At 36.5% G+C, this 144,179-nt stretch overlaps 2 protein-coding genes across 5 annotated transcripts; one reads left to right on the forward strand and one right to left on the reverse strand.

Moving 5' to 3' along the window:
• Window positions 1–20,749: 20,749 nt before the first annotated feature.
• ANGPTL5 (angiopoietin like 5) lies at window positions 20,750–40,862 on the reverse strand. The gene is made up of 8 exons (XM_037139791.2): window positions 40,767–40,862; window positions 38,693–38,837; window positions 35,370–35,473; window positions 34,072–34,165; window positions 31,825–31,925; window positions 30,162–30,282; window positions 27,959–28,144; window positions 20,750–21,069 (listed from the first exon to the last, which is right to left on the reverse strand). The coding sequence occupies exons 1-8, from the start codon at window positions 40,860–40,862 to the stop codon at window positions 20,750–20,752; spliced, it is 1,167 nt and encodes a 388-aa protein (XP_036995686.2).
• Window positions 40,863–46,925: 6,063 nt separating this feature from the next.
• CEP126 (centrosomal protein 126) lies at window positions 46,926–119,757 on the forward strand. 4 transcript variants are annotated; one of them, XM_037139793.2, is made up of 11 exons: window positions 46,926–47,276; window positions 53,046–53,165; window positions 64,497–64,642; window positions 75,253–75,364; window positions 92,182–92,380; window positions 96,600–98,754; window positions 105,485–105,594; window positions 107,990–108,065; window positions 109,884–110,093; window positions 114,867–114,931; window positions 119,595–119,757. In XM_037139793.2, the coding sequence occupies exons 1-11, from the start codon at window positions 47,149–47,151 to the stop codon at window positions 119,655–119,657; spliced, it is 3,384 nt and encodes a 1,127-aa protein (XP_036995688.2). In that variant the 5' UTR covers window positions 46,926–47,148; the 3' UTR covers window positions 119,658–119,757. The 4 variants fall into 4 exon arrangements, with proteins under 4 accessions (XP_036995688.2, XP_053526349.1, XP_053526350.1 ...); XM_053670374.1 differs by having other exon boundaries at window positions 109,890–110,093; XM_053670375.1 differs by lacking the exons at window positions 105,485–105,594; window positions 107,990–108,065.
• Window positions 119,758–144,179: the final 24,422 nt, after the last annotated feature.

Genomic DNA, 144,179 nt, shown 5'->3' on the forward strand with positions numbered 1-144,179 from the left:
TGGAAAGGGTACTCTACCTTTGAGCATCGTGAAGCTTTTCTTCCTTGTTAGTTTCTATGGTTATATAAAGCTTCAGGCACTAGACAGGCTGAAGGAGTTTGACGGGCATAGTACAATAGACATAAAAAAAAACTAGGACACCATTTGTAGCCCAGTTGTATAGCAGCTTAAAAAAAAAAGCCCACACAATTGAAGTAGTATTTTTTAAATTAGAGCCAGACTATAATTCTCAGAAAATTCAATCTATTTCCATTGTTATCTGGAATTATATCATGGCTTCCCCTGCTTTAATAAGACTAAATTGATTTGGACTACGCAAGTAGAAAGCATTCAGAGCTTTGCCAATTTTACGCTGTGTGAACAAATTCCCTATTATCGATCGATCTTTCAAATTGTAGATCTAATTTCACAATTTGAAAATATACTGGTAGGTACAAGTATTGACTAGGTTTTTCTTAAAACACTGCATTTAATAGGTTCTGAAATGATGGAGGTGTCGATAAGAGATGACTTCTGCACCTGCCTCCCGCCCCAAACAGCAACAGAAGCTCTTTTTTCCAGCTACTCACCTTTATTTCATATGTTCAAGCTAACAGAAAATTGCACAAAGAAAATAGTAAAAGAATAAGAGAGCCTGAGCTAGAATCGTATAGAATCACTAGCTTCTCGTTGTTTCTCCTGGGTCATTCCTTCTAGCAGTTTGTAACCAAGATCTCGAGCAACCAAATCATATCATGTCAGCCTTCACCCCATAATGGCATTTGTTATCACAGCTGACACCAAGGCACAAACAATTATTTCTTCCAGTTTCATCCTGTTTTCAGAAGCTTAAATCAGTAATCCCAGGGAGCCAATTCTCCCCAGAATAAGTGTCCTCAGAACCGGCCCTCTTTGGCCCATCCGTGTCATTAATATTACTGCAATGTAAAATTTTGGAGCTAGTCTTGGGTTCAAGTTCTAATTCTCATGTGTGACTTTCGACAAGTTACTTTACCATTTTGAGCCTAGATTTCATCATCTCTAACATGACAATATCTACTATATGGCATATTTATAAAGATAAAAGATTAAGTATAGTAAATACTTAGCATTACAAGTAGTACAAAGTAGTTTCTCAATAAAATGGTGATCAAGTGTATGTCATATTTAAAGTCTAATCTAAGCTCTATTATATGACATCCTATGAATGGGACTCTCTGCCTTCTGTTACTTCCCTCTTTAGTCCATCCTCCCTGTTTTTGCCAAAGCTCCTGTATTTAAAAACAGTTAATCACATGATTTCCCTATTAAAACATTATATCACAATGCTTACAAGATCAACTCTAAAATTTTTGTCTCACCGTAAAATGCTTATATGACTTGACTCTCATTTCTTTCCATTCCTCTCATTCATGGAGCCAAAGGCAACATTTGAATATCCACTATGTGCCAGGTATAGTAGATGTGGCAGTAAGCACGGCTAACATCACTCATATTCATGCAGTATATGTAACAAGCTACAGTCACTATCAAGCATCAAGTCTTTCCTGTACAGAATGTTTATTTACTTCATCTCTTTACCACACTTATGGGAGTATAATCAGTCATCCCTTCAAGTAGGGGCTACAATAGAGACAAAGATGAAGAGAGGGATCAGATCATATTCAGGGAGATTTCAGAGGAAAGGGGGACAATGTGAAATTGGTAAACTCAGTCTCTGGTGGTAGTTTTAATACTAGCAGAAGAGGGAAAGCACTCCAGGAACCACCGGAGACGTGTACTGCAGAGGAGCCCAAATACTTGGAGGCGATCATCACAGAGCCACGTCCAAGACAAGTTGTCATTAGTGCAGGGCCTTAAGGGTGGATAGAACTTCTACAACTAGAGGAGCAGAAGGACATTCCTACCAAAGGAAGGAGTGTCAAACCAGGCCAATCACCTCGCCAGCCAAGTTTAAAGTTACTGTCAGAGAACCAAATTGTTCAAATGGTAATCTCTAGAATTGCTCAGCTATAGGAATTCTGGTTGTCTTAAAATAACCATTCTCAAATGTTGGTGCGAGTCAGCATTACCTGGAGAATTAATAATGAATACTATGTCCTAGGCACATTGAAGTGCACAAAGATCTGGAAGCATTTTACCAAATTTTCTAGGTAATTCTGATACACACAAAAGATCCAGAACCACTGCCTTTAAAGAGCTAAGCCAATTGTTTTCAAAGTGTGGTCCATAACCACTCGCATCATTGCCTTGGAACTGGATCTAAATGAAGGAAATCAGAACCCAGACCAGGTCTACTGAATGAAAATCTGTACGTTAATAACATCCCCATGTGGTTCATATATAGACATTTCATTTTAAGAAAAACTAATCTGAACTAGTAATATTAACCCTATTAACACAGTGGAATCACACCAGGAGCTTTAAATATTACTGATACCTGGATCCCAACCTCAGATTCCTATTAAATCTTTGGTGTGTCCTGGATGTGGGAATTTTAAAGTCTTCCTAGTCAGGGGGCATCAAACTCATTTTCACCAGGGGGCTGCATCAGCCTCACTGTTGCCTTCAAAGGACCGAATGTAATTTCAGGACTGTATACATGTAACTACTCCATAACTAGGGGCAAGGAGCTTGGTGCTTGCCGCCAGATAGAAACAAGGTGCTGAGCCAGATAAAACAAGAGGGAGGGCCAAAGCCCACAGGCCTTGTGTTTGCCACCTGTGTCCTAGGTGATTGTAATAGGCAGTAAAGTTTGTAAATCACTGTTCTAAGCAAATTCCAGGTGTTCCTGATACATCAAAGTAATATTGACTCCTTCATAATTTTTAATCATAACCAAATTTTTTAATTCAATGGAAGAAATTTGAGTTAAATTAAAGAGTATTACGGCCCTGACTGGTGTGGTTCAGTGGATTAAGTGCCAGCCTGCAAACCAAGGGTCGCTGGTTAGATTCACAGTCTAGGGCACATGCCTGGGTTGTGGGCCAGATTCTCCCCAGAAAGGGGCACATGAGAGGCAACCACACATTGATGTTTCTCCCTTTTTCTTCCTTCTCCCCCTCTCTAAAAATAAATAAATAAAATCTTTTATAAAAAAGAATATTACAGTAAAGTAATCTTTTCACTAACTTCATTTTATATAGGTGTGCACATGGTTGGTTTATAATATAGATTATAGAAGAAGCAATAGGATTTAACAGTGTATCATATATGCAAGCTCTTCAAGTTATAGAAGTGCCCAGATACAAAATTTAGCAGCTAGTTACAGAAGTTTCTGTTGAGTAATTATTTGGGGAAAGCACTTGATTTTAGAAGGATTTCCCCTAATCAATAAGGTCTTAACCCTTAAAACAGGGCATGTGAACCTTGTAAATCAATACTTGCATACAGACCATATCTGTATTGCCATAAATTCAGAGAAAGCATATATAATTTAGTTTGATTTCATATTCTAGTGATCAATGACACTATATATTTTATTTTTCACTTATTCCACAAAGATTTATTGCGTAACTACTGTGTGTGAGACAATGACCTGGATGATGGGCACACAGCGGTGAACAAGGCCTCACGAGCCCTTGAAGGAGTTTACGGTCTAGGAGAAGTAAGAGCTGTGCTCTCCAATAGGGTAGCCATTTGCTACATGTGGTCAATGCCACTGAGCAACTGAATTTTTCATTTTATTTAATTTTAATGAATTTAAATATAAGCTTACCAACTGAGATCAGTTTAGTTATTAGAAAACGAATGTTCCCCATTAAGAGTTGTGTCTGGAATAGCTTTTATATGTGAGTCTACATTCTCAACTGTACATTTTATGAACTCCAAATATGATCAAGTATTTCATTTTTTAAAAAAGTCTTAAAATTAATAACTTTTATAGCTTTTAAATAAGCATTAAAAGGAAAGACATAAAATGCCTTGGTGCAGAAAAATTATAAGGGTGAAATTGAGTTGAATCAATTGATTTAAAATACTATTTCCATCTTGTGTAAATTGGTCTTCTATTACCAGTAATATTTAATATTATATTGCCACCTGCTGGTGGATATTTTAAGATAATGATATAACTACGTGATGCTTATTTTGTTTTAAATTAAACTACTTTTCATTATTGTTTTCAATGAATGTATGTTTCATACATTATAATTTTATTCATATTAAAATTTTAAAACTAATAAAAGAAAAACGTATAAATCTGGAATGGAGTTAAGCCATATTACAAAATATCCTTTGGGAAAATACACCAGCTAAGGATTTGTGTGACCTATTCATTTAAATGTAGCTTTTGACCCCTTGTTCTCCTCCGTTCTAAGACTGCGGGATACTTAGCCACATCATGAAAGCAAAGGCTGTCAGCAGCCACATGTAGATGTGTTCTTTGGCAAAGGGCTTGAAGGATAGAAAGCAGACAAGTCAGGGTTTCTTGGCAATCATGCAAGTATAATGCTCACATAAAAACAACTCGCAACAGAACAGAAGGACAGAGAAACAGAAGATGTGTGCGTGTGTGTTTTTATAGACACACACACACATACCTATATATGACCTTATACATACATATAATTTCTGTTTCTCTCTTTCTGTTCATATAAAAACGTCAATGTGTGTGTGTGTATATATACATGAAAGTTAGGACTTGTGCAGAAAAAGGTAGATCATTATACCCCTCTGCATGTGCTTGGACTCCTGTTCTCAAGGAAATATAATTATATGGAACCCATAGAAGGGGCTGACGTGTGTGCCAGCTTTCAAAAAGCGAGACCACTGTCTTAGAATTCTGACAAGGCACTTACAGCATTGATCCCGACACAGACACCTTCGCAGACTGTCCCACGTATTAACGGCCTCTGGTATAACTTTATGAATCATTTATCATCCCTAGAAATAAAGCATGGACAGTTGCTAGGGTTTTATGGCCAGTTTTTAGGTGTATGTCCAATGACAAAGTTCACAAATATTGATTGCTACAAATAAGAGTACTTAATATGTATAAGTATTAAGGTCAGGTAGATAAAGACAAAGTCTAAATAAACTTTGAGCTGCGGATACTGTTATTTTATAAATTCTGGATTAGGTTTTATTTTTATGCTCATAATAACCATTTTTATCCCATGAAGGGAACCTACTAATACATGGATGGGGTCAGACTACAAGGGCCAACCAAGCCTTTACACCCTCTCCTATTCAGTTAGTGGGTGTGAATTTCTCCAACAAGGGGGTGACCTTGGGTGAAGACTGACCCAACGAGTGACTGGGGGGACCACTGAGGCCAACCCTGAAGGCACTGGCAGCTAGAAGCTTTCTGTGAGTGGTGCTGCCCACGGGTCCTTGCATGGGGAGTGGGGAGCACACCCACGTTTGTCACCTGGTGGCAGTAGAGGAAGAGCTGGACTCAGTAGATCGAGCATGTGAAACAAAGCTGTGAAACAAAGGGTCACTGCTTCAATTCCCAGTCAGGGCACATGCCTGGGTTATAGGCCAGGTCCCCTGTTGGGGGCGTGTGAGAGGCAACCACACATTGATATTTCTCTCCCTCTCTTTCTCCTTCCCTTTCCCTCTCTCTAAAAAGAAATAAAATCTTAAAGAGAAAAAAAAAAGATGACCATTATGTAAAGATAAAGCCCACTGAGGGTTCATATCAGTATAACCTTCAGTATGGAGCACAGCATATGTCTATAAGACTGGAATTATAATAAGACTTTGCTCTTCATTTATTCTCCAGTCCATGACAATATTTAGTCTATGGGCACCAGCCAATTTTATCAGAAAAATACTAGTGTAATTATAGTGAATTAACTCTGTAATGATTTTATTCTAACTTATAATGTAACCATTATTTGCTTCTAACTAACAAAATCAATTTGATTTTTAGCAAAGCTTATGATACTTCTAATACCAACAATAAATATGCTGAGAGACTTAATTAAATACATCTACAATGTATTCTTCCATTTGAATCTACTTTTTCCAAATCAGATTCCTCTCTATAATCCTCCAAAATCTATGAAAGCAATGAGAACACTGGTTAAAAACATTGTCAGAATCAACTGTTGCAGAACTCTAGAAATTAATCAAAGGCTTATAATAATCTGGAAATAATTCACTCAGAAAAAAACTACTGAATCTTTATAAGAACAAGGAACTTGTGTTTTTATATAATTTGACCCATTCCTGCCTCTCCTCCCCAGGTCAGCAATAGCTTTGAAAACCAATTACCTGCCATCACAGTGAAAATCAGCATCCTGGCACACTCAGAACAGGGTAGAACAGGCCCAGTTATCCCCTATGATCTTGGTGAGGTCCTGAGCTTTGAGGGCACCTAACTCCACAGTCAACTGGGGTTGGCAATCTGGTTTTGTAGACCATTTACTTCCTCTTCATTGTTATTTATGAACAGCAGCTACTTGACAGAGCTCCATCTCTGTGCAGCTGCACCTGAGTGATACTGGTGTCATCAATGACTTTTCAGGACCAACTGATGCCGCTGTACACAGACTAAAGCATACACAGCTACATCTCATACTTAATTCTGAAGTAATCGGCAGCAAGATGGACATTGTCAATGTGCAGAACAATGCAGGCATTGTCCACAGAATCTGCAAAGATATGAGGACCCTCAGGTCCTCAATGGTCTTGAGATAATGCCCCTAGTCTCTGACCTGGGGTCCTTTCTTCTTCAGGTGTTCCTGAAATTTGCTCTCCAGTCTCTGATTATCAGTCTCCAGGCTTCTCGCCCTCTCCAGGTAGGAAGACACGCAGTCACTCAGGCATTGCATAGTTCCTTTCTTCCCCTAAATGCCCCCCTATGCCTGCCAAACACCCACCCATGCCCCCAGCCAGGCCTCCTGACCTCCAGCTGCCCCACCCACTGGTGGAGTGGGATGCAGAGATCAGGAGCCAGAGCCTCCGGTTTCTCCATAGATGCTGGCCACACTGCTGTATGACCCAGCCCAGTGGGTGGTGAACTGCACAGAGCCCAGGGTCCAGTAGTTGATGGAGAAGTTGGAGTGGGTGCCAAAGTTCATGCTGTTCAGGGAGGAAGGCAAGAGGCCAAGACTCAGATTCAAGCCACCAAAAATTTTAATTAAAAAGTCCAACAGCAGATTAGAGAAGGCAGAAGAAAGAAATCAGCAAACTTGAGTATAGGTCACTTGAAATTAACCAGTTGAAGAATAGAAAGAAAAGAAAAGAAAGAAAAATGAATAGAGCCTCAGAATCCTATGGTACACCATCACCTGTATGATAGGAATCCAAGAAGGAAAGGACAGAAAAGAGCATTAAAAATCTGAAGAAATAAAGATCAAAACTTCCCAAATTTGATGAAAATTATTGATCTACACATCCAAGAAATTCAAAAAACTTCAATTAGAACACACTCAAAAACGGAATTAAAACATTCTAAAATCTATTTTGTTAATGGTTGTAAAACTCTGAATATACTAAATACCATTGAACTATACCTTTCAAATGTGAATTTTATAGTAAGTGAATTGTAAAGCTGTTTTTTAAAAAGAAGGGAAGGAGATACTGATACATGCACCAACACGGAAGAAACTTGAAGACATTATGCTAAGTGCAAAAAGTCAGTCAAAAAAGGAACACATAAACTGTCATTGTTTGCAGATGACGTGATAGTGTACATAGAAAATCCTACAGATTACAACCAAAAACTGCTTGACCTAATAAATGAATTTGGCCAAACAGTGGGATACAAAGTCAATATCTAGAAATCAAAGGCATTTTTGCATACCAACAAATGAAACAACAGAAGCAGAAATCAAGAAAAAATCCCATTTGATATAGCAAAAAGAAAAATGAAATACCTTGGTTAGGAATAAACCTAACCAAGGAGGTAAAAGACCTGTACTCAGAAAACTATACAACTCTGAAGAAAGAAATCAAGGAAGACACAAACAAATGGAAACATATACCATGTTCATGGATTGGAAGAATTAACATAATCAAAATGTCTATACTATGCAAAGCAATTTACAGATTCCATGCAATACCTATTAAAGTACCAATGGCATATTTCAGACATAGAATAAACACTTCAAAAATATATATGGAACCATAATTGATCCCTTTCTCAAAATTTCTTCAATTTTGAGAAAGAAGAGAAAAGTAGGAGGGATCACAATACCTGATACCAAACTGAATGACAAGGCCACTGTAATCAAAACAGCCTGGTACTGGCATAAGAACAGACACATGGACCAGTGGAACAGAATAGACAGCCCAGAAATAAACTCAAGTATCTATGGTCAATTAATATTCAACGAAGGGGGCGGAAGCATAAAATGGAGTAAAAATAGCCTCTTCAACAAATGGTGTTGAGAGATCTGGACAGCCACGTGCAAAAAAAAACCCCACGAAACTAGACCACCAACTTACACCATACACAAAAATAAACTCAAGATGGATAAAAGATTTAAATGTAAATCACTACACCATTAAAGTCCTAGAGAACATAGGCAGGAAAATCTCAGATATTTCACACAGCAATATTTTCACTGATATGTCCCCTACGGTAAGGGACATAAAGGAAAGAATAAACAAATGGGATTTCATCAAAATAAAAAGCCTCTGCATGGCCAAAGAAAATATCAGCAAAATGAAAAGGGAACCAACCATATGGGAAATCATATTTGCCAATGACACCTTGGGCAAGGGTTTAATCTCCAAAATATATAAAGAACTTACAGGACTCCACTCTAAGTAAGACAAGCAACCCATTAAAAAATGGGCAAAGGACTTGAACAGACACTTCTCCAAGGAGGACATAAAGAAGATCCAGAGACACATGAAAAGATACTCAGCAACACTAGCCATCAGAGAGATGCAATTTAACACTACAATGACATACCACTTCACACCAGTCAGAATGGCCATCATAAACAAAGCAACAAACAAGTGTTGGATAGGTTGTGGACAAAAGGGAACCCTAGTACACTGTTGGTGGGATTGCAGACTGGTACAACCACTATGCAAAACAGTATGGAATTTCCTCAGAAAACTAAAAATGGATCTGCCTTTTTGACCCAGCAATTCCACTTCTAGGATTATACCCTAAGAACCCTGAAACACCAATCCAAAAGAACCTATGCACCCCAATGTTCACAGCAGCACAGTTTACAACAGCCAAGTGCTGGAGGCAACCTAGGTGCCCATCAGTAAATTAATGAATCAAAAACTATGGTATATGTACACAATGGAATTCTATGCAGCAGAAAGAAAGAAGGAGCTCCTACCCTTTGCAACAGCATGGATGGAACTAGAAAGCATTATGCTAAGCGAAATAAGCCAGGTGGTAAAAGACAAATACCACATGATCTCACATTTAACAGAAACCTAAACAACAAAACAATCAAACAAGCAAAATATAACCAAAGACACTGAAATAGAGAACAAGGGGACAGGAAACAGAGGGGAGAAGGGAGAGAATTTCAGGGGGGAAAGGGAAGGGTTTACAAGAACAAGTTATAAAAGACACACGAACAAAAACTAGGGGGAGTGAAAATGGGAGGGTGGGGCTGAGTGGATAGGCTGGGATAGGAGTAAAAGACAGAAAACTGTACTTGAACAACAATTAAATTTTTTTAAAAAGGAACACATTGTATGAGTCTATTCATATGAAGTGTTCATAATAAGCAGTTCTGTAGAGCAGAAAGATTTGTGGTTGCAGGAGCTGGAGGGGAAGGCAAGTAGGAAATAAGTGCTAATGGGTATGGGATTTCTTCGAAGAATAATGGAAAATTTCTGCAATTACATAGTGGTTATACAATTTGTGAATAACTAAAAATAACTAAAACTGTGTGTTTTTAAGCATGACTTTCATAGTTTGTAAGTTATATCTCAATTCTTTTTTTAAAAAGTAATTTTGTTAAAAAACCACACCCCCAAAGCCATTTTTTAAAAAATTACACCTCCCAAATTTTTGTGGTGGAAAAAATTAACTATTTTTAAGCTTATGCATGATAAAGAGCATTCTCATGCTGGAAATTTAGTAAATTGAAATGTTTAAAACAATACCTATTTAAAACAATATTCACTAGAATATAGTATTACTCCGAAGAAATGTTCTTTTTCTGTCTGTTTTATAAATAGCCAAAATTTGGGGGGAATGCATAATATGCGATATATAATTAAAAAGACATGACCAAAGGTCAAAGGAAGATGGTAGAGGATAGTTATCTTGCAGCTGGACCAGGACAACTTTATGCTTATCTCTAGGAATGCCTGGGATTCTGGCACTGGCTCTTAGCCAAGATAAGGGCAATGATCTAATGATTTATGACATCGTGTTTAAAGTTCAAGCTCCCCTGGTGTCAGCCAGGACTAGATTGTTTATTGATGGCTTATACCCAGTGTAACCAGTTGGACAGCCTAGCTGGGCTACGTGACCAAGACAGACATAAAAGACCCTGATGGAAACTTTTAAGAACCTCTCCCAAGATAAAGATCTATCATCAAACAATTCCTGGCAATCCAATCTGGAGACAAAGTACATCCTTATATAAATAAGAAAAACACTGGGGAGCTATATTGGAAAGTTTCTTGGACTCCAGATGCTTGCTTGCACTCTCTTTTTCCTGCTGTGCTATACTCTTTGCCTTCATTGATTGTGCTCTGTGATGCCTCATAAGTTTTTTTCCAACCTCACACGCTCTTTGTCCTAGTAATACATTCCATGCTGCAAACCATATTTTTTTTTAAGTAAAAGGTAAAGGAGAAGCAATCTCTGAAATTCTATTCCACTGAGCCTCTTAAAACCGAGTGATCAGATATAAGCAGGCAGTAGTCCCATCCCTGGGACTAAGTGCCAACATACCCAGCAGTTGTTCATGAAAAGAGATGCCAAAGAGAACACTGCCCACTCCAGACCTGGAAACTCAAAGTCGCCCAATTCAAACCACCAAACTGGTGCAAGAATATAACTCTGGATAAGAAACTTAAACTGACCAAGAACTTTCTCAGTGAGTTCAGAAAGTAAGGAGCAGGCAACCAACCCCTGAATTTAAAAATCTACTTTTATGTACCAGCTCACCCCATATCATCTAGCATCTAGACCACAGAGATTTGCATAAGCTTCCAAGGCACTTCAGCAAATTTATCACAAACATCATCTGATTATGTTTGGATACAGAAAGGTTTTGGGCAAAATTTACCATAGCAATCCTGGAGCTGAACTTTCGAATCAGAAGGACAAGATCCCCCCAAATCCCTTGTTCCCACAACTCATAATCAGGTCCTCTAGAGCCACCAGAGCTGGCCTCATATATAATCCTACCTCTCCAGCACAAGTGTTCAAATTTCTCCAAATTCCTCCTCTGGTAAGTACCAGGGGCACATGGATCCATATCCTCACAGCATTGGAGCAGGTCTTCAATGCTTTTGTCCATTTTTCCTGAGCTCACATTATCAAGAAGACACCCAGAAGGCACAGCTTCCTGAATTTAATTACTAAATCCACCCCTTCTGCTTGCTATTTAATCACTGTCATTGATCACTTGAATGTCATCTTTTCTACCCATATAGTGTATCCAGTAGACAGCCCGATTGGCCATCACCCTAGTGGATTTTAACAATATTCTGGTTCTCGGTATACTAGTCTGTATTTGTCACTCATTCTATGGCCATACCCTAGACCTCACCACCTGGTACCCTATGGCTCTAAGATCCTGACATCCATGCATTTAGATAGCAGCCTGGCCGCAGCTGCCAGTTCTTCCCACTTGCTTAGGTGATAGAAGGGTCTACCATGGCCTGCTGGGGCCCTAGAGCAGGGATTCTTCCCAGGGAATAAATACTCAGGGCCAGTGCAAATCCCACCTGAGCCAAGGATTTGCTTTCCAGTGGAGGGGAATGAAGGGGGGAATAGAACAACTGTAATGGCATAATCAATAAAAATAAATAATTAAAAAATAAAATAAATAAAATACCTTTGGATGTTTCTCTGAAAGCTGACAACACAAGGGAAGAAGTATATTTTCTAAACTTTTGGCTTTGTTAGTTTTGGGGTGAGATAGAATGCAGGTGATTTTCCTTCAGGACCTCCTGTTACCTAGGGAAGAGAGTGAAAGCTGAGGAACAATTATCTGAAGACTCTCCCCCTGCAAAAAAAAAAAAGGCTCTGGTCTTAGTCCTAGTCCCCAGGAAGATGACTACCTACCTAGGCAAATTGAAGTGAGGCAGGTTAAACACCCATACACACACACAGTAAATACAGGTGACTTCATTATTCCTCACACCTTTGTTTAGGGCAGACATAAATCCTTTTTCTACCTAAACTTCTTCCATTTTAAGATCAATGTTGGCTCTGTTGGACCAGTGCATCTCCACCTGAGCAACTGAGAGAACAATGCAGCCTAAACCATGAGGTGTCACCTGGCCACTCTTGTAGATGTCTGTCCCCAGTGCCCAAAACATTCGTTAACACCCAGGGGATATACATAGCAAAGAAATGACTGAATTAAGAACATTTAAACTAAGACAAGACAATGATTTGCATATATCACAGTTGCATTATAAAGTAATAGATATCTGTTTATATGCATATTCACTTAGAATTAAAAGTTTAATTCAAGTACTATTGTCCAGTTGGTAGAAGACTTAATAAAGTATTTAATTTTCAGATTATCATCTGCTTTGATATTTTTGATATATGATACTAAGTCTGTGTACTTCCTGTACATCTAGCAGGTTTTAGGCATCTTATTTTGAGATACTTATGGAGTTTTACCCAAAGCTTACAACCAAGTGTGAACTTACACAATTGTTAAAGATGTAAATTAAATGTTTTCAAATGCATTTTTAAAATTGTATAGCTTACAGAAAGTCAACGTTTTCATTATATCTTTTGTTTCAGTTTCAGAAGACTAGCCTTGCTGAAATATAAAATGCCTCAGGCACTAGTGGAAAATGAAATACCTCAAGTCTTAGTCCCAGCCGCTTAATGCATTAAATTCTTAAGTGCCACATAACAAGTATTTGACTTTTTAAACTCTGCTTTTATAGAAAACAAAGAGCATGAATATATTAAATGTCTAAACTAGGAACCATGAAATGAGACTAGCCTTTTACATGCTTCAATATTACTAATTTTTCTCATTTCTATTTCTCGAAGATTTTCAGGTTATGCTTGTTTATTTGAATTGAAATCACAGGTCCTGTGATACTCTTACATCATTCCTTGGCTAGTAAGCAACCACTAAGAGCGTGAAGGCAATCTTAGTTTGAGGCAATTTCTACAGACTATTAAGTTTTGTTTTTGTTTTCTCCTACTTACCTTTATCTCCTATCACATCAACATATGGCTTTCCAGATTCTTTATAACATCAGTGAAAACCGATGTCAAACTAGCAGAAGGATTGACTTGTCTTTATGAGAACATTAACTATATGATAGTGCAATGGAAATAAGTAGACTGGAAGCAGGGCCATAAGTACGCCTCTACATTACACACCCCACCCGGCCGTTTCAGCCTGGTGGAAGGGGTTCTGAAGATCTGTGTTCAAAGTCAGTTCCCCTACATGTAAGTGGTAGAACTGTGGGTATATACCGTATTCTATTGTCTCCACAGTAAAGTAAGAATGATACCTAGCTCATAGGATTTTCTAAGGATTAAATCAGATTCATGAGTAAATACTAAATGTTAGCTATACTTGAATATTCATAATTGTGTGTATGTAGATATTTATGTAAAATTGGGATAAGCAATATTCGTACAAATACTCCTCAGCTCTAGACAAGGATTGTCAAATGGACCTTTTAACAAGCTTATACAAATTTACGTTACAACAAAAGCATAAATAAGCTCATTTCCCAACTTCTATACAAACACTGACTTGACATGTTCAATAGTAAGTCATAATTTTCACGATTCACGACATAATTTTGTGTTTATTGACTATTTATATGCTGTCTATGTTATTTGCCTATTCCGTAAGGATGTTCTCTTCTTATATTAAGATGCATTATATGTATGGAATAGAAGTTCTCATTTGTTAAAATACTTTTTCTAGTTTTTTACTTGTCTCTAATTTTGCTTTTGGTGTGTCAGATATACAGAAGTTTTAAATATTCAAGTCAGTGAAATTTTCTTACCTTTGAAATAAAAAGATTTACTGTCTAATGCTAATTGATTTCGGGGTTTTTTCATGTATTTAGTCAATCTGAAATTAATTTTTGTACAATAAGATGTTCCTTTTTATTTTCAAATTGTTGCCCATTTTCCTCCATCACCACTTATCAATCTCCCTTTTCCCAATATAAAATTCTACTTTTTTATATATACTACAGTATATATTTTTTATCACTGTAGAATCCCTATTGTACTGGCACTTCTGTTTTTCTCATTATAACTGTATTAGTTTTGTCACTTTATTGTGGTAGGCAGAATTCTAAGATAGCCCCAAGATTCCCAGCCCCTTTATACATACATCTTCCCCCTTTAACTCAATTAAACACCACTACTCTACCTATTGTTTTGGAAAGATTTTGCAGATGTGGTTATGGTCCCAAATTAGTTCACATTAAACTAGGGAGATTATTCCAATAGGCCTGACCTAATCACGTAGGCTATTTAAAAACAGCACGATTTTTCAGGCTTGTCTGGCTTGCCACTGAGGAGGAAGCTAGAGAAATGTGTTTAGGTTAGCTTGGAAGGTAGCAGTGTTCATCTTATAAACTGTCTGTGGGAGCCACAGATCAAGCAGCAGCAGGCGGCCTTGAAGAGCGAAGAGCAGTGCCAGTTCACAGCTGGATGAACAATAGGGACCCCAATCCTATAACCACAAAAAAAATGAGTTCTCCTAACAACCAATGAGCTTGAATGAAGTCCCTGAAGTCCGATGACAGCTCAGCCTGGATGGTGTCCCTTTTTTATTATTTAAATATAGTTGGTATGCAATATTATATTAGTAATATTAGTTTCAGGTGTACAATAGTGATTCAACATTTTTATGCCCTGATTTTAAGCATCATAATACCCTGACCAGAAAACTCACCACACCTTGCCAAACACCACTTACAGAACTATGAGCTAGTAAATGTCTTTTAAAACACCTGAGTTTATGGTAATTTGTCACACAGTAATAGTTTTTTTAACTTATAAATTTTTAAGTATATTTTATTGATTATACAATTACAGTTGTTCCAATTTTTGCCCCTTTGGCACCCTCTACCCAGTGTACCCCTTCCCTCCAACAATCCCCCATTTACTTCATGTCCATGGGTTGTTTGTATAAGTTCCTTGGTTTTACCATTTCCTATACTATTCTTAACATACTCCTATCTATTTTGTACCTACTAGTCACACTTCTTAATCACTGTACCTTTCCCCCCATTTTTCTTCTTCCCCCACCTGCTGATAACCCTCCATATGATCTCCATTTTTATGATTCTGTTCCAGTTCTAGTTGTTTGCTTAGTTTGTTTTGTTTTTTAGACTCAGTTGTTGATAGTTGTGATTTTGTCATCATTTCACTGTTCATAGTTTTGATCTTCTTCTTTTTCTTAAATAAACCCCTTTAGCATTTCATATCATTAGGGCTTGGTGATGATGAACCCCTTTAGCTTTACCTTGTCTGGAAAGGACTTTATCTGCCCTTCCATTCTAAGTGATGGTTTTGCTGGATAGGGTAATCTTTGTTGTAGGCCCTTGCTTTTCATCACTTTGAACACTTTTTGCAAGTCCCTTCTTCCTGCAAAGTTTCTTTTGAGAAATCAGTTGACAGTCTTACAGAAACTCTTTTGTGGGTAATTATCTGCTTTTCTCTTGCTGCCTTTAAGATTCTCTCTTTATCTTTAACCTTTGGCATTTTAATTATAATGTGTCTTAGTGTGTTCCTTTTTGGGTCCAACTTGATTGGGACTCTTTGTGCTTCTTGGACTTGTATGTCTATTTCCTTCACCCAATTAGGGAAGTTTTCTTTCATCATTTTTTCAAATAAGTTTTTAATTTCTTGCTCTTCCTCTTCTCCTTCTGGCACCCTTATGATTTGGATGTTGGCACTTTCAGAGATCTCCCAGAGTCTTCCTAATTTCTCCTTGTTTTTTAAAATTATTTTTTCATCATCCTGTACTGGTTGACTATTTATTTCTTATGTTCCAAATCATTGATCTGAACCCTGCCTTCCTTCCCTTCCCTTTGGTTCTCTATGAATTTTTCTCTATTTCACTTAGTGTAGCCTTAATTTCTTCACTTTGCATTTGCCATACTCAGTGAGATCTCTAAGCAACTTTATCAGCAGTGTTTTGAAGTCTGCATCTGATAGGTTGGCTGCCTCCATTTTGCTTAGTTCTTTTTCTGGAGTTTTGATCTGTTCTTCCTTCATTTGGGACATATTTCTTTGTCTCCTCAATTTGGCAGCCTCTCTTGTGTTTCTGTGTATCGGGTGGAGCTGATTTGACTCCCTGTCTCAACACACCTGTAATGTCATAATGGGCAGAGCCTTAGATATTCATCACAGCAGGGCAATCAGCTTCACCACTTTGTGGCACCGTATGTGGTGGAGGGATCAGAAAGGAAGCAATACTACTTGCTTGTCACTCACCCCATTTCCAGTCATTTCACCCACTCCCCATATGTGACTAGAGCCCCCCTCTAGCTGCTGCCCTGGTGATGGTTCCCAGAGTGGGTGGGTTTATAGACATTCTAGGACAGTGCAGGCCCTTTAAATGGACTCTCCATATGGTTTGATTTTCTGGCAGTTCTGATTGTGTTTTGTTTTGAGATTAGTTGTGATCCTTCTTATGGCTGTGCAAGGACGCAAACCATGTCTGCCTAAAACTTCATCTTGGCTGACGCCCCCTAAAAACTTCTAAATTTGTGATGCACTTTCATGTCAGTGCATCAAGACCCCATCAACTTTTTTCAAATATATTACCTATTCTCATTCATCGCACTTTTAGGAGCACTCAAATTTCTTCAAAATTCAGAAAAAGAAAATTTTATTGATTTTTATAGTATCCTTATTTTATTTTCTCTTTTATTATTTTTATTATTTATTATTATTTTATTAATAGTTAATGTCTATCTTTAATATTTATTCTTATGTTTAATATTTACTATTCATTACACATTAATATTTATTATTTATTATTATTGTCATTACATTTACTATTTCTTATTATTGCCATTACATTTACTATTTATTCTGTAAAGAGAATGACCCCAAAGAAAATGACAGAGGTCATTTTATTCAATGCAAAGGCAAAATTTATGGTATTAGTTTGTATCACCCTGTAAGCATGGTGATATATTGTTTGAAACTAAAAGAACAAATGATCCGGCAACTCACATGCACTTATGTGGCAATGAAATGAAAGCTTTGACATACAAATAGTACCAGGTGATTCAGGATGGGAAAAATCACTATATCCAAAAGTCCTGTGTTTTTGCTCTTTTAATAGTTTCAGTCCTTAGATAAAAGCATATCAGGTCTATACAAGTGAAATAAAGGACTACTTTTGGGAGCTGGATTTTGAATGTATGGACAAGTAAAGACAAGGTTTTTTCCTTCCTCCATTGGATGCATAAATATAGAAAACTGCACTAATACAGTGTACTCAGTTATTCTCTTAAAGAACACCTTATTTTCACTTCCCACAACTTATTGTAAGAACCGTATCAGGAAAAATTAACCTTCCTAGTACCTTGTGAGAGGAATAAGCAGGCAAAGGGGAGAGGTGAGGGCTGGGGAATAGATTTGCTATCATATGAAAACCGGAGCTGGAGAATTGTTGTTGATAGAACTGGACCCCTTGTTGACAAAGAAAATGGATCAAAAGGGGTATGGTGTCTAACATCTTCAGTAATTGTATCTGCAGCAAACTTGACAATTGCTTTCAAGTCTGTTAATCTTAGAATCTTATCTGCTTATTATAACTTTGTCATATTCTAAATGTGTGTTTACAATATATAAGGACCAGGACCTTTTGAAACCCTGTCATCAAAGTAGCACCAGAGAGAGAGAGACAGAGAGAGAGAGAAAGCCACAACAGGGCTGGGCTGTGACAGAGTAGCCTCCTTATATACTTTAAAGGGAATTACCAGAATAGACAAATGTAAATATAGCAATACATTCCAAAGCCAATATAATTTTTTTAAAAAAATAGCCTTCATTATATTTTTTCTATTTTTTGTGTGTATTTTTCCATTACCATTTATCCCCCCTATACACTCTTCCTCCTCCAACCACCTCACAATTATGGTGTCCTTATGTTAAATTGAAGGATTACTTTTGAGACAGATCTGAATAGCCTAGGGACTCATTGTCTCCCTCGTTGGGTAGCTTTCAAAGAACAGGCTCAGTATAACCTGTAGTGACTTAATAGAAAAAGCAGGCAGCAACCACTGAGCTTCAGTGGACTCCCCTTTCAACCAAGGCTGCTTTCTCAACCCCAAAGCTTATCCTTTTAAAGAACTGACCTCCCAGAACACTGTTCATTAAGATAAGTAGGCTCTCCTATCTACCAGCCTATGTATTTTTTCTCAATAAAACCTATGCATATCATTGAGGCAGAATGTGTCAGTGACCCTTTGGCACAACCTAAGTCCTCCTCATACATTGTTCCTGCAACTCCCAGCTCTTCCTGGTTCTCACACCCACTCCTCAACTTCATGCATCTGGGGCCCTTTGCCTTAAGCCTTCTAATCAAAGACCATGATTGTGGTGCTATTTATAGAACTGTTTATGTTTCTCATAATGCTTTCTAGTTATATTACATTAATTTCTTTCTATTTATAACTAACCTATGATAAAATAGAAGCTTTCAGATCTGTATATTTTTCTTTTGATTTTTAACTGAATATTTTCATTTTTACTGGTAATTAAGGTGTACCTTGATGAAAGAATAAAGTATTTGTATTCTTAAATGGAACCATTTATCCAGGAAAGTCCTCAGATCCTGGAATTTATAATGATGTCATTCAAACCATAGGTCTTTAATGTGACCTTTAATGCCTCCTTCTAAGACATGCATACATGCTGAGGAGGTAGCAGATAGCAAAAAAAAAGGACCAGTTTTCCTGATCTCTTAACTGCTAAGGGTCAGGTTATTTCATTTTGGGGAGTCTGAAGCTCAGGATTATTACCCAAGATATACTTTCTCCTTTGCAATAAGGTTTGAGGCCTTTTAATACTTTTACAGCTTCTCACAAGGCATCCTGGAAGTTATTGCCCCTTAACCACTCCAAATCGTATCTTCCCACTACCAAGACTAAAAAAATTAAAATTTCATGCTGCTCTCTAGCTCTTTCTCTGACTTAACACCCCAGCACTTATTTCCATTCTTCTTTTACCTTCAAAGTTTCTATTATCTCCATATTCTTTACGGTGGAATTAAAAATGTGAAGCCCCTGGACCTTGCCGTTCAATAAAGGAGATTGCCCCTGTGTAAGCTCAGCAAGAAATTCAAGGTCCAGGATCCACTTTAATGTGGCTCACTAAGCAGCAAAATGATTTCCTTAATTTGTGGATAGATTCTTCTGGTGTTCAAATCACTGTAGGTATGAAAGGCTGAAAATCCATGGTGCTGTGCTCCTCCAACCTGAACCTCAGCTGTGCCTCTATGAATTGACAGGAGGCCATAGGGAAGCGCATTCATGCTCCTGCAACCTTATCTCATGTAAATTCTGTATGTGATTTATTCACTGCTTGGAGAGAAGATCAAAGTAAAGGCAATTTTGAACAGTGACCATGTCATTTTGCCCATGCCTAAACTCAGATCAGATTCCGTATCTGATCTAGGTGAGTCCTATGCCGGCTCAGACCTCACTCTGATATCTATATCCTCATGTATATTTTTCATTCAGTCCTCTTCCCACCTCATTTTTCAGCTACTTCTACGCTCCTTGGTACATTGTATAATCCTAACTCTGGATGAAGTACTTTTCTGGTAAACACTAATTCTACCCTTTTCCCCTCATTTTTATTAATAACTGACACTTGGCCCAGCATGTGCCCGGCTGTTGTTTCCCATGGATTTCTTACAGCTCCGACTCCTTCCAACTTCATGCAAAAAGTTGAGGAGACCAGCTTCCCAAAGCCACTGTTCATTACTCTTTTTCCACTGTCCTTCACTTAAAGTTCATATCATTTCTACTGGCTTAAAAAGAGAAAGACATAAAAGTGTTTTTGAATGCAACTGATTGGAATATAAATGAACAGTAAATTTGTTACAAATAATAATAAAATCATTAATTACCATAAAATGTGAAAATAAGGACTTTATTTTTGCAGCAAAATTTTATTACCTGCAAAATATTGTGGAATCACCTGGGAGTATACTGTAAGGCTTTTAAACCATGTGAAGTTTATATATTAATTAGCACAGTTATTCTTTATAATCATCTTCACTCAAAATTATCTAAAGATTATATACCATTTAGAATAAATATACAAATAAGTATAATGTTCTCTTCAATTTTCCTAACAATCTACAATGGTTTAATGCTTTAAAGAAAAGGGAAAAATCTTCTTTAGAAAATTTACTCCAGAAGACAAATCATAATTCACTTAAAACAAATTTTAGCACATATTTATTATTGTTAGTAATAAAAGCATACATTGAGCCATATTTTTTAAATTAAAACTCTACCAAAATTGAAGATTTCTAATTATACTCTCAGTCCCTAGTTGATCTCCATAGCTAAATTTTGGCTAAAATGTTTGAAACACTCAGTAAAAAGAGGACTGTGTAAAATCATTTGTATATTATCAAAAATAACTGTGGAATATGCATTACAATTTAAAATAAAATTACTTAATATATGGATTATAAATTCTTCTAATTTTCATTGAAACAGATTTAATCTTGACAGGTAAACTGTTTTTGGTCCATGTGCCCCACTGAATTCCAGCTGCAAGCAATTTTCCAGGGAAGTGATGGATGCCATTTAGATTTGCTAGACCACATTGGCTGAACCACCAGCCAGTGTTGTTATTGAGGTGACTGCAGCTCTTCACAGCCTGACCGTTATCCACACATGAGGGATGACATCCGTCATTATCAACATCTGCTGTGCTGAAAGGCATTGCATTTTGATTATCTTCTTTTCTGTAGCCCCGGAATGCATCACCTGGGTGAATTAGATTTTGTAAATGACTAAATTTAAAGAATTTTTTTGTAATTTTACCAGCCTATTATGCAAAAGCACTGCATCTAGAAATAAGATTTAAATTATTTTCTACGAGCTGTCATATCATAAACTCTCCTCCAGGTTGTTGCCCAAATATACCAAATATATTTTGGTATATTTGCCCAATATACCAAAATCTGGTGCCCAATTTCTCAACATATTAGGGATATTTAAGTGGACATTTGATATAAAATCACAGTCCAGAATGGAAGTTTGGCTGTGTAGATGTGATCAGATAATGCAGGTCAAAGATGATCATGTACAGACCTGCCAGTCTTCAGTGAAGAGTAATGTGATGACTGTTAATTTAGGAAAAGAAAGTAACATACATAATAGGTTTTCATATCACTACTATTTACAGCCTTTTAGACAGAGAGGTGTGAATGAGTGTGAAACATCTGCATAGTAAAATCTTACATTTGTAACTGTAAAAATTGTTTGGTTTTATTTACTGGCTAGCAAGTTTACATGAAATGCTCTATACCCTCATGAAAAAATTTGGTACACTCTTGAAGTGTGCCTTTTCTTCACGGCTCCCCACATAACATTTTAACTAAGTGGATAATAATTAAAAGAATGCATTTTTAAAAAGTTAATCTTCGTTGAATTTTTTCCCATTACCACACACCCACCTCTCCCCAGCAGTCAGCACATTGTTGTCCATGTCCATGAGTCCTTTCTCTTTTTTGCTCAATCCCTGCACCCCCAGCCCTTGCCCCACAAGCTGTCATCTGCTTTCCATCTATGAGTCTCTCTGTCTTGCATGTTAGTTCAGTTTGTTCATTAGATTCCACATATGAGTTCAATGATATAGTATTTGTCTTTCTCTGACTAGCCTATTCCAGTTAGCACAATGTTGTCCAGGTCCATCCATATTGTCATAAAATTTTTTTTTTTTACAGCTGAGTAGAATTCCATTGCATAAATATCCCATAGTTGTTTTATCCACTCATCTACTGATGAACGCTTGGACTACTTCTATATCTTGCCAGTTGTAAATAATGCTGCAATGAACATACAGCATTGTATGCTTGGTTCATTGTATGCTATATGAACATACAGCATTGGTGCTTATGTTCTTTCAAATTAGTGTTTTGGATACCTTCAGATATATTACCAAAAGTGGGATTACTGGGTCAAAAGGCAGATCCATTTTTAATTTTGTGAGGTATCTCTGTACTGTTTTCCATAATGGCTGCACCAATCTGCATTCCCACCAACAGCACAAAAGGGTTTCCCTTTCTCCACATCCTTCTTGTTTGCTGATTTATTGATGATAGCCATTCTGACAGGTATGAGATGGTATCTCACCATGGTTTTCATTTGCATTTCTCTGATTATTAGTAACATTTAGCATCTTTTCATATGTCTATTGGCCATCTTTGTGTCCCCTTTGGAGAAATGTTTATTCAGGTCCTTTGCCCATTTTTTAATTGGGTTGTTTGTTTCTTTGGTGTGCAGTTTTGTAAGTACTTTATAAATTTTGGATATTAATCCCTTATCAGATGAATCAGCAAATATGTTCTCCCATTCTGTTGGTCACCTATTAATCTTGTTGATAATTTCCTTTGCTTTGCAAAATCTTTTATTTTCTTATCCATTCCACTACCCTATATCTTTTGGTAAGAGCATTTAAGCCATTTACTTTTAAAGGGATTATCAGTAGATACATAGGTAATGCCACTTTATTGTTAGACTGTTTTCCTTTGTGTTTTTCCTTTATCTTTTTCTTTTCTTCCTCTTTTTCTCCTCCTCCTCCTTCTTCTTAAAGCAAGCCCTTTAACATTTGTTGCAGTGCTGGTTTGGTCTTAACAAACTTCTTTAGCTTTTTTTTTTTATCTGTGAAGCTGCTTATTTCACTTTTGATTTGAAATGATAGCCTTGGTGGATCAAGTAGCCTTGGTTGTAGGTCCTTATTGTTCATCACCTTGAATATTTCACGCTGTTCCCTTCTGGCCTCAAATGTTTCTGTTGAATAATCAGATGTCACTTAACTGTTGCTCCCTTGTAGGTAACTACCTGCATTTCTCTTGCTGCTTTAGGATTCCCTCCTTGTATTTAAGTCTTGTCATTTGTGTCTGGTGTAGGTCTCTTTGGGTCCAGCATATTTAGGGCTCCCTGAGCTTCCTGGACTTGTGTGACTTTTTCCTTCACCAAATTAGGGAAGTTTCCAGTCATTATTTCTTCAAATCAGTTCTCAATCTCTTACTCACTCTTTTCTCCTTCCGATATTCCCAGGATGCAGATGTAATGCTTCATGTGGTCCAAAATGCTTCTTGAGCTCTCCTCATTTTTTAAAATTCTGTTTTCTTTTTGCTGCTCTGCCTCAGTGTTTTTTTCTACCTGGTCTTCCAAAACACTGATTTGATCCTTTGCTTCATCTAACCTACTGTTTATTCCTTCCAGTGTATTATTTATCCCATATATATCATTCTTTATTTCTGACTAATCCTTTTTTATGGTTTTTATGTCTTTTTCATGCAGCTGAGTATCCTTATAATTATTACCCTAACCACTCTCTCTGATAAGATGCTTGCCTCCATTTGGGGTAGTTCTGATGGACAATTTTCTTGTTCTTTCATTTGGGGTCTGTTTCTTTGTCTTCCTATTTTGGCTCCTTTGTATTTTCTGCCATAGGTTTTAAACTAAATGGGATATAGCCTTAAGCTGTAATCAGCAGCCCAGCTTATGCTCTACAGTGTAGGGCAGAGTAAATCCCGTGGTCGGGGCTGTTGCTTCCCTGCAGACTGACGCCACTTGGAAAGAGTGCTCTGCCTGAGAAAGATGGCCTCTGCAGTGGGGAATGACTCAGCCCAGGGCTCCTGGTAGCTGGTCCTTCAGTTCTCTCCCCAGAGCTACCAACCTCAGACTCTCCTCAAGCATCTCCAGTCCACGCTGCTGTCCCTTTTCCAAAGCCCAGGGTAAGTAGCTGCAAGTGAAATTTTGTGTGTTAGTTCTTTAAGAGGTTCTCTGAGTCTCCAGCTGTTTCTCCCTGGCAGACAGAAACCCTGCTGTTTTTCATAGCTGAATGTTATCTGGGTTCCTTTCTGGCACTGGTGCTGTAGGCTGGGTTGCTCTGCTTAAGTTTTAGACCCCACATGTCTCAGGGGAAATCCCCCAGCCACCGAAATATCCCTCTGGAACTTCAGCTGTCACCCGTGAGAGAACAGCCAGCCCTCTCACATCTCTACACTCCCAACCAGTCATGTTGTGGTGATGTGTCTTCACCATCCATCCATGGTTATAGAGCTTCTCTCCAGCTAGTGTTCAGTTGGTTATTTAGGACAATTTCTCTACAGTTAGTTGTAATTCCAGACTGTTCCTGGGAGGAGGTTAGTGTAGCTTCTACTAACTCCTCCATAGTGTTGGATCCTCAAGAATATAATTTTGAAAGGGCTTACATTGGACATTGTATATATAATATCCCTGATATTCCTAAAGTTCTCAAAAACTAAGTATCTTGGCCAAGGCAAACCAGTTAACTAAGTAGCAGGGGTAGAAGTCATGTTTTATTTTATAAAAAATTATATAAGTAAATGACTCTAACCAGTCCCATTATACCTAGATTTCAACTGTAGGTAAACTTTGCTAAAAACTTTGAACTAAAAGTGAAGCTATGTAAAATCTTTGAAGAATTCAAAGCCCACATTTGTTTCATTATGCTTTGTTTGGCATCTCTTAAGATATATCTTTGAAGAGTTGGAGAACTTCATTAGCACTGGTGGTCTATCCTATACCTGTACCAAGAGCTTCTGTCTCTTCATGGGGGAAAGAAAAGTGCCCACACTGCAAGTATTTGCAGAAAGACTATATTTTCATCACCCACATAGTACAAAACCTTTCAGAAGTTCAGATGAGAGAGAAAACACTTATAGAACATTGCCTAAATTAAATGATCTCTCCACAGATACTTTCCCTAGACTAAGTCTAACAAACCAACAGACAAATCATATGACATCTGTCCAGAGGGTACCCAGCCATGTAATATGAAAAACAGAGTTTATTGAAAAAGATACAAGAGACAAGAAACATCATACATAGGACAATGATGCCTCAGTCCCCTTCTACGTAGGCATCCTTAGGATCTCACACAGTCCTCCCAATCACCATCAGCTACCTCATCATATTTTCCTGAATCTCATCAATGATCTGAAATCTCTTCTCTTTCAAAGGTGATTTTAGTTTTGGGAAAAGAGAGAAGTTGCAGAGTGTCAAACATGGACTTTAAGAGGGCTGAGTCACATGCATGATTTGATATTTTGCCCAAACATTCTGCATAAAATGTGATGCATGAGCAGGCTCATTGTCATGATGAGACTGCCAATCACCACTTGCCCATAGCTGCAGCCTTCTGAGTCATCTGAATAGTTTACATGGAGAAATGTTCAAGCTTCATGCAAAATTTGATTCATTGTTCTAATTGCTCAGTCATTTTGGATGCCATGGCCATGCAATACACATGCTCACACAATGGCATCTACCACCCCCACTACTAGTACAGTGAAGTCATTATTATGCATGCATGCTCCTTCCAGTCCACTCTCCTTGGCTGCCAGGTTACATCAACGCTATGCAAACTGTTTTTGTTATACTAACAATGGCTGGAGTTTTTCCAGACAGACCTCATACATCAAATCAGCCCCTTTCTGGGTTATATAAGAAATTATTTCAAAAATATAATGCACGTGTCTATTTATAAGAAAGAACCCATTAAAATTCACCACCATATTTTCTGTGAGAGTGTAGTTAAAGAAAGTGGAACAATATGGCCCTCTGTTTTCTCTGAGAACCCAGGGAAATTTCTCATGAGTTTTAGAATAAAAGATGTATGTACTTTTTTGGAACATCTGTTCAAATTTTCAACTTCCATATTTATATTTTTCCTCTGAACTCAAAGTCAAGTTTGTAGCCCACCTCTGCCATGTTCATGATCACATTTAAGTCTTTTGTTTTATCTATGTTCCTATCTTTACATTCTATTGACAAATTTTTTATGTTGATTATATTTTGTAATCAACAATTAAAAGTTACTTAACAACCTTATTGGAAAACTATAGAGTATGCCAAAATTTAAGATTTATGTAATAAAAAAACTTTTTTGACATTATAAATTTTATTCTCTACTTAAATCTTAATCATTCTTTAGAGAAATCCCACATAAACTTTTCCTAATATAGTATGTTTCATATTCAGATAGTTTGTTACACCTTTAGAGATGAAGCATTAAAAATTATATATTGTATCAAAATTTGAAAGATTTCAGTTTCACCTAATATCCCAAGGCTAAACCCCCTCACAGTTCTCATAAATTTCAACCATACCAGACAACCCTTCATATCCAATAATTTTTCTCCCTCAGTACTTTGACTCAAGCCATTGTCTTCTTTAGCATTCATTTGCCAGAAGCCTTTCCATTCCTCCAAGTACAGAATAGTAGTTGTCAACTATAAAGATGCCAAAATATCTATTTGTGAATACCAATACCTAGGTCCATGTTTACAATTCAGATTATGCAGAACTCTCAAAAGCTTCCCAGGTTGAATCTAATATTAACCCCTTGTTCCAACTACCTTTCCATGATGATTTTCTGTATGCAATCAATTGGAATCATTTTCTCTCTTTTTATTTTTTCGTGAGCAAAATTATTTATTTTCACCTGCTGATTTCTGTGACAACTGAATTGATACACATATTGATTTATCTGTTTTTCTTACCCAGATGTCTATAAAAATCAAATCATCTTTAAATTGGATTTAGATCTATCTGGAGATTACTATACTGAAAATAAATAAATAGGATTTTCCCTTTCAATACATGTATGTTATGTGATGTTTTCTTTAAATAGCCAAATACAGGAACAATGAACCTGAAAATCAGACAGCATTTTGAAAAACACATTATTTCAAGCAAGTATTTCAATTCAGCATACAGGATAGTTAATACATGCAATTGATTTCTACTTTATTCCAACAAAATTAATTTTCAGTACTATATTTTACATAATATTTTTAGTAGAGCAGAGTGTTAATTTAGAGAGTTGCTTTAGCATGTTCTATTCAACTTGTTTTCTCTTTCAGTGGATATTAAAACAAAATAGTAATTTTTTCCTTCCTTTTCCCTTGCCATAGCTTTATCAAGTATTCTATTTTCAGTTTTATTTACCTACTCCTCTATATTGTGGTCGCTTAAAAACTTAGAAATATATATCATTTATTTTTTTATTTCAAACACTAAAAATGCATAATAAACAAGTACCATGATGAGCAATGAGTGAATTGGATTCAGTAGTTCTTATCTCAAATTTGAAATTTTAGCATCAAAATATAAATTCAACATCAAATATTTTGAAGTTCTAACAAATTAAGTTTATATGGAAATAAGTAGGTGCACCGATGTACAGTTAAAAAACTCTTAACTAGTTATCCTATCACCTGTGTTATTGCCCTGGCTTAGATGTGAGGAGCTGGGAATCTTAATTTTTTAGGTTTCTTCACCTATAAAGTGAGAAGAGTGATGATCAGCTCAACATTTGATGACTTCTAAATGCCAGGCTCTCTGAACATGAAAATGTAAATAATATATTCCAAGCCAAACCCACAGGCTCTTTATCTAGAGAACCAACTGAGATTGCATGTGGCAAATCATGATGTGCCGCAACAACCATAACACAGTTTCAGAGCTCAAGACTGGCCAGTTTTCTCATTCCTCCTCTTTTCTGTTCTCAGTTATGTGTCATATACCAAGAGAAATGCATTACTTTTATCTTCACCTAGTATTGTGTTAGTTATATTTAAAACTTCTGCGTAATTTTAGGAATAAAAAAACTTACCAGCATTTCCTGAATACTGTCCTAAGTGAATCTTAAAAAATCTTGTTTCATCCTCTAGCCAAAAATTATCATATGATGCATAAGCCAATGTGTCATCTTCAGATTCTAATGCCACATACAGCATAAAACTGGTATTTTTCTGATTTACTATATAAAAAATCTTTTTTAGTCCTAGCCAAAAGTCACCTGTAAAAAGAAAAACAACTTTTTAAAATATATTTTAATACAAATCAGAATAACCCTTTATTATTAAGTTTTTGGTGTTTAATATCTCTGTAACTCTTAAATGGCTCACATAAATCATTGAAAGGACTGATGGTCCTCACTCAAATTATCAGTGTTTGCCTAATTTGCAAAAAAAAAAATCTTCCTACTTCTACTTCTCTATATTGAAGATAACTGGACTCTGTTTCATTTTTATTTCTCCAAATTAAATTCAAAAATTTATTTAAAGATCAATTAAGTAAAAAGTCAAGTTTTGCCTTAAAACATGTCAATAAAAAGCCAGTTGAAATATTATGGCAGATAATAAAATGATGACTACCAGTAAGTATAACAGGTTTAACCTACAAATCAACACACATTATAATACATTTCCTGAAAATGCTCAGTTGAAATTATTTTTTCTGATTTGAGGATAATGCTTTGGGAACAAATACTTCTTTTTTATAATGCAGCTTGTACCTATGAATGAAAATTTAATGTAACAATGGAGCATCTCCAGGTTTAGGGTCAATATTTCTAAGACAATTGTGGATCTAGGATGAATTACTAAGCCCCCTAATTCAGAGCTCATCCCTTTTGTTAAGTTCTAGCCAATGGCTTTCTAGTTCCTCCACCCACCATGGCATAACCTAAATGTGTACACTCCTGCTCTAAAATATATTTCTCTACTTGAATCATGAAATAAGGAAGTAAGGGTCAGGTCAACATAAACCTGAAAGAGTTGGGAGGACAGTGTTACAACATTCAAACCCTTAAAACTATAGCTAAGATACTAACTCCCTCTCCAGGGCTTACAGGGGTGTTTTAGCTATACACCCACTTAGAACTGAAAATTATCCTGAAGAAGTACAGGAAGAGGTGGTACAGGAAGTAATACAGAAGTACAGGAAGTAACATGGACCCCTAAGGGTCTGTGAACTATCTCAAACTGTCCATTTTCAATGTCCCTGCCATATTTCTCCTTTCCCACAACCCCAAATTTAAGACTTAACAATATATTTAATTTAATTTAAAGTTTTTAAAAACATATATAGAAGGTACAAAGCAGTCTGTTTGTGTTTGGGATACCTGCTTGGAGACCTTCTTGTCCAAACTCATATAATTTCCCCATAGAAATAAGCATAATGTAACAAAAATGACAATTCAAAGCCTGAATTCAAGAAGAAGCACTCACTGGAAACTTGGAGGTTAATGCTGAGGAAACACAGCTATGTGGCCTTATGCATAATGTTTTATTACATTTCATGTTCCTTTTAAAATCATTGGCATTCAGTGCTAAATGCTTGGATGACATTATTATGGGATGCTAAAGATTTAAATTATAACAATAGTAATTTAAAATAGCATAAAAATTATCAAAATCACCTGCAAACATTCCAACTATTGTAAACTCTACAGTGTTGAGAGATACTGATATTTTTATATACCAGCAAAAATTATGCTGTTCTGTAGCAATAAGGTAACAAATTTTACAATCAACCTGAGGTTTACATTTTTCAAATTTTGAACATAGTTATCTTAGTTGATATTTTTATAAAACATTACTCCCAGTTCACATTATTTGAATTTGTACAGCCACATACCTAAGTTCTTCATCACTTACTTGTGTAGACACAACACATACCTGAAAAATTTCAAGGTTTATGACAACCATGCCCATTCAATTTTTTATTCTACAAATAGTTGTTGATCACCTGTCAGAACTCTGCTGTGTGCATAGCAGATACTTTTAGTAAACACCCAATCTAGAATTTCACTCAAGAATTTCTAATGGGTATCTAAAATTAAAGATTTCCAAATTCTAGCTGAAGATCTACTCATTTTAAATCATCTGACATATTAAGAGAGTGATTTAGTCATATATTAATATTCACAAGGATTTGCTATTTTTACTAACAATTTGACAAAGAGACAATCTGTAAGTGTAACACCAAAAAGAAGGAAAAATAAGATAGAGGAGAAAAAAATATAATTTGACCTAAAATGTCACCAAATCCATCCAGATAATCACACCACAACCTTTGAAAATCAATTATCCCATCAATCCTTTTCTGTATCACAGTCCATCCACCTCCTCTGTAATCCATGTCACACATTACCTAAAATAGACCCAGAAAGACAAAAATAACATACTATGACTTTGATTCTGTGATATAAAACTCATGCTTCACCCTTAAGCCTAGAGAAAAAGAAGGTACTTTCACTGACACTATCAGTGCAATTGTATAATAATATATTCAGAATTTTTTAATTTCTAGAAATAATTTTATTTATCATAAAAAAACTTGTAGTTAACTGAAATATAGTCCCTATGTCAGTCATTTTTAAATATATAGGTGTTTGTAGCATTTTAAGGTTATTCTCTTATTCCTTAACACTATACAGTTTTCAACTGAGTAATAACAGTACTAATAAGATGTGGCAGGGTAATGTATTTCTTTCCAAATTGAAAATGGTGATTCATTTTTTTAAGTGTTAAATATTCCCATGTGCTTGTCTTTGATTGTTCTTTCCTCAAAAGGCCTGGAAGGACTGTGTTTAGACTGGAATTTTCAGACAGAAAGGCATGATCTGTGTCCCATCTCAGCAGGCACTCCTGGGTCTATCTGGGTGCTGTATAAAACACCCCTAAGAGGACCACGATGGGAACCCATAGAAGTGACAGGAAATCAGAGTAATCCTCTCCATGAGAAACATCCCACTGCAAACAGAAAGACAATGTGGAGGAAGTTAGGGAACAGTGCTTTCCCACATGAGATAATTATGCATCCCACTCTTCAAAACTTAGAAGACTTCCCTTTATACATCTGTTTGGGCCCACATTTGAATCTGCAGGTGAAGTGATGTAAGTAATTTAAAAATTATTCCCAACCTAATTGCTAATTTTGTGACATCTTGCCAATAGATGTCAAAAAATAACGTTAGTAACTCTGAGAAACTGGTAGTTAGAAAAAAATTATTGTGTAACAAAGACTATTGATAAGGTGTGGTTATCAGTGTCATTAAATTTAAAAAAGGGACCCAGAAAAAGTATATATATATGATATACATAATAACACATAATTTTCAGTAGAAATTTCTTCTAGAAATTCTAGCATTGAACTACTAAGAATAGACAGTCATTTATTTTATTCAATTTAAGAATGGTGCAGCTTCTCAATCTGTCTCACTTTAATGGTTTTTTTAATTATTAATTTCTCACAAAATCACTTTTATATAAAAAATTATAGCAATATATAGGAAGGAAGATCAAAAGTATTTTTAGTAAGCTCTAAGGCAAAGCACACTATTAATTTCTAGTATCCACAAGCTGATTAAAGGAAGTATTTATATTGCACAGTGCTGCCCACTGTAAAGATTATATAAAATTTTGCACCAAAAGGATTTACTTCAAAAAGTGTGAGCAAGGAAACTCAAGTAGAAAAGTGAAAGTCTCTCTAGGTCTTTTATGCATTTTGTGGTTTGGGCAAAGAATCCCAAAATACCAAAATTTTGAAACTGGAACTTTTACTAATTTATTTAAACTTTTTCAAGAAAAAATATTAAACAATTAAAGTCTAATATTAAATAAGTTGGTTGAATAGGTTATATGAATAGGGTAAGTTGCTTATCCTATTTGATACAATAAGGGAAAATTTTACCTCAAATGGGTAGCTAGATCCTTCCGGATAGATTATATACAAACCACTTGGTGTTTTGGTAATAGAGCCAACAGTATCTTTAATATCAGTACAATCTAAACCTAGAAAAGTAAAATTAGTAATTTATGATATTTGAAAGTACACATTTAAGACAATCATTTTACTGTACAGAATTAACAGCACTCTCTGAAATTATTATAATTTTCATTAATGATGCAATGATTTTAACTCTTGGCAAATTAAGGAGAAAATACATGGAAGAACTGGGATTAAAGAATGAATGCTGCAATAAACATAATGTCACTGTTAGTTATTATTATTCAATACTGTGCAAAACTTTCATTTGGGACTATCACTTATTTAATATATTTTATAATTATACATTCTCTTGCCCAATAAATTATGCTCTTTCAGGAATTTAGGCTTATCTTGGGGGCATAATGTGTAAAGATAATCTATATGTATGAGGAGCAGAAAACCCAAAGGAATGAAGTAGATTAACTACTATAAACATATCTTTGACTACTCTATTCAAAACTTCAGAAACTCTGATGTGTTGGGGGCCATCATTATAAGCAGCAAAGGGAGAGAAGGGAAAAATCACTTTCTCCACCAGGAAGAAGTTATGCTTGAAGCTAGAGCCTGCTTTGTTGACAATAGAACTACAGCACCCTATAATCACCCTCCTCAAAGCATTCTACAGTTGCCAGAGAATTGTAAAGATGTTAATATGGATAGAGATACTACATCTTATTCTAAGATACTTTACTCTGTATTATCTTTTGTAAATGTAATAAAGTAAATTCAACTCTTTTAAGTGTCGATTACCCAGAAAAACAAACTCATGAAAGCCGACGATTCCAGAGCCAGGAGTCCAGTTAGAGTCCTAGTTCCACTCCTTCCTGATGGAGAACATTAGCTACGTTACTTAACCTCTTTTCTTCATGTGCAATCCCATAATAATATCTACTTTGTAGTGTTATTCTGATGATTTACATCATAAGGTTTTATGTAAAGGACTTAACAAAGTTCATAACATGCAGCGAATACTCAAAAGATGTCATCTACAAAAAATTAGCTATAAGATTGTTTGCCTTTCTTTTCATTTACAGGAGACATTGATTTGTTGCCTTTGTTGTGAATTACTGAGACATTCTCATAATAAATTTATGATACTAGATAGAAGTTTTCAATGAAAGACTGATCTGGTTGGAATATCTGCTTTGACATCACCATTCGAATAAGTGTGAGCAGACTATTTAGATTTTTCTGGGCTGCGTATTCCTCATCTGGCAATAATCACCATCACAGCAAACCCTCATATTGCCTTCCTATGTATCGGGCAGTCTTTTAGGGGGTTTTCATACACTTATTCACTTAACCCTCACAACAAACATATGAGGTAGTTATTGTCAGTTTACCGATGAGGAAACCAATAGATGAGGGATTTAAAGAAGGCAGCCTGACGTCAGACTCCACACTCTTGACCACCTTGTAACACTACCCACCTCAGGTGGTTATGGGGAATAAGTGATATACAATAAATAATAACAAAATAATGTGTGTGTGCCTATATTAATACCTGACACATAGAAGAGTCTCAGTAACTGTTTATTCCCTTCCCTTTGTAAGGAAAAAAGAGACATCATATACTACTAGGCCCTCAATAATATTTATCTGCTTGGAAGTTTTTGATATTAATTCATATTTGTAAGATTTGTGGGCATTTTTCTTAGAAACCCACAGCTCTAGGAATTACTATACTGTATTTTAGTAATTGTAAATTACTGTATTTTAGTCTAAAACGTGTTAAATTCCAGTTTATTTCTGTCTTCTTTCTCTTTCTTTTTAAATTTTAAGCCCCAATTTAAAACACTTTAAGCATGTCAAAAATACTTTTTATAGGTGGGAGGAACTCTGAAACTTTCTTCTAACTGAAGATTCGTTATTAATAAAATTTGAGGGGGAGCCCAGAATTCAAGTACATAAAACTATGCTATTATGAACAGATTCAGAATGTCTGTTTACAGCCATGGTTTTCAAACAGTGACAAACATTTCTCAATTTAGGAAAGTACACGCAGTGCAGGTTGAAATTTGCTTCATGGCAAAAGCATTATTCCTCCAGTCTGTTACATAATAGTGAGCTGTATTTTTTAAAACAAAACCTCTAAATGCCCCAACCTGTCCAGGAAATTTTAAAGCAATAACAGACAAGAATAAAAGGCTGAAATACTGGAGCTCTCACCATGTGACTGAACTGGTCTGTGAGGAAAAGGATCCAGCTGTTTTCTAAAAACTTCAGCAGTCAAAAGGAGGACTCGATTCATGAGCTCATTAACCTAAATACACATGCACACATTTAAGCAAATTTATATTTCAACAAACCTCCATTAGCTGAATTCTTTGTAACTAATACGTCTAAGCCGCTTAGAAATACAACTCTGAAACATATATAATGGCCATTTTTCTCCATTGAATCCTTTACTATTTTAACAAAGCAGTAAAAGCATAGCTAAATAGCAACCTCTAAATTCAGTACTGTTTACTTCCTGCTCTAGCTTTTATCTTCCCATTTCTATACTTGACTGCTCTCGCAAATCTATTCTTTATATCTTGCTTGAACCATTGTTGTAGTTTCCTATCTGAAGTGCTGGCCCCCTTCCTCTGCTCTTCCTCAAGTCATCCTTCACACCAGCTACCAATCTGATCATTTCATTTCCCTGCTCAGACCTTTGGGTAACTCATTGGTGTAGCATGATTTAATTTCTTTTTCTTTTCTTTTTTTAAGTATATTTTATTGATTATGCTATTACAGTTTTCCCAGATAAGGTAAAGTTAAAGGAGTTCATCATTACCAAGCCCTTATTATATGAAATGTTAAAGGAACTTATCTAAGAAATAGAAGATCATAAACTATGAACAGTAAAATGACAATAATTCCTATTTCTTTAAGTCAGTTTTCCTTCTACATCCTTAATTGAACAGCCACTGCATCCCTGCAGTGACTTGAGTATTTCCACAGAATGCAACATCCTACCCTTCTTACTCAACCTTTGGGACCTGTGAAACATTTATTCACCTTTCATGACTCAGCTCAGGAGCTCTACCATCTGGGAAGTTTTCTTGCATCTTGGATATCTCTTTTATGTCTTCTAACAGCATTTGCAACGTTTTTTGATATATTATTCTGCTCTTCTAGACTGTATAACCCTTAAGTAAAGGTCCATTTCTTTATTAATTTCTGTTTGCTCGAGGCTTACTATGATGCCTCCAACATAATAGGACACTAAATAGATGTTTGGACACAAATGCATTAAACAATTAAATAATTATACCTCTAGCTAACTACCATATTTTGCTGTATATAATGCACACTTTTTGCCCAAATTTTTTAGGGAAAATAAGGATGTGCATTATACATGGGTGTAAAGATTACATACCATGGGTATAACAATGGGTATGGTAATCTCATGTATAATGTGTACAGAAATGTGGTGTACTGTTGTGCAAACACAATAATTACACAATACCCAAAATCCATACCTGATTAGATAAGTAATCCAAGGAAGCTTGCTGCTCATCCATTATATTTCTTAGTAGTTTTTTGGTACTTCGTGTATAAGAAATGATAGAATTTTGCAAATTTCCTTAAATCATAATAAAAATGTTTGCTAAATATGAAGTTGTTATAGAAACCAATTACAGTGAAAATAATAAATTTCACAAAATTTTGGGTAAATATGTTAACAGTAATTCCTTTAAATACTCAAAATTACATATTCTACCTAGTATATTTTAATAAATCAGTATTAACCAAGAACACAACTGTTTTTACACTTCTTAATGAAACTGTTTCTTAATAATTTACATTACACCCAAATAATTTAAGCTTATATAACTGAAAGACAAAATTTTGAATATCAATCATCACTTTATAAGATGAGAAGTATAGAAGCAGGAGGTCCAAGACTCACTGATTCTTATTACATAAGAAAGTGAAAGGCCCTGGCTGGTGTAGCTCAGTGGATTGAACACCAGCCTTCAAACTAAAGGGTGACCGGTTTGATTCCCAATCAGGGCACATGCCTGGGTTGCAGGCCAGGTCCCCAGTAGGGGGCACATGAGAAGCAACCACACATTGATGTTTTTCTCCCTCTCTTTCTCCTTCCCTTCCCCTCTCTCTAAAAATTAATAAATAAATACCTTTTTTAACACAGGCTTCTTATTCATGAATTATAGCATTTCCTTCGGCTGATGGTGAAAAACATGAGTTTGTGCCTATGTGGATCATTCTAAATTCACATTTTGGGAATGAGGCATAAAAACGATCCTCAAACAAAACACAAGTGCCTGGCTTCACCTGCAAGTTTTGAGCACCATTGGCTGATGCCCCATGCCCAGTAGGCTTCAAGAGAACAAGACCAATAATTGTTGCTTGAGTGAGTGAGGAATTTCAGATCTGGCCACTCTCTAAGTGATACCCGGAGATTTTACTTTAGAAGCCTAGTCCCCCAAAAGGGCCAGGGTATGGATAAGTGCTAGGGCTCTACAAGTTCTTCTTACCTGTTTGGGGCTCTCTTATGAATCATCTCCATGACTCTAAGAATTAGGCTTAAGAACTTCCTAACCGAGAATCAGTGCCCTGTGGCCTGGCAGAGATTGGCAATGTTGGCATGACCAGTGTGACCATTATACAACCTCCCTTGAAGATTCTGGTACGGCACCGCCCTGGAGAAATGGAGACTATTACAACCAGGAGTGACTGTGGTGTGTTGGCCCAGCTGCCAGGAAAAGGTTCTCAGACCAGCACAGCTACCAAATCCCTGGGCTCTGGCTGCCTGAAACTTTTGGTTGAATTAAAAAAATAAGTGATCAAACAAGGGCACACACATACATTAACTTGTACTGAATACAGCTGCCAGAAATCATGTCAGTAGATGTAATGGACATGGGTTGGACATGGGGGAAAGGGACATAAATGAACATCTATGAGGGACCCATGGACAGAGCCAAGGGGGGTGGGATTGAGGGTGGGAGGTGGGCATGGGTGGGGTGGAGGAAAGTGGTGGTGGGAAAAGGGAGACAACTGTATTCGAACATCAATAAAAAAAGTTAAAAAAAATACCCAAGCAATTATTCATACTCACAATCATTTTATTCATCAAATGGGTCTGGTGCAATTTTAGCTGATTTAAAATAGTTCAGAATTGTATAATTAAAAATCTTTTAAAAAAGAAAAAGGCAATAATCCCATATGATGTTATTTAATTTTAAAATTAACCTTTGTTTTAATTTTTATATTATGCTATATTTTTATATAAACAAATTATAAACACACATACATGTGCACACATCATAAATAGTCAAATGTTTGGGTTGGTTTGTTTCTGATTGAATTTTCACTATGTATTTTCCTTTTAAAAATGTTTTTATTTTAAAGCAACCTTACTGATAGAATAGTGGCAAAAAGAGTACAAAGAATTTTTCCTAAATTATTTGAGAGCTTGCTGCCATGATGTCCTTGGGTGTTTCAGTGTGTATTTCTTATGCCAAGACATTCTCTACAATACACCCATCAAAATCAGGAAATAAACACTGACTACCATATATTTATGAAACCTGATGATGTCCTTTATCACAAAAGGAACCACACATTACTACGTACACTATTCTTTTAAAAATTGTTTATTTCTATGTTCCTTTCACTCAAGCAGTAGAATCACATTAATAATTCTTGATTATTTTAAAATCTACTTCACCCAGTCATCACTCCTTTTTACTTTGTCTCTTAGTTTCTACTAGATTCTTCATAATTTTAAACATCTTTTTTAGAAAGAACATTTTTATTTTGTTGTTTTTATTGAATGTATTGTAGTGACATTGGCTAATAAAACTACATATAGGTTTCAGGTGTACAATTCTACAACATCTGGGTATTATACTTTGTGTTCACTACCCCAAGTCAAGATTCCCTCCATCACAGTTATCAACCCTTTACCTGCTTCTAGCTTCCCTCACCTGTTTCCCCCTGGTAATCACCATGCTGTTGTCCGTAAGGGTTCCTTTGTTGTGTTGTGTTGTGTTGTGTTGTGTTTTTGCTTAATTCCTTCGCCTTTTCCACCCAGCCCCACAACTCCTCTTCTGACAGCAGTCAGTCCATTCTTTGAGTCTGTTACTATTTAGTTTATTAGTTTATTCTGTTCATAATAGACCTAAAGCTCCACCCCCTGGTTTGGGAAGCCTGAGACACTTGTGTTATACATAGAATTAAGCACATTAAAGCATATTTTTTGCACTTTGTGACCTATAGCCCTGTAAGAACTGGATCAAATTACCACCTCTCCCACTTCTGATCCCCCTTTTCCCTCCCACCCCTATGCAGATGGATAGACCATAAAAATTACTGCATTGTTACTAAATAGTTTTAAACAAGAATTCAGATTTTTAACTTTCTGTTTTTTATGTTTTGTTACATAAACTGTTGTGAATTTGTATTATACCTTGTACCATTTATTCAGTATTAATGAATCCTCCCCCACAAAACTAAGGTGGAATTTCCTATTGTCTCAAATGGAAGTAAGGAAATAGCTCTAGGCAAATTGATACAATACTAATATCAGTGCCCTCTGGCTTGCACTTTTTTCCTGTGGTCTCTTGATGTCACTGGGCTACATAGAAGGATTTGTTCATTTATCAAATATTTACTAAGCCCATACTACGTGTCAAACACATAAAGCCACTGGCCTAGCATGATCAGGATATATATAAAATGACCCAAACAAAATTTAAGGCATAGTTTTTCTATGTCTACTCCATAAACAATAAAATCATATACCTTTATAATTGTGGTTATTTGTAATACTTACTACACATGAAATGTTTTTCTTCTCGTGTAACTTTAGTTTTGATATCACACGATTCCTCGCAATCTTCCTTATAAACAGTATCATTACTTTTACTTTCATCTTTTGTGTGAGATCCATCTTCTACAATATTAACTGCTGTAGAATCCTTTACATTAAGAAATAGAAATAAGAAAAATATATGAAGTATGTTATATGGCCTAACACAAAATGAATAAAAAGACTAAATGGAAAAGATGACATTTCGTGACATAACAGGGATGATCATTCAGGAAAAAACAAAACAAAACAATGAACTGGTTAGTTCAAACTTGCACAAGTAAACCCTGTGGAAAGATTTCGGGTATGAATAATAATTATATGTTAATTCAGTATTTTTGTTTTCCCCTTTTCTTCTTAAATTCCAAAAGGTCTTACAGTCATCCCCTGATATACACAGAGACTGATCACAGGACCCCTGCAGATATCCAAATCCACAGATGCTCAGGTACCTTATGTAAAATGGCAGAGCATTCACATATAACCTGCACAAGTCTTCCTGTGTACTTTAAATCATATCTAGATTACTTGTAATACCTAACACAATGCAAATGCTGTATAAATAGTTGTTATACTATATTGTTTGGAGAACAGTGACCAAGAAAAGGTCTGTATCTGTTCAGTACAGATGCAACCATCATAGGCCTTCCTACATGGTAGACATCAGCAACAGCATAACTTTTTTTTCCAAATTTTTCTATCCACAGAAAAATTAGTTAGTTGAGTCCACGCAGAACCCACAGATGCAGAGGGCCAACTGCATTTAGGCTCTGCTTTCTATAACTGTGGCTCTGTGTAGCTTTAATTCTTGTGCATTTGTGTATGTGATACAGTGCTAAGCCATCTGTCTTCTGGAAATCTTGCAATTTGAAGTTCCTTGAACACAGACTAAGAAAATTCCCTGAAATACCTACAACATTGCCATGCCAAACAGACTTCCTGACGCTAATTATTAAGAATCATGTTCGGGGGTGGTTGAAGATAGATAAATGTAGTATAAGTGCCACTTTTGTATAAGCTACAGAATTTAGAGATTTAAAAGTAAAGTACTCATGAGTTTGAAAGGTATCAGTGGTAACAGAAAAGAAAGCGTGGAATTTTGCTTTGCAAAATCAACAACAGATGGCATTTTACAAAGCCAGCTACAGCTGTCATTCCAACAGTATCTATTCTTGGTACTTTGATTCCGTCAATGTTAAAATATTCTTTGATAGAAATCATATTGATTTAAATAACTCATTTTTAAAAAAATAATAACAAGCTTTGTCCTCCTTTGACCTGGATATTGAGAGAAAAGTAAAGAACTAATCAGTTATAAAAGACATCTGCCCCAAAAAGATAAACATATTTTGTCAGATAGATCTATTTGTAACCCTTGCTCTTTCTCTTCTACTGCTATAATAACTGACATCCTAGATGTTTTCAAAAACCTAGGTTACAAATATATTTTGTCAGATTGAAATAAGATTCTTAAATATTTAGAGGGTTATTTTCTTTAGCTTTCCTAAAATTTATTCTTCCTTAAATTTTGAAATTCAGAATTTTGTATCCATACAGTGGTAAATATTTAAACATGTAGCATACAAATCCCCATATACTCATGGTATTGTATATAATATATTAGCTATTACTCTGACATTGCCATGAATAAAAGTTTCTAATGTCCTAGGTAATCACTCACAAGACTATATTTGAAATATGAAAGTTATAGAATAGTTTAAGTGAAGTGAATTTTTTAATTACCCTCCAGATAGTTCATCATCAGAATTAATCAGAAAGCTGCTAGCTAGTTTTTAACCTAGGCCTGCAATTTCTTTAAAATATTTTCATAAGAAATGTATCAAGTCAATCCTCAGTTGATGGTTTTCTAAATTTTAAAATAACATCACTTAAGCAAAGTTTCAGCAGTTCTAAATAAACTAATTTTTTCATAAATTATATTGGGTAGTATAATTAATCTTTTCAAACATCTACTATAAATCTTTAAAACCATATAATCATGCTCTCCTAGCTAAAATAATATTGCTAAAATTCTTACCGTAGATTGATGTACACAGTTAGCTTGTATAGTTTTTCCACAAATAAAAATACATATATTTATGAACAAGAGTGAGACTTGAGAAAGATATATCATATTTTTCTTGAAGAAATAAAAACTTCTTCAAATATCAGTCAGCTGTCTGTGGAAAGAAATACAGTGCACAGAGTCTTAAGTCAAAAACTTCTGGAAGGTGTACAACAAAAACAGAAGCCAATACTTACTGGTTTCCAGGCCCTCATTTGAAACTACTCCCTTCATATGAAAAACAAGGTAGCCTCTAGAGGTCCTGTCATTTGAAGTTATACAACCCCCCTTTTTTATAAAAAAAATGCATTCATTATAAATCATGCTTTTGAAATATGGGCAATAAATAATTAGATAGATCATGAATTTATAAATCCATCTAGTTTTTATGTCAGTTTTTTTGCATTAGAAAAATACCTTTGATAAGAAGTATCTCAATAATTATGAACTGGTTTGAATAAAAATGATAAGAAAGTAGACATGAGTGATGGAGTGGAAACAGTATTACATTGGAACTATTTCTAAAAATACCAAGTAGAAATTAAATCAATGTGGACATCCACATCAGATAATTCAGAGTTAAAATATGATTCAAACTGAAATTAGCTATCAATGATGGTCATATTGCTACAGAACAGACACACCAGGGCCCGGACTCCAGAGGACGGTATACTAATACCATCTGAACCACCTACTGGGCTCAACTGTCTGCTGCCAATTGGAAAGACATCTCTCAATGCCGGAGATTTGTGAAAAGGAAAGGAAATGTTTATTTAATGGTATACAGACTTAAAGTATAGCTTAAAGTAAACTAATGTCTTCATTAAAATATCAAAGTCCTTTAGGATATCCACCTAGGCACACAGCTCCCTTCTCCCCCTGCCCTAATTCAGGGTACCGTAACTCAGGAAAAAGAGCACATGTCTGTGTTTCCAGGGCACTGGCACCATCAGCTGTGTCACCATCCAGGCAGGACCTCCAATTAATCCAAAGTCATGTGGCACCATCTCACGGTCAACTGGCAAGAGTTCTTTGTGCCCATTTTTCCAGGCAAAGTCTCTCCTGCTTCCCAGGCCATGTGGCCAAAGTGAGCACCCCAAAGCCGCGTGGGCCTCTTCTACCAAAGTTGCAGGGGTCCTCACTGTGCCAAAACCATGTGGCTCCCCCTCAATGGCTGCCATGTCTGGGTTTAAATCCCCACGCCAATCTTCCTCTGTACCCCCATTTCCAACTCCTCCCACAATCAGTTACACCTGCCAGCATTCCTGTATTATTTCAAGTTTACTGGGCTGCTATCATGAGTCTGGACAGGTAGGGCTTCATGTCCTGGAGCGAACCTTCTCCAAGCTCCCACACAGGCACAATAACTTTGGGGACCTGCCCCCACTTAAATCATGGGGGGAAGTGACTTCCATCCCCCTGGCTCCAAGCCTGGCCACAGCCATTTAACATATCCAAGTGACCCGCCAAAGGCTATAGAAATGTTAAATGGCCATGCCATGGATTAGCTGCAAGGCTGTGGCTGTACAAAACAGCTCTGCATGTTCCTGCTCCATGTGTCCCTTCCCCCATCTCACACCTGTAGGGGAAGGGGTGAGGACATTTTATATGTCTCTCCAACATTTCCTGGACACCTTGAGCTCTGGACCCCATTCCAAATCCCTTTTTGGGGTCCCCTTCTTGGCTGCACCCTGTATCAATATTAACCTAATAAATGCCAAATTTCTAGTACCCTGATTTGTATGTTTTTCATCGATATTGTTAAAAGTTAAACATTTTTTTTATTTTTAAATATTTATTTATTTATTTTTAGAGAGAGGGGAAGGGAAGGAGAAAGAGTGGGTGAGAAATATCGATGTGTGGTTGCCTCTCATGTGCCCCCTGCTGGGGACCTGGCCTGCAACCCAGGCATGTGCCCTGACTGGGAATCAAACTGGCAACCCTTTGCTTCACAGGCCCATGCTCTCTCCACTGAGCTACACCAGCCAGAGCAAAAGTTAAACATTTTTAAACATAAGGGAACTATTGTTATTGAAAATTACCACTCTGAAAGTTGATAAATCAATGTCTATGACAGGTCTTTTTTTAATATTTTATTTACTTATTATTTTTAGAGAGAGGGGAAGGAAAGGAGAAAGAGTGGGAGAGAAACATCAGTGTGTGGTTGCTTCTCATGCGTTCCTTACTGGGGACCTGGTCTGCAACCCAGGCATGTGCCCTGACTGGGAATCGAACCGGTGACTCTTTGCTTCACAGGCCCATGCTCAATCCACTGAGCTACACCAGCCAGGTGTGACAGGTCTTCATTGTCCCATATAATGGCTCCATTTCTTCATCACATAAACATGCCTAAAACTTCACTATCTTAAGATTAAGAGACAAAGCAAAACTTTCCTGAATCTTGCTTCCTGTTCTAGGTATTATTTTCTCCATTTCCTTTCCTAGCCTGAGAACAACAGGGCAGACACAATAGTTTTTGTTTCCAGCATAGTGATTGGTATACAATAGGCCCTCAAATATAAGTTAGTGAATACCCTAAATATTCTCTGACTTTATTTCTTCAGTATCTGTTACTTAAACACAAATAATTCTTATCTCTTAACCTCGTGAAACTTCCTCAGTTTCTCCAGTGAGGCAGTGTGGGGTGGTCTGGAGTGCTGGCTCTGGGGCCAGTCTGCCTGGGCTGGAATCTGGATTCCTCCGCTCCCTTGCTCTGGAAACCTGGGCAAAATGACCTAATATCACTGTAGCTTAATTACTTCCTTTACTGAATGGGGACGATTATGTCCCCAACTGTAGATTCAATGATTTAATATATATAAACACTTAGTATAGTACATGAAAAACAAAAAGCGCTAAAATGTTAGGTGGTGGTATTATTATTTATTTTACTAGTCTATAATACAATTCTAACATTGCTGAAAACATTGAGTAGATGAGTATTTGCTTTTAATCTTAAATTTCTAGTTTAAGTCTTATGAAATTGAAATAAAGATGGCAGAACTTCAGCAATTTTTAACCAGCCAGATGTTAAAATTCTTTGTTCTTTCACAGCTTGCCAAGAGACAAAACCAGAAAATTCTTACTTAAGCAAAAAAAAAAAAAAAACCTTCAGCAGAAGATGGAAAAAATAGCCTCAGCCAAGATGAAAGTGAAACCTCAATAAATTGGTCATCACAGGATGACTTACCATATAACTCACAAGGTTATAGCAGTATTCAAATTAGATTAAGTTGTGGAACTACGCATTGTAACCATAAAGTGGTTACTAGTTCTTTCTTTTATAAATAGAACATATTTAACAATTTCTGAGAGCATGTTAATAAAGTTGAATATATAATAGCCATCTCACATCTTGCATTTGAAGCCTAAATCTTATTCCTTCCCCTTATTCCTCAGCCTACCCCTTCCTATCTCAGTAAAAGGCAATACCTTTTATCCACTTGTTTCAGTTCCAAATCTGAGTCACATTTCACTCTTTTTATTTCCCACTCACTAACCACAACCATTCATTATTGCATCTTATTGGCTCCAGGTTAAAATTTTGAACATTTTTTGCTACTCGCATTACTACCATTGTAGTCCAAGTTTCCATAATTTCTCATCTAGCCAACTATAATAACATCCAAACTAGCCTCATTGTGTCTAGTCTTATAAACTATAATCTACATTTCCTCACAGCTACTAGAGTGATCCTTTTTAAAAGTTAAATTAGATCATATTACTCTCCTACTCAAAATTCTCCAATAACATTCCCACCATTGGAAGTTGATTTTATATTAATTTCTTGCATACTCTATAAGCCCCATTGAATCTGAAATACATCTCCCATGAACTTCTCCAATCTCCTACACTAGCACACTGTGCCTACCACATTCTGTTTTTGATACAGTGGTCTTATTTCTGTTCCTTAAACACTTCAAATAAAACACTGGCCTCAAAGCCTTTTGCATTTACAGCCCACTTTGCCTATAATACTCTTCATTCAGATATCTGAATGACAACCTCCTTTCTTTATTCTGTCCTGATTTCCCTTTCTCAGAGGACTTCGCTGAGCACTCTACCTCAAACAGAACTGACATCAGTCTCTATTTCCTTACAGTATTCCATTTTTCCTCGTAACACTTTTCACTACATGATATATCCTGGTGGGGAAGAAAATATAAATACAAGCTTCATGAGCATAGGGACTTGAAAGTTTTGTTCACCACTGTATCCCTACCACTGAGTAAATGCTTAGCACATGCTTAATGTATATTTACTTAATAAAAAATGAATTATTTTATGGTTTTGGAGTGTGAAGAATTAAGCATCATACTTAACTGCAATGTCTCTTCTGAGAAACCAAAGATTCTAGTATATTTTTATTGCTTTATTCATATTTGCCTTTCCTATGGAGGTAAATTTATAAATATTCAAATTATCTTTTTATTATACAAATATCTAAACTTAAAGCTTTTAGAATTGAGGACTATATAACATTAATTAAATCTTGAACACCTGCTTAATATTTTAATAAAGAAATAATTTAAAGGCCAAAAATTAGCTCCTATGATTTATTTTAAAAAAAACATTAGCAACATTGTGCTTAAAATTTTTGTTCTTGGTTATTGTAAAGCAACATATGAATGAAGAATATTTATATGAGCAAATATCTGTAAACAATTAAATCATGCCTCTTCATGCTAATATAGCATGCAACAAAGCAGTGAGGTGCCTAAGACTTATGAGACCTAAACTAATAATATAGCAAAAGCTAGATTTTCAGGAAGGCTAAACATGCATGTCTAAATTTTCCAAACAACCACAACCTTCTTCCCTTGTATTTTTACCTTGCACTGCCCTACTCTCTCTCTCTCTCTCTCTCATTGCTCTATTTGGCCCTAGAGAAACAGATTTATGATAATAGCAATGGGAATAGAATCAAGGTCAATGCCTGTGGTCATGCCAGTTAAAAAGTTGTCAACATGTTAATAATCCAAGTGTACACATCTAGCCTTTCTTTGCCAAAATTATATATTATATCCTCTTGGCATTGACCTGAAGGGGGTTTAAGTGTTTTGTGTTCTAAGTCAAAATGGATTTGTTGTTGCACTTAAAATCTGTCACCAGAGCACATTATTACTTGAGTCACTGCACCCAACTTTCCAAAAACTCCATTTTAAATAGTTTCAAATGGAAAAGTTTATTATTTGAACTCTAAAAATGAGCAAATTGACTCACAAAGGCAGAAACATTTGAATGATGGGTGAGTGATCTTTATTTGATTCGTACATTTTGCTTCCAATTTGGGAATTTTTCCACCAAAACAAACAAAAGCCCCTAGCTGAAATAGAGTCAGAATTTATATGTACTTTTACAATAGGCTCCAAAAGAAAGTTTCAACCTTTTCAAATCTTCATTGCATAGTCATTAAACTGATTGCTCGAAAATCCACTCAATTTTCCATACCTCCTGAAACAATTTCAATATGATCTCTTTTGGCATATCTTCCCAGGAGATTGCTAGGTTAAATCTGGACATCTTTCCAGGCCAACGATGCTGTGATGGTCTATTTCCAGAATCTGGCAGCAAGGAGCCTTTGAAATGCAAGATTTTTAAGTAGGGAAATGTTTAGGAAGACGACTGCAGACGGAATAGCAGAAGTATAATGGAGTGGGTGAGAGAACGCAGAAAGGAAATTTCCACTTCAGAAGCTTTTTAAAAGAGAAGAGTGATGTCCCCAAAAGACTCACAACTCAAACCCCACAACAGGATTTGGTAGTTAAACGATAAATTCTACCCTCAATTACTCCTGAGACAATCGTTTCAGAATCCCCACGGTGGGTGTCTCTGAGGATTTTGCAACTCACTGTTTTTCAACACTCTCAACACCCCCACGAAAACATCCTCATAAAAAGGGAGGTAGAACTGAGCTAAGTTCTAACAGGGAACTGGATTCTCCGCTCCTGCGAAGAAGACTCGATCAAGTCCCTGGACACCCAGCGTTCCCGCCGGCCGCCAGCTGGGCACTTGGAGCGGTCAAGGGCCGCTAGAGCCTCCCATTGGCTGCCCCACCCCGCCCGCCCCGCCCCGACACCCTGGTTTCTGTCGCTAAGGACGCGGGGTCGGTTGGTTTCAAGATGGCCGCGGCCGGGTCACAGCCACTACCTCTCTCTCTGCCCGGCGAGTTCGCCACCGCATCTGCGGTCCACCACAGCCACCAGCGCCCCTGAGCCTGAGTGGTCAGTCTTTCCGCGCCCGTGAGTCGGCCCGTAAGGGACGCAGTTGAGAGAGGGGCGCCGCGGAGGAGGAAGCCAGAGCTGCTATGAGGAAGCCGCTAGGGGCGAGCCCGGAGGCGGCGCTCAGGTGAAGGATGCCGACTGGGAGGCCGGGAGCCCGGAGCGCCGTCGGGGGACTGGGCACTGAATCCTCGGACACCCGCGACCAAGCCCCCCTCAACCCTCGGTTGAGCGGTGGGCGTCACCGCCCTGCCGCGTACCTGTATCCTTCCTTCTCAGCCTGGCTCCCGGGGCAGCGTGTTGGAAGAGGGTCCATCTTTCTTTCTCATTAGATTCCCATTACCACTGACGGAAGGTAGTGAAAACTCACCAGTCATCTTAGTGAACGCTTCCTCTGCCACCTTGTTATCCCACCTCCATTCTTCAACTTTGGTGTCAAACGTTTGCGAATTTGAAAATACATACACCGTGTGTTCTATGGCGATTGTTATCTTGCCTCCTAGAATGATGCCATACCCTCTTTACTTCATGTTATTCTTCTCTTGATCATGCTCCTTGCAGGGGAGAATTCCACAAATAAGTAAAACGTTTTGCTATCTTGAAAGAGTAACGTTTTAGCAGTTAACCTAACACACCGCTAATTCATTTAGCAGAGCTACTAAAGCCTAGCACAGTTGAGTATCTTGTTTTGCTTTCCATCCTCTGCTGAGTGTGTTGTCAAAGAGACAGCAGAGAGAAAATTAGAAGCAAAGGACCTGGCTGCTTCATGCTGGATTCTTTCTGACCTTTCCCTAAGACTTGGTGGAGCCCACCTTTCATGTAGTTGTGGATTGCATTGTAGAAAACTGAAAGAGTCTGGGTTTTATTTTCAGTATATGTAAGTCGTGTTTATTCCTCCAGAAAATGTTATGATAATTAACATTTAACCTTTGTATTCTCAAAGGACTTGGTTGGCAGTGATGGTGTTGTATAATCACCTTCCTTATTCTTGTCAGAAAATGGAGTTGTCTTTGCAAGTTAACCCCATTTTAGCCACATTGCCTCCCACTTCTGGGATGTTAAGAGCAAGTTAACAAATTTAATTTAGTGCCTGCTATTTGGCAGACTCAGTTCTAGGTACTAGGGATAAAAACCTAGTGAGGAAGACATATATACAGAGCTTCATGTCTGTTAAAATATCCCTTCTCTGATCATGATTTCCCCCAAGCATTTAGCCGTTCTGTGTTTTTTTTTCCTATGGCAAGTTCTCAAAATGTAGGCTGTTGTTAGCCTACAATAGCATCTCCCTGTTCCTCTTATCTGTTCAATGCTAACCTCACTCACTTTGGCTTTTGCCTTTGCTACTTACCCAAACCAGTCCTCTCCAAGATGTATTCTGAAATAAGCAATACTGTTCTCTGTATGGATTTGATTCTGTCTCCTTGACATTGTATTTTCTTGGACACTAAGCTCCTGTTACAGTGATGCTGATTTATCCCTAAATTAGAAAATAGGGAAACACTGCAAATGGCTCATTCACAGTGTATATTCTATCATTTTCATTAATGAAATGGTTGTCGACTAAATACTTTTAATTTTTTATGGCATGAATATTGTTACAGACATCAGAGAAATTCAGCAGTACCTTGAATTATCAAAACAAAAAAGTTAATTACAGAATTATAATACAGTGATCCCTCACCTATCGCAGGAGTTCTGTTCCAGAGACCCCCCAAATAGGTGAAAATCTGCAAAGTAGCAGCATTTTATTTATTTTATTATTTATATATATTTTAAGGCTTTATAAACCTTTCCCACACTCCTATAAACCTTTTCCACTCTTATTAACCTTTCCCACACTCTTATAAACACTTCATATGCTCTTAAACACTTTCTATACTCTTAAACCTACATAACTTTAACAACATATAAAATTCTATATGGGTACCCACCAGTGAAGTATACAGTCGTCCCTCGCTATATCGAGGTTCACTTATTGCGGCTTCACTGTATCGCGGCCCACACTCCCCTAGGGCCTTTGCACACCCCTCACTGGGGACCTAGACCACAACCCAGGCATGTGCCCTAGACTGGGAATTGAACCGTCAACCAACCCTTTGGTTCTCAGGCTGGCACTTAATCCACTGAGTCACACAAGTCAGGGCTCCTATACTATTCTTAACCTCTCCCTGTCTATTTTGTACCTCCCATTATGCTTCTCATTCCCTGTACCTTTTCCCTCATTCTCCCGTACCTCCTCCCCACTGACATCCTTCCATGTGATCTCCATTTCTGTAATTGTCTTCCTGTTCTAGTTGTTGGCTTAGTTTGTTTTTGTTTTTGTTTCAGGTTCCATTGTTGATAGTTGTGAGTTTGTTGTCATTTTTCTGGTCATAGTTGTGATCTTCTTTTTCTTAGATAAGTCCCTTTAACACTTCATAATATAAGGGTTTGGTGATGATGAACTCCTTTAACTTTACCTTATATGGGAAGCACTTTATCTGTCCTTCCTTCTAAGTGATAGAGCTTTTAGAGAGAGTAATCCTAGATGTAGGTCCTTGCTTTTCATGACTTTGAATATTTCTTTCCAGCCTCTTCTTGCCTGCAAGGTTTCCTTTGAGAAATCAGCTGATAAGCTTTATGGGAACGCCTTTGTAGGTAACTCTCTTCTTTTCTCTTTCTGCTTTTCAGATTCTCTCCTTATCTTTAATCTTTGGCACTTTAATTAGATGTGTCTTGGTATGTTCCTCTTTGAGTCCAACTTGTTTGGGACTCTCAGCTTCCTGGACTTGTATGTCTATTTCCCTCACCAAATTAGGGAAATTTTCTTTCACTATTTGTTCAAATAAGTTTTCAATTTCTTACTCTTCTTCTTCTCCTCCTTCTGGCACCCTATGATTTGGATGTTGGAATGCTTAAAGTTGTCCCAGAGGTTCCTAAGCCTCTCCTCATTTTTTTGAATTCTTGTTTCTTTATCTTTATTCTGTTCCAGTTGAATGGTTATTTCTTCCTTTTGTTTCAAATTGTTGATGAGTCCTGTTTTCCTTCCCTTCACTGTTGCTTCCCTATATATTTTTCTTTGTTTCATTTTGTGTAGACTTTACTTCTTCCTTTATTTGCAGCCATACTCAATCATTTCTGGAAGCATCCTGATTACCAGTGTTTTGAACTCTGTATCTGATAGGTGGCTATCTTCATTGCTTAGTTCTATTTTTGGAGTTTTTATCTGTTCTTCCATTGGACCATATGTCTTTGTCTCAGCACCCCTGTTATATTGTTAGGGGCGGAGTCTTAGGTATTTGCCAGGGTGGGGCAACACACATCACTGCAGTATGGCACTGTATGTGGGGAAGGGGTCCAAGAGGGAACAATGATACTTGCTTGGCTCTTGGCTGGCTTTCAGTCATTTCCCCCACTGCCCACAAGCAAATTGGGCTCTTCTTGTGCTGATTCTCAGGTGGGTGGGTTTGTGTACATTCTGGGACCCCATGAGTCTCTCCAACAAACTAGCCTCTGAGGCTGGAAGTTTCTTCTGCCAGTGCAACCCCCACAGGTTTCTACAGCTAGAGATGTTGAGGCTTTATTTCCCCACGCTGGAACCCTGGGCTGCGTGGTCTGTCTCACTCCCCAGTTGTTCCTCCTGGTGTGCCCGCTCGTCGATGTGGGACTGCCCAGCCCACCAGCTGCCACCTTGCCACTTTCTTTAATGCCCTTCCTACCAGTCTGGATGAATGTTTCTTCTTTAACTCCTTGGTTGTTGGACTTCCTTACTGTTTGATTTTTTGGCAGTTCTGGTTGTGCTTTGTTTCTAAAGTGGTTGTTTCCTTCTTTTGGTTGTGCAAGGAGGTGAAGCATATATACCTACACCTCCATCTTGGCCAGAACTTAAGTCATAATTTCTTGACTCTGCCATAAAAAAACGTTTTATAAACTTCACCTAATTAAAATTAGCTAAAGTGAATTGTCTCATGGCCCCTTCACACTATGCCTTTTTTTCTTATAAATATCTCTAGTCTTTTCCCCTTTCATTTTCTTCCTAGCACTCATTTTTTCTCTTTTTCCTACCCAGTTTATACCCTATTCTTGGTTACTTGCACATATTTTCTCATTAACATTCTTAGTCTTTCACCCTGAAAGGATGAGTACAATTTGCCAAGGACGTACCAAGAGATAATGGCATGTTCTATTAATAAATATCTTAGTGTGGCTGGGTATAGGATCATCATGCAGGGAAATGTTGAGAAATAGTGTTGAAAATAAAAAGTATTGTATTCCAAGAAATTTGGAATTTATCATAGAGGTGGTAGGAGCTTTTGGAGAGCAATGAAGAATGAGAAAACCAATGAGGTTTGCAATTAGCCGGCTTTACCGAATTTTAAAGGGAGGATAAATTTAAAAGTAAAGAGTTGGATTAGAAGATTACGGACGTACTCCAGGCAAAAGATTTAGAATGCCTGAGCCAAGGCAGTGGAATGGGATACAGAGAAGAAAAAGGATCAGGATAGCTCTAATAAATTTGACAGGAATATAGGTTGTATGATACATAGTTGTTTTTTATAGTAACATATTTAAAACAACATAAATGAGCTCCAATCGGAGAAAGACTAAACTGGGAGAGGGAGCCATAAGGATGAGGTAGAGTAGATTAGTCTGTGCTTTTAACTTACAATCATTCTGTGTTACTGAATTCAACAATCTATAGGATTGGGTTTCTTTTAATGTTCACTATATAAAAATTACCTTTTTTTGAACAGGTATTTAACAATGACCTTATGGAAATATTTTATTTCTATGGTACAGTTTATAGGAAACAAAAATTTAACCAACCATGTAACATTTTTCAAACTTGAAAATCATACTTTGAAAAGTTGCAACACAGCAGCATTCTTTATCATTCAGCAAGGCAAAAATTGTCTGTAATACACATTTTTATATTTATATGTAAACAACTATATATTTATGCATGTGTATATGGAACAATTCATTTGATTCAATTTAAGACTAATTGTCACAACATTACAAACATTACATTTGTGATTTACTTTACATTCTTATGATGAGATCTCAAACTTGTTGAACAGACAACAGAATTAACTCCACCTGCATCATAGTACTGATGCTTCTCACCTGACCCAGAGCAACTTCTCCTCCTACAGCCCCAGCCCAGGCCTCAGTGTTGCTCTAATGTGCCCTGAAAGGAACTAGCACTTTTTCTCCACTGCCGTTTTGTCATTTTCAGTAACTAGCTGGCTTGTTGAAGTCTGACTCCTTAAAACAAAGTGCTGCATTAGACAAGAGCAAGAGAAGTCTTTAGCTGTTTACATGCTAGCAAAGAACAAAAATTCCTCTCCTTTTTGTTTTGAAGGATTTTTATAAATCCTTCAAAAGAAACTTTAAGTAAAACATCTGTGTAAGTATGTGTACCCGTATGTTTGTGTTTGAATGGCGTAAAATTTTATAATAAAATGATAAAATATATTATAGTCAATGATATAAAGGTGGTTAATATAGCAGTATTAATACAGCAATATAAATGAAAATGAATAAACTCCAATTAGAAAAGTTTCAAACACCCAAAAGTTCATGTAAACATGATTGTTTTGAAATATATGATAGTTTTTTTATAATGTTGATACTGAAAGGATCCTGAAATCTGCAGAAAAGTATAATTCATCTACTGTCTATTAGTGAACTATAACCTTCATTTTCATATATATATATGCCTAAGATAGGAACTCATTCATCAATATTTAAATATCTGTGCAATGAATGAAATGATATTCAGTCTCCTTATCTGAGCTCATGATGTTTTAAAGTAATTTAATTTTTCCCAGGGAAAATGCGATATAACTTCAGTTCTAATACCAAGTCAAATTTTTTTGACATAAAAACATATGCTGGTCATGTACTTACACTCATATTTATACATACTAATTGTTCCACATAAATACTATGTCATTAGTATGAGGCTGTAATTTTATTTATCATTATAGCAGTGACACTCATCCTCTAAAGACATAAACCATTGTCCTTAACTTTCTGCTACCATTAGAGATATGAAAATCCATCTCGAAAAAAATTTAGAAGAAGAGCGCCAAATATTACTGCAGCAACAGAAAATATGTCGAAGTAGAGCACGTAAATATTTTGTGGAGTCAAACCGGAGAAAAAAGTAAGTAATTGAATTTTATTCAGAGTATACAAATTCAGTCATTTTATATTAATAGTTTCTATACTTTGTAGCATTATGAATCTAAGTCATGACAACAGTTTATCCAGTCAAGATTTATGTGGCTTTGTACAATTTATAACTGTTTTTTCTGCCTAAAGTACAAATATAGTGGTGTAGTATCTAGATTACTGACTGTGACTGTAATTTTCTTTTCATAGAACTTCTGATTACAGGGTCATATACACTTCTTAAAATGACTGTAAAATGTATTATCTTCTTTATTTTTTGTATCATTTCATGATAAATTAAAAGATTACCAATTAATATTTAGTCTCTAATAAGCTATAGTTTTATTTATTATTCAATTCTGTGTGCTTTTCCTTTATGTGCTAGTCTCATTTATCCAGTCAGAAAAACAGAGGGAAATACGAATAATGGAAAGAATTTTATAAATGACTGCCATAAAAAAAGTTTTCTAGGATAAGCTGGAAAGTAAAATAAAAATGCAAACTATCCCATCACTGCTTAACATTTGTTTGAATTACTAAATGTTTTGTTAAACACAGAGTAGTTATGCCATTTTTTTATTGTCATTGTTGCTACTTTGTCCATATTCCTTCAATATGCAAAATGGCAGGAGAGCCTTTGAGTTTAACTACATTATTGGGTACATGTTGCAAATCCCATTTAGAGAATACAAAATTGTTTGCCTATTTTTTTCTTCAGGCATTATGTTTTGCTTTAGATTAACTCTCCCATTTTCTGGTGTACTTGAAATTATTTAATAAAACTTGTTTTAGTTTTGTATTTGGTTGCTTCTGTTTTTCTCCTGCCTTTTGGCTCCTGAAACCTATCAAAGGCACACAACAAATGTTCAATAAAGCTGAATAATCATATGTTGAAAGGGTCATGGGCTCAGGGTCAGAGATCTACGTTAAGGTCCTAGCTTTATGAGTTTGAGAAAATTATTTAATCTCTTTGAATTTTAGTTTCTCACTTATGATTTGAATTAATGCCATCTATTTTAAGGGATTGTTATGTAGAACAAAAAAGGGTAATTTTAGAGAGGAATAGCTGAGGGACATGTATAAAAATAATTATCATGGTGTTTGTCACATAGTGCTTCTTTCCTATTAAGCTTATTTATTTTGTTGATTAATAAATTATTATTTGTCCATTGTGTTTTCTAATAATTGACTTGCTCTCTGAAATAGCAGGCTGTATATATGGATTTGATATTTAAATTCCCCACCTGTCTTATCTCATCAAACACTTACTGGATTTTGTGGTGTATAATGCATACCCTCGTTTTTTGTGTGCATTATACATGAGATTATTATAACCACGGTATGTAATCATTATATCCATGTATAACATGCATCCTTGTTTTTCCCTCCAAAAATTGGGCAAAACAGTGTGCATGATACACGGCAAAATGTGGTATATGAATTCTGATGTAAGGTATATAAAAGGAAAATTTTGGTTTAAAATTCTAAAATTCTAAATTATATTTCTCAATAGAATTTCATTACATTTTATTTTTCTGTTGTCCTATAATGCTATGTAAAGACATAAAAAAAGTTTTAAACATTATCATTTATCTATATTTCACCTTTTATTAAGGGGTCAAAATATGTATATACAAATGAATTTTAAAATATGTATCAGACAATTTTAATTATACAGATATATAATAAATCTTCGAATACTGATTCCTCCCACTTTATTTATTTTTCAAAATTGATTTAGGTATTCTAATTTGTTTTCCTTCACATATAAAAGTTAGAAGCAAAATGTATTACCTGGAAATTTATAGGAATTGCACTGTTACCTGTGTATCTTTGTGGTGTAGGGAGAACTGACATCTTTTCTGTTGTCTCCTAATAAATCTACTGAGTTTTTAATTCCAGTTGTGTTTTTCAGTTCTGGAATTTATACTTGAGTTCTTTATATATTCTACTGATTTTTGAGACCTATTTTTTCATTTGCAGACATGGTCATCGTTGCTTATTGAAGCATTTTTATCATGACTATTTTAAAATCTTTGTCAGAAATTATAATATTCCTGTCATCTTGGTGTTGGCATTTTTGGATTATTTTTTTCATTCAGTTTCAGATGTTCCTGGTTCTTATAATAATAAGTGATTTTCTTTTGAAATCTGGACTCTTGCATGTTATGTTATGAGACTCTAGAGCTTATTTCAACCCTCAGCTTTAGCTGGTTCTCTGTGGCATTGTCAACAGGGGGAGGCGTTAGGAGGCAACACCTCAGTACTGACAGATGGAGGTGAAGGTCTCAGTTAACTACACAGCATCCATTGACATCAAGTTGGGGAAAGGGCTCTTTATTACTCCTGGTCAGTAGTGGGAGTTTGAGCTCTTATCTCAAACCTGGTAGGAGTGGCCTCATTTAAAAATGTTATACTTTATTCTCAAAAACAAATTTTTCTCCAGTTGCATTTTTTATTTGAAAGAGTGAAGTTTTTTTATATTTTAATTTCTAATTATCTCAAAAATGATTGAATTTTCAACTTAAATAGGATCATATGTCTAGAAAATTATAACTACCTAAATATGAAAATTATAACTACCTAAATCTGAATAACTACAAAAAGAAATGCATTACAAAACCAGTTTTCCATTTCTGCCTGTCTCCTGTGACCTCAGATACTCCTAATTCTACTGCTTGGATTCTATTGTTAAAGAACGCTGTGGCCATGATGGTTATTTGTTCACTTCTTAAGAGTTTCTTTTCTAACAGAAGAAAATGATACTTCATAGATATGGACACCTGGGAAACCAGAACAAATAATTTGGCATGCAGCCATTGTTTGATGAGGTGATTCTCTTTGAGCCAAGGTGATATCATGTTTCATGAGGCAGAATTGAACATGTTAAACACACCCTTCAAAAGTTGCTAAGGTGTATTATTCACAGAACCCAAGATATGAATACAACTTAAATGCCAACAAATGACTAAATAAAGGAATATATATATATATATATATATATATATATATATATATATATATATAAAATTCACCCTTTAAAGAAGGAAATCCACCCTGGCCTGTGTGGCTCAATTGGTTGGAGCATTGTCCCATAAAACAAAAGGTTTGTACCCAGTTGGGGTACATGGAGGCAACCAGTCAATGTTTCTCACATCGATGTTTTATTCTCTCTCTCTCTCTCTCCCCCTCTCTCCCCCTTTCTCTCTCTCTGCCCCCTCCCTCTCCTTTCTATGGATCCAAAAAAAAAAAAAAGGAAAGAAAGCAACCCTTCCATTTACAACAACAGGGATGAACCTGCAGGACATTGCACTAAGTGAAATAACCAGACACAAGAGACAAGTACCACATGCTGTCATTTATATGTGAAATCTTTAAAAAAAAAGTTTAATTCATAGTAACAGAGTAAGAATGGTGATTACCAGAAGCTGGTGGGGAAAGGGTGGGAGAAAAGGAGACATATCGATCAAAGGGTACAAACTCGGTTATAAGATAAGTAAGTTCTGCAAACCTAACATGGTATAATTTCCAGGGTATTACACACTCGAAATTTGCTAAGAGGTAGAGTCCAGGTATTCACACACACAAAAAAAAATACTAACTATGGGAATTGATGGATATGTTAATTAATTTAATTGGGGTAGTCATTTCACAATCTATACTGATAATCAAAATCATGTTGTATGCCTTATATATATATAATTTTTATATATCAAAATAAATTTTAAAAAATTTTAAATTGCAAAGGCAGACCATGCTTCTTCTAGGAAAAAGACTAATTCCAGGATTAATGGGAAGCAGCAAAATACTGTTCTAATTCTGATTTCTAAACTCGCAGAGAAACTATCTTTCTCATTTTTGTCATTAGAACATTCTATTCCCATAGCACATGCGGTAGTGCCTGGCCCATAATAATAACTAGTCAGTAAGTGAATAAACAAAGAGCTATATTAGTCATCACTACAATTGCTATTAAAACTTTTTTATTATTCGGCCTATCATTGGGTTTAGGAGTGGAAACTTCTGTTTGTTGATCACACTCCATCCCTGGTTTCATTTGATTCAGTCAACCACAGGCTTTATTTCTTATGGTCCTGAAAAGTATTGTGTGAAATTATTGTTACTACTGCATACATTTTAGCCCAAAGAACAGGACTATTGTGGAATAATATTAAATACTAGTGATGGTAATTCTGGTTATATCAAGGAACATATTATCTTCTAGCTTTGGCAGTTCATCAGTTCTCCTTGGCAAACTTACCTGAATTGGTAGCATTTTCTCAATTTCTCAAACGTGCTAATTTTTTCTTCTTTTTCCCTGCTTTTGCATGTTTTTTCTGCCTCAAGCACTACCTTCTCTCCTCTCCATTTTTTTCATGACTGGTGTCCTTATTCTGAAATCTTAGCTTAAATATCATGTCTCCAGAGAAACATTCCCTGATTACCTTGTTTAATGTTTACCTTACACCTCAGTTACCCTGGTTCTCTCTCACTCAGACCAGAGTTTCTTTACTTCATAGACCTTAATGACAGTTAGTAATTCTTTCATTTATTTAGTTTTGTTAGCTTGCCTCACTACATTATAAATAACTGCACAGACATATCTTTTTTGTATTATTATATTTCTAGAAGATAAATTATTATTAATTCAGAGTAGTAGAAAACTGCTTTTAAAAGTGCTCTGATCTTCCCTGGCTGATGTGGCTCAGTGGATTGAGTGCCAGACTGTGAAGCGAAGGGTTGCCAGTTCAGTTTCCAGTCAGGGCACATACTGGGTTGCGGGCCAGGTCCCCAGTGTGGGGCATGCAAGGGGCAATCACACATTGATCTCTCTCTCCCTTTCTCTTCTCTCCCTCCCCCTCACTCTACAAATAAATAAATAAAATCTTTTATTTAAAAAGTGCTGTGATCTGAACACACTTCTCCAAGGAGGACATACAGAGGGCCCACAGACATATGAAAGAATGCTCAACATCACTAGCCATCAGAGAGATGCAAACTAAAACTACAGCGAGATACTACTTCACATTGGTCAGGATGGCCATCATTAACAAATCAACAAATGTGCTGGTAAGGTTGTGGACAAAATGAAGCCCTAGTACACTGTTGGGAATGCAGACTGGTGCAGCCACTGTAGAAAACAGTATGGAATTTCCTCAGAAAACTAGAAATGGAACTGTTTTTTGATTCAGTGATTCCATTGCTGGATTTATACCCTCAGAATCCTGCAACACTAATACAAAAGAACCTACACACCCCAATGATCATAGCACAATTTACAATAGCCAAGTGCTGGAAACAGCCTAAGTGCCCATCAGTAAATCAATGGATCAAAAAACTGTGGTATATTTACACAATGGAATACTATGCAGCAGGAAGATGGAACTCCTATCATTGGTGACATTATAGAACTGGAGAGTACTATGCTCAGTGAAATAACCCAGTCAGTGAAAGATAAATACCATATGACCGCACCTATAAGTGTAACCTAATCAACAAAACAAACAAGCAAGCAAGATAGAACCAGAAACATGGAAATAAAGAACAAACTGATAGTGACCAGAAAGGAGGGGGAGGGAGATAACTGGGAAAGAAGGGAAAGGGGAAAGTCAAGGATACATACAAAGGACCCATGAGCATGGTCAATAGTTGGGGATTGACTGTGGGAGTGGAGGGGGGAAGAGGGGAAGGTAACAGGGAAAAAGTGGGACAGCTGTAATTGAACAATAATTTTAAAAAGTGCTCTGATCTATTTGAAGTTGACATATGGTCAAGAATCTATTCAGCAGTTGTTTATTAAACATGTCCCAGGTGCCAGGCTTTGAGTTAGGCCCAGAAATTCCACAAATTAAAAGTCCCTGCACTCAATGAATTTAGAGTCTATTGAGATGGGAAGAGACGGTTGAAATGTAATTAACTCTTTTATTCATCAGTTCTGTGGCGTGCCTGCTGTGTTCCAAGCACTATGATATGTGCTGACACAGAACCTATCCTTCTTATGATACTTAGAGTCTAATAAGCAATGCAGAAAAGTAAATAGATTTAGTGAGATATATACATTATGATAAAGCTAAGCTTTGTAATAATAATAGGGTTCCATGGGAAGACAAATTTCATGTGTGGATGTTGGGGATAGAAATGCTTTGAAATAGAAGAGAAAAATTACAAAAAGGCTGTTACATTGTGTATAATATATTGGTTAAAAACCTGGCTGAATCACACTTCTTAGTTTAGACTCCCAGTTCTCTCACTTAGCAATAAGGACAGCTAGTGGTTGGTGGTATGAGTGGATATCATGTGCTGTGACCACAGTGAGACATCACCTCACACCCATGAGAATGGCCATTATCAATAAATTAACAAGTTCAGGATATGGAAAAAGGAAAACCCTTCTGCACTGTTGGTGGAAATGCAGATAGGTACAGCCATTGTGGAAAGCACTATGGAGATAAACTAAAAAATTTTTAAATGGCACTACCTTATGGCTCAGTAATTCTGCACCTGGGAATTTTTCTGAAGAAACCTGAAACATCAATTTGAAAGAATGTAAACACCCCTAGTTCATTGCAGCATTATTTATAATCACCAAGACATAGAAGCAGCCTGAGTGTCCATCAGTATACATGTGGATAAAATAACTATGGGACAATTACACAATGGAATACTACTTGGCTATAAAAAATAAGAAAATTTTACCCTTTGTGACAGCATGGATGGACCTAGAAAACATTATGCTAAGTAACATAAGCCAGTCAGAGAAAGACAAATACCATATGATTTCACTCATATGTGGAATCTAATAAATAAATTGAACTAACAAGCAAAACACAGACAGACTCAGAGAGAGCAGGCTGACAGCTCTGAGAGTGTTAGGAGGTAGAGGGATTGAGCAAAAAAGAAATAGGACTCAGGGACATGGAGAACAGTGTGGCGATTGTAGGGACAGGGAGTTGTAAGGGGAATAAATGATAATGGAGAAAATACAATAAAAAATATGTGTCTTTCTTTGACTTATTTCACCTAGCATAACATCTCTTGTTCCAGCCATGTTATAGCAAATGATAATACTGCATTCTTTTTTATGGCCAATTAATATTCTATTGTATATACAAGGTCTGTCCAAAAAAAGGTCCAACCATTGTAATATAATGAGAATGGCTTGTGCATCATCGATGTAACCTTGCAGCCAAGGAGAGAACTGGAGTGCAAATAGGTGAATAATGATGACTTCACTGTACTAGTCAGTGAAGGTGAGGTTAGTAGATGCCATTGAGTGAGCATGTGTACTGTGTGGCTGTCATATTCAAAATGAATGAGTAGAGCAATGAATCTGCATCAAATTTTGTGTTAAGCTTCAGCATTCCTCCACAGAAACTATTTAGATGATTCAGAAGGCTGCAGCTGTGAGCAGCTGGTGGTTGGCAGCTTCATCATGACAGCGTGCCTGCTCATGCATCATATCTAATGCAGAGAACTAAAATCACCTTTGAAAGTGAATAGATTTCAGACTGTCGATGAGATTCAGGAAAGTACAACAGGGCAGCTGATGGCAGTTGGGAGAACTCTGTGAGGTCCAAGGTACATACTTTGAAGGGGACTGAGGTGTCATTGTCCTTTGTGCAATGTTTCTTGTATCTTGTGTCTTCTTCAATAAACGTCTCTTCGTCAGAGTACATGACTGGATGCTTTCTAGACAGGCCTTGTATGTACCACAACTCTTTAACCACTCTTTAACTCTTTAACCAAGGGCCATTAATGGGCATTTGGGTTGCTGCCATGTCTTGGTTACTGTAAATAACACTACACTGAACAAAGGGGTGCATTTATCTTTTTGGATCAGTGTTTTAGGTTTCTTAGGATATACACCCAGGAGTTCAATTGCTGGGTTACTTTTCAATTTTTGAGGAACTTCCATACTGTTTTTTGTAGTAGGTGCACCAATTTTGTATTCCCAACAGCAGGGCAAGAGAGTTTTCTTTTTTCCACATCCTCACCAACATGTTGTTTGTTGATTTATTGAGAGTTGTAAGCTGATATCTCATTGTGATTTTAATTTGTATTTCTCTGATAATTATGATATTGAGTATCTTTTCACGTGTCCATTGGCCATCTCTTTGTCCTCTTTGGAGGCACACCTACTCAGGTCCTCTGCCTATTTTTTCATTGGATTGTTTGTTTTTTCAGTGTTGAGTTATATAAATTTATAAATTTTGGATATTAAACCCTTATCAGATGTGTCCTTGGTGAATATGTTCTCTCATTCAGTAGGTTGCCTTTTCATTTTGTTGATGGTTTCTTTTGCTATGCAAAAACTGTTAGTCTGATGTAATCCCATTTGTTTATTTTTTCTCTTGTTTCCCTTGCTCCAGGAGATAGTTGAGAAAAAATATTACTAAGAGAAATGTTTGAGATTTTGATTTCTATGTTTTCTTTTACGGGTTTTGTGGTGTCAAGTCTCATATTTAAATATTTAAGCCATTTTGAGTTTATTCTTTTATGTGGTGTGAGAGGGTGGTCCAGTTTCATTTTCTGGCCTGTGTATGTCCAATTTTACAACACCATTTTACTGAGTAGACTCTTTTTATCACATTGTATGCACTTGCCTCTTTTGTCAAATATTAACTGACCAAATAGCCATAGGATTATGTCTGGGCTTTCTATTCTGTTCCATTAATCTACATGTCAGTTTTTATGTTAGTACTATCTTGTTTTGATTACTATCATCTTGTAATATTTTTTTATATCAGGAGGTGTGATTTCTCCAACTAATTTCTCCTTTCTAAAGATTGCTGTGACTATTTGGAGTCTTTGTGGTTCCTTATACATTTTTGGAATATTTGTTCTAGTTCCATAAAAAATGCAATTGGTGTTTTGATAGGGATTAAATCTATAGCTTTGAGTAGTACAGTGATACAGACACCAGCCTATGGGGTCTGTGTGTTGTGGTTATGACAAACAAATTCACTCAGACTACAGAAATCCTGTGGAGAAAGAGGGACAGCATGGCCACTCAGAGAGGGCCCTAACTCCTGCATGGGACAGGCTTTTATTGCTTTTCTGGGTACATTACATTGAGGATGGTCCTGATTTACTGTGCACAGTTTCCCTGTTGGTGATTACCTTTTACAGATAACAAAGGAAAGAATGTTGCTAATTACTTCAGAGAAAAGGATGTTGAAGATCAAGGGGAAAAGTGGTTGAACTGGTTACACTCCATAGTTGGGAGGTTTAGCAAAGACTTTAGGAAGCCATTTTAAAGATATACAGTAAACATTTCTGCCTCAATTCATGGTGAGGAAATTTTAGCAAAAGCAAGCCTCTTGGCAGCCTAGGTACAATGCAAGCCTGATTCCCCATGGGAAAACTGATCTGTGGGTTTGGCTCCTATGTACCACTTGTGCCTATGGATTTTCCAATAGGGCTAGACTATATTTGCCATACCACGAAGAACAGTTCCCTATAGCAGACATTTTAATGATGTTAATTCTTCCTATCCATGAGCACATTTGCTTCCATTTATTTGTATCCTCTTCATCTTTTTTCTTTTATGTCTTACAATTTTCTGAGTATAGGTCTTTACCTCCTTGGTTAAATTAATTTCTAGGTATTTTGGATGCAATTGTCAATGGGATTGTTTTTCTTAATTTCTCTTTCTGATACTTCACTGTTGGTATATAAAAATACAACCAATCTCTGAATACTTCCTTTGTATTCTACTACTTTACTGAATTCATTTATTAGATCCAGTAGTTTCTTGGTGAAATCTTTGGGGTTCTCTCAATATAATATGTCATCTGCAAATAATGGCAGCTTTATTTCTTCATTTCCAATTTGTATGCCTTGTATTTCTTCTTGTCTGTTGGCTGTGACTAGGACTTCCAATAATATGTTGAATAAAAGTGGTGAAAGGGGACCTGACCTCCCTGTCTTGTTGCTCATCTTAAGGAAAATGCTTTTAGTTTTTTCCCATTGAGTTTGCTGTTAGCTGTGGGTTTGTTATATATAGCCTTTATTATTTTGAGGTTTGTTCCTTCTGTTCCCACTTTGCTGAGAGCTTTTGTTATAAGTTAGTACTGGAACTTCTGGCCAAGTTGGAGGCGTAGGTACATACACTTCACTCTCTTCACACAACCAAAAGAAGGAAACAACCAATTTTAGCAAGAACTCCCAGAATATGGAATTGTATGGAAGTCCAACAACCAAGGATTTAAAGAAGAAACAATCATCCAGACTGGTAGGAGGGGTGGAGATGGGCATCCAGAGCAGAGGGGAAGTGGCGAGGCAGTGGCTGGTAGACTGGGCAGGCAAGGAAAGCAAGGCAGAGGCTGGCGGACTGAGCAGTCCCACATTCAGGTGCAGATAAGCCAGGAGGAACAACTGGGGAGCAAGGCAGACCACACAACCCAGGGTTCCAGTGCAGACAATATAAAGCCTCAGAAGCTCTGGCTGTAAAAACCTGTGGCAGTGGGAGAAACTGCCAGTCTCTTGAAAGGTGGTGAGAGCAGAGCAGGTGGCATTGTTCCCTTGCCCTGGCTAGGTGGCTCAGTTCGTTGGAGTGTCATCCCATACACCAAGAGGTTGCAGGATCAGTCCCCTGTTGGAGCGCATGCAGAAGGCAATCAGTTGATGTGTCCTTCACATCAATATTTCCCTCTCTCCCTTGATGCAGACTCTGACCAGCGATGTTGCTGGTCGGAGGCTTTTATTGCTTTCTAATAGCAAACATCAAAGAAGGTTTTCATTCATTATGCTAAGGTTTGCTTTAGGTGATTACTTTTTATATATAATAAAGGAAAGGATGCTACTGATTACTTCTTACAGGTTAACAAGGAAAAATTTGCAAATGCAAGGGAACTGTAAGAGTGATTGGTCTGGTTACACTCTGTCCTTGGGAGAATTGGTGCAGACTTCAGAAGTTACTTTAAAGATACACAGCAAACATTTGCAGCTTCAATTCAGTGTGAGGGAGTTATAGCAAGAGCAAGCCTCAAAGCAGCCTAAGTATAATGCAGTCCTGGTTTCCCACTGGAAAGCGGATCCCTGGGTTTGGCTTCCTGTGTGCTGACTTGCACCTGCCAGTTTCCTGTTAGGGCTCGGCTACATTTGCCATTGCCAAGTGGGATCAGTTCCCTATACTCCCTTCCTTTCTCTCTAAAATCAATAAACATATCCTCAGGTGAGGATTAAATAAATAAACAAAATGTTTTTTCTAAGTAAGTAAATTTTTTAATATATAATACGTTGTTTTGAAACTATTTTCTGTGTTGAGATTTTTTAAAACTTATTGCCTAATTCTGTTATCTTCTTTATGTTTTAAATATAGAGCTTTTGAAGAAAAAAGAAAAGAACAAGAAGAAAGAGAGTATCAAATTAGAGAACAAATACTTCAAGAAAGAAAACAGAAATTTGAAGAAGTTACTGAAAAATTCCAGCGTGGCCATATTCCTCTTTCACAGCGGAGGAGAGCAGGTATCTTAATTTCTAGAAAAATATGAGAACAAAAATGAAAGTTATAAACATGTTTGATCTGAGTATACAGTAAAATAGTAAATTATGAAACAAAGTAGAAATTCAAACTAAAAAGACTAGTATCCCTTTTTAAGTAATAGGACTTTAACCAAGTGAAAAATTTCAGTTTAACTTAGGTTTAATTTGGATGTTTTGTTGGCTCTCTTAGTAAATTTTGAATTTTCACAAGTTTGATTCTCCTTCATATTGGCTTACAATGTTTTTTTTGTTCTTTTAAAATTGATCTAATATGTAACTTCATAAAAGGACACTTTAACATTTAGTTCAATGAATTACTGCCACGTTTATTCTGGCATTTATGCACATTTTGCTTCAAATTCATATTTAAGAGACTGGCAAAATAAAAATAGTCTATAGGATGATATAATCCAACAATCTAAGACATTGAACCAATTAAATTTTAAAATATGATTTTGATTAATATTTTGTATCCATCTACATTTTTTAACAACTTAAAACTGTAACACAGAATTAACAACAAATGTCAGATCTTCAAATAGAAAAGGGACAGGCAGTACCTTTATTTATTCAACAAACATTTTATACTAGGCTGTACTTAGCCCTGAGCTAAGTGGAGGTACAGAGAAATCTAATTGTATTCCACCACTAAAGATTTCACAGCTTATTTTGGATATGAGAGTAATATAAACAATTAATGTCAATAAATATAGTGGTAGCAGAATGTATAAAGTACAATGAGAACACAGAGGAATAAGCATGAAACCTATGTGGGAACCTCAAGGGCGTCATCCCTGGAAAAATAACTTAATTTCAATCTTGAAGAGTGAGCATTTTGCCAGGCAAAGAGGAAAAAAAACCTTTCCAGACAGATAAAATACTGTAGTTTTTGCAAATAAATTAATGTATGTCAGTGTATCTAAAGCATAAGACCTGGAGAAAGCAAAAGAAAAGTGCATTTGAGTTTAGAAAAATAAGTTGGAACCAACTCTTAAAGAACATTATGTGCCATGCTAGGAATTTCATGCTTATCCAAAATACAATCAACTTAGTTTTTTAACTGGAACACAAGCCATTATTATATCAGTAAGAGATATTACTGTCAGTAAGTGCAGCTACTAATAGCTTAAATATGATAGCGGCTTATTTTTCTCTTGTAAAATATGAAATCCTGAGGTAGGCAATTAAAAGCCATTTTGATAATTATGTAGTGTCACTGGTAACTCAGACTTCTTCTGTACCTCAGCTCAATCATCCTTAGTATGTGCTTTATATCTTCATCTTCATGGCCACATGATAGCTGCTAGAGCTCCAGCCATCATATCAATATTGTAGGCAAGTAAGAAAGAAGAAATGTAAGGGACAAAAGGTTGTACCTCTGAGCTACCTTTAAATTGTTTATACATATTTGTTTATGTCAAATTGACAACTCCATGTGCAAGAAAGACTAAAAAAACTGTTTGTGTGGTTGTATCACCCAACCATAACACTATAGAGTCTGTTGCCAAGGAAGAAAGAAAAAAGTGATGATAGCTAGGAAACTAGTGGTTTTTCCTATAATTAGATTTATTTGTTAGAAAGATAATTACAGTTACTACATGGAAGATGGATTGAACTAGAGACATACTGGAGTAGATATAGCAGTAGGAGATTATTTAAGTATTTGAGGCAAAAGGTGTTAAGCTGCTAAATTAAACCACTTCACTGGATATAATGATAAGAGGTAGTATATTCAGGAAATAGGATTTGGTACTAATTGACAGAGCAATTGGAGAAAGGCTAGAACAGTGCACCTACTACTTAGTACAGAGCCTCACACATTTTTAGTACCCAGTAAATACTTTTAGAATGAATTAATTATTTTGGTGGGTGATAATAATGTTAATCAAGTTTACAAGTATAGGAGAATGGGGTTAGAGATGTGAAAGATTATTCATTAGTTTTAAGTGAATTAAAGTTGAGCCTCCCATGACTCATCCAAATGGGGAATTTAAATCAGCAACTTTAAGAAAAAGATATGGAATAGAAATGTATATTTTTCCCTGGCTAGTGTGGATTGAGTGCCAGCCTATGAACCAATGGGTCACTGGTTCAGTTCCCACTCATGGCACATGCCTGGGTTGCAGACCAGGTACCCAGTTAGGGGTGTGTGAGAGACAATCACACATTGATGTTTCTCTCCCTCCAACTCCTCCTTCCTTCCCCTCGCTCTAAAAATAAATAAATAAATTATTTAAAAAAAGAAATGTATATTTAATAGTCACCAATGAGTAGATATATAGTTGATAAATAAAGCCATAGGAAAGATAAATTAAATAATAGACTGAGGATAGGGCCTAAAATAAAACCTTTATACACATTAGTATTTACTGTAGGTAGAGCAAGAAAAACTGAAAATGGATTTTGAGAAGTAGTTATCAAGAAAGCATATGAGAACCAAAAGCACAAAAAGAATATAATGTATACAAAAGCAAAACAGAAGGTCATTTTAGGAAAGAGGATATGGTCATTGTGTTAAGTACCTCAGAGAAGTAGTCACCACTCATGAATATTATCTGCCCCAAAAAAGGTACTGTCAAAGTGTGTAAGTACAAATAAACAAGTGTTTTAGCAAGAACAAATGACATTCCCATCCACACAATGGAATATTCTGCAACTAAAAAAATAATAATGGGGAGAGTAAAACAAACTGATAAGGAACTATTTCTAGCAGAGACAGATTTACCACAAAGCTAAGGAGATTTAAGTTTCATAAGCCTTCACGATTATGACCCCTAAATATAATTTTACATTAGTAATTTTGCATTACATTTTCTTAATGAGAGCTCCCAAATTGTATATTTTATACTTTCATAAAACTTAGATCTGTCCCTGATTTCCAGAACATTTAAAGAGTAAAGTCGCGGTCTAGATCAGTATACATAATATTCTGCCTGCTGTGTGAGAAAAGGGGGAAATTACAATATGTATTTACATTTGCATAAAGAAACACTGAAAGAATATATGAATAACCAATGAGAACAAGACTGCCAAATGTATTCAGTATCATAATTTTTATTCCTGAATGAATATATTACCTATACAGAATGTTAAATTAGTAATTTAAGAAAGTTCAGTGTAATTTTAAAAATTCAGTGCTATCGGTGAAGAGCAAAAAGAAAGCTACCATATTTTTTGGACTGTAAGATGCACTTTTTGGAGTGTTTTTTTCTTCTAAATTTGGGAGGAATAATGGTTGTTAACACTGCTGTCGAGTTCTGTTTACATTTACATTGGTGAAATACTATGTTATTTATTTTATTAAATATTTTACCACATTTTTTGCTTCAAAATTTTTTCCTATTTTCCTCCTCTAAAACCTAGGTGTGTCTTATGGTCCAAAATACAGGTATGTAAGACAACTATTGTCTGTTAGTTTAGTTTATTCTCAAATTAGGAGAGTTAAACTAAAGATTCACCATGTATGCATGATAGTTGACCCTTCCCCTTGCTATAAAGAAGGGCAACAGATTGGGGGCTCCAGTGGGACCAGAAAATCATTAAAGTGGTAATATTAGAGTAAAAAAATGAGAAGGATTAGAGCTAGTGGGTTAAAGGAAATAATAAAGCCCTAATACACAGTAAGTACTTTAAATTGTTAATGAAAGAGAGGTAGTTACTGGGAGGTCATGAGATAACAGCAACAAGAAACAGTAATGGTGGTTATAAACTGACCTAAATTAGTTTTTAAATTCTCTTTGATAGACAAGTGGCAGAAGTTAATAAAGGCAAATATCAGACTATAATCTAGCATGACTAGATATTCATTAGCAAAGCAAATATAAAACAATTCATACATCTTGTTCAGTAAGCTCAAGAAAGTCCTGGTTCTCTGTGCTTTTAGGTTTTCTGCACCTTAAACGACAAGTCCACTCATGCATACCCAACCACATCCCAGAGACAAAGAATTCTGTGCCTTCTTGCACTGGACAATCGGAAATGTTCCTTTATTAATGTCTGGACACCAGACTGGTTAGAGATCAAACCTCAGGTGCAATTCCTAAGTGTGAAAAGCATAGACCTCCCTAGATGATTATTCTTTGTCCATGCAAAGGTTGGGAGTGATTAAAATATGTTTAGGGAAATCTACTTGTTTTGAATAGCTTTAATTTCAACAAACAAAGCCCATATTTAATAGTCACCAGGCTACTCAACAGGCTATTTTGTTTACCAATAAAAAACCCATTTTGGACATTGATCATGCTACTTAGAAAACAGTCAAAATCTGTAGCTTGATAGTATCTGTCTCAAGAGGATTGGCCCTTTATGATTACAATATCCAGCAAACCATCTCATAATTGTATATTGCTCACTAGTATATTATGCTATTATGCCTCCATTAGGAAAATGGACTATCTCTGGAGTTCAAGTTTGAACTAACCCATATACAATCATATGCTGTTTTTACTGCAACATTTTAGGGTAAATAACAAACATTATAATAGAGGGTTTTATTTTTTTATATTCCATTGATTATGCTATTACAGTTGTCCCCATTTTTCCTCCTTTGCCCCACTCCACCCAGCACTCCTCATTCCTTCTGGTAATCTCCACACCATTGTTCATGTCCATAGGTTATGCATATAAATTCTTTGGCTATTCCATTTTATATATTGCACTTTACATCTCCATGGCAATTCTGTAACTACCTATTTGTACTTCTTAATCCCCTCACCTCTTCACCTATTCCCCTAAACCCCCTTCCCATCTGGCAAGCATCAAAACACTCTCCATATCCATGATTCTGTCCTGTTTTTGTTTGCTTACTATGTTTTTTAGATTCAATTGTTGACGGGTATGTATTGGTTGCCATTTTATTGTTCATAGTTTTGATCTTCTTTTTCTTAAATAAGTCCCTTTAACATTTATATAGTAATGATTTGATGGTGATGAACTTCTTTAGTTTTTTTCTTGTCTGGGAAGCTGTTTATCTGCCCTTCATTTCTAAAGGATAGCTTTACTGGGTAAAGCAATCTTGGCTGTGGTTTCTGCTTTAAATGATTTTGAATATTTCTTGCCAGTTTCTTCTAGCCTGAAAAGATTCTTTTGAGAAATCAGCTGACAGTCTTATGAGAATTCCTGTGTAGTTAATTATCTGCTTTTCTCTTGCTGCTTTTAAGATTTTTCTTTATTTTTAACCTTTGGCATTTTAATTATGAAGTGTCTTGGAGTGAGCCTCTTTGCATCTATCTTGTTTGGGATTCTCTGTGCTTTCTGGAGTTACATGTCTGTTTTCTTCACCAAGTTAGGGAAGTTTTCTTTCATTGTTTTTTCTAATAGGTTTCCAGTTTCTGGCTCTTTCTCTTCTTCTGGCACCCCTATTATGTGAATGTTGGACAACTTGAAGTTGTCCTACAGGCTGTTTATACTACCTTCATTTTGGGGGGTGGTTTTTGGTGGGGGTGATTGGATTCCTTTTTCTTCTTGTTGTTCTGATTGGTTATTTTTTGCTTCTTTATGTTACAAATTATTGATTTGATTCTGTTTCACCCACTCTACTGTTGATACCCTGCAAATTCTTCCTTATTTCAATTAGTGTATCCTTTGTTTCTAACTGGATCTGTTTTTATGCTGTTGAGGTCCTCACTAAATTCTTTGAATATCCTTAAAATCAGTGTGTTGAACTCTGCATCTGATAGATTGCTTAGCTCCATTTTGTTTAGTTCTATTTTGGGTTTTGATCTGTTCTTTCAATTTGGGACGTTTCTCTGTCTCTTCATTTTGGCAGCCTCCCTGTGTTTGTTTCTATGTATTAGGTAGACCTGCTATGACTCCATGTCTTGGTATCATGGCCTAATATAGTAGGTGTCCTATAAGGTGGGGTGGCACAGCCTTCCCTATCACCCAACCTGGGAACTTGAGGTGCATCATTGTGTGAACTGATTATACCCTCCTCTTGTAGTTGAGCCTTGGTTGCTCTTGGCAGGTCAATGGGAGAGATTTACCCAGGCTTGTAAGTTGCAAGGATTGGCTCTGACCGCTGACCACCAACCTCCACCATCTGTGGAGAATCCACTATGCAGAGGCAGGGTGGTGGTGCTCCAACGTGGTCTGTAGCTGTCCAATGGGTGCCTAGTCCCTTGGGTTTCCCAGGTTGTGCAGCCAAGGTCAGCCTCCACCTGTGTTTTGCCCAGGGCCACTCTGCCTGAACTATAAAGCAATCAGAGATGGCTGCTATTTGAGCTGGGCTTGGAGATTCCCAAGTAAAACCAAGGTGTGAATCTAGGCTGTTTGTTGCTAGTGCCATGCCTGGGGCCACTTGTCAAGAGGTATAAGGTTGGGGGTCTGGCAGCTCACTAAGATCAGCTGTTTCTTCTTTGAAAGGATTTAGAAAGTTGTGAAGCTTGAGCCTAGAACAGCCATTCATATGGAAGAGCTACTGTTAACAGCTATAAGTTGGGTGGAACAGAGTCTCAGGGAATCTGCAGGGTGGGTCGAACAGTGTTAGCTAGGTTGATGCAGTCTCAGATGTGGCACCCTTCCAGCTCTGTGGCTCTGCCTGCCTTTCTCTTTGGGAGAAAGCTGTTCCACAGCTTTTGCCTTGATGCCAGACACTTCACTACCTCCCTGTATGCCACTAGTACCTTTCTAGCTGCTACCCAGGTGCTGAAGCTGAGAAGGAGTGGGTCTAAGTAAGTTTATGTGTGGGTTCTTTAACAGGAACTCCTTGGGACTCCAGAAGTTTCTTCCACCAACTCAATCCCTGCTTGTTTTCTCAGCCAGAAATTATGGGGACTTCCTGGCTCTGGTACCCTAGGCTGGGGGCCTGGTATGGGTCTGGGATTCCTCACTCCTGAGATTTCCCTCCTGGGTTTCATCTACCACATTGTGTATGTGGGACCAATCCATTACATGTCTCCCCACCTCCCACCAGACTGGGTGTTTGTGGTTTGTTTAATTTCATAGTCGTCAGACTTTCATTCAACTTGATTTCTACCACTTCTGAGTGATGGTTGTTCTGTAATTTAGTTGTAATTTTGATGTGGTTGTGCGAGGAGGTGAGCTGTGTTTACCTATGCTGCCATCTGGAACGGAAATCTGTAATGGGAGTTTTTAAAGGAGAAAGGAGACTTCCGGCCAAGATGGAGGCATAGGTAGACACACTGCCTCCTTGCACAACCAAAATAAAGACAACAAAAATTTAGAAACAAAAAAACAACTAGAACTGACAGAAAATTGAATTATATGGAAGTCAGACAGCCAAGGAGTTGAAATAGACACGGTAGGCAGGGCAGAGTCAGGTGGCCAAGCAGAGAGGGGTGGCAACACAAGAAATGGTGACACTGGGCGTGCAAGGCACCCTGGGTGCACAAGATGGCAGCATGCAGACCCTAGGTGCGCAGGCGGTGGCTGGCAGACCCCAGGCACATGGTGGCAACGGGCAGACCCAGTGAGGCGGCGATTGTGAAGCAAGGCACTGTGCTCAAGGCAGCTGGCTGACTGGCCAGTGGTCCCACATTCGCACACAGATAAACCAGGCAAAACTGGAGCATGAGACAGACCGTGTAACCCAGGGTCTCAGCTCGGGGAAATAAAGCTTGAAAACACCTGTGGGGGCTGAGGTGCAGGGAGAGACTCCCAGCCTCACAGGAGAGTTCATTGAAGAGACCCACAGAGTGCTAGAATGTACATAAGCCCACCCACATGGGAATCAGCATTAGAAAGGCCCAGTTTGCTTGGGAGAAGTGACAGAGGGACTGGGGTCTGACAGAGAACGGAGCAAGCACCATTGTTCCCTCTGGGACCCCGCCCCACGTACACTGTTATAGCCCAAAGACTGGGTTGACCCACCCTGATGAACATCTAAGGTTCCACCCCCATACATAACAGGCATGACAAGACCAAAAAAAAAATGGCCCAAACGGAAGAACAGATCAAAGCTCCAGAGCAAATACACCTAAGCAATGAATAGATAGCCAACCTATAAGATGTGCAGTTCAAAGCACTGGTGACCAGGATGCTCACAGAATTGGTTGAATTTGGTTGCAAATTAGATGAACAAATGAAGGCTACACTAAGTGAAATAAAGGAAAATGCACAAGGAACCAACAGTGATGGGAAGGAAACTGGAACTAAAATCAATGGAGTGGACCAGAAGGAAGAAAGATATCATCAAAAAGAAAAGAAGGAAGGAACAAAAATTCAAAAAAAATGAGGAGAGGCATAGCAATCTCCAGGACATCTTTAAACATTCCAACATCTGAATTATATTAGTACCAGAAGGGGAAGACAAGAAGCAACAAATAGGAAAGATATTTGAACAAATAATAAAGGAGAACTTCCCCAATCTGGCAAAAAAAACAATAGACTTCCAGGAAATCCAGGAAGCTCAGAGCGTCCCAAAGAAGGTAGATCCAAGAAGGAACACACCAGGGCGCATCATAATTACATTACCCAAGATTAAAATGAAGGAGAGAATCCTAGAAGCAGCAAGAGATAAGGAGACAGTTTACCTACAAAGGAGTTCCCATAAGACTGTCAGCTGATTTCTCAAAAGAAACCTTACAGGCAAGAAGGGGCTGGAAAGAAGTATTCCAAGTCATGAAAGGCAAGGGCCTACATCCAAGAGTGCTCTACCCAGTAAAGCTGTCATTTGGAATAGAAGGGCAGATACAGTGCTTCTCAGATAAGGTCAAGTTCAAGGAGTTCATCATCACCAAGCCCTTACTTACTATACGAAATGCTAAAGGGACTTATCTAAGAAAAAGAAGATAAAAACACATATATAGTAAAATGACAGCAAACTCACACTTATTAACAACCACACCTAAAACAAAAACAAACTAAGCAAACTAAAACAGGAACAGAACCACAGAAATGGAGATCACATGGAGGGATAGCAACAGGGGTGTGTGAGGAAGAGAGAAGGGGAAAAGGTACAGAGACAGTAGGTAGAAAATAGATGGGGAGGACAAGAACAGCATGGGAAATGTAGAAGCTAAAGAACTTAAGACACATGGACATGAACTAAAGGGGGGAATGTGGGTGGGAGAGGGTGTGCAGGGTGGAGGGGAATGAAGGTGGGAAATGGGACAACTGTAATAGCATAATCAATAAAACATATTTTAAAAAAGAATTTAGGTTACACATACACACAAAAAAAGGAGAAAGGAGGAAAGACAGTTTGCATGTGTCAAGCCTTGAATTAAGGGTAGTATGGAAATCAAAGGAAAACCATATCTCCATGTCTGAGCGCTGCAGAAAAAATGTCTGTGGGGGCAACTTTGCCCACAAAGTCCCCTTGTCCACCACGAATGAGAGTGAAACCAAGACATGATCTGCTTGGGGAGGAAAGATGGCCAGTATCTCAAAGGAGAAGGGCCAAGAACCTTTTACTCAATGGGCTTTTATTTGGTTCATTTGCACAACAATACAGGTAAGAATCAAACAATAGATATCATTCAAAGAACTATGAGGGCTTATTCTCAGTCAGGGTCAGATAGCTAAAGAGCCATAAAACTTTGAGGAACAAACTTCTTGCTTGGACTCTTATCATTTAAATAAGAGCATTCTAAACAAAGCAGGTTTCACAGGATTTTACATATTCTTTCTTAGGCCTGAACACCCCTGATCCCACTCTAGCCGGCAAAGGGCTGCACCACCTTCCCCATCATAGGTGTTTAGGCTTAAGTTGATTAGAGCCAGGAAGCGATTCTCCCAGATGAAAATGGGGACTCAGGCTATGTCAGAATAGCCAGGGGGCAAGGGTCCATCACTCCCTCTTTGTTGCAGCCCCCCCGAGTCCTTCCTTGAGGGTCTCCCAAGTAATCATATCTGGCTTACGTTGCCCTTCCTCTGAGGGGTCATACCTGTCTCTGACTAACCGACCAAGCGTTGGGGGCAGGGCATGAAGCAGAAGCAGCGCTTGCTGCCAGAGACAAGCTTTGTGTCCTTAGTGACTTGCATTCCGGAGGTCGTTCACTCAGCCATAGCCATAGGGGGCAGTTACAACTCCTAAAACCAGGCAGAGTGGTTCCCAACAAATGTCCTTAAAAGACAGCTGTTTCAACTCAAAAAAGAAGGTGAAGTAGAGGTGCAAAGTAGTATGTGGATGAATGTGTATATAATTATGACTTTGAACAAGTCACCTTCTGTATGCCCCAGTTTCTTCAGGTGCAAAATGTAGATTCAAATAACATCCTATGCCTCGTAGGCCATAGTGAGTATTAAATTAGATAATACTTATAAAGTGCTTATAAATAGCTTTGCCTTTTCTTCATAAGAATATTTATAAATTTTGTAAGAAATTTATGGAACTCTGTCATGAAATACAATGAGTTTTTCATGCCAGAACAAAGAATCTGGACATTCTCAAAGTTTCTTTTTTTCCAGATAAATATTCTTAAAATTGGTAATAAGAATTTTCAGGTAACAATTTCCCTTTAGGGATTAGATTTCTAAATTTAAACTACTTAAACTATTCTAAAATTTTTTTCTATTTACCAAAGTTTTAAAGTAGTATTTTTATCACTGACCAATTAAATTATATGTCAAGAGATCATTGAAGTTGAAGTGATTCTGTGCTATTTGATCTTTCTTTATTATCCCCTTAGTTTTTCAAAAACCAGTGCCTCCATTAGAAGAGGCCCTCAAACAAATTCAAGAATCCAACTTAAAATCAAAAGTGAACTTTTCTTCTTCCTACAGACCAACAATAAACCAGAGGTAAGTAATTTATGATTATTGTATGTAATTATTAGTAGCTTTTTAGTTGCTGAATTTGTAGGCCTTCTCATCAGTTACTCCTTCCTCCTGTTTTAGTTACTATTTTACTTTTCACTGATTAAATTAAGGTAGAGTGGAATATAAATTGCTTCAAGAATAAGGCACACAAAAAAAAGAATAAGGCACAATTTTTAATCTGGTTTTTTTTTTTGATATTACAATGCTGCTTATATTGAATTTTTATGGAAACTGTCATCAAAACCATTTTAAAATATTAATATTATTATTCATCTTTACCAAGATGAAAAAAGTTTGTTAAATTGTAATGATATAATTTTAAGCAAAAGGAGTAATTCTATGGTAGAAATGGGTTTTTCCTCACTGAAAATCTTTTCTTGGTGCGTTGTAAAGGCTGGAGTCTCCCACTTCATCTTCAGATTAGCTAAATGAGTTGTCTAGAAGCAATAGGATGAACAAACCAACTACAGAGTACACTCTGACATCCTGTATTTTCCATTCATTTACTATAAATGTTGAAGCTACTACATGCATAGCACTAGATTGAGCATTGTAAAGGGGATATGAAAAAGTATAACACTGTAAAATACAATCGCTACTATATGTTCCAGAAGAGGAGTGAAATAATGCTTCAAAAGTATACAATAGTACCTAACAAGTATTGATAATAACATTTAATATTTATTTATATAAAATTAGCTATAATTCAGGTTTAAATTGTTAATATTTTACCTGTACATATTATTTACTAAAGTACCTCTATTTTTTAGAATACCTGTGGCTAGTAGTTCCCTTGATCATAGTTCAGGACAGTTAAATTCATCCTCTCAGTTTTCAGTATAGTTCACAAAAGACCTCATGGAATAGGAGGATACACTTCAGCAATACTTTGAAGGAAATAGGAGTTAATCACGAAGCAAGTGGGTAGGTGGCACTGCAAACAGAGAGATGAGCATATACAAAGGCCAGGAGTAATAGAAGGAAAGATGTGTTTTAGGAGTAAGAGTATGGCTGAATGATAGAATGAAATATGCCAATACCTTGGCTACATATGAGATTGGTGAGATAAATTTATCTGTATGCTTAGGAATATAATCTTCATCCTGAGATTTTAAGAGATGCCAATGAAGCATTTTAAGCCAATAGGTGATAAGATCATTTTTTCTTACTTAACATATTTCAATTTATTGTGAACAAGTATGGATAATGGACTGAAGAGGACAAAAAGTTATTTCATCATATGTAATTGAAAGTATATGGGTCTTGAGCTAAAGAGAACGATCTAAGCTTAAGATTTTTGAAACTAACACCATAGATGAGCCGAATCATGAAGAATATGTGCTGTGATGACAAGACTAGGATAGAACACAGAAGAACAGCAACATTTAAAAAGTAAAAAAAAAAAAAGAAGAAGCTTGCAAATAGGAATAGAATGGTTGATATAGGACTATGAGAGGGAGGTATCATGGAAACAAAGAAAGGGTAGAGTTTCATGGGGTAAAAAACAAGTTATGGAGATTAAATGACTTCTAGGGAACCAATAGCAAAAGTTACATCCACCAGGATCCTGGCAAAAAAACAGGTGGCTCGTTCAAAAGGGGTAACTAAAAAGAGGTTAATAAAGGGACTGGGAAGCCAACTAAGGTTGGTGAAGCACCACTAGAACTGACAACAAAGTCAGTATTACCAGCATAGACCTGAACTGAGGAGAGTTATATCTATAGAAGAGGGCTGCCAGGTTAGCCCCGTGGTCCTAGGTAGAGAAACATTTCCACTGCTAACCAAGCCTAGCAGAGAGGAAGCCAGAGGAGTAATTATCAAAAACCTCTTTTCTCTGTCACCCTCCCATTTCTTGCTAGTGACTTCCTTTGGCCAAACTCAGCCATAAGGTAAAAACCCAAGGATAATTCAGTCTCTGCTTGGCAGAGACAAGCAGAGAAGTGAACCTGGAGGGGCAAAGAGAGGAAATCCAGCATAGAAGCAATGTGTCACTATACTCCACAACAAAAAAGTCACACTGGTAACTTTTGTCAAAGCAGTGTTATTGGAGGATGGGGCCAGAAAAGAAATTGCAATGAGTTGTAAAGAAATAGAGCAAGAAAGTAAAGATAGTAAGTGTAGCTTGGCTATGAAATGAAAAAAGTGATAGAGCAATAGTCTGTCAGAATACAAATGTAAATGATATGGTCCTCTCTCCAAGAAAGTTCTGCAGTTAAATTATATAATACTGTGTAATGATAGTTACATTGTAATACATATGTAATACCATATAAAGGGGACTGTTTCAGAAATATTAGCATAATGATAAAGAAGTACAAAATTTAAAGCTGTGAAGAAGACTAAAGGGATGAGTATGAATTGTCTACTAAAGAAGCATATGTTGAATTTAGGCATGTTTAGGCCCACAGTGTTGTACAAGGCACAGACCCCTAAGGACACAGAACTTGTTCAGAGTGGCAGAACTATGGGATGTGTTGCTGGTAGGACAGGAAATGATCTTGAATATAGATTGGGATTAGATTTGAAATGCTACGTGTTCGGCTATAAAGCTTGAACTTTATCATATAACTTAGAGAATCAGTGGAGATATTTAAGCAGGGAGTATTATAATCCTCTTTATTATTTTAGAAAGATAACTGGTGTGAATGCTGGAGAATGAAGAGGAGAGGAATAGGAGGAAAGGACATCAGAAAAAATAGTGTGATAATCCAGGGGATAGGTTATTACTGTCCAAACTAGAATAGCACTATTTTGTATAGTGGAGAAAGGACACCTGATAAAGAATAAAAGTACTTTGAATAGTTAGAAGAAAAGGATGAGAAAGGAAAGAAATGAAATGCTTTTCACAATGCAGAGAAGTGACATAAATAAGAGTTTAAAAATGTTGATCAAGTAGAAGTGCAAGAATTAGAGTATGGAGAGAATAGTGGCAGGAAAATCAGAAGGATCCAACTATGAATTTAAAAGGACTAATGTTAAAATCATAATAATGAAGTAGAAAAGAAAAATAGAATGAAAGAATAGATTATGACTTTGGTATACAATGGATTAAGGAAGATGGAATAAGGAAAATGGAAAAAGCAAAAAAAAATTCAAAAGCATCTGAAATTTTGATTGGGGCGATTGGGTAACTTTAAAAATAAAAGGGAATATAATGAAAAACAACAGGTTTGGCAAGACATTGCTAAGTTTTATGAACTGAGTTTTATTGGTGAGTTTTAAGCCTTCTGAACTGAGGTAAACATCTAAATAGAAATGCATAAAAAATAAAAACAAATTGACCTGAGATTAAATGAGAGGCCAAGGCTATATAGAAATAGATTTGAAAGTCAAGATTATATATGTTGTTGCTTAATTTTTATATGTACTTATGTCTCCCCAACCAGATTGTAATATTTTAGAGAACAGTAGCCAACTCTTACACCTGTAGTGCTTAGCTCAATGTTATGCATGTTGGAGATAGTCAATAAATACTTTGAATGGAGGATTACTGACATAAGTGAACACTTCCCGGAAAGTATAAACTTGACCTGAAACTTAATAGATGAGAAGGATATACATTAGAGACAAACACTGAGAAGTCCAGACAGAGGAATTAAGTAGCTTGTGAAAAGGCAGGAAGGCATGAAAGGACATTTTATGTTAAGGTAGCTGAAAATAGTTCAATTTGTAGAGCAGGTACTTTCAGAAGGTAGGTTGGTTGAAAAAGAAGATTTGAGTCAAATCATAAAGAGTCTTATTACAGTTTGTCCTGAAAGAGTTACTGAAAATTTTGAAGCAAGAATACAACATTCATATTTTAGAAATATTGCTAGAACATGAAAGAATAGAGTAAGACTAAAACTGGGAAAAATCAGATAAAGTGGTGCTTCAGTTAACAAAAATGATGACTTCATGAGAGTTATTAGGAGGTTGAATCAACATGATTTGCTAATGGTTTAAGAATGGGAAGGCGATTGAGAAGAGTCAAGGATGACTCTGGAATTAGGTATGGTTGATTAATGAACAGTGCAACCATTTATCAAAATGAGGACTATTGGAGAGGAAGCTGTTTGAGGAAGGGAGTAACTGGAAAAAACAAAGTAAATTGTGGGTTTGAGACACTTATAGGATATTCCATGGTCAGTTTCTCATGGTTTGAAATCTGGGCCACAAATACAGATATGAAGGTTGCCAATTAATAGATGATACTAAAATCATAGTTCAGTACCCACCATTGGTAATCTTGGGTTCAGCTAAACAAACTCCCATGACTATGATAAGCAGCATTTGGCTTCAAACAGAGGACAGAAAACACCTCATGTCAACAGTCAACATTCTTCAATAGGAGGATTCTTCAGGCAGGCCACAAAGCATTAAGGAGTTAGGGTTTTTTTCCTTTAAATTATTTTTTTTTCAATTATAGTTGACATACATTATTATATTAGTGTCAGATATACACCCCAGTGATTAGTCATTGTATAATTTCTAAGTGATTATCCCAATAAATCCTGTACCCATCTGATACCATATATAGAGATTAGAATATTAATGACTATATTCCCCACGCTGTACTTTACATCCCATGACTATTCTGTAACTACCAAGTTGTACTTCTTAATCCCGTCACCTTTTTCACTCATCCCCCCCAAACCCCCTTCAATGTGGCAATTGTCAAAATGTTCTCTGTATCTATGAGTCTGTTTCTGTTCTGCTTATTCACTTATTTTGTTTTTTAGATTTGATCAATAATAGATATGTATTTATTATTTATATTTTTTCATTTTAAACCTGTTTATTGGGAAACACTCTAAAACACATCATACACAAAAAAATAATCATACTGCATGAAAGGACATAACAGCATAAAATAAATTATTAATTTCCTTGCCTCACAGAATATTCTTTTCCTCTTTTTTGAGGAATGGATTTTTTATTTTTTAAAGTATATTTTATTGATTATACTATTGCAGTTTTCCCAATTTCCCTCCTTTATTTTCCCTCCACCCTGTATCCCCCAACCCTCCAGCATTCCCCTTCCTTAGTTCACGCCCATTCCTTAGGGGTGTACATGTAAGTTCTTTGAATTCTTTGTTTCCTGTACCATTTTTTACTTTTCCCCATCTATTTTATGCCAACCAATTATGCTTCTTCTTCCCTGTACCTTTCCCCCCATTCTTCTCCTCCCCCTTCCCACTGAAAACCCTCCATGTGATATCCATTTCTCTGATTCTGTTCCTGTTCTAGTTGTTTGCTTAGTTTTTGTTTTCATTGTTTTTCTTTTTGTTTAGGTTCATTTGTTGATAGCTGTGAGTTTGTTCTCATTTTACTGCTCATAGTTTTTGATCTTCTTCAATTTCTTAGATAAGTCCCTTTAACATTTCATATAATAAGGGCTTGGTGATGATGAACTCCTTTAACTTGACCTTATCTAGAAAGCACTTTTTTTGCCCTTCCATTCTAAATGATAGCTTTGCTGGATAGAGTAATCTTGGGTGTAGGTCCTTGCCTTTCATGACTTGGAATACTTCTTTCCAGACCCTTCTGGCCTGTAAGGTCTCTTTTGAGAAATCAGCTGATAGTGTAATAAGAATTGCTTTGTAGGTAACTCTCTCCTTTCCTCTTGATGCTTTTAAGATTCTCTCCTTATTTTTAATCTTGGGTAACTTAATGATGATGTGCCTTGGTGTGTTCCTTTTTGGGTCCAACTTGTTTGGGACTCTCTGGGCTTCCTGGACTTCTTGGAAGTCTATTTCCTTCACCAGACTGGTGAAGTTTTCCTTCATTTGTTCAAATAAATTTTCAAATTCTTGCTCTTGTTCTTCTTCTTCTCGCACCCCTATAATTCAGATATTGGAACATTTAAACTTGTTCTGAATGTTCCTAAGCTTCTCCTCATTTTTTTTTGAATTCTTGTTTCTTCATTCTGTTCTGGTTGGATGCTTATTTCTTCCTTTTGTTCCAAATTGTTCATGTGAGTCCTGGTTTCATTCCTCTCATTTTTGCTTCCCTGAATATTTTGCTTTATTTCACCTTGGGTATCTTGCATTCGTTTTTTCATTTTTCAACCAAGCTCAATCAGATCTGTGAACATTTTGATTACCAGGGCTTTAAATTCTTCATTAGATAGGTTAACTATCTCCTCATTGCTTAGTTCTCTTTCTGAGTTTTGCTCTGTTCTTTCATTTGGGCCATATTTCTTTTTCTCAGTGCACCTGTGAAGTTGTAAGGGGTGGGGCCTTAGGTATTCACCTGGGCAGGGCAATCCTCCTTGCTATGCTGTGATGCTGCCTGTGGGGGAGGGGCCATAGAGAGAGCAATGCAGCTTGCCTGCTTGGCTCTAGCTCTACTTTGTGACACACTTTAACTCTGTGTGAGACTGGGAGTTTCTCCCACCATGGCAACCCCCGCCGTAGTCCACAGTGAGCTCTGACTCTCAGTTTCTCGTTCAGTCCACCCCACTCTTGCAGTCCACCACCTTGCCTCAGGTTCTCTCTGTCTGCCCATCTTACTGGTCTGGTTGGTTTGGTTGGTCTGGTTGACTTTCTTTAATTCCTTGGTTGTCAAAGTTCCATGCAATTTGATGTTCTGGCACTTCCGGTTGCTTATTGATTTTAGAATGGTTGTTACCCTCCTTTTAGTTGTGCAAGGAAGGTAAGGGTTTCTACCTATGCCTCCATCTTGGCTAGAACTCTGTTGTTCATATTTTTAATATTTTTTTCGTCTTAAAGAAGATGCTGTAACATTTTATATAATAGTGGTTTGGTAGTAACGAATTCCTTTATCTTTTTCTTGTCTGGGAAGCTCTTTATTTGTCCTTCAATTCTAAATGGTAGAGTAATCTTGGTTGTAGGTCCTTGCTTTTCATCACTTTGCACATTTCTTGTCAATCCCTGCTAGCCTGCAAAGTTTCTGATGAGAAACCAGCTGACAATTTTATGGGAGCTAACTGCTTTTCCCTTGTTACCTTTATGATTTTCTCTTTGTCCTTAACCTGTACCATTTTAATTTTATGTGTCTTGGTGTGGGCCTTTCTGGGTTCATCTTGTTTGGGAATCTCTGCACATCCTGGACTTGTATGTCTATTTCCTTCATCAAGTTAGGAAAATTTTTCTGTCATTATTTTTTCAAATAGGTTTTCAATATCTTGCGCTCTCTGTTCTTCTTCCAGCACCCCCATGATGTGAATGTTGGTACACTTGAAGTTGTCCTAGAGATTCATTAAACTGTCTTCATTTGGGGGAGGGGGGATCCTTCTGTGGTTGTTATTCTTTTGACTGGGGGTTTTCTGCTTCCTTATTTTCCAGAGATCTCTGATTTGATCCTCTGTGCTTAGCTACTACACTGTTGATTCTCTGTAATGTATTCTTCATTTGTGACTGGTTCTTTTTTATGTGCTTCTGTCTCTGTTTTTATGTCTCCTCTATGTCAAAATTCTCATTAAGTTCACCTATTCTTGCACTAAGTTAATTGAGCATTCTTATCAGTGTTCAGTGTTTTGAATTCTGCATCTAGTAGATTGCCTGTCTCTATTTAGTTTAGTTGTTTTTCTGGAGTTTTCGATTTGGGACCTGTTTCTTTGTTTCCTCATTTTGGCAGCTTCTCTGTGTTTATTTCTATGTATTAAGTAGAGCTGCCAGATCATAGAGTGGCCTAATGTAGTGGGTGTTCTGTGGGGTCCAGTAGCACAGCCTCACCAATCACCGAAGCTGGCACTCCCCATGTGGGCTGTGTACAACCTCCTTTTGTAACTGAGCTTTGATTGCTGTTAGCATGTCAATGGAAGGAATTTACCCCAAGAACAATCAGCTGCAAGGACTGGCTGTGACCACTGACATCCAACCACCATTGAGAATCAGCTCTGCTGGGACCCACCCCATAGAACAGGACTAACTTCAGCAGAGCCGTGGTTCCCCGTGAGTTTGCCCCTTGAGTGTGTTGCTTCTGGATGTCTTTTGGTGGTAGACGACCTGCTTCACCATGATCTGAAACTGTCCACTGGGTGTGCTGGGTCTGGGCCCTCCTAGGAGGTGTAAGCCAAGCTCAGCTGCCGCCTGTGTTCTGCCCAGGGCCACTAGGCTTGAGCTACAAAGCAAGTTGAAAATGGCTGTTATTTGTGCTGGTTTTGAAGGTGCCCAGGCAAAGCCAAGCTGCAAACCAAGGCCAGCTGCTGGTACTTGCCAGTCCTAAGGCCACTTAAGGAGAAGTACCATGCACGCTGAAGCCATATGTTGCTTGTTTGAGAGATTTTAGGGAAATGTGAAGCATAAGTCAAGACAAGCCATTACAGTTGTATGGAAAAGCCACTGGAAACAGTTTGGCCTTGACTGCTGTGGCTCAGTGGGTTGGGCATCATCCTGAAAACTGAAAGGTCACCAGTTCAGTTCCCAGTCTGGGTGCATCCTGGGTTGCAGGCCAGGTCCCCCAGTTGGGGGCATGCAAGAGGCAAACAACTGACATTTCGTTCACCCATCAGTGTTTCTCTCCCACTCTTTCCCTCTCTTTTCCTCTCTCTCTAAAAAATAAATAAACAAAATATTTTTTAAAACAAAAGAAAAGAAAGAAAGAAACAGTTTGGATTGGACCAAAAGTTAGTTGAAAAGGCCTCAGGGAATCACCAGGGCAGGGTAAACAGTGTGAGTCAGGTCAGTGGAATCTCATATGGTACCTGTCTGCCAGCTCTGCAGAAGGGATGGCTCCGCAAAGACACAATGCCTTCTGTCAGCCCAACTATCACCCTGACGGCAGACAATATGTCTCTGGTGACTTTCAAGCTATTGCCCCAGTGCTGGAGCTCAGAGGGAGTGAGTCCAAGTAAGTTCATGAGTGGGCCCTTTAGGAGGAACCGCTGGGACTATGGCTGTTGTTTGTTTTCCTCAGCCTCAACACCCATTGGTTTTTACAGCCAGAAGTTATGAAGACTTCTCTCCCTGGCCCTGGAAGTAGGCAGCCTGTTTTGGGGCTGGGACCCCCTCACTCCTCAGGAGGGATTTCTGTAGCCAAGATATCCCTCCCAAATTTTATTTGCCACACATGGATATGGAATGAGCCTAGTCTGTGTCTCCATTCCTCCTACTAATCTGATGTGGCTTCTTCTTTAAATCCCTAGTTGTAGGACTTCCATTCAGCTATATTTCAGTTATTTCTAAATGATGGTTGTTCTGTAGTTGTGGGAGGAGGTGAGCACCACATCACATTTACCTATGCTGCCACCTTGGCTAGAAATCTCAAAGGGCTAGTCTTTACTATGCCCTTCGCACAAAAGCCAGCTCAGCTGTAAGGAAAAGATGTCACAATGGGTTGGCAGATAGACACTTCGGGTTAGAAATCCCGTGTTTCAAACTAGACCAATATTTCTTGTAATGGCTCCATGTAAATAGCTCCCAGGTCCATGCAAGAGACATAGCCAACCAGTTATAAAACTACCACTCTCAGAGAAACCCAAAGCTATAGCTTCCTACCAGATACCTATGGTTTATTAACAGTCCTCTCAGTCCAGATGCAGTTTACCAATGAAGGGTCATTTTTAACATACCTTATAATATAGCTTAAATCCTACTAATAATCCAGGGAAACAGGTTTATCCCAAAGCCACATTGCTTTGGGATAAAGAGAAGAACAGATTTTGTAACTCTTCGGTCACATAGAGGTATATATAAGATCACACAGGCAATATAAATAAGATTACATAGAAAGTATATATGAATATATAAGCAAAGAAGAGGGCCACATGTCTCTCAAAAATTCTAACATATAAAGGAAAGCAAAGAGAGACCCTGAGAAGCAACAGTGGGAGAAGTAAAAAATAATTAGGAAAGCATGACGATACGGAAACCTTCAGAAAGATAGCAGTCAAAAGTGTCTATTTTTGCAATTATTAGGTTAATTAGTTAATCATTAGCAAAATCAGTACAGTGAAGTGGTAGAGGTAGAAGCTAGATAGCAGTGTGTTCTGGGACACATAAAAGTTAAGGCATTGCAGACAATATACTTCTAGATCTCTTATGGAAAAGCTTATCTGAAAAGGGAAGATGGCAGACAATTAAGGAGGGTTTTAGAGTCCAAGGGGAATTTAGAGTGATGAAAATTCCAAACCTTTCAGTGTAAAAGTAATGTGCATTATTGTATACAGTTTTCACTCTCAGGTTTCTTTTTCTGTGTATCAGTTGTTATCCTTTATGTTATCAGATATTTTTAATTATAAAGTTTTTTGTACTATGAATTAAAAGATAGACTTTAGTAATTAACAGTGTACAGTTTCTTAAAGTCCTACTAGAAGAGGGAGAATATCAGAACAATTTTGATTTCCCTTTTGCAAGCAAACATATAGTTATCATTATACCAAATTTGTGCTAGGACCATTGAATAACATATATCATCTTAGCTTTATGAGAAATTGTCCTCATTCTAAATTAGAATATATAGTTTTCATACTATTATTGTAATATACTATATTATAATAAACTATTATGACAAAGACTTCATGATACCTCTATCTGTACATATATATATATATATACACACACACATATAAATGTTATGTATGTGAAAACCACAGGTGTATACAATTTATAGAGAAAACACTATGGTTTACTTATTAAAAAGTTCAACTTCACATAATTAGCAATATTAAATAATGTGTGTGAAAATACCTCAAACTATAAAATGCTATACAAATATGAGATATTGAAATATCAATGATCAGGTATAAGGTTAATAGAAATATTTATATGTACTGTTTATCACAAATATAATTAAGCTGAACATATTCATGAGCTATTGTTACATTAAAAATATATTTTCTGTGGAGTACAAACCTAAAATGCACTGAGAAATAAAGTACAGTCATGTACCATTTAATGACCAGGATATATTCTAAGAAATGTGTAGTTAGGCAATTTTGTCATTGTATAAACATCATAGTGTTCATACACAAACCTAGATGCTATAGTCTACTACAGACCTAGGCTATAGTCTACTACATCCTAGGCTACAAGCCTGTACTGGTTGTTACTATACAAAACAACATGAAATTAAATTAAGCACAAGTGAAAATGATACAATCAATAGACACAGTATTGAACAATAATTAAATTAATTTAAAAAATAGACACAGTAAAAACCAAGATGTAAGAGGCTGCTGGCAGTATAACGTGGCACATGTTTTACAGTAAATTTTTTGTAAGTAAAAAGAGCATACTCTAAAAAAACAGTTAAGCTCTCCCCCACAGACTTCTGGTCAAGATGGAGGCATAAGTAAACACAGCTTGCATCCTTGTGCAACCACAGCAAAAATTATGACTAAACTACAGAACAACTATCATCCAGAATTGTCAGAAAATAGACCTGTATGGAAGCCCAACAACCAAGGAATTAAAGAAATCACATTCATTCATACCAGTAGGAGGGACAGAGACATGGAACAGGTGGTCCCATACCCACATGTGGTCATGTGATAGATAAAAATTGGGACAGATATATCAGGAGTGAAGGATCTTAGCACTGCACCAGACCACCCAGCCCAGCGTTCCAGTGCCAGGAAGATAAGTCCCCATAAGTTCTGGCTGCAAAAACCAGTGGGTGTTGGGGTGGCAGAAGCAACTCAGGATTCTCAGGTGTCTCCTCTTAAAGGGTCCACAATAGACTTAGGACTTATGCAGACTCACTCCCTCTGGGATTCAGCACTTGGGCAGCAGCCTGAAGGGCATCATTGGCATACAGGGAGAAACTGAAGTCTCTGGCATCAGGGCAAGTGCAAGGGCACAGCTTCCTCACGGACAAAACTCCAGAGGACAGGCAGGGGCCATTGTCCTTTTCTGAGCCTTCTCTCACACAGAGCCACATGTCTGAGACTCCATCAACCTGGTTCACACAGGTTGCCCCACCCAAACAATTACCTAAGTCTCTACCCCATCCAACTTACGGGCACACTTTCCTAATTAGGCCTCACTACTAAGAGAGAGTCAAAGCAGCTCTACCTAATACATAGAAACAAACACAGGAAGACTGCCAAAATGAGGAGACAAAGAAATATGGCCCAAATGAAAGAATAAAACAGAACTCCAGAAAAAGAACTAAACAAAATGGAGGTAAACAATCTATGAGATGCTGAGTTCAAAACACTGGTTATTAGGATATTCAAGAAATTCATTGGATACTTCAACAGCATAAAAAATACCCAGGCAGAAATACAGGTTACACTAAGTGAAATAAAAATTTGCAGGGAATCAACAGTAGAGTGGATGAATCCAAGAATCAAATCAGCAATTTGGAACACAAGGAAGAAAAACAATTCAATCAGAACAGCAAGAAGAAAAAAGTCCAGAAAAACAAGGATAGGGTAAGAAGCCTCTGGGACAACATTAAATGTTGCAACATTCAAATCATAGGGTACTGGAAGGAGAAGAGAAAGAGCAAGAAATTGAAAATTTATTTGGAAAAAAAATGTAAGAAAACTTCCCTAATTTGGACAAATAAATATATACACAAGTGCAGGAAGCACAGAGAGTCCCAAACAAGTTGGACCCAAAGAGGACCACTCCAAGACAACATCATAATTAAAATACCAAAGATTAAAGGTAAAGAATCTTAAAAGCAGCAAGAGAAAAGCAGAGTTACCTACAAAGGAGTTTCCATAGTCTGTCAGCTGATGTCTCAAAAGAAACTTTGCAGGCAAGAAGGGACTAACAAGAAGTATTCAAAGATGAAAAGCAAGGACCTACAACCTGGATTATTCTATCCAGCCAAGCTATCATTTAGAATAGAAGGGCAGATAAAGTGCTTCCCAGACAAGGTAAAGCTAAAGGGGTTTTGTCATCAATGAGCCCTTGTTATATGAAATTTAAAGGGATTTATTTAAGAAAAGGAAGAAGATCAAAACTATAAATGGTAAAATGACAACAAACTCACAAGTATCAGCAACTGAATCTAAAAAACAAAGTAAGAAAGCAGAACAGAAACAGAATCATACATATGGATATCATTTGGAGGTTTATCAGCTGGTGGGGGGAGAAGACAATAGGGGAAAACATGCAGGGATTATGAACTACAAATTGGTAGGTAGGTATAGAATAGGCAGGAAGAAGTTATGAATACATAAGAAATGGATACATGTATTCTTATGTATTCTTCAGCTATGTTCTGTATAGCTGAAGAACTTATATACATGACCCATGGACGTGAACTAAGGGGGCAATTGCTGGAGGGAGTGGGGAATACTGAGTGGAGGGAGGAAAGAGGAAACAATTGGATAACTGTAATAGCATAACCAATAAAATATATTTAAAATATATAAATAAAAGAACAATTAAGAGCATAGTATAGTAATGCATAAACAAGTAACAGTCATTTATTAACATTATCAAGGATGATGTATTATACATAATTGTATGTCCTGTACTTTTATATGACTAGCTGTACAGTAGTTTGTTTACACCAGCATCACAGCAGACAGGTGAGGAATGTGTTGGACTAACATGATACAATGGCTACAACATCACTAGATGATACAGATTTTTTATTTCCATAATAATCTTACATATTTTGGGGTCTGTTTTTGACCAGAATATTATTATATAGCAATAACTGTGAAGTCAAGAAAAAGGGAACTCCAAAGAAATGGGGATAGATCAGTATTTATAAATAATTAATTGTTCTAATATGGAAAATATTAATATTAGATAAAAATAATATAAGATGTTAGTAATGTGGTAATCTAAAGGAAAAATTATATAAAAAATGAAAGGTATTCTAAGCATAAGCCTCAAGAAAAAGTAGATAATGTGTTCATATGAAAATCAAATTTGCCTCAGGAAATAATGAGATACATGGATAATAAGGGACTTACATTAAACACATAAGTAATCAGCTTTCCACCACACCCAAATCTTTATCACAAAGGTAGTATACTTAACCTTTCTGGTAGATAGATGTAAGGTAAAAGAAGCTATATTTACTCTCATGTTAAATTTTTTTACTTTAAATGATGTTGTTCAATATCTATCTCCAATATCCATGTATTTGTGGTGAGACCATAAATTCTAAAACACAGGCTACACTGAGAAATCTGGCCAGACCAGAGAAGTGGTCTATTGCACTTCTGTTTGCCCTTTGTACTAGATAATCTGGTTTAATGCAAACCAGATTATCTAGCCTATATTCATTATCCATGTGACCATCAGACTTCCAAAAGGTGAAAATATTGTAAGAGCAAGGATGAGAAAAGGGGAACCTGAATAAACTATGTACATTTCTTGGCCCATATGAGAGCACACTGATTGAACAAAGATCACGCATGGACCCTAAGGACAAAAAATAATATTAATCAAAAGCATAGAGGCAGCCCAATGTATAAAAAAAAAAACATCTTAATAAGGCTCTCTCTCTACCTGCCTGTCCAAATGCTTTTCCACCTGTGCAGATCCATTCCTGCCTGTCCAGCTGTCTCCACACCTTATCCCTACTTACCTGATCAGCGGTCTCCTTCACGGGCCCCATTGCTGTCCCACCACTCCCAAATTCTTCCCAGCTATCCAACTGTTTCTTCCACCCGCCAGCCCTATATCTTGCCTATCCGCCCATCTGTCCCCTCTGCTCTTCGGAAGACCTTTTTACCAGCCCCATTGTTGTCCAACCCAATTAAATATCTTCCTCGCCCTCCAGCCCCAGTTACTCCCAGCTTTTCTAGCAGTTTCCCTTTTCTACCAGCCCCAATTCCTTCTGGCCCACCTGACCATTTACCACAGCCACCCCGAAATTCCCCAACCATTCCCAATTCTGCCTCCCAGAGCAAATTATTTCACAAAACTTTCAGGCACAGACATTTTCTTCCAGCACAACATTGTACACCAGCCACTCTAATGCCTGCCCTTGTTCGCCGTTCCCTTCCAGCTCACCTGGTTGTTTCCCCAACCCCTTTGGAAGCTCCCCCAGTTTTGAAGCCTTCTGGTTTATTCAGTCATCCCTCTCATCAAATGGTCCCCACTCGTTCTTATAGTACTTCATTGTCTGAACATCCTGCTAGCTTAGAACCCTTTCAGTCAGTCCAGCAATCTCTTCCAGAGACCACATTATCAGATCTTCCCCAGGCATTTGCAGACCACCCACCTGCCTCGATTCCCTCTCTTCCACCTCCTTGTCATTCTCCATCCTCTTCTTTGTCTTCACCTTCTTCTACATCCTCTTCTTCACCCTCTGTACAGCGTTCTTCTTCATCCATTCTTGCTTCTCCTTCACCTTCTTCCTCCTCCTGTCCATCCTTACCTCCCTCATCTAACCCTCCTTTTTCCTCACCTTTGCATTCAACTCCCTCTCCATGTTTACTTCCCACTTATTTAGATTTTCCGTCTCCAATTTCTCCTGTATCTTCTTCCTTTATTATTTCTTCTTCCTTTCCCCCTATGCTTCACTCTCCCTCTCTTTCTACCTCCCCATCTCCTTTTATTCCCATCCATTCCTTTAATCCTCCTCCCTGGGGGAAGAAAGTAGAGAAGAGAAGAGAAGCAAGTGGAGTAGCGAAGAAAGAAATAGAGAAGAAAAAGTTGAGAGACGACAACTGTAAAGGTAAATAAATTGAGTTTATTAGATATTTCATAGCTTTAGCAATATTTTGTTTGGGAAGGGCAAAGAAAGAAATGAAGAAAAATGAGAGATGGCAACTTTAAAAGTAAATAAATTGAGTTTATTAGATATTTTGTAGATTTAGCAATATTTTGTTTGGGAAGGGTAACTGAAGGAAGGAATATGTAAGAGTAGAAAGGCCTAAAATGAAGAGACAGAAACATACTTTCAATGTTCAGAAATTTGTGTTAAATAACTTCTTGCTCTGATTTCCCCGTGGTCACAAAAAGATAGTCAGGAATCTAGTACTCATTGACCCAGACTATTTCAGTTTGTCCAAATAAAGATATATATGGGTGTTGGAGATAGGTATATGTTGCATACCTCACCTTCCAAAACATTTCTGCCTTCACTGACTTTAGTAATTGAATTCAAATGAATTAGAAAGAAATGCCCTTGAGATTCACACTAATGGCCCCAGTGCAGCAGCAGTCACCTTTTTTATATACCTCATCCCCATCCCACCTCCACCCAAAATCTTCCCTTTGTTCTTTGTTTTTCCTTTTGTACATATGCTGAAATATAACATGCTATAAGTTTCTACAAGATGCAGATTTCTAATAGAAGATGACATCATCCCCTGATGATTTGGGGGTGTCATTCTGGCACACTAAAAGTAGACTCTACATTAAAGGTACCCTCTGTGACATTAAAAAAACATGCTTATATATGTGGTACTGAAAACAAATGCATGCAAGACTCCTCCATGGAGTAAGATCCAAGCACCCAAAACTAATAAGCTAAAATGGAAATTCCTGCCTAACCTGAATCTTTGACCAACTTTATTAGAGTTATAGGAATACTTACTAGTCATGACTTTAACTCAAAGCTAAGGGCAATGCAAATTATTATTATCCAGATAGGAAAGCTCTTAAAGAACTGAGGACTAACTCTACACATCCAAAGGAATTCCTCCTTTATCCTTTCTAAACAATACAGGAATTGGATTTAATAAAGCCATGAATAACTGGGCATTCTTACATGAAGGTGGAGTCCTTTATTAGAACTATAATCCCACAACCATTTTTATTTTACTACTGACTGCCTTAAATTCCCATTCTAATATGTCTATATGTTTCTCCAATATCCGTATATGTGGTTATCTGGACACACACACTACATGAATGTGTCATTTATGTGTATATAAAAAGAAGTTAACTTTATTTAAATGTACTAAGCATTTTTTTATGTATGGTTCACAGAGCTATAGATAATACTTTACCTTCATCACTATCAAAAAATGATCAGAAGCATCAGAAACATCTCTTATCCAAAACCAATTGTGATAAAGAAATGAACGAAAACAGCAGGACAGATTTGGCTGCTAACAAAGATGCATTCCAGCTTAAACTAGTGGAAACTCAGAAACTCCTAGAAGATCAGCATCTAAGCAGTTTGCAAGTATGACATTATAAATATGGTATTAATGTTTTAAGATCTAATAATAATTCTGTCCATTTTGCAGTGTTTTCCACTGAGGAAATGTATGCCATTTGCCAAGTTTAGGCCATGAGAGAGAATGCGAATGAATCAGTACATATTCATCACAGATACCAGAAAAATAATTTCTTAGATTTTTACTTACCTTTTATTCATTTTTCTCTCTACATCCACTATTCTTTTTTATCTCATGTTTAGAAAAATATTTCTTATGAATGTTACTGTCTGACATACATGAAAGCTATTTGAGAGTACAAAATAATACATGTTGCTGTTAGAGACTGGATTCTAAAATGAAATCTGAAAATTATAACACATGTGGCCATTAGTTTCTTAATGAAAATAGGGTACAATCGGCTAGAAATGGTGTTTCTATTCTATCACTTAGGGCACTTACTATGTTATTATTCCACCAGTGAGTGGGGTTTCAGCTGATTTTCCTGAAATGTTCATGCACTTTATTTTTCATGAGTAATTATACACATTTATCAGATTTTTAGTAGACCAATATCAAGATTAAATTCATAACATTGGCCTGATTCATTCAATTGCTAAGCAATTGTGGCAAAGATAAAATAGCAAAGCAGGCAACTTCTTCTGGCTATGATAAACTACCTTCCTGCCATAAATAACTACAATTCTGAATGAAATGTATGAAACAAATGTTTTAGACATTAGATGATAGGTAGTACAGGACATGGTCTTGGAAAAACAGGGAAACAAATGAGATAAACTCTATGATCATAGAAGCTTCTTACCTGGACATATTCTATGGATAACCCTCAAAGAAATCCATGGGTTACCCAACTTCCTGTCAAAAGAAAAAGAAATAAAAAAGAAACTTAACACTCTCTTAAAGAAGACTAAAATCTCGACACATGACATAATTCTCTCAATGTCCAACATTCAATCACAACTTACTAGACATGTGAGAAAGCAGGAGAATATAGTCCATAAATAAGAAAAAATTAGTCAATATAATCAGGCATAGAAACCATTATGGAAAACAGTATGGAATTTTCTCAGAAAAATAAAAATCGACCTGCCTTTTGACCCAGCAATTCCACTGCTGGGATTATATCCTAAGAATCCTAAAACATCAATATCAAAGAACCTATGCACCACAATGTTCATAGCAGCACAATTTACAATAGCCAAGAGTTGGAAGCAACCTAGGTGCCCATCAGTAAATGAATGGATCAAAAAATTGTGGTACATATACACAATGGAATTCTATGCTGCAGAGAGAAAGAAGGAGCTACTACCTTTTGCAACAACATGGATGGAACTGGAAAGCATTATGCTGAGTGAAATAGGCCAGGTGCTGAAAGACAAATACCATATGATCTCACCTTTAACAGGAAGCTAAACAACAAAACAAACAATCAAGCAGAAAAAAAAAAACAAAGACACTGAAATAGAGAACAAGGGGATAGTGACCAGAGGGGAGAAGGAAGGGAAGTTAAGGGGAAAAAGGGGGAGGGATTTGGAGGAACAAATAGGAAGGACACAGGGACGAGAACTAAGGGGGGTGGAAATGGGAGGGAGGTGGGGAGCAAGGGATGGGGGAGGCTGGGATGGGAAAAATAGACAAAAAACTGTACTTGAAAAATAACTAAATAAAATTTAAAAAAAAAGAAATCATAGAGATGATGGAATTAACAGACGGGAATTTAAAACCATGTTTATAAACATTTTCAAGGAATTAAAGTAAAAAGGAACATAATGAAAAAGGATATTTTAAAGGAACCAAATAGACCTTCTAGATCTGAAAAGCATAATATTTAAAATGAAAATTTCACTGGATAGGCTTAACAGTGTAGGCATTACAGAAAAAAAGATCAGTGGACACCTAGACATGGCAATAAAAATCATCCAATTGAATCACTGAGAGAAAAAGACTAGAAAAAATAAGCAGAACATTATTGACCTGTGAGACTATATCAAGAAATACAGCATACATTTAATTAAAATCCCAAAAGGGGGGGGAGGGAATATTTAAAGAAACAGTGACTAAAAATGTTTCATATTTGATAAAACTATAAATCAACATATCCAAGAAGCTCAGTAAACTCCAAGAAGAATAAGCATGTACATTTATGAACACACACAGAGGCAAACACACATCAAAGGCACATGAAAATTAAATTAAATGAGAAGAGGAAAAGATACATTATGTAGGCATGAACAAAGATAAGGTGGACCACTACCTTCAAACCAAAAGACAGTGAAACATTTTCATAGTTCTGAGAGAAGAAAAAAATGACCAACCCAGAATTCTGTATCCAACTAGAATATCACTCTAAAATGACGGCAAAATAGGCATTTTCAAATAAACAACAACTGAATACCAGTGCACAACAACAGCATCTGAACTACAAGAAATGCTACAGCACGATGGTCAGGCAGAAGTATCTATAGTGACAAAGAATAGATTAGTGGTTATTCTGGTGAGCAGGGATTGACTACAAAAAGCATGAAGGAACTTTTGGCAGATGGAAAAGTTCTATATATTGTTTGGTATAGTGGTTACATTGAAAAATTGATCAAAATCCATTCAACTATATACATTTAAAATAAGTACATTTTATTGTACATAAGCATCCTCAATAAAATTGATTAAAACACAAAGCATTTTAAGTCTAATACAATTTATATCAGTAACTTACAAGCAAAACTTGAAGCTTATCATGTTTCATTGTTTAGTGGTGAGAAAAATTCTGGGGAAAAAATCTAGTGTAGTGAAATCAGAAGTTACTGAACTTGTTTTGAAGTGCTTTGGGAGATGAGGCCATTACAGACCTATTCAAATGGAAATTTTAGAGCCATGGACATCATTCATTTAGAAGGACCTTCTAACCCAGACTTCTGTATCTCATTATATGCAGTCTCAAAGGAAGAGGTTCTAGTTTCTTTATCATTACTAATTAAAATAACTCAGCTTCAAAAACAGGCATTGAAGGAGCTACACTCTGTTTTGTCTTCGTGATTAGGTTAAATGACCAACACTTTAAAAATATATCACAGTACTGAAGGATGTGATGGGCAGGTTCCAAATACAAGTAATAACAAACAAACTCTTACGAATTCATTTTCAAACTTGTTTCGCAATAATGTATCAATCAATAAACACAAACTATGCAAACTAAAATACTTCTATAACTGATTTTCTTGATTTTTTAGTTTATTTTCTGGACTGTAAAAATAGTATATTTTGGTTTAGTATCAGAATATTTAACTTTTAAAAAATTTGTGAAAAATCATGGAACACTAATTTTCTTTCTTTGAGTCCACCTAACTTTTTTACTACATTTACAATTTAAATTATTCTTGAATTTATTTCTACATAATACAAAATTAATGTATTCTAGATATGTTTAAGAAATTAGAAACATTTTTAAACATTTACCATACTTTGAAGTAATAATGAAATTTTATTAAAGACTGATAAAGTCCATAAACATTCAGTGACATAGTTATGAGAACATCTATGGAATTTATTGAAATTATTACTCTGATAAATCTCTAAAAAAGAGGCCCCTAAAAATCAAGTTTTCAACCCTAAGTCCATATTAGAATAATTTAGGGGATTTTAAAATAATAATACCAACCCATGGATCCCATCCAAATATTAAATCAGCAGGACGCACACATAGGTGTTTTTACAAAGCTTCTTATGTAATTCAAACCTGCACCCAGAGTTGAGAACTCTGCTGTGTAGACCATGACATTAACTTTTATTTTTTAAAAATGTAGCCCTTCCAATAGGAAACGCACATTAGAATCATAGCACTTTTAGAAGTTTCATTCGAGTCCAGTGAATGTTTCAGGAAAAAATACCATTTGTAAATAACATTTTCAGGATTTCACATGCTGTTATGAAATCTTCATACTCTGGGTGTTATAGCAATAGCAAAATTATTTTCTAAGCTATAACTGTCTAGAACAATCGGATAGTTACCTTACGCAACAACTTTATTACTAAAGTCTTTGTTAGCTCCCTTTTTTCACTCTGGGGACTACTCTAGGAATATAGACTCTTTGTTACACTGTAAATAATCATATTACTGTATTTTACATCCAAGAAGAAATGGGCTCAGTAATAACAATGTGTTGAATGGAAAATTTTGGCATTTAAAACAATTTCTAAGCTATAAAACTTTGTTCTTTTTTCTTTCAGAAATTTCGTGATGAAGTTTATCAGATAACAAATTCTGAAATCCTTTCAAGTGTAGACAGTCTTGAGGCTGGAGAACATGAAGAAATCTATTTAACACTTATTAATAAGGAGCCTTCCACATCAATCCAGCAGAGTTCTGTTTTCCTCAAATCAGCAAATCTACAATCAACTAATCTAAGCTGCTTTGATGAAGATAAACTGTCATTCTCTAAAACTCAACATATAAATAATTGGCTAATAAATTTAGATGATCCAAATACTCAAAATGCCAAATCTTTCTCAGATATTTTAAGTAAAACTAATGTTCTGCCTTCACGTGAATGTTTTTATAGTAAAGAACAAAATCCATCTGCTGTATGTAGAACTGCGGAAAGAGCTACAAATACTGCCAATAATCTAGTAGGCTTTGTATGTAGTCCACCCATATTTATACCCGATAAAAAAAGCAAAAAGACCTCTGAAAATAGCACTGTGAGGACAACTGACTCCTGTTCTGGGGCATCCAAAAGGGAGAGCCCTTTTGGTTCTGAAAGACCAACATTTAAATTCAACAAATCCTGGAACACTCCAGATTCTCTCACTCAAGAGATGGCTACAATTTCAGACAACAAGAAATATTCAAAATTAACTCAAGAAAATAGAACTACTTCAACTCCTATTTCATTTGTACCTGTGGCAACACCTTTATTTTTGTCACCTAATACACAATCAGCTAAACCTTTACCAAAGAATAGTATGCACATAAAAGAAATCAACCCAGTGCAGTGTTCTGATAAATTAGGAGAATTGAAAGATGTTAAAAATGAAAAGATAAAATATTTTAATTGTAGTACAGAAGAATTGCCTTTATTTTCAGACAATTTTCCAGCTGCCCATATACCTCACAACTCTGATTCAAAAAATAAAAAACAGAAAATAACTAAAACATCTGCATCATTGTCTAACATAATTTCTAATTATGACTTAGTTGGTCAGCACAAAAAAATGAGACACAATATTCATGAGAGAAGCAGTGTAAGGTTTCTTAAAAGTATTTTAAAAAAAGAATCTAAGTATGAACATGATTATTTCGAGGCACTAGTTATAAATCAAAGCTTTAAGTTAGGAAATGAAAAAGCAGAAGCTATCAGAGATAGTATTGAATTAACAAAAGAAAAAGGAAAAAGTGCAGAAGTTCCAAAGACTATTAAAAAACTGAGGTGGTTTGATGAAGCTGGAGATACAGGAAAAAATGCTAAAGATAATCATTTACTGAAAAATAAAGTAGAAATATCTCAACAGTGGTCTCAACCACTCCACATTCAAACTGATCAGGGTACTGCCAGCAATATACTTAGTGTTCCTTCTTGCACTGTAAATTCTGCTGATACAAAAAAGCCCATGGATGATTCTGTCTCTGAAAACGTTGCTGTTTTGGGAGGATCTGGAACTAGCCATGCTTCTTGGAACTGTTATGTATCTTCAGATTTTAACATTGCTAAACAAGCCTGGTCAGCCTCAGAAAAAGAAGAAAGTAAATCTCCTACTATACGTAGCAGTAATTCTAAAACTCAGAAAGCTAATCTACAAAGAGAGAAAGCAAAGGTAATTAGAACAAAATCTGCTAAAGTTCAGTCGGGGTTTGTATATCCAAACAGAAAAGGCACAGTTATTCGAACACAGTCCGCAAGCAAAGCCAACACATTTTTACAAGCTCAGGGTAAATTAATTGCACCTCATCCTCCTAAATCTCCATCAAATATTAGGAGTGATAAAAATATACAAGTATCTCAGTGTCATTCAGAAATGCCTGAAAATTCTCAAAATGTTATTACAAATAGCTATTTTAATTCAAAACATATGCTTCCAACAGAATACAAGTTGAATCAGTGGAATAAAGAAAGCAGTCTTCCACTCTCACATGTTTATTCTGACTCAGTCACTGTGGTGCCATCTCTACCATATTGTTCTTCTGAGTGCCACACTGTAGCAAAAATAAATGATTCAAATAGCACCGAAATTTTTGCCCACCAAGATGGAACATTATATTGCACCCAAAGGTGTCCTGTTTATGAAGAAAGTCATCACTCTGTGGCTTTTGGACCTATTAAAGAAGAATCTCTTCCCTCATGGAAAAGACAGCATAATATTCTGAGTCAAAATGAAAAGCCTGCTGGTAAGAATAAATTTACATATTTTTATAAACAAAATGTACAACATTTAAAATTCACATAAAAATTTTCTTGTTAGGGCATAGCAGTATATACCTTATAGATATTAATGTTAAAAACTTTATAGAAACATTTTCCTTGTATCCTTATCTATCTAGAAGCAGTATTTGCTCAACTAAAATCAGAAACTTTTGCTAGCCTCCATTTTTTCTATGACTTTTCTTGTTAGTTTAAAAGTGGAAGGACAAAGAATAGGGTCTAATTCTTATCCCATGTCATTTATTCTGTCATCCCCAATATTACAGTCAAAATGTCTATCAGATAATCACAGTAAAAATGTTTAAATTATTCTAAATAAATGAATAAATGTTATAATACTTTCCTTTACTTTTAAAAATGTTTGCTAAATTGAGTTGTTATAAGTTAATGATAGGTGTGCCAAACCCTTCCATTCCCTTTCTGAGTGGCAGCTCTACTGTTATAGATGTTGGTTTTCATATAGAGAAAAAATGATAGCGTTCCTTTAAACATTTTTGAAAATTATTTTTCTACAGAATGTCATTGCCCTTTGTAGCTGGTGATGCCTCGTGAAGCTACTTTCCTCTGAGGGAATGGACTAGGAGCCCATAAATTTTTCTACCAGTGGGAACCAGTCGCCTATTGAACAATAGATAGGACTTGGAGGAGAGGTGGGGAGAATCAGAAAAGCAATGCTTTCCTTTTCCCAAAGATATGAATGCATATTGAAGAGATAGAAATTGAGAGTTAATTTAACATTGAATATATAAAGTCTTCAGTTAGACCATGAGATTTTAAGAACCAGGGCCTTTTTTGTAATTCATCACTGCATCCAAAGGTCCTAACTGTGCCTGGAACTTAATATGCACCCAAACTTTTCTTATAGTGAATGGACACAAGCCATATTGGCAGATGGAAAGCTTTAATCCAAAAATCTTTTGTATTTATCTATAAAAACCTGGAATAAAAAAAATTATATCTCTCACCAGAGTGGAATCATAAAAGAACTCTTCCACTGTCACACATTTGTTCTAACTCACTGTGATGCCATCTCTTTTTATCCAGCCATTTCACAATATAACTTCAGTTTTCACACTGCCTCCAAAAGATGAAAGCATGATACAGATTTGACATTCTAAAGTGATAGTGATAGATAAATTATGATGCTTACCTTTTTTGAGTTCCTTCTCTGTGCCAGTTACAGTGCCAAGTGTTTTATACTTATTGTCGCATTTATAATTCATGACAACCCTGAGAAATAACTATTTCTATAACACCACTGGCAAAGAAGGAAATAGAATTGCTCAAGGACAAGAACTAGTAAATAGCAAAATTGGTATTTTAATCCAAATATCTATGACTCCAAGTTTTATGTTTTTTCCACTAAAACTATATAATAAATATCAAAAATGTTATATATATTAAGTAAAATTTATATCAGTCTAAGCTGATCAGGAAAAATATTAAGAAACATAGTTTGTCAATAGCTTAAACATAAATGAGTAGCATATTAAAGTTATATTCTCATTCTCTGATAAAAGAATATATATGTTCATCTGGAGAAACCAATATTTAATCAGATGAGGTAGTTCTTAGGGATGTTTGTATAAGAGACAATGGAAAATTTTAATGAATTTTAACATTTTTCAGCCATCTTTTTAAAGAGATAGAATTATTCAAACTGTTGTATATGTCTGTACTTCCTAATACAGTGATTATACATAGAAAATCTAATATTACCAATACTAAATACTTTGTTCAGTCAAACTTATTTTTGAAAACAATTTAAATACTGAGCATTGCAAATGAACCTTTTACTAATACTGGATTATAGTTCAATGAGCATCTGTTCATTTTTTCCCTACTCTCCTACTTTCCTACTTTCCAGGTCATTTTTATTCACACTCAGTGTATCCAGGGTTGGAAACTATGGAGCCTCTTCCTCTCCATTAGCATTTCTAGAATGCTCAAACAAAACTCTCCAGTAAAAACTCGATTCCCCTGAGGCCCAAGCCATTCAACTATACCACCTCCTGACCTCTCAAGTCATTTCTTCCCTCAAAGATGACTTTGGCATCTGGTTCACATTCTACCTTTCTGTGCAGTCTTTACCAAAATACTGCTAATTCAGCATTTATGGGGCTGAGCCATCCAACACTGATCTCTCAATTCTTGCTCATCTCTAATGATTTTCTGTAACATTCTGCCCAAGTACCCATTTCCTATGTCATCTCCTGAATCTTGTCAACACCCATAACTTCTCTACATCTAAAATCAGTGATTCCGTTTACATCATCCTCTCTGACTACAATATGGTATCTGTACAACCATGTTTAGACCATGGGACAGAATACAGTCTAGAAACACACCCACATATTTTAGACCCACATGCTTGATTTTTGGCAAAAGTGGTACTGCATAGCAGGGAGAAAAGACCTATCTTTTCCCTAAGAAGTGCTAAGTCATTTAGATGATCATGTAGTATTAGTAAAATGACCCTTAACTTACACTATACATAAAACTCACTTCCAGGTAAACTGTAGATATAAATATGAAAAGTGAAAAAGAAATGCTTCTAGAAGATAACACAGACTTTAGAATGGACAGGGATTTCCCACCCAGACATAATAACACTAACCATTAAGGAGAAGATTGACAAATTATACATGAAAATTAGAAACATCTTTATCTAAAAATACCATTAAGATATTGAAAAGGCAAACCATGGAGTAAGAGAATATATTTATAATATATAGTACTCCGAACCATGGAGTAAGAGAATATGTTTATAATATATAGTACTATTATAATATATAATATAATATATATAATAAATTATATAATATATAACAAAGAGCTCATATCCCAAATACATGAAAAATTCCTACAATTAATAAGAAGAAGACAACCCAATTATATCAGTCAGAGTGCAACTAGAAAAACAGAACCAATAAGATATATTAAGATTTATTGCAAGGGCCCTGGCTGGTGTAGCTCAGTGGATTGAGTACAGGCCTGTGAAGCAAAGGGTCACTGGGGTGGTTCCTGGTCAGGGCACATGCCTGGGTTGTGGGCCAGGTCCCCAGTAGGGGACACATGAGAGGCAACCACACAATGATGTTTCTCTCCCATGCTTTCTCCTTTCCTTCCCCTCTCTCTAAAAATAAGTAAATAAAATATTTTTTAAAAAGATTTATTGCAAGGGATTGATTGGCTTATGTAAAAATGGGGGTTGTCTAGGCAAATCTGAAATTTTTTAGGGCAGCTTATCAGGAAAGGAGGAGTAAACTGAAATTTCTATCCACCAACAGAATTTTTTATTCTCTCAAGGAAGCCTCAGTCCAGTTTTTAAAGCCTTTGAACTGATTTAATCAGGTACACACACGATTATTTAGGATAATCTCCCTTAAAGCAAACTGATTATGGATTTGAATAACATCTATAAGATACCTTCACAGCAATACCTGCATTAGTGTTTGACTGAGTAACTGAGGACTGTAGATTAGGTGACACATCCAAAAGACCATCACACCCATATTTTTAAAGCCAAAATATCTGAATGAGTTTTTCACAGAAGAGGATAGCCAACATGGACAATAAACCTCAGCTTCAGTCCTCAGGAAAATGGGCATTAAGACAATTAACATAAAGGTTTATTTTTATTTTTGGTAGTAAACCTATCATAACTAGAATTTTTATTGAAGGCTAGAGATTTGGCCAGTGCGAACTATATTATTTTTGCAAAAATAGCAAGTTTTTCAGTTATTAATTAGTAGATAGTATTTAAGTTCATGCTTGTGAGTGGAATAATACATAGTTTTAAACATGTACTATGTCTTCTCCTGGGGTCAATAATGTACGATCTCTAAAACTGAACATCTATCTATCTACACAAAGAACAGTAAAGCACAAAAACAAATAATTATGTTACAAAACAAGGAAGTATAAAAATATCAGTAGATCTTGTCTCTAGAAAATTTATGAACAGGGTGAAGGAAGGGAAAAAATCCTGACTTAGCAATTATATGGCCAAGTTAATTTTCATTTAAGGCATTTTTAAAGCCCTTCAAAAACGCCAAGATAGGGACTTCACAAGATAGGGAAGACAATTCCAAGCACAGAGAACAGTCTAGAAACTTTGTCCAAATTATTTCACTTAGAATATCTCGCATCTAACCTTACTTACCATTTAGCATCCCCATATGGGTGGGAGTAAACGTAATTGGTGCTTTCTAAACTATAGGTGATGACTTAGTGGATTGTGAAATCAACCTAGTAAGTGGTAACTGGAATTTTTTAATGAAATATAATTTTAGAATCAAATTGTTCTAGAATAAAATTTACCAGGGTGCATCATATATTGTAAGGGTAAATATATTTCACAAAAATGTATATATGCATTCTGGCTCACTATGCAAGGTATGTTTCTTTCTGTGAGACAGTCAAATCAGAATGAAAATTACTAGCATGGAGGGTAAGAGCTAGAATTTTGAATTTTAGAAATTTAACTGAAGCTAAATCCCAGATCTTGCTGTTGTCTGACTCTGTAACCTGAGACAAGATATTTATCCTCTCCTATGCCTTAATTTATTTGTAACATTAGTGATGACAATAGTGTCTATAGCTTTAGAACAGCCAGGGCAATTATAAATGCTCAACAAATATTAAGTAGAATTATGTTACTATTTCTTACTTTTACTATTACTTCTTACTCTAAAAGATCAGATGTTCAGTTACTAACCAACATTCTTAAAAGTTGAAAGCTTTTGTGTCTTTGTTATTATATAGATTAGAATGACATACAGTTATATGTAGTTATATATGTGTAGTTATAGTATATGCATATAACTATATACATATATATGGCTACAATATGGATATATATGTAGTAGCTATAGTAACAAATTGGATTCAATTTTCAAACTCATGTTGTCTAGTACATAATTTCAGGGCTAAAAATATGTTCACTTTTTATCTTGTACCTGAACGTTTATTGCAAAAGTACACATGCACACTCCCATAATACTTTTTAAGATATTTGTGTACTTACACACACTTACATTCTGTGCCCCAGACTAGTTGAATTTTCTACCTTTCGGCCCCCACAAAATTTCTTAACATCTTCATCATTGTTACTTTGTGACTTTGCACATAATGTTCTTTTTGACTGAAAAAGTCCTTTTACTTGGAAAACTACTCTTCCTTTAAGACTGAGGTCAGGCATAACCTTCTCTGTGAAACCTGCCTTGATTCTTACAAGGACACTCTGCCCTCTGTACTTTCACTTAATTCTGTTTATGACTTTATGTACAATTTATGTGTGTCCATTTTACTGTAATAAGCCATTTAAATCTTTCTAAACTAATGGACTCCAAAATTTGTTAAGTATCACTTTTAGTAAATATTTGGAGCACATATATTTATGCCATAAACATGTATTACTGTACTAATACACATTAAGCACCTTAACCAGAAAGAGAAATTTTTAAACACTAAGATAAAAACAAATACTTTAAAAATAATTCTGAAATTTTGTGTTTTATAAATAATACACTTTAATTATAAAATAATTTTATATATAAAATATTTTTCTATCATATATTATTAATAATCCTCTGAAAACATAGTTCAAATGCCTTATCAATTTCAATGACTTCATTTCATGTACTATCATTAGTTAATAGCTCCAGGCATGATATGTATTCAGGATGAAGTTTATTATTATAATTTTGGGGTAATTTTTACTTGTGATCCTATCCTTGTTAGAAACATAATTATACTGTCATTGCTGTTATGTGGCAAAGAGATAGCAGTGAGAATAAGAGGTGTGTCAGCTGTGCTTTTCTTATCTACCTGTGCATAAGTTATTTCTATTATCTTTGATCTATGACTTGGCAAAATATATTTTAATTAGTAATATACATAGAAAAATAATACAAATATTTATTCACCCATCGCTCACCTTAAATAATAAAACATTACCCATGTAATTGTGGCCCTACAAAAGTCTCTTTTAGGTTTTTTCTCATTTTATAAAGACTCATTCGGATACTACAAAATATCCATAATCCACTTACTAGAGCACATATAAAACTTAGCATGTCGAAGAAAGCAAAAATTCATTAATGAATAACACTGCCAACCTCACACACTTAGAATTTCTACTCTTCCTCCAAGATAACTTTGTTTCTGTGTGCAATAAGTGACCATTTATCTTCCAGACTGACGAGGGTGCCGATATTAACCACATACAAATTTCCGTCCACAGTTGGAAATCTGGGAGTGCGGAGGGCCAGTTATACAGGATTTTGAACTGCATGGGCAGTCAGTGCCACTAACATCGCCCACCCCACATTATTCAAGGGTCAACTGCACCACCATAGTATAAAGTTTAATTATTAATTTTTAGATCATAAACATAAAGTAAAATTCTAGTATGTTCTTCCTGCACAGCAGTGATTTATTTTGGTGTTGCACCACACTTTGAAGGTCACTGCTCTAAACTGTAAACCCCTCAAAAGCAGAGATTTTGTTTAACTCATCCTTGCAAATGTGCCATGAATAATGCATATTAAGAGGGTATTATATAAAACGATAAAAGTTTGCTGACCGAAACAAAGTTTTTCTGTGATGTTTGAAGGTAATTGGGAAGTTTTGTTGGGTATATACTACCTACTCAATCTTTATAAATTTGACATTGTCCTGGCATTTTTTAAGATTCTGCTGTTACGAGAAGAAAACGAGTTGTTGGAAATAAAAAGAGAACTCTTAGAGCAGAAAAACAAAACCCTGGATCTGTAGGACAGAAGTGCAGTGAGCAAATGAATGTAAGTACATTGTTTGTAAAAATCCCTATTGAATGGTGGGAAACTGCTTGAAAAACAGAATGTTCTTAAGGACTGTGCTCTTGCTATAAACTGCACCACAACACAAATATAAGTGTATCCATAGCTATTGTGAAGCAGCCTTGGAATCTATGCTAGGAGCTTGCTGTACTAACTTATTTGCTACATAGTCAACTGTGGAAAGAAAACTGAGATTATTCATCATTCACAATAAAGTTACTTAAGCATACATTAAGAAAGAAAAAAGAAAAGTAAATTAGATCCATATTTAGAGGAAGAAAATATGCTAATCACATAGACTAATATAGTTCCCTGTGTTTAAATACTCTGTTTGAATCTGAGCTTCCTGGAAGACATGCTAAAAAGAAAAATAAGATGGTATATAGGTGTCAGCAGATATTGATAATGATTTTGTTTGAAGTATACTATTTAAAAGACATTTTCCAGTGAGGACCTTAAAGTTCATAATGGACACATCCATATTAACAGTCAACATGAATAAATAGGGAGTTTCATATGGCTGTTTGAAGTAGAGATCTTTAATAAAAGTCAAAAGCATAATACTATTAATTTTAAAATTAGTGGAGGCAATTCTGTGAGACTAAGTAAATGTGACATAAATATAACATTTTCTTAGAGTCTAATTTGATCAAAGGATTGAATTTAAAATATTAAAAATTCTAGGTGAGTGAATAGCATTTCACTTGGAGTTTCTACTATAAATACCACTTCTGATGTTTTTATAGAAGTGACATAGTACCTTATGAAGAATTTCTGTTCTAAGTTATAGGTTGAGGATACTATTATTTGCATGTTATAGAAGCTATTGATTTTTTATATGAACACGATTATTCATATGGAGAACAATCAACCATAATATAACTTATTGGCAAAACAAAAGTCATTTATTTATGTAAATTAAGTTGTTCAGTTATCAATATATTCTTATTAATATCATAGTATTTATTATAAACATAACTTCCTGATTACAAATATTATAGTGCCTAGTAAGTTCCCTTTTTAACTTCTTTATTATTCACATCAAACATCTCAAAATCTATAAACAGAACGAAATTTTTCTTTATTTTTATTTTATTATTTTAAATTTAAAAGTAACATGTTGTTATAACAAAAAAGGGACAAATTAAATTTTAAATGGCTATTATTAGTGTCTTCTTTAAATTCATCTTTATTTTTCCAAGTCTTACCCTGTTCTTCTTTGTCTTCCTCCTTTATCTTCCGTATTATGGTCTTTAGAATGTCATATTTGTCTTTCTTTCCAAGAGCCATACCTCCACTTTCACATACACATCTTCTACTCACATACCCCCTTTACATAGGCTCCGAAGTTAGCTTTAAAATATAAGTTAGTGTTCCTGCATCAAAATCAAGTTTGAAGTGTAACTTTCTCAATTCTATTGTTTTGCTTTGATTTGAGGTTTGGGGTTTTGAGGGTTTTTTTGGTTTCTGGGTTCAGTTACTATAGCACTGGCCCGTCACCTTCTATTAGGAAATATATTTTATCATCCTGGAATTTTTCCAGCCCACTACTTCTGTGTGGAGAGAATCTAAGAGAACAGTGAAAGACAGGAAAAGCACTTCATGCCAGGGTCTTAGCCCAAGGTGTCCCAAGTCTGTGATGGAAATGAGGCAAGGCTATACAAGAGCTGTTGAAGGAGGCCTGTTGCAGAAACCTGCATTGGTTAGTCTTCAGCTCAGACTGAACAAAGGCGAGGTCTAGTCATAGGCTGGCAATTTTATCTCCTAAAAAGTCATTTCTTAAAGTGGAACAGAACGACAGTAGGGAAGTAAAGTAGAACCTAGCCAGGGAAGGAGAGTTGGTATCCCTCAGAAAATGTTAAGGGGGTATACTAATTGCCAGTGCTCTGAGATTGCCCATTTCCCAAGTGCTACGCAGGTTTAAGGCAGCTATTTCTGATTTAAGTTTTGTCTTCTAAAATACTTGACCTATCCTTTGACAATAGCCATAATCCGAGGCTTTAGGCTAGTAGGTGTGATTTGCCCTTGCTATGACAAATCAACTAGGTTATAAACCTTAAGGTAATTTTTTTAACTTTTCTTTAATTAGCACTTTTTATTGCCACCCAACTTCCCCCTTCCATATATCCAAGACAACACTGCAACCTGAACAGTTTTCAAAATTGACATAAAACATTTTTTAAATATTGTGATATCATAGAAAGGCCTTATTTCAGTTATCCTTGATTTCTACTTCAAAAACAAAGAAAATATTCAAGTTACATGAACAGTGATAGTTGAAAATATATATAGCAAATAACACTTTCTTAAGTCAATGTATATATAAATATGGATATTAAATACAGAATTATGTTGACTTAATATTCTATTTTTATAGAATTTTGGACCAAGTGTCCAGCTAAGTTCAAGTCAGCCAAAGCAAACTACAAGGGGTACTTCCAATATTGAAGAAGGTATGTTTTAGTTTAAACATTCTCATCTGACATTTGTTCTCAGTGATTTTTTTTTCTTATATGTATTTTTCTCAAATATTTGCATACCATGTGAGTGTTAAAATGACCATTTGGGACTGAATTCTCCTTACCCTGCGTATGTGTTTCCAGTTTTTCTTTATTCTAAGTAATAATTTACCAAACATCTTTCTACATCAAGCCTTTACCTGACTTTCCAATTATTTCCATAAGGTAGCTTCCCAGAATTAAAAACTACAGTAATTGGCATGTAATTGGCACCTAACAAATATTTATTGAATGAAAATCTGTGTATTAGATAAAGTCTGGACCAAAACATATAAGCATTTTTATAGTTTTTCATATATATTCCTAAAGTATTTTCCTGACTGCGTTATTATTCCAAATTTTTCTGGGGTCTGTGCTAACTACAGGCAAACCACTTCTATTGTTTGCTTATATCACAGGAAAAGAAGTGATGTTCTGTTAGTTTGATTTGTACATCATTTATTAACATGCTTAATTGTTGCCATTTCCATATTTCTTTTTGGTGAATTATTTCTTCATATTCTTTTTCCCTGTTGATATTGGAGTTTTGGTATTTTCTTACTGATTTCCATAAATTCTTTTCTTTCCTTATCCTCACCCAAGAACATGCTTATTGAGTTTTACAGAGAGGGGACGGGAGGGAGAGAAACATGTACATGAGAGAGAAACATCAACTGGTTGCCTCTTGTACACACCCTGTCTGGGATTGAACCTACAACCCCAGCATGTGCCCTGACCAGGATTCAGACCCTTGACTTTTTGATTTGCAGGACAGTGCCCCAACCAACTGAGCCACTCCAGCCAGTGCTATAAATGTTTTGAATATCAAGAATTCTAATTTTTATATTAGTTGAAAATATATTACAACTTTATTATTTGCATCTCATAGCACTTATATTTAATTTTTACATGTAGAAATCTTGGTTTTTTTATTTTTAATCAATAAATGATTATTGAGAACTAATTTCCTACCTATAACTAAGCATTGGATATACATAATGAACAAAACATACAAAAGTCTTGCCCTTCAAAAATTTAAAGTCCATTAGGAAGACTGGCTGGCCTTAAATAAATATGTTTTGAGTCTTTCATACTGATTTATCCACTACTTTTAAGCTCAAAAAAACTTCTCAGTATAGAAATTTATATGTATTTCTTCTAGATTGCTTTAATAGTTTGATTCATTAAATTTAATTCTTTAATTAATTTGGGATTTGATTAAATAGATGGTATGGAGTTAAATTCCAAATTGACTATTTTATAAACAAACTAATTTATTGCATCATCTTTTTTTCTTTCATCTTTGATCATATTATATATATTCTTATATCTAATCTGATCTATTTCTAGGGTGGCCTGTTCAGCTAATCATCTAATTTTCTAATCTTTCCACAAGTGTTTTTCTCTTACTCTTTTATTTATACATCATATTAATTGCTATTACAAAGGCAATCTACTTTATCTTCTTTTTGTATTACCAGTAAATGACCAAAAAATAATAATTTAAACAGAATGTATTTTTTCTTGACTTCAGGTAACACTTTGGGAATTTTTATTATCTAAATGCCACCATTTGATTATCTTTTTTTTAAATTAGGTTTGGAGAAATGCTAGATATAGAGGATTTTGATAAACAAAATGCAAAATTACAGAAGAGTCACTGGGTTTCTCTTAGTGAAATGAATTCATACAAACATGTCAGTTAAGTATGTGTAAGTGCTGATCCTAAAGACAAATAAGGGTCAAAGAATAGTTATTGTAAAATCTCCTTAGTTTCAGACAGTACTTCTGAGTTTTTGATGGCTGAAAACCTAGTGAACTCTTCAGTGCCTGAGGATGAAATTCTAAGTGTCATGAGTAGCAAGCAGCTGCAGAAACCAGATCTGGCTTTAAATAAGACCCAGCAGTTCAACATTTGTGCACTATCAGCCGAAGAACAAAAGATCCTACAGTCCCTTGATCGTCTTAATGAAAGGTTATACTGTAAGTATGGAAGAGCACCTTTTGTAAGAAGTGTTTTATTTTGTACTGAGACTATTTTAATTTAAAATTTAATTTAACTTAAAAATTGAAAATAAAAATATAAAATGTATCTAGATTATCACCTCTTACAGCAAGTACATAACAAAAATATACTTGATATGCCATACTATATGCCATATTCATATTCTGTTTAAAAACAATACATTTAAAACATAATATGGAAAAGCTTAAAGCAAAATAGATGGAAAATATTTAATAAACAATTTCTAACCAAAGGAAACTGGTTCAGATGTATTGTCAGACAAAAATAACTATAAAGCAGCAAGCATTACTGAACATATATAAAAAATAACTTCATGATAGTCAAAGTTTTAATTCTGGAAAAAGATATAAAATATTTTCACTTTGTATGCATGCAAGAACATAGCTTCCAAATATATAAAATAATTTTTAGCCATGGTGAGAGACTGGCTTGTTCTTTTTACCTTGTTAGTAATTAATAGACTAGACCAAAAAAATTAAATGGTTAATATAATAATCAAACATGATTAAAACTTGATCAAAGAGACATGTTCTTTGCAAGCACATATAGAACATTTATAAAAATGGACCATATATGATACCATAAAAAAAGCTTTGACACATTTCAAAGATTTGAAGTTGTATATATCCTCTGACAACAATGTAATTTAACTAAACATGAATAACAAAATGACAATAACCACTAAGAAACATTTCTAAATAAATCATTATTCTAAAAAATGCCATAATGGAAATTTCAAAGTATTTAGACATGAATAGTAATAACAGTATTTTACATATGAATGTATTTATCATAGTCTCTTAACCTTGACACCACTGACATTTTGGGCAACGTAATTCTTTGTTATAGGGGGCTGTCCTATGCATTGTAAGACGTTTAGCAGCATCTCTGATTTCTCTGCCCACCAAATGCTCTGGTACCTCCCAGTCATAAGAAGTGTCTCCTGACATTGCTGAATGTCCTTTGCGTACCAAAAAATCAAGTATGGTTAGAACCACTAGAAGAAAATTCCAACACATATACACACATACATTTCTATATAATGCATAATGTATGTATTGTGTGTGGATTTCACTTCTGTTTAAAAGGTAAAAAAACTCTGATGTGTCAGTCCCACCCTAAGACCAAAAAAAAGCAAATAAACAGCAAAAGTATAGCTTTTCTTGAATGGATTACTGATCTGAAGTCACAGCCCAACCAAGTAACCTGACACCCAAGGAAAGACAGGAATTTCCAAAGAGGCGGAACATGATTACCAGCTCACCTTGGCAGAGTATATGGGAGAAAGAAATGTCAGGTTCCATACAAGCTGATATTAGGAATCCTGCTTAGATTTTTAACAAATTACAAAAGGATAAGGGTGAACTATTGTGAAAATATAAAATCCCTGGTAGTCACAGACACAAGAAGAGTTCACAACCACTCACAGTAAGTTTTCCAAGAACCTACGTTGTACATTCTTGAGAAGATTAAGGGACAGAGCAGAAGTTTAAAGAAATCCTTCCTCAGTGGGGCATCCTGGAGGCGGGGAGCAGCCATGCTGTAGGCAAGACATGAAGCCCCTTGCAGAACCTTCTCTCCTATAGAATAAAGGCCAAAAGGTCTTAGAACAGAGGCAGCAAACTTTGTCATTTGCCCCCAGGGCAGAAGTAAAGACTTACAAGGGTAGGGGAAAGGTAAAAGAACAGAAAAGCCTCTTTCCATGGGAGGGGGTGAGAGACAGGCATGGGCCCAGATCATTGGAGGTACCCTGCTATTAGAGGAGGGCACAAAATGCTCTTGGACAAAACCGGCCCAAAGCTACTACTTGAAAAAGGTGACTGCCATGAGAAGGAGCAGGATGGCTAAGAACGTATAGAGGATATTCCTAAGATGGAACCTGGACAGGACAACAGAAAATACCCCCTCCCTCACAAGTGCTAACTAACAAATAAAAGGCCAGCAAGTGCTAACTAACAAAAGAAATCTGGAACAGAAGCAACAGCATAGAGAGAGCCTCCTTCTGTTGTGCATAAACACAAAAGGCCAAAAGCTGAGAGTAGAGCAGGAGCTTTGAAGAAGAAAAAAAAAACTCCATGACCACTACAGAAACAAACAAAAAGAAAATACCACAGGAATTTGAAACCAGTACTGGTGTACCGAAGGTAACCATAGCAACAACAAAGCCCAAACCCAGCTCAATCCCTAAGGTGATTAACTACACACACACAATTGCCTAGCAGAAGAGACACGCCCATTTCCAGGCACAACTGCTATTTACCTGAGTACCCACTATTCCAAACCTAAAGTCCAGTATTCAAACAAAATTATGAGATACACACACACCAAAAAAGAACAAAAAAACAACACACTGTCAAGGGACAGAGGAATGTACAGATTGAGACACAGAGGTGACCTGGATGTTCGAACTATGAGGTAATTTTAAGTTAACTATGACTCACTATGAGAGGTTAGAGTGGAAAAAGTGAACAATATGGGACTGATAGGCAACATGCATGAACAGATGGGGAATTTCAGCAGAGAGATAAAAACTAGGAGAATCAAATAGAAAAGTGAGAAATAAAAACTGCAACAGAACTGAAAAATGTTTTCTATAGGCTAATCAGTAGGCTCAACACAGCTGAGGAAAGAAGCAAGAAATTTGGAGAGAAGTAATAGAAATTTTCCAAACTGAAACACCAAGAGAGAAAACAAAAAAGGGGGGGACGAGAACAGGTGGTCTGAGAAGTGTGGAACAAACTTTTCTAACAAACATGTAATTGGAATCCCAATGTGAGAAATTGCAGCTTTTTTTTCCTGAAGAAGGAGTTACTTATTTCATAGGAATTTGGATTTAGGCACAGCCCTCTCCTATGGGGCGAAAACCTGTTCTTGGATGCCAGCTATGAAGACCTTACAGGGTCATTTTGAGATAAGCTGTTTGTCACTCCATATTGGAATAATTGGATACCAAATAGAAAGAAATTAAATTGAACTCCTACTAAATACCATATACACAATTAGGTCCCAAGGTGATTAAAAATTAAATGTAAAATATATATATATATGACTATTAGGGGATAATATAAGTAAGAAGTTTCTAGCCTCAGGGTAAGGAAGGATTTTTTTAAGCAAAACAAAAGGAACATAATCCACAGAGAAGAAAATTCGTAAATTTGACTATATTAAAATTACAAACTTCTGTTTATATCAAAACATCATTAAAAGAATGAAAAAACAGGCCACAAGTACAATAAATTATAATTCATTGAATAAAAGACTCATTCAAAATATGTAAAGAACTCCTAATAAGGCAATAAGAAAAAAAGACTTGAATAGGAATTTTACAACAGAAATGCATATTAAAACAATGAGATTCAGGTATATCCTCATCAGAAAGACCTAAATTTAAAAGCCTGGCAATGCTAAGTGTTGGTAAAAATGTACAGCGATTGGAGCATGGATGGAATGCTTGTCATAGTGTAAACTGCAACAACCTATTTAGGAAATGTTTTGCCCCCATCTAAAAAACTAAATATGAACATACCCTACAACCAGCAATTTCACTTCTATGTGCATATTCCAGATAAAATCCTGCACATGTACATCAGGAGATTTGTATATACATATAGAGAGATTTTCATTGTTTAAAACGCAAACTTTGAAGACTTTAACTGTACTGGAATACTATTCAGCAAGGAAAATTAACACACTACATCTACACACATCATCATGGGTAGAGCTACAAATATATAATTTTGAGCAAAATAAGAAAATAAAGATGGTACAATTTAATTTATGTGAACTTCAGAAAGAGGCAAAACTAAACAATATTCTTTGGGGAATGTAAACATAGGTGTTAAAACTATAAAGAAACAAAGTCAGTACAGTGGGTACCTCTGTGAGCAAGGGAAAACAGTGCAATCTGCAGGGCAGTGTGAAGGTGGGGAGCAGCTAGGAGCTTCTAAAGAAGGGATAATGCTCAAATTTATTGATCTAGGTGGTTACACACATTAACTTTATTATTATTAATTAAACTATGCATAAATGTTTTATATACTCTTGTGTTAACTCTAAAATTAAATTTTTAATAATATATTAATAAAAGGTTGTTACAACCACAAAAGCAAGATAATACTAAAGCTGTAAGTTTAAGATGCAAAATTATGCAGATAAAGAGAAAAAACCCTCAAGTCAGTTTTTGGAGGGTTTTTTTCCCCTATTATATAGTTGCACATATTTAAATGCTTCCTGTAAAAGATCCTGCCTGAATTTTTCTTTCTTTTGCCAAGACTCTTGATGTTATATGGACAAAAACTTCAACACTGAAAAGGCAAGAGTTGACCAAATGACTCAACTTTTGTGTGCTTCAATAGCTAAATAAAATCTCTTCCTCTTTCCTGAGTTGCTCAAAGATTGAAATTCATTTCTTTGTTTTCTTTTTAAAAAAAGAAACAGGAAAAATAGGGGAGAAATCTAAGCATTTGAATAAATATTGTTAAAGAATAGTCAAAGTATTAGAAATTTCTTTTTATCAACATTAAGTTTTGTGTATTGTTTTAATCAAATTACTTATATTCCCTAATATAATATAAGTCTAAAGACTATTTCTGGGAACAATAGAAAAAAAGTCTCTTACTCAATTTTGAATGTTGAGTTTAGCACATCAGAATTTAGTATTTGATTTAGGCATTCTTTCCTTTCAATATGCTTAACTAAATTATTTTTGTATCATGGTATAATTATTTCAGATGTACAAGAAACCATTTGCAAAAATCCATCCATCAAAAATACCTTACAAATAATACCATTTCTGGTAAGTATTTTAAGAAGCTTTTTTCTTTTTTAGGAAACTTCATGATTTTATGTATAAGAATCCTATATTGATATTAATTTTTGAGATTTGTTTTTAGGGAGTTTTTCTCCACAATCAACTTTCAATTATAAGATGTTCTGCTAGAATCAAGCAAATATTCTCTCATTAAAAAAATGGCAATGTTGCCCTGGCTGGCATAGCTCAGTGGATTGAGCATGGGCCTGCGATCACGGTTCAATCCCCAGTCAGGGCACATGCCTGGGTTGCAGGCAAGTTCCCAGCAGGGAACGCATGAGAAGCAACCATGCATTGATATTTCTCTTCCTCTCTCCTTCCCTTCCCCTCTAAAGATAAATAAAAAATTTTTAAATGGCAATGTAAATATTTTTACTTTCAGAGTATTTCATTAGTCATGAGAACAAAAACAGGTACCAGTACACTCACTACTCTTCAAATAATTTTAAATATCTAGACTAATTGGAAAATTGTTAAGAAATTTATATTAGCAATGATCCCCTCCTTGCCCATATAACTTCCATGTCTTCAGAGCTCAAAGCTAGGCATTATTATTTTGAATTTTATTTTTTGCCTCGGCACTGGATTCTGGTGAACACATACATATAAATTAAAACCAGTGATTCAGAAATTTTCAGTCCAAAAGGAGAAGACGCACATGGATCTTATATCCAAATAACTGGTACAAGGCAAGCTAAGACTGTGGTGCACAGTCTGAGGAAATCACAGAAGCAAGAAGTCATGCCTGCTAGAGGTGATCAAGAGACACGCTGGTCTACAGAAAGGGCACATCCCTGTCTATGTTATGTTTTGTTAGAGACTCAGTTGCATGTTTGCTCAATTGTTTTTTCATTATATGCCTTCGATTTTGAAATCTTGACAGGAAGAAGTAAGATTATGCAAATATACTTCATTTTTTTTGCCAATATAAAATTATTTAATTTTTCAAGTACAGTTTTCTGTCTTTTACTCCCATCCCAGCCCACCCCCCCCCCCCCCCCCGGTGCTCCCCACCTCCTCATTTCTTATTACTTACTTTTACACAAAGTTATATATTTCTTGCCCGTGCTTCAGACTTTTGCTATGCTCTGAGTATAGTAGTGAATAACAGTAAGAAAAAGAGTGTCCCTGCCTTCATGGAGCTTATTATGGGTACATTTCTTCAAAGTGGCCTTTTTGGTGTGGCCTTTTTGGTGCTGTGATTTAGACCAAACTCCTTTGGCAATGGTCACTTTGAGTCCTGGTGTGTTTTTTTCATGCTTACTTTTTGCATGATAGTTTGATTTTTACTCAAATTTCTTTCCATCTCCATCAATTCAGCAATTTAAGTAGTTTTTCAGTGATAATTTTTGTATGTCTGAATTTTAAGTGACCATTTTCTGTTACAACATTTATAATTCTTACTTTAGTGAGCTAAGACATTCAGTGACAGATTACTCTTGTACACACCTCCACTCAACTTGAAAACAGTGTACTAACCACAGAAAACTAACTGATCATGAATTGTAAATACTACTCAGTAGGAAGAGAATCAGCGTTTCCTCCACTGTACATACTGGTGCACTGTGTGACAGAGTATCAGATGAATAACTGAAAAGGAAATGGTGTGGATTAGGGATCACTGGTAGACTTGAACTCATATTTATCTTACATATTTTTCATTCTTTATGACATGTGGTAGCCATTAGCTTTATTCGGTCTCTATCCACACATGTTAGTTTTCCTTATTTTAACATCACTAACATGAATCCTTCCATTTATTTTTCATGGAAATGGTATAAAGTCACAGAATTATCAACTGCCTCTTTAGACAGCTAACATCAAAATTACCCCCCCTCCCCCATCGAAACTCATTTGCCATATTCTGCATGGGATTTGAACATTTTATTCTCATTTGCCCTTCCTTTCAATTTTTTTTTATGTTACTGTATTCTTCACTTGGATTCACAAATTATTGGCATTTTGCCACACTTGCTTTATCTGATAGATGGATGGATGAATGAATGATGGATGGATGGAAGAATAGAATAGAATAGAATAGAATAGAATAGAATAGAATAGAATAGAATAGAATAGAATAGAAATACACACACAAACATATATTTTAATGAACTCTTTGAAAGTAAGTAACAGATATAGTGATATTTCCCCTCTAAATACATAATCATAATGCCATCATCCCACCCAAGAATTTAATATTGAAAGAGTATTATGTGATACATACTCCATATTCAAAGTTCCTTAGTTGTCTGAAAAATTGAGACCGAAAAAATGTTTTCTGTGGCTATTTTATTTCTCTGATCCAGTATCCAACTCAGGATTATACATTGTGATTGATTGTCATGTCTCTTAACCTAGAAAAGTCTCTTTACTCTTTCCTATCTTTCATGTACAAGGACGGTTTTGTAGAGTCCAGACCAGTTGTCTTGTTGAATATCCCATAATCTGGACTTGTCTGGTGGTTTTCTCATTATTAGATTCATGTTAACATTTATGGGGGATTTATAGTTTCAAAGTTTATATTTTTATAGGCTTTGTGTTTTCTTTTTATCACCTGGGATTACTTCTACCTCTGTCTTGCCTTCAAGCCTCCTGTTTTGCTGCTTGTAATTTATTTTGAGCCCAGAAAACATATGTCCAAACTTTTGGAGTTATGTTTAAAGCAAGAATACATAGGTTCTTAGTGCCTCCGCTGGGATAAAGTACATGGGCTTTAAATATATTTTGGTCTTTTAAAAGCTCTCAAAATGTGTTCCTGGATCCCATTACATTTCAAATAAATAAAATTATTTAATATATAAGTTCTCAAAAGTCAATATAAAACCTTAATTCTAAATATTTTATATGTATAACATAAGAGACCACCAAAACTATATTTATTTACCAAGACAATTGTGGTATAGCCTAGTTCTTCAATAAGGATGTTCCTAAAAAAAGACTTTTATCTCTCCATAAAATGGCAGAAATATCTATTTGGGAGAATTCATTGTTTTGGAGATGATGCAATTTTTTATTTATGATAAGTTTTTTATTAATGTTTTTATTTTCTTTTACTTTTAGCTCCAATGTTTTTATACCCATATAAACTTACAAAAAATTTGTTTTTAAGTTATAACATGGCATATGTCTAGCTTTACAATTTACATGTATTGTGTAGTTAATTCAGGAACTGCATTTCTCCACCTAACAACATAAAACTTACTGGATCCCTACCATTGAAAAGTACTATGCCAGATGGTTTCACACATATTCTGTTGTTTAATCTTCTGAACTAAGGACAACAGGTAATTTCCTCAAATCTTAAAACTGTTCATTGACAAAGCCAGGATTTACATTTTCCCCTCTCCCTCCACCCAAACTGCATTCTACTTTTTGTAATTCTTATTGTATTTAATGACTCCATCATCCATCAAGTTTCCCAGACAAAAATTTGTGTCTCATCCAGGCTTCTCATTCTGCTATAGCCCTAGAAACAAATCCTTCCAATAATACTCAACTAAATGCATCTCAAATCCATCTACTCCTCTCCATTCCTACTGAGAGTGTCTTAGTTTAAAAATGCATCTCATCTGGGCCATTTCAACAGACTCTAGGTTTTCTCTCTCCAGTGCATCATTCATGCAGTTATTACCAGAGTAATTCTTTTTAAAACACAAATATGAACATACCACTCCTGCTTAAAACCTAACCTCAGTGGGTACCCATTACCAAAAAGATAAAACTCTGGAGAACTGCATTCAAGACCTTTCCACCCTCACCTCCATTTACTCCTCAGCTCGTAACTTACAACCCATTGAGTACAGACACATCGCCCTGGGACTCTGCAGGCTTCCAGGGCCCATGCTGCTCCACTGCCTCACAGGAATGGCTCTCTTAAAAGCCTTTCTCTTACTTTGAGAATTCATTTTAGTGTCACCCCCTCTAGAAAAGCTTATTCAGCCCAAGCTTTGATTCAGTATGTCCTCCTTCGGGCAACCATAGCAGCCTGATTTTTTTTTTTGGTAGCAGTTACCATATTGGTTTCTTCATTGCCTAAGTCTTACCATGTGTCAGGCACTCTGCTAGGGCTGGGACTAGGAAGAGGAAAACACTTTCCTGTCCTCAAGAAACTTACATTCTAGCAGAGATAATATGCAAACAGTGTAGCAGAATAGGTCACGACGAGACATTCTCAAGACAGCTGCCATGATTTTTTTAATGCCAAAACTATGAATCTTCGAAGTAAAATTTTCATTTGAAATACTTTACTTACTTTTTTAAATAAAATACATTTAATGGGTTGTTAACAATCACCTTTCCAAGCAACTTCTTTAGTCCAATATATGTTGTTCAACCACTCCTAGGGTGTTACATGAGTTCCAAGTACTTCCTGTAGAAAATAAAATTATAAAATTTCAATGATTTACACATCAGATTGTGATTTTCAAAACCTCTTAAGCACATTTTAATAATAGCAAAGAGTGAGGATTGTGAATTATTATAATTAGTGCCTTACATAAAGAGGTGATCATTATGTTAAGATTGCCACATATGTAACTTCTGAGTATTTGAATTGAGTTTAATCTTACTAAAATCTGTAATCTATAAGGAGATTCACCTTAAAGTCTATAATACAACATTAAAAAAATATTCTGAAATTACGTTACAGAACATCCAGCCAAGGACCAGTCAAGCTCCCCATGTTGGATCTAGATCACAGAGAAAATACTGATGACAGACTGTAACAATAACTATTAAATGGAATCATTATTTTTTAGAATCTCCTGTAAATATGTCATATATTTTTGCAATTTGTTAATTATTCAAACACTATAACCATAAAATAAGATAAATTATAATGTGTGTAATGGAGTAAATTAACTAATTTACATTTATGCTACAAATTATAGTTTATTATGTATTTTATTGATAAATAAATTTTAATGAATGAAAATAATTTATCATTTTTAATGAGATGCTACTGGAAATAAATTTATTGTATTTAAAAACAAAATGAAGGCTATTTTGTTATTCAAATTATGTATTAGCTACTGTTGAGAACCTTTGTTTTCCTGAAATTCCTAATAAATTCTGTTACATTTTTGTACAGTGGTGTAAAAAGTTTATGATTAATAATATATCTCCTAAGTAGTAAATTTGTTGAAGACCTTGATGGATCTCCATTCTTTGGATGTGTTATCGAGGGATCTTGTTCCCCTCTGCGTGTTCAGAATTAAAATTATCACTATATACAAGGTGATTGGTCCCTAAAGAACTGACTACACTAGCAAAGCTCACAAGGTAAATGGTAGATATAAGAAACTGCGATCCCCACTGGATTACTCGGATTGCCTGGTCAGGATGTTCTTTTCCAGCAGAAATGTCTACCAGGGAAACCAGGTTTATACTAGAAGGTTGTTTTAAAAAGTACAGAAACAAAAGTTGAAAGTTGTATAATTACCAAAAAAAGTATAGAATTAGTCTGATACATCCTTGTATTTTCCCTCAACTATTTCTACTCCAGGCCCTCATTGTTAATAAACAGGGATCAGCCCAAATCAGGTCTACCTCAGGCCAGCCTGTAGTGTGTGGGTTCTTGACTTCAGGTAGGAAAGATTTCACGAGTTGACCTGATTTTGAGAGTGTGCTTGTTACAGCTGGGGACAGTGAAACAAAAGAAAGACTCAGGGTAGAAGAAGTAATAGGATGGGGCCTAGGCGAAGCTGCTTCGACTCCCTAGAAATGTTATAGGAAAGAAGTAAGCCAAGGTGGGGCTGCTGTTAGCTCACTGGGGAGTCACAGAAAAGGGAGGCCTTGGAGAGAGGAACAGGGTACGCCTGGGATGAGCTGCCACTGTCTGCTGCTCTCCTGGTTGCAAGTCTTGTAGGGACCCTTAGGGTTTATAAGGAAGTAAAAAGTTCTTGTCCAAGAAGGGGCACAGGTAAGCTCGGGAACAAGCCCCACAACCCGTCTTTGTCCTGAGGGTTTTTCTTTCTTTTCTGCAGATGAGAGTCTTAGGGGAAGGTTTCAGCAGAATATCCATCAGCATTCCAGGTGCATTTTTAATATGTCGATGCATCAAGATTAGCATATAGGGAAGCGGGGGATTATTTCTTGGTCTGCTCTACTGTTTTTATCTTGGACCTATTTGGCTCTAATGGGTTGTTTTTTTTTTTTTTGTTCCCCTAACTTCATCTGTCCTTGGGTTAGCTAGCACAATGACATTAACTTGTTCTCTGTTCTTTATTTCCCAGACCAAGGTGATTTAAGCTATGTATTCTCTGGCTAGGAAAAAGAGAGAAACCATTTGCTCTCAAGTGTCCTTGGTTAAGAAAGACAAGGTCTTGTGATTTACTAGTTGGCTGTAAGTTGTTCAAATTGTTTGGCCTTGTTTAATTTTCTTTTCTAATTTTCCCTATGCTACTTGCCCAGGATGTTGCCTAGATTGTTACTTTCCTGTCAACATTATTGCCTCTCATCTGGACTTTTTCAAGCAGAATTTAACTTTGGCACAAATAAGACTGCTAGAATGGCATTTCTAAAGCATGAGCAAAATGACCAGAGTGAAAATCTGTCTACTCAAGTTCATTGTAAAAGTTTTCAGAGCTTCCCCTTCAGCGAGTAGAAAAAATTTGCACTCCATAGCATGGCACATAAGGCTTCTCATATTCTGAGACCACACTACTTACCTAGCATCATCTTCACCACCTTTCCCAGAACATCACTTACTCCAGTACCAAAGTCTTTATATTTTCCCAGATACCACCTGCTATTTCCTGCCTCTCTGCCTGGACACACACTATACCTTTAGCTTGGAATGCCTTCCCTCTCACTCTACCTACACCTGCCTAATAAACTTCTATTTATTATTTTAGGTTCTGCTCATGTTGAACTTTCTCCATTTTTTCCTGATAATCCTCTCTACTACTTCCTCTATCTAAACTCATCCTTTGTACTCTGAATCATAATTTTTCTGTGTATATATGTCTGTTTTTCTAGGTTAAGAGCTCTGGGAAGGTAGAGATTGTCATTCATTTCTGTGACCTTTGGAATTAAAATATGGCACATAGTGGCAGATCAAAATCATGAATAAAGGGAAAAGTTCAATGAAAAGTTTATTTTATCATTTATGTGCTAGGTACTGCTGTATGTGCTAGAGATACAATAAAAGCTAAAACTAAGTACTTGCCATCATGGAGTTTAAATTTTAGTTGTGAATACAGATTTTAAAACATAAGAATACGCCATGAAAAAAATATACCATCAGGTGGTTATAAAGTGTACTGAATGTAAACCAGAACATGGTAAGGGGACAGCAAGTGATGGTAATACTATTTTCAATAGAGACGTAGAGTGTCAGAGAAGATCTCTGAGAAGGTGACATTTTAGCAAATATCTGAGTGAAGAGAGCTAACCTTGGTGGCAGTGGGAGAATAAACAGCATTCTATACAGAGGGACCCACTGCAGAAGACCTTATATATGGACATGCTTAATACGTTTAAGGAATAGGCAGGCTAGCATGGCTGGTGAGCAACGAGCAAGACAAAATTAGTGGGAAGGAGGTTATAGAGGCAGCCACAAGAAGATCGTGTAAATCATAGGAGGGACTTTGGAGTAAAGTGAATGAATCCTTCGCAGGGTTTAGAATAAGGGAGGGATGTGATTCTTGAAGGATCAGCATAGTGTCTGGAGAATACACTTAGGGGAGGGAAGGGGGGCAAGTTTTTAAGGAGCAGGACCAATTAAAGAGCTTTTGCAACCTAAATGAGAGAAGTTTATGGCTTGGATCAGGTTAGTAACAGTGGTGGTAATAAGTGTTAGATGCAAGACATATTCTGAAATGGTTATGATGGATTAGATGTGAAGTAGTAAAGAAAAAAGAGGAATCGGGATAATTCCAGTGGTTTTTCAGCTTGAATAGCTGTGTGAATGATGATGAAATTATTTACTGAGATGGAGAATACAAGGAGAAAAGCAGGTTTGGGTTGAAAACCAATTTTTAGATTTAATATGCCTATTAGCTATGCAAGTGGTAATATTGAGTAGACAAATACACAAGTCTGAAAATCAGGGTTGAGGTCCTGGCTGAACATATAACTTGGGAATTATCAATGTGTGGATGGTATTTATGAATTTGGGTAAAATCACCTGGAGAGAGAGTGCTGATAGAGAAGAGATCTGAGGAGCCAAGCAAAGAAGAAGGGCCAAATTAAGTGGATGGAAAGTTGATAACACATTTGAGCTAGATTAAGACTGAGACACTCCCATTGGATTTGGCTACCTGCAGGTCACTGGTGATTCCAGTGGCCAATTGGGACAAAAACCTAATTGGAGTGAGTTCGAGAGAGTAGAAAAAAGATAATAGGATATTATTAGCAATTTTATAGTAAACTGAAAAGTTAGACAAAATAGAATTGCTAAACAGAATGATGATCTCCCAAGGTGTCTGTTTTTCCTTGAAACTTGTGAATATATTGTATTGCTTTACATGGCAAAAGGAACTTTGCAGATATGACTAAGGTAAGGATCTTGAGGTGGGCATATCATCCAAGACTATCAGGGTTTGTGGCCCTACGCAATTATAAGAATTCCCGTAAGTGAAACGGAAGGCAGGAGAGCCAGTCAGAGTCAGCAAGATCTGAATATGCTAAACTGCTGACTGTGAGGACGGAGGCACACAGGCGGCCTCTAGAATTGGGAAAAAGCAGGGAAACATTCTCCCTTGGAGCCCACAGAAGTAACTAAACCTTGAATTCAGTCCACTAAAACCCAGTTTAGATTTACGACCTTCTTAACTACAAGGTAATGAATTTGGATTGTTTTAAGCCACTAAGTTTGTGGTAATTTGTTATAGCAATAATAGGAAACTAATTTTACATATTCATGAGTTCTGGGGATTAGAAATGAACACCAGTATTTTTGGCTTCTGCTAAGATAGTGGAGGGGATCTAAAAGTCACACACTTAATCCCTTTACAGATGCATCTTCCATCTTCCTATGACATTAGAGAAAGATCGTACAACTACATCCTTAGCTTTTTCTATTACGATAGTAAATCTCTTAAATTTAGTATCTTTTCAAATCTGGTCAGGCTGTGAATTTCTCAAATCATCAAGTCATATTTCCTTTTTCTTTAACAGTTCTTCCCTAAGTCTGTCCTTTTCCCCTGGCATTTTACTATAAGCAGCAGGAAGAAATCAGGCTGTGCCTTTAACGCTTAGAAATCTCAACACAGTGGTCTCCTACAGGCAAAGGTGTCAGACAAGGGTGCATTCTATCTTCCTATTTGATTAATCTGTACACAAAACATTTCATACAAAAAGAATGGGCTAGATTCAAAGGAAGAAGAAGTGAAAACTGGTAGAAGAAATATTAATAACATAAGATATGCAGATGACTTCATTTTACTGGAAGAACGTAAAAATGATTTGAAACAACTTCTGATGAAAGTGAAAGAAGAAAATGTGAAAGTAGACTTCATTGGAACATCAAAAGACAAAAATCATGACTACAGAAGAAATACACAACTTTAACATAAATGATGAAGACATTGAAATTGTAATTCAAATGAAAACTGGAACCAAGAAATTAAGACAGAGCTGAGACTCAGAAAGGCAACAAAGAGGATGTGTCGTTAGAGACCAAGGCTAAGCTCGTCCACATGATTCTCAAATTCTCAGTTACTATGTACATATGAGAAAGCAGAGACTGTGAAGAAGGCCAATAGGGGGAAAATGATGCTTTTGAAATGTTAAACTGGCCCAGATAACCTAGGCCACCAGAAACAAGTGGGTTCTTGAGCAAATTAAGTCTGCAACATTGCTGCAAACAAAAATTACAAAATTGAAGCTGTTCTACTTCAGGCATATCATGAGAAGTTGGGGTTCTTTGGAAATGACGGCCATGGTGGGAAAATAGAAGGTACCAGGAAAAGAGAAAGACCGAATATGAGATGACTGACTCTATAAAAGAAGTCATAAGCCTGTGTCTACAGGAGCTGAACAGGGCTACTGGGGAGAGGACATGGTGGACATCACTCATTCATAGAGTTGCCAGGATCACAGACTATTTGACAGCAATGTAACACACAAATCCCCATTTTTCCATTTAACTGCAGGACATAATTCCTCTAAGCTTTCTGCCACTCTAATAATAAGTATGCCCTTTCCTCAAGCTTTCAATAACATGTATGTATTTTCATTCTGAGTCTTTACCAGCATCTCCTTTAACATTCCACATTTCTACCACCAGTCTGTTATTGATAATTTAGGTATTTTCCAAAATGCTATATGCTTTCTGTACCATGCTCTTCACTTCCTTCTGAGTGCTTACTGGCAGAGTAGTTAACATCCATATTTCTTCTAACAGTTTGCTCACATCACTCTAGACTTTTTCTACATTGCCCATAGAAATTCTTCCAGCCTCTGCCCATTGCCACTTCCACATTTTTAGGTATGTATTACAGCCACACCCACATTTCCAGGTTGGAATTGGCCGAAAAAGGAAGGTAGAAATGACCAGAAGCAGTTATTCTTAGAAAGTCAGCATGGTCGGTCACAATGATAGACACAGAGGTGCCCAACAGGTCCCAACTTGTCTTTACTCTTCTCCATTCTACAGCATCTTCCCAACGATGGACCCTGCCGACCAACAGCAGGCACTAGACTGCAGACCACAGAGACAGCTTCTCCTAAACAAAGTTTTCCTCACATGAGGCAGTTTCTGTAGATTTCTCCAAGCTCCTTCTTCATGTTTCTGCTTTGGCAGCTGGGCATGCCTGGATTATCAGATGGTCCTGCAAACTGCAACTTGCCTACCAACACCCACTCTTCAAATGAATGAATACTGAGTGTTTCTCTGATCCTCACTGGCATTCCTTACTAGTGCAGGCTAGATTTTGATCTCCCACCCCTGTACTCTGATCCCCCAATCCTCCCCTTCCAGCCCTTCATTTTCCCAGCTTCTTGCATATTTAGCAAAATGTCATTCCTGTAATAAATTTCTTAGTCCCACAATTTTTATTATGGCTGTTTTCCTGACTGATAGTCTAGGATGGGGGAGACACACAAATAAGTAGGCACTTGTAAATCAGTGTAAAAAGTGCTAACTTCATAAGCTTTACAAACACGAGAGATGAATGACATTCTGAAATCTAAAACAGAGATTCAGAGTTTGCCAAGTGATTACTCCTTCAGAAAATGAAAAGAAAAAAAAAAAAAAGATGTCCCAGGCTTAGATGAGACAAAGACCCAGAAAAGAATGAGAGAAAAAGCTGGAAAGGGAAGCAGGGGTTAAAGTACTCCATAGGTTTTCTTCTGAAGTACTCTAACGGCATGAGTTTGGATGTCATTTGTAAAATTGATCAAATGACATTCCAGTGGGGTAAACAGGCCAAAGGGGTGTGCCATGATGTTTATGAAGCATCCGGAGCAATTCAAATAAAAACTCACATTTATTTTTTAATGATTTATATTTATATGCTATTATAGATGTACTCGGCAGCATCCTTCATTATAAACCATTTTCACAATTAACAATCTCTAACTCCTTTTATTACTACACTAAAGAATGTCTGTAAACAAAGGATGGGTAAAATTAGTTAAAATCCAAAGCCAGGGTAGGCCAAAAAAGCTTAACTAGTAAACTGGTAGAGCAAGACAAGATTTGTACTTTATTAGTACTTGTACTTTATGACATTGTCCTTTCATGAAACTGTGGCATGAGGAGAACCCTTGTGCAATGCCGGCTGTAACTCCTGCAGAAAGAGATGTTAGAATCTTAGTAGAATCAAAGTGGGTCGATTAAAGTGACAAAAGTAGAAAGACAAATGAAGAATAGAGATTTCTTGTGAAATAAAGTGGAGGAGAACAGCATTTCGCATGCTATAGAAGTGAAGATGAAGTGAGGATGTGATAGAGTACATGGGTAACATTTTTAAATAATATAAGAAAGAAAAATGTCTTATCCATCTGTTTTAAGGTTTAGGAAATAGAAGAATCCCCATTCAAACTGAGAAGTTAAGTTTAGAAGAAATCAAAGAAAGCATCACTTTCCTTAATAAACACAACATTAAACTCTTTACAAATGATAGTAATCTCTTTGGCAAAATATATCAAAAAATCCAAAGTTTGGATACATTTGTGAGAGGCAGAGCTCCTAAGAGCTGATAAGAGAAATTTAGAAAGTATATCTTTAAAACTGGAATCAGGGAGGTTTACTTGCTTGCAAGAGAACATGAAAACACATTTGGATGTTTGAACTATCTAAGGATGTGTCCTGGAAATATTTTAGGTAAATGTATTAATTAAAGTATAGCATGTATTAAAGGGTGAACAAATAATATGCATAAATAACTTGACAAAATTTTATGAAGTTGATACATCTGTGTAACCACCATCCAGATTAAGACAGAGAACATCACCAGCACCTCAGAAGTGTCACTGTTCCTCCCCAAAGATTACTGCCACTCTGACTTCCGTTGCCAGAGATCGGACTGTCCGCTTTGGTCCTTTATATAAATGAAATCATACTAGGAAATAATAAAGTAAAATAGATATCAGGGATGATTACCATGACCTCATTTTAGGTCCACATTGGCAAAAAAATGCACCAACACTACTCAATAAAAGATACTTTGAGGAGGGGCTACCCTGAGTGGTGTGGGGCTGGCCAGGGAGCAGAGGCAGCGGGAGCACAGGGGCAGAGCTTCGATTCTCAGACTGGACACCTCACGGCCATGGTATAGAATACAGACAAGATGGAAGTGGAAATGGTATCTGCAAGTGACCGCTCCTCCTTGGCTCTTCCTTTGTGCTGGCTAGACAAGTCCCAGGTGGGAGTGTTGTCAACCAGGGCTTCTTTCAAGAAAATGCCCTGCCTCCAAAGAAGTAACTTGCCAAATGCAACAAGCGGGTGGCAGACTTAAGAATGTGAATATGAAGTACCTACATCAACAAAAACGCAGCTGTGTGCCTCTCTTTATGGGTGTACGTGCGTGTGTGTGTGAGATGCGCGTGCGTGTATCTTATGCACACTTGGATATACAGTTTTGCATGAACCCATTTTTATCAAAGGAATGAGCTGATGAAGCCTTTACTCTGATGGTTAGACCACAATTATTTCAACTTTGGGGAAAAATCAAATTTTAAACTTTTTTTGTTATTTTTTTAAGCAAACTTCCTTTGTACCTTTACTACCTACTCTTGTAATATCCATCCCTGCACATTTTGCATTCCAAACATGTGTGCCCTGGCTGGTGTAGCCCAGTGGATTGAGCACGAACCCTGCGAACCAGAGCATCGCGATTCGATTCCCAGTCAGGACACGTTCCTGGGTTGCAGGCCAGGTCCCAGCAGCAGACGCACGAGAGGCAAGCACACATTGATGTTTCTCTCCCTCTCTCCTTCCCTTCCCCTCTAAAGATAGATAAATAAAATCTTTAAAAAAAAAAACATTTGTGATGCTGAGAAGTGAAGTTCATTTCCTGTGATCTTCCTGCATTGTAGTCTACTTGTGGTAGCTATTTAAGAATATTAAGCCTCCATTTAAATGTGACATAACACACAGCTTTAAGCACATAAATACGAAGCAGCTTCCATCAGAAACACGGTGCAGGCAGCAGTTTCATTTCACAGAGTTACTGAGGTTTCTCCGTTGTAAGACACGGTGTCATCCGCGTGCCTCCTGGAATTCTCTCATGGGGTTTCCAAAGAACGAATGGGGAAAAAACTTTACTTCCTTGCAAACACATAAATGAATAAATAGAGCTCAGAGGCAACTTTTTCAAATCTAATTAGTTTAAACCAGAAAGGCAATCCTTGTGCTTCTGTGACTGCTGACACTTTTAGGAAAAAAAACTATGCTGTATACATATGTAAATAAGTGTGTGTATATTTTGATAAATTATATCATGTCACTTTAACTTTTTCAATGAAAATAATTCTTTAAATTAATTACTAAATATAATTTAGCATTTATATCTATCAATCTTTTATATCAAAATTTCGAAAAATATTTATTTCCCTTTTTTTTTGACATTCAAAAGCCTGGCTCTCTCTCATTAGTCCCAATACATGTACTAATTTGTTTAACCTTAATATACAATAAAAAGTACTCTCAGATTTGCTAACTCATACACCTACGAGAAACAAATTTACCAACTAAAGTACAGCATGTATGTCATTCTTTTTGTCTTTAGCTTTATTGATCCACTCAAGACTGTTTTCCAAAATTACTGAGATCAATTCCTTCCTTCCCCACCCACTTCAGTGGGGTTGCATCATTAGTTGTAAAATACTTAGATGTATTCATCATAATCTGCATTCCACAGTGAGTCCAACATCTTAACTAATCTTTTTCAATTTGCATGCAGTAAAATTCACTTTTTATAATATACAATTCTATACAAATTGACAAATGCATAGAGTTATGCATATGCATCCATTACCACTGTGTCATGAAGAATGGCTCCATCAAGCCAAACATTCTCTTATATCATCCTGGCCAACCACTGATTCATTTTTGTTCTTACAATTTTATCTTTCCAAAAAAGAGAGAATTCTAATGTAGAAAAAAACCCGTTAGCCAAGTGGCAAACAAAAGCACTTTACTTACACAGCCAAGTAAACAATACTAGTGTAAGAAAGGGATGAAAGAACAAGGATTATTTAGTCTCAGTAGTGGACTTCCAAAGTGTATCCCATCCCCCGAAGAATCAGGAGGAAATAGTATGGAAACCTCACTTATCCTCCAAAATTCCCTTTCCCTTTCTTATTTGGCAAAGCCTAACTCTCCCTCGACATCATCAAAAGAAAACACTCTATCAAGTCAAGGAAAGTGTGCAAAGGACCCACGGTCCCAAGAATAATGGAGTGGGGTTGGATAGGGCAAGGGAAAGCAGTGGGGAGGAAGCGGGGACAACTGTTACTGAATGACAATATAAATAAATAAATAAATAAATAAATAAATAAATAAATAAATACACTATCTTTGGTTTGCTTTAGAGCAGGGGTGTCAAACTCATTTTCACTGGGGGCCACATCAGCCTCACAGTTGCCTTCAAAGGGCTAACTGTAATTTTAGGACTGTATAAATGTAACTACTCCTTGACTAGGGGCAAGAAGCTCAGTGCTACCACTGGGTAGAAACAAAGTGCTGGCCAGTTAAAACGAGGTGGATTCAGCCCGCAGGCCTTGTGTTTGCCACCGTGCTTAGAGGTTGCTAGCTGCTTTTAGTGCTGTGTGTCCAGCAGGAGAGGGTGGAAGGATAATGGAGAGAGGGTAGGAAATTATCTCACTACACCATCTGTTCCCAGCACTTTCGTTTGCTCATTTACTAAACATGTATTTTAAACACTATGTAAGAGGTTCTACCACAGAGAAACAAAAACTACACATCCCCTGCCTTCCAGTAGCTCAGTTTCCTGGGGAAAAAAGACCTAAGTAATCAACTGTAATAGGGCTAAACTTGACCCTAAAGGAGTAAAAAGGAAAAAGCACCTACCTGCACTTATCTCTGCCTGGGAATGTCCGGACCTTGGGGCTTGAGGTGTAAGTTGGGGTCCACCAGGCAGAGAGAAGCACAAACGATATTCCAGAAAGAGAGAACTGTACATGCAAGGCAACTGCAGGTAGTTCAGCGTGACTGTAGCTCCTCTTCCAAGTCAAGCAGTGGCAGGATATGAGGTTAGAAAGGTAGATATAAGGTAAAAACACATGGATAACGGCCTTATATTATCACAGTTTTCTTTTTACTAAATTACCGCACATATTTTAATTCATCAATATACTGCTAACTTGGTATATATCACATAGTAGGTCCTCAAACAACATTAAATTAACATCCAACATGTTTCTAAGTGTAGTTTTATGTCTATCAGAATCAGTTGTGAAACTAGATCATTATGTAGTAAGGCTAAGCCATCTAATGTAATATACTGCCCTCCAGTGGTAGTAAAGTAATGGCCTTTTCTTTTTTTCTCTCTCTTTTTTGGAGTATATTTTATTGATTAGCTATTACAGTTGTCCCAATTTCTTTCCTCCCCTTTATCCCCCCTCTGCTCTGCACCATGCCCCCACCCTCCAGCATTCCCTCCCACCTTAGTTCATGTCCATGGGTTGTGCATATGTTCTTTGGCTTCTCCATTCCCCGTACTATTCTCACCCTCCCCCTTTCTATTTTATGCCTACCAATTATACTTCTTAATCCCCCCACCATTCTCCCCTTCCCACGCCCCTCCCCACTGATAACCCTCTATGTGATCTCCATTTCTGTGATTCTGATCCTGTTCTAGTTGTTTCTTCAGTTTTTTGTTTTCTTGGTTAAGTTGTTGATACTTATGAGTTTGTTGTCATTTCACTGTTCATAGTTTTTGATCTTCTTCTATCTCTCAGATAAGTTTCTTTAACATTTCATATAATAAGGGCTTGGTAATCATGAACTCCTTTAACTTGACCTTCTCTGGGAAGCATTTTTTCTGCCCTTCCATTCTAAATGAAAGCTTTGCTGGATAGGGTAATCTTGGATGTAGATCCTTGCCTTTCATGACTTCTTTCCAGCCCCAGTTGTCCCAACCTGGAAAATACCTAAAGCTCCACCCCCTTACAATGTAATGGGTGTACTAAGAAAAAAAAATATGGCCCAAATGAAAGAACAGATCAAAACTCCAGAGAAAGAGCTAAATGGTGAAAAGATAGACAAGCTATCTGATGCAGAATTCAAAACCCTAATAATCAGGGTGCTCACAGAATTGATTCAGCTCAGTCACAAAATTAAAGAAGAAATGAAGGCTACCCAAAGTGAAATAAAGGAAAATATACAGGGACTCAACAGTGAAGGGAAGGAAACCAAAACTCAAATCAACAATTTGGAACAAAAGAAAAAAGCATCCAACTAGAACAGAATGAAGAAATAAGAAAACAAAAAATGAGGAGAGGATTTGGAACCTATAGGACAATTTTAAACATTCCAATACCCAAATCATGAGGGTGCAGGAAGGAGAAGAGGAAGAGCAAGAAATTGAAAACTTATTTGAGCAAATGATAAAGGAAAACTTTCCCAATCTGGCAAAGGAAATAGACTTCCAGGAAGTTCAGAGAGTCCCAAAGAAATTGGACCCAAGGAGAAGCACACCAAGATACCTCATAATCAAGTTACCCAAGATTAAAGATAAGGAGAGAAAAAAGCAGCAAGAGTATAGGAGACAGTTATCTATAAAGGAGTTCCCAGAAGACAGTCAGCTGATTTCTCAAAAGAGACTTTACAGGCAAGAAGAGGCTGGAAAGACCGTATTCCAAGTCATGAAAGGCAAGGACCTACATCCAAGATTGCTCTATCCAGCAAAGCTGTCATTTAGAATGGAAGGGCAGATAAAGTGCTTCTCAGACAAGGTCAAGTTAAAGGAGTTCATGATTACCAAGCCCTTATTATATGAAATGTTAAAGGGACTTAGCTAAGAAAAAGAAGATAAAAAACATTTACAGTAAAATGACAGCAAACTCACAATTATTAACAACCACACCTAAAACAAAAACAAACTAAGCAAATAACTGGAGCAGGAACAGAACCACAGAAATGGAGATCACATGGAGGGTTAGCAACGGGAGTGAGAAGAGGAGAGAGGGGGAAAAGGTACAGAGAATAAGTAGCATAAATGATAGATAGAAAATAGACAGGGGGAGGGTAAGAATAGTATGGGAAATGTAGAAGCCAAAGAACTTATACGTACAACACATGGACATGAACTAAAGGCAGGGAATGTGGGTGGGAGGGGGTGTGCAGGCTGGAGGGGAGTGAAGGGGGAAATGGGACAACTGTAATAGCATAATCAATAAAATATATAAAAATAAATAAATGAAAAAGTAAAAATAAAATTAGTCTGAAATTAGATAGTGGTAATTACTGCACAACTCTATTCATGTATTTAAAACCACTGAATTGTATATTTTACAAAGGTAAATATGGTATATGAATTATATCTCAATGAAGCTGTTGTAAAAAATAAAACCACAAAGAAAATTCAAAATACTAAATAAAAAAGCAGTGAAAAAATGTAGAGCAGAAGAAAATAAATTAAAAGAGGAAAAAAGAGGAGGAGAGCAAAAAAAAAAACACAATGCAAACAAATGTATTTCATGGTTAAAGAATGAGTGGTAAGTTATCCTTACTCCTGGGGTCACACATTAAAGTTTATGTCTTTAATTTACACACAGTAACTCTAAGGGTTATATTCCTTTTAGTGTGTCATTTCTGTATACAAAATATTTTATTTTACATTCCAGTTACCAGAAAGAAAAAAAAACATTCAGACAGCTCCAGATAGTTTTCTTTTAAGGGCTAGGGATTAGAATAAAAACACATCACAGAATCTATTTCATCAACAAAGAGAAGTAGGGTTGTTTTCTCCTTGGCTTCAGAAAAAAAAGAATAAGAGGAATTTTTAAAAAACGAACTATTAAAGCCACAGGCTTAGCAAGCAGACACCACATTTCTAGGATAATCTAGCTGATCTACCCCAATAAAAAGTATTCCAGTGTATTTATTTAGGTTTCTTTCTAAATGTGTGTATTACCTGAAGTGAGTAAGGCTTTCAAATGGCTTTTTGCCAAATGGATTTGGAAGGCAAAAATATCATCAAAGGCCCAGAGATGCTATCAGAGCGTTACAAGAAAAGACTTGGAAGGTGAGCATGGCTAGGGCGCCAAGAGGACCTTTAATCCAAATGAATCAGGAGCCAAAAACATCATTTTAAATGAGAGAGAATGAAATCAGTTTCTTCCATAAAACCATCTCCTAAGTTTCCAGTTTATTTTCATGACAAGCTAGAAATTACATGTAATTTATAATAATTAGCAAGGTTAGTTTTTTAATCATTTAAGTCATATTTACAAGTTGGCTATGAACAAAAGGTAATCTCCTCAAAACATCTGCAAGAGTATTTCTCCTACATTGAACTTTCATGGACACATTTTCTTGATCAAATCAATTCTTAAATAGTTCACATAACCTCATCTTTCAGCTTGAGTAGTTAAATAAACATCAAATAAATACAATTTTTTTAAATTTTTTAAGAAAAGAAAAAGAGGAATTCTTTTAAGGAATAGAGCATTTGAGATATTTGGAAAGCAGAGCAGTGTGTAAACCTCTCAGACTAGTCAATGCATTTGTGGCAAGTCTGTTTTTTATTGTTGTGAATCAGAAATACAATGGCAATATTAAATTTTGCATAATATGCGTATTATGCATTTTAACACTTTTGTTTAAATAATTTTAAATGTTTCTATTCAAGTATATCATTTTGAGAATTTTCTCCTTTCAAAAAGAATGACTGTTTTTACATTCTACAATTTCCAGAATACATTTAATTTTAAGGTAAAATTTAAACTTCCTATTAATGAAATACTTTCTATACCTTTTTTTAAAGAGGAAAGTAGTCAAATAAAAATACTTTGAGAAACAACTGTTTTAACATATGCGAACTGCCAATAGATTCAGGTGCTCCGTAGACAGAAAGGTAAGAAAGATCCAACTAGATTTCAGCCAGCTTTTACTGAGGACCCACTTTATGTTAAGTCCTCATAAACTAAGGTACTTTAGATAATTTTTCAGAAATGAACAGTGGTGCGCAGCCATGGGAAAATTTTGAACGAGTTACAATAATGATTAGTTATCGACATTGATATGGACAATGATACTTTAATGACAATTTATTTAACACTTACCAAGTATTTATAGGTGCAGTACACGATAATCTCATTTAAGGCTCTGAGAAGCTTGTAGTGTAGGTGAGACAGTCTTTCTCTTCCTTCTAACACATGGGAACTGTGAAGTATAGAGAAATTAAACTTGCCCAAAGCCACACAGAAAGTATGACAAGCCAGAATTCTAAATCAGGTGATCTGACCCCAGTACTTATAATATACCACTAACTCTTGCAATTCAGAATGAATTCTCCTTTAGAACCATATTGTAACCACACTTAGTTTCACAAGCTAATCTGTAAAACCCTAAAAACATGTCTAGACAATAGACTATACACACTTAACTGAACTTGAATGACTGGTGAGCCAATTCAGACACAGAAGGGATTGGTAGCAAAAGGATATATTTTGTATCTATTTTTAGCAATAGTCATTACTTGAAAAACAGAATTTTAAAACATTTTAAAGCCAAGAATCCTCTTTAGGAGGATTCACTGTTTCACCTCAAGTGAAACATTACCCAGCACTTCAACTTCTAAAACAGATAAGAGCAGGGCCTTTCTAACCAAAATAAGATAGAAAAAGCCATATGTGCCTTCCTCCATTCTCCAGAAGAGAGCCTAACATACTTCCCCCCAAATTCAGGGCTCCAGGGAAGACAGGCTGGAAGAGATTGAAGTAGACAGAGAGACTGCCATAGACCTAGTGGGTCGTAAAGTATGTTCTTATAGATGAAGGAGATAAACAGGAGTTCTAAGATAGATGGTATTTATAAAAGTGAATCTGCCTGTCTTACGGAGTCTTTAGTGTCATGCCAGAGGACTTTGTATCTGGTCCCATCAACATTTTTCATCAGTGACTTAGATGAAGTCATAAAAGGTATGCCTACGAAATGAAATGGAAAACAGTTGTAAATTATCACCGAACATAATGAAAGAAAGTGTGAGATACACACAGTTTAGAAATATTCATTTTACGGGAGGGAGGGAGGGGGGAGACCGGGCGGGGGGGGAAGAGAAAAAAAAATGTACTTGAAAAGTAACCAAATAAAAAAAAAATATTCATTTTAAATTGCTGAATACTGTCTACAGAAACCTTTTTTGGTGAGACCTAGTGTGCAGCTGTAGACTTGAAGGGATCAAAGCATTCAAGATTTCATCTCAAACATAATAAACCCAAAAGTTCACTTACCTCCTCCATTACACAGAGCGGACTTGCCCTCCTCCCCAGTCTGCAGGAATGGATTGCTCACAAGACCACAGGGAATGCCAGAATCAAAAGAACAGAAAACTAAACCTCAAGGAGCCAGAGTGAACTACAAATTAAATTGTCTAGAAACAGATACTACGAGCTGTGTAAGGCACCAAGAGGAATACAAAAACCAGGGAAACAGGCAATAATTGATGCATGGATCACAAAGAGAGGTCTGGGTCAAGTGTTGTTCTTTTGTTTTGCTTACATAAACTGGCCAGCATGTGCAGCAAAGGTTGACAGCCAAGTTTAAAGGTCCAGAGTCAACATAGACACCATTCTCCCCAAGGTAGGGTGGAATGAGCATTCTCTTAGTTATCCCAATGGGGAGTTGTAATAAATTCCAGCATATTTCTGAGGTGAATGCATATTTATGGGATCTCTTTCAACTCCCCAAGAACTATTATAAATGTACTAGGTACTTAGCTGAGTTGGTGTCAAAAGCCATTTGATGCTTTTCCTCTCTGCAATTTATTTCCTTCTCTCAGACTGACAGAGTCTGGGGTGTCAGGCAGGGTTTCAGCTGGTCAGGTGAAGCAGAGAGGTGGTGAAAGATGAAGGAGATAACGAGGGAAGGCATAGCGCTGTGAATTCCACAAAGATGAAAGACCTAGTCTTCGGCTTCGCTGTCTTTGATGTTGCTCTTTATGGGAAGGCAATGCATGCGTGTTGGGAGGAGAGGAAAATAGCATCTCCCTCATTGCTTTGTACTATTAGTAATACCCGTATAACAGTGTTTTTGAGAGAAATAAGTGATAACCCCTGGAAAATATTTAAAGCAATGCTTGGTAGAAGCAGTACATGCCAAAAATATTAGCTATTGTTTTATTATTACATTATCATCATTATTATCATCATCCTGGCACCTCTCAGTCCTCTTTAGCAGCCTGTAAGTCCCTCTGTCACTGGCCAGCTCTGGGGTGGTGGTATAGAGAGAAATCAAGGCACCACAAAACATGAGTGTTTCAGCCCAGATCTGGGATCAAGGCAAGGCCAAGTCTAGAACACATATGAATGCAATCTTAAAAATTAATTTCAAGCCCTGGTTGGCGTGGCTCAGTGCACTGAGTACCTGCCTGTGAACCAAGAAGTTGCTGGTTCGATTCCTAACAGGGGTACATGCCTGGGTTGCAGGCCAGGTCCACAGTTGGGGGTGTGCAAGAGACATATGATCGATATGTCTTTTGCATTGATGTTTCTCTCCCTCTCTTTCTCCCTCCCTTCCCCTCTCTCTAAAAATAAATAGATAAAATCTTTTTAAAAAAATTTTTAAACTGATTTCAACTGCCTGAGGTATGTCTTCTATTAATCGCCCTCTCTGGACCAAACGAGTGGCGATGCTTCCTGCAGGTGCAGGCTCTAGCAGGGGTGTCCAACCTGCGGCCCATGGGTCCCACACAGCCCAGGGTGGCTGCGAATGCAGCCCAACACAAAACTGCAAGTTTACTTAAAACATTATGAGATTTTTGTGTGTGTTTACAAGTCACAGTGTATTTAATGTGTGGCCCAAGACAATTCTTCTGTGGCACAGAGACACCAAAAGTTTGGACAGCCCTTCGAGAGTTTGTCTAGGTTGGAGACCAGAGTTAGTAAAAGCTGGTGATGATCTAGGATGCTCATTAGACTACTATCTCAGTACTGGTAGCACAAAAAAAGTGTTAAGGAGGCAGACTGTCTGATGAACTCTCTACAAGTCTGCAACTGGATAAGTATAGATACACTTCGTTTTGGACTTGGATAAGGAATGTACAACTCACACCCTGACTGCCAGCTCGGTTTTGAATGACTCCAATTTAGGGGATCCCTTCATTCCCAGCCAGAGTCTGAAAATACCCTTTGGTAAGTGATCTTTGCTCAGGATTCAAGGCCCATGTGGGTTGGGAATCCGGGATGCAAAGGGAGGTTAAATGAGAGTTTGTAAGAGTCGTAGACAATGAATGCCATTGGCAGCATTCAGATGTGAAGAAAGAGTAGAGTGGGGGTTTCCGGGCGGGAAGATTAAGATCTACAGGGAAGCACATGCAACTGGTGTGTTTGAAACCACCAGTCCTCGTATTCTAATCCCATGCTCAATTGGTGGGGACTTTTTTTTAAAGATTGTACTTATTTATTTGTTTTTTAGAGAGAGGGGAATGGAGGGAGAACGAGAAAGAGAGCAACATCAATGTGTGAGAGAAACATCGACCAGCTGCTTCTCATACATGCCCCAAGCAGGGACCAAACCCATAACCCAGGTACGTGCCCTGACTGGGGATAGAACCAGGGACCCTTTGTTCTGGGGACTATGCCCACGCAACTGAGCCGCACTGGTCAGGACTATGGAGACAATTTTATAGATCTCCATGACCCTCAGCTGGAAGCGCCCGCCAGCAAAGATTACCCTTCCCAGAGAAGATTGGGTTTAAGGAGCAACTGGACAAGGACTTGCAGTATGTAGCTTTCCTTAGCTGTTCTTTTTTGCCTAACAATACATCAAGAAGCTGTTTCTGCATCATTAAACAGTGCTTAATCAAATGTTTTATTCATTCAACAAATATTTACTGAGCGCGTATTATGTGTCAGGCGCTGTCTTGGGCCATAAGGATACGGTGTTGACTACGACAGACGAGCTTCCCAGTCTCACAGACCTCTCAGTCTGGCAGGGGAGAAAAATAAATAATAAAGAGAAAATGAAAATGCCAGGGCTGACAGGTGCCATACAAAGGATTAAAACAGGATGATGTGATTGAGTGTCTGAGACTACCGTCAGTTGGGTAGTCAGAGAAGGCTGCGTTGAGGAGGTCTTAAATTGAGATCTTAGGACAAGGATCATCCGTAGAAAGATTAGGGTAAGAGTATTCCAGACAAGTAGAAAGCTAGGGCAAAGGCCTAAGGCAGAAACGAGCTCCGTCCCTGCGGGAAACAGGGAGAAGGGTCGGGTGGCTCGGCATAGTGGGGAAGGGAGACGAGGTTGCAAAGTGTAGGAAGGCTTGGCTCCCCTACCAGAGAGGAAGAGAGTGTGGAGTTCTGTTCCAAATGTGAAAAGAAGCCACCGGAGATTTTTTAATATAAAAGCATGTGTGTGTATTGCCTTTATTGAGGTATAATTTATACACAATAGAATTCCCCCAATTTTAAGTTTACAACTTGATTAAATGTATACAGTTCTGTTGTAATCAACACCACAATCCACAACATAAAACTTTTTCAGCACTTCAGAAAGTTCCTTCCTGCTTCTTTGTAGTCAGTCTTCTCTCCCCTACCACTGAGCTGCCACTAAAATTTTAACTTCTCTAGAATGTCTTTTTAATGGAATCAGGCAGTCAAAACAACTACGTAATTTGCAGGGCCCAGAGCAAAACAAAATTGTGGGGTGCCTTGTTTAAAAAATGATTAAGAACGCTGCGGCAAAAAGCAGAGTGTAAACCAACCACAAGGCCCTGCGTGACTGCACAGATCGCAAAACCATGAAGCCAGACCCGTATTCAGAAGGCCGTTTGTGCGCCTGGCTTCTTTCACTGAGCATGGAGAGACATCCGTGTTGCATGTTTCTGTAGCTTGTCCTCTTATTGCTGAATAGTGTTCTACTGTATGAATGTGCCACAATTTATCTATCTACTGATGGATGGACACCTGCGTTTTCAGTTTGGAGCTGTTATGAATAAATTGCTATGAATATTCAAATACAAGTCTTTGTGTGATGTCTTTTGAAGAAAAAATTAATTTCGATGAGGTCCATTTGATCAAATTTTTTATGGCTCACACTTTGCCTGTTCTAAGAAATCTTTACCTAACCCAAGGTAACAAAGATTTTCCCCCATGTTTTCTTTTAAGTGTTTTATAATTTTAGGTTTTATGTTTAGTATTCTTCATTTCGAGTTAGTTTTATATTTGAGGGGAAAGCATGATTCAAAGTTTTAGTTGGATTTTGTCTGTCTGGTTGGTTTTTGTGCATGGATATTTAAATGTTCCAGCTCCATTTGTGGAAAAGGCCATCCTTTTCCACGATGCATCAAAAGGCTTTAAAGTGACAGGATTTTCTAACAAGACCATGCAGTTACTATGAGGGGAATGGGTTACAATGAAGCCAAAGTAGAAGCAGGGAGACCAGTTAGAAGACTATTTACAGTGCCCATGAGAAACGATGAAAGTTTGGACTGTTTCTCAGGGAAGAAATGACAAGATCTCACTGTGGTTTTTTTTTCCTTAAAGATTTTATTTATTTATCTTTAGAGAGGAATGGAAGGAGAGAGGGAGAGAAATATCAATGTATGGTTGCCTCTCGTGCGTTCCCTGCTGGGAACTGGCCTGCAACCCAGGCATGTACCCTGACTGGGAATTGAACCGCGATTGTGTGGTTCACAGGCCCGCGCTCAATCCACTGAGCTACACCAGCCAGGGCTCACTGTGGTTTTAACTGGCATTTTTTTAATGACCAGTGATGCTGAGCATTTTTCATGTGCTTATTTGCTATCTATTTATCATCTTTGGTGAAGTATCTATTCAAATTATTTGCTCTTTTGTTATTGTTATTTTATATTTGGGTCTAATATTTACTGCAGGATTTTAAGCAGTGGAGTGGCGAGAGATCATTGTTTAATCTGCATTTCCCTAACGTTAGTGAAGCTGAGCATTTTCATGTTCTTATTTGTCGCCCATTTAATACATCGGGTGAAGTGTCTATTCAAATCATTTCTCTAGATGTTCTTACATATAGTTCTATGATCCACTGGAAGATTTTAAGCAGAGGAATGAAAATATTTTTTTTAATTTTTATTATTGATTTGAGAGAGAGAGATCAATTTGTTGTTCTACTTATTTATGCATCCATCCGTTGCTTCTTGTATGTTCCTGACCAGGGATTGAACCTGCAACCCTGGTGTATCAGAACGATGCTCCAACCAACTAAGCTACCTGGCTAGGGCTGAAAAGATCTCTTTTTAATTTTTTTAAAGATTTTTTTAAATTTATTTATTTTTAGAGAGGGGAAGGGAGAGAGAAAGAGAGAGAGAAAAGCATCAATGTGTGGTTGCCTCTCACATGCCGTCTACTGGGGACCTGGCCAGCAACCTAGTCACACACCCTACACTGGGAATTGAACCAGCAACCCTGGTTTGCAGGCTGGCACTCAATTCACTGAGTCACACCAGCCAGGACTGAAAAGACCTGTTAACAAGACTGTGCAACTGTGAGATCATTTAACAAGATCTTACAACAAGGTCAGCTGCTGTAAGACTATATTACAATGAAGCAAAAGTAGAATCAGAGACTGTACTTATAGTCCAAGAGAGAAAATGAGGCTTGTGCTGGAGTGGGAGTGGGAAAGAAGGAAAATGGACAGGTTTGAAACATGTTTTAGAAGTAGAATTGATAGCAGCTGCTGGTGAATTAACAGTGGGAGATAAGGGAAAGATGGGTAACTCTCATGTTTGGAATTTAAACTACCAAGAAAATGCAAGATCTATTTACTAGGATGGAAAATACTAGAAAGTGGTGAAAGAAGCAGGAGTGGGAGGTGACCTGTTTTGACCATGTTAAGTGTAAGTGTTTGTTCAATATCCATGCCAGCTATTAAGGAAGCATTTGGAGATACAAGTCTGGAATTTCAGAGGGAACTCAGAGCCAGGGATTTCTAAAAAAGAAAAAAGAAGGGAAGGAAGGAAGGAAGGAAGGAAGGAAGGAAGGAAGGAAGGAAGGAAGGAAGGAAGGAAGGAAGGAAGGAACGGGGGAGGGAGGGAGGGAGGGAGGGCAACATAGCAAGTAGATGGTATTTAAAACTAAGATAACTTGTTATGTATGAAATTGTGTATTCCCACCTCCGAAATTCACAGGTTAAAGATCTCCCCCAATGTGATTGTATGTGGAGCTAGAGCCCATAAGGAAGTAAAATTAGGTCATAAAGTAGAGGCTCTAATCCAGAAGTACTGTTATCCTTATAAGAAGAGGAAGAAACACCAGTATAAAACTCCTCAAAGGTCAAGTTAGAGGAGAAAAAAGAAGAAACAATAAGGTTTAGAAACATTGGAGGTTACTAATAATCTTGAAAAGAAGAGTCTTAGTGGGTTGGTGTGGAGAGAAGTTTTACTGGAACAGAAGGAGAAAATGCAAACTCAGACAGTGGCTAGAGACAAGTCTTCGAGATGTTTTGTTTTGAAGGGGAGCTAAGAAATGGTGTAATGACCAGAAGGTGATATAGAATCCAAAGAAGTTTTTATGAATTTGTTGTTGTTTCGTGTTTGGGATGGGAGTCAATGAGTCAATAGTGGATGTTTGTGTGAATGGCCAAGTAAAGAAGATTAAGTAAAGAGTCAAGTAGAAAGATTTAATGCAGGTAATGCCAGCAAGGGGGGGGGGAAGGGGATGCAGAATACAGTCCTTGAAGAAGCAAAGGAGCTGGAATCTAAGCGAAGGGTTTGATGTTTGATGGGGAACAGGGCAATGCTTCAAGGAGGTTGGCACTGTAGATGGTGTTAAAATTAAGGGTTCTCTCCAATTGCTTCTATTTTTCTCACTCAAATATGAGGCAAGGTCACCAGCTGAAATGGGAATGGGAATGTATAAGTTAGAGGCTACAGGAGAAGATGTGGTTACATTGTTTTTGAAACTAGAGAAGTGGTATCTCCATATTGATTTCTGCAGTGGCTGCACCAGTTACACAATGGAATACTAGTCAGCTGTAAAAAAGAAGAAAATCTACCCTTTGAACAGCATGGATGGACCTGAAGAACATTATGCTAAGTGAAATAAGCCAGTCAGAGAAAGACAAATACCATATGATTTCACTCATCTATGGAATCTAATGAACCAACTGAACTAGCACAGAAAATAGTGACAGACTCACAGCAGAGAGCAGGCTGACAGCTCTGGGTTGGCGGGAGGGGTGGGGCAGGGCAGGCACTTAGTTGGTGGATGGATTGAGCAAAAAAGAAAAGGACTCATGGACATGGACAACACTTTAGTGGCTTGTGGGGGGAGACATATGGGGAGATAAATGGTAATGGAAAAAATATAATAAAAAATAAATTAAGAAAACAAAAGTACAGAAATGAACATACTAGAGAAATCTCCTAGGGTTGCCCAGCAACGTTGAGTACAGGGAGGAAAGTCTCCCCTAAAGGGCTTCTTGCTAGTTTGGCCTTCTATTTCAACAGCCTAAATAAACCAGATTTAGCCCTGACCCAGAGACTAGAACTGCCTTCACTGAGAACAGTGACCTCTGCCAAATCTGAAAATGTGACTGGGTAGACCACCAATAGTATCTGCCATACTAGTTAATAAGTAAAGAAAAGGGACATCACTGCTTTACTTTGCACTTATTTCTTTGATTATTAGAAATATTGGAAGGTTTTTTTTCATTTTGGTTGGGTTTTTTTTTTGTGAATTGGATGCTTGCGTACTTACCTAACTTTCTATTTTTAAATTGATCTTTACAAGCCTTTTCTGTATTCAGAATAGCAATCCTTAATGTATTTTATTCATTTCAAAATACATTTTTCAATTGTCATTTGGCTTTCTTTTTTGGTTATGGGGTTTTACATGTGCAGATGTTTCTAATTTTTATCAAAATCTATCACACTTTTTCCTTCTTGTACATCACACCTAAAAGAATGCCCCCAGGTAACTCCTGTGTTGTCATGTTTTGAGGGAAAACCCAACCCTTGGTAAATATTTATATATATTTTTGGTAACTATACATATGTCTTTAATCCACCTGGGAATTTGTTACACAGTATGAGGCAGATTTGATTATTTTCTGCATGTTCACCATTTGCCTCAACACATCCCTGATCCTATCAGCTCTCTAATTAAATGCTATCAGTAGTATCCCTGCGCTTTTAACCTTCACTCCGAAATATGTCCAGATTTCCTGTCCTGGCATTCAAAGCACTCGAAGGCCTGACCCTATTTATTCCCTGCCCTGTGTCCTGGATTCTGCTTTTCCTACTTGTTTCCAAACTGTACTCAGATGAGACCTAGGGAGTGTGTGAAGCCCCCTGAAAAACAACTTGGCAAAAATAAGGGAACCAAACAGGTAAGGAGCTCAGTACTCACTTCCACTTCAGGCACAGAAACTCCCCTTTTGCCTAATTTACATGTCAGTGCTTCCAGACAAGAATTTTATTGGAGATTCAAAGGCTTTAAAAGAAAAAATACTGTCACTTCTCTAGGGCAATCAATCCTCCAATGCAAGTCTCACATTGTCTGCTTACCATAAATCAAGTTCCACAGGAAACAGACTTTGAGGTAGAGATCTATCTATAAAAGGTTTATTGAGGCAAGCACCTTATAAAAGAGTAAAGAAGTAGAACTGAGCAGAGGTGTTGGA

Source organism: Artibeus jamaicensis, unplaced genomic scaffold (assembly GCF_021234435.1).
Source record: "Artibeus jamaicensis isolate MK-2021 breed Jamaican fruit bat unplaced genomic scaffold, CSHL_Jam_final contig_585, whole genome shotgun sequence".
Taxonomy (NCBI): Eukaryota; Metazoa; Chordata; class Mammalia; order Chiroptera; family Phyllostomidae; genus Artibeus; species Artibeus jamaicensis.

Coding starts and splice junctions, on each gene's coding strand:
- ANGPTL5 (XM_037139791.2), bottom strand. CDS start 40,862: ATGATATATCTTTCTCAAGTCTCACTCTTGTTCATAAATATATGTATT. Junction 38,838..40,766: donor ACTGTGTACATCAATCTACG/GTAAGAATTTTA, acceptor CTTAATGTAAAG/GATTCTACAGCAGTTAATAT. Junction 28,145..30,161: donor TGGATTTGGTGACATTTTAG/GTCAAATTATAT, acceptor TTCTTTTTACAG/GTGACTTTTGGCTAGGACTA.
- CEP126 (XM_037139793.2), top strand. CDS start 47,149: ATGCCGACTGGGAGGCCGGGAGCCCGGAGCGCCGTCGGGGGACTGGGC. Junction 47,277..53,045: donor CACCGCCCTGCCGCGTACCT/GTATCCTTCCTT, acceptor TGCTACCATTAG/AGATATGAAAATCCATCTCG. Junction 92,381..96,599: donor AGCATCTAAGCAGTTTGCAA/GTATGACATTAT, acceptor TTTTTCTTTCAG/AAATTTCGTGATGAAGTTTA.